The 120,060-nt window shown below is 41.7% G+C and overlaps 16 protein-coding genes and 1 long non-coding RNA gene across 29 annotated transcripts in view; 9 read left to right on the top strand and 8 right to left on the bottom strand.

Annotated features, from left to right (window-relative positions):
* LOC115665072 (L-ascorbate oxidase-like) overlaps window positions 1–2,154 on the top strand; it is a 5,004-nt gene extending 2,850 nt beyond the window's left edge. For both annotated transcript variants that reach the window (XM_030586956.2, XM_056310078.1), the window contains exons 4-5: window positions 116–313; window positions 1,095–2,154. In XM_030586956.2, coding sequence (XP_030442816.1) covers window positions 116–313; window positions 1,095–2,066 — 1,170 coding nt within the window. In that variant the 3' untranslated portion in view covers window positions 2,067–2,154. The remainder of the gene's footprint in view (window positions 1–115; window positions 314–1,094) is intronic.
* Window positions 2,155–5,743: 3,589 nt separating this feature from the next.
* LOC115679262 (NDR1/HIN1-like protein 13) lies at window positions 5,744–6,889 on the top strand. The gene has a single exon (XM_030602871.2). The coding sequence runs from the start codon at window positions 5,915–5,917 to the stop codon at window positions 6,722–6,724; it is 810 nt and encodes a 269-aa protein (XP_030458731.2). The 5' UTR covers window positions 5,744–5,914; the 3' UTR covers window positions 6,725–6,889.
* Window positions 6,890–7,843: 954 nt separating this feature from the next.
* On the bottom strand, window positions 7,844–14,037 carry LOC115679092 (protein ROLLING AND ERECT LEAF 2-like). 3 transcript variants are annotated; one of them, XM_030602643.2, is made up of 7 exons: window positions 13,847–14,037; window positions 13,383–13,643; window positions 11,819–12,933; window positions 11,548–11,619; window positions 11,023–11,237; window positions 9,692–9,930; window positions 7,844–8,926 (listed from the first exon to the last, which is right to left on the bottom strand). In XM_030602643.2, the coding sequence occupies exons 3-7, from the start codon at window positions 12,930–12,932 to the stop codon at window positions 8,257–8,259; spliced, it is 2,310 nt and encodes a 769-aa protein (XP_030458503.1). In that variant the 5' UTR covers window position 12,933; window positions 13,383–13,643; window positions 13,847–14,037; the 3' UTR covers window positions 7,844–8,256. The 3 variants fall into 3 exon arrangements, with proteins under 3 accessions (XP_030458503.1, XP_056165468.1, XP_056165469.1); XM_056309493.1 differs by having other exon boundaries at window positions 13,383–13,535; XM_056309494.1 differs by lacking the exon at window positions 13,383–13,643.
* An 8,786-nt stretch (window positions 14,038–22,823) lies between these two features.
* Window positions 22,824–25,605, bottom strand: LOC115679124 (uncharacterized). Its single transcript, XM_030602693.2, has 3 exons — window positions 25,153–25,605; window positions 23,714–24,041; window positions 22,824–23,323 (listed from the first exon to the last, which is right to left on the bottom strand). Exons 1-3 carry the CDS (start codon window positions 25,304–25,306, stop codon window positions 23,113–23,115), a joined length of 693 nt encoding a protein of 230 aa, XP_030458553.1. The 5' UTR covers window positions 25,307–25,605; the 3' UTR covers window positions 22,824–23,112.
* Window positions 25,606–26,245: 640 nt separating this feature from the next.
* Window positions 26,246–28,190, bottom strand: LOC115679125 (60S ribosomal protein L30). Its single transcript, XM_030602694.2, has 5 exons — window positions 28,029–28,190; window positions 27,703–27,808; window positions 27,256–27,357; window positions 26,631–26,699; window positions 26,246–26,537 (listed from the first exon to the last, which is right to left on the bottom strand). Exons 1-5 carry the CDS (start codon window positions 28,047–28,049, stop codon window positions 26,497–26,499), a joined length of 339 nt encoding a protein of 112 aa, XP_030458554.1. The 5' UTR covers window positions 28,050–28,190; the 3' UTR covers window positions 26,246–26,496.
* A 1,237-nt stretch (window positions 28,191–29,427) lies between these two features.
* On the bottom strand, window positions 29,428–36,579 carry LOC115679099 (protein FAR1-RELATED SEQUENCE 3). 3 transcript variants are annotated; one of them, XM_030602657.2, is made up of 6 exons: window positions 36,421–36,579; window positions 33,167–35,489; window positions 32,970–33,059; window positions 32,594–32,743; window positions 30,143–30,259; window positions 29,428–29,853 (listed from the first exon to the last, which is right to left on the bottom strand). In XM_030602657.2, exons 2-6 carry the CDS (start codon window positions 35,393–35,395, stop codon window positions 29,809–29,811), a joined length of 2,631 nt encoding a protein of 876 aa, XP_030458517.1. In that variant the 5' UTR covers window positions 35,396–35,489; window positions 36,421–36,579; the 3' UTR covers window positions 29,428–29,808. The 3 variants fall into 3 exon arrangements, 2 of the variants coding, with proteins under 2 accessions (XP_030458517.1, XP_056165444.1); XM_056309469.1 differs by lacking the exon at window positions 36,421–36,579 and having other exon boundaries at window positions 33,167–35,508; XR_004005464.1 differs by lacking the exon at window positions 29,428–29,853 and having other exon boundaries at window positions 32,594–32,751.
* A 6,916-nt stretch (window positions 36,580–43,495) lies between these two features.
* Window positions 43,496–45,838, top strand: LOC115668668 (non-specific lipid transfer protein GPI-anchored 2-like). Its single transcript, XM_030590079.2, has 3 exons — window positions 43,496–43,974; window positions 45,182–45,241; window positions 45,578–45,838. Exons 1-3 carry the CDS (start codon window positions 43,593–43,595, stop codon window positions 45,706–45,708), a joined length of 573 nt encoding a protein of 190 aa, XP_030445939.2. The 5' UTR covers window positions 43,496–43,592; the 3' UTR covers window positions 45,709–45,838.
* Window positions 45,839–45,988: 150 nt separating this feature from the next.
* On the top strand, window positions 45,989–47,822 carry LOC115668156 (uncharacterized). The gene has a single exon (XM_030589652.2). It carries the CDS (start codon window positions 46,301–46,303, stop codon window positions 47,762–47,764), a length of 1,464 nt encoding a protein of 487 aa, XP_030445512.2. The 5' UTR covers window positions 45,989–46,300; the 3' UTR covers window positions 47,765–47,822.
* A 1,949-nt stretch (window positions 47,823–49,771) lies between these two features.
* Window positions 49,772–56,730, top strand: LOC115679263 (probable apyrase 6). Of its 2 annotated transcripts, XR_008816025.1 has the most exons (9): window positions 49,772–50,551; window positions 51,211–51,323; window positions 52,162–52,269; window positions 53,011–53,065; window positions 53,611–53,769; window positions 54,011–54,108; window positions 55,232–55,431; window positions 55,935–56,420; window positions 56,535–56,730. XR_008816025.1 is itself a non-coding variant. In XM_030602872.2 (8 exons), exons 1-8 carry the CDS (start codon window positions 49,900–49,902, stop codon window positions 56,203–56,205), a joined length of 1,656 nt encoding a protein of 551 aa, XP_030458732.2. In that variant the 5' UTR covers window positions 49,772–49,899; the 3' UTR covers window positions 56,206–56,447. The 2 variants fall into 2 exon arrangements, 1 of the variants encoding a protein (XP_030458732.2); XM_030602872.2 differs by lacking the exon at window positions 56,535–56,730 and having other exon boundaries at window positions 55,935–56,447.
* Window positions 54,115–55,097, top strand: LOC130137664 (uncharacterized). The gene is made up of 2 exons (XR_008816026.1): window positions 54,115–54,514; window positions 54,619–55,097. It is a non-coding gene; the product is annotated as an uncharacterized LOC130137664 (long non-coding RNA).
* Window positions 56,731–57,135: 405 nt separating the features above from the next.
* LOC115679047 (NADH--cytochrome b5 reductase 1-like) lies at window positions 57,136–60,917 on the bottom strand. The gene is made up of 9 exons (XM_030602587.2): window positions 60,693–60,917; window positions 60,393–60,534; window positions 60,145–60,235; window positions 59,955–60,032; window positions 58,979–59,059; window positions 58,772–58,861; window positions 58,124–58,189; window positions 57,595–57,681; window positions 57,136–57,515 (listed from the first exon to the last, which is right to left on the bottom strand). Exons 1-9 carry the CDS (start codon window positions 60,799–60,801, stop codon window positions 57,423–57,425), a joined length of 837 nt encoding a protein of 278 aa, XP_030458447.1. The 5' UTR covers window positions 60,802–60,917; the 3' UTR covers window positions 57,136–57,422.
* A 1,502-nt stretch (window positions 60,918–62,419) lies between these two features.
* Window positions 62,420–71,774, top strand: LOC115679046 (nibrin homolog). Of its 4 annotated transcripts, XM_030602583.2 has the most exons (14): window positions 62,425–62,818; window positions 62,995–63,048; window positions 63,366–63,630; window positions 63,821–63,909; window positions 65,014–65,141; window positions 66,185–66,231; window positions 66,335–66,443; window positions 67,470–67,556; window positions 68,447–68,609; window positions 69,792–70,312; window positions 70,704–70,765; window positions 70,858–70,960; window positions 71,028–71,086; window positions 71,298–71,774. In XM_030602583.2, the coding sequence occupies exons 1-13, from the start codon at window positions 62,782–62,784 to the stop codon at window positions 71,079–71,081; spliced, it is 1,719 nt and encodes a 572-aa protein (XP_030458443.1). In that variant the 5' UTR covers window positions 62,425–62,781; the 3' UTR covers window positions 71,082–71,086; window positions 71,298–71,774. The 4 variants fall into 4 exon arrangements, with proteins under 4 accessions (XP_056165888.1, XP_056165886.1, XP_030458443.1 ...); XM_056309911.1 differs by lacking the exon at window positions 65,014–65,141 and having other exon boundaries at window positions 62,424–62,818; window positions 66,195–66,231; XM_056309912.1 differs by lacking the exons at window positions 66,185–66,231; window positions 66,335–66,443.
* A 4,318-nt stretch (window positions 71,775–76,092) lies between these two features.
* On the top strand, window positions 76,093–78,165 carry LOC130137817 (double-stranded RNA-binding protein 1-like). Its single transcript, XM_056310108.1, has 3 exons — window positions 76,093–76,362; window positions 77,199–77,434; window positions 77,587–78,165. The coding sequence occupies exons 2-3, from the start codon at window positions 77,315–77,317 to the stop codon at window positions 77,854–77,856; spliced, it is 390 nt and encodes a 129-aa protein (XP_056166083.1). The 5' UTR covers window positions 76,093–76,362; window positions 77,199–77,314; the 3' UTR covers window positions 77,857–78,165.
* A 932-nt stretch (window positions 78,166–79,097) lies between these two features.
* On the top strand, window positions 79,098–89,593 carry LOC115679045 (uncharacterized). 3 transcript variants are annotated; one of them, XM_056309844.1, is made up of 14 exons: window positions 79,099–79,544; window positions 79,634–80,356; window positions 81,041–81,238; window positions 81,337–81,648; window positions 81,949–82,076; window positions 83,109–84,248; window positions 84,903–85,038; window positions 85,140–85,296; window positions 85,428–85,591; window positions 86,261–86,343; window positions 87,484–87,583; window positions 88,315–88,376; window positions 88,870–89,026; window positions 89,243–89,593. In XM_056309844.1, exons 1-14 carry the CDS (start codon window positions 79,374–79,376, stop codon window positions 89,405–89,407), a joined length of 3,696 nt encoding a protein of 1,231 aa, XP_056165819.1. In that variant the 5' UTR covers window positions 79,099–79,373; the 3' UTR covers window positions 89,408–89,593. The 3 variants fall into 3 exon arrangements, with proteins under 3 accessions (XP_030458440.1, XP_056165819.1, XP_030458438.1); XM_030602578.2 differs by having other exon boundaries at window positions 79,100–79,544; window positions 84,897–85,038; XM_030602580.2 differs by lacking the exons at window positions 87,484–87,583; window positions 89,243–89,593 and having other exon boundaries at window positions 79,098–79,544; window positions 84,897–85,038; window positions 88,870–88,917.
* A 1,227-nt stretch (window positions 89,594–90,820) lies between these two features.
* LOC115679211 (kinesin-like protein KIN-12E) lies at window positions 90,821–99,513 on the bottom strand. Its single transcript, XM_030602807.2, has 22 exons — window positions 99,177–99,513; window positions 98,822–98,977; window positions 98,632–98,715; window positions 98,327–98,446; window positions 97,918–98,031; window positions 97,693–97,785; window positions 97,216–97,305; window positions 97,005–97,075; window positions 96,839–96,913; window positions 96,634–96,721; window positions 95,986–96,044; window positions 95,840–95,903; window positions 95,502–95,567; window positions 95,197–95,355; window positions 95,009–95,110; window positions 94,417–94,652; window positions 94,147–94,216; window positions 94,016–94,072; window positions 93,861–93,923; window positions 93,632–93,691; window positions 93,457–93,536; window positions 90,821–93,353 (listed from the first exon to the last, which is right to left on the bottom strand). Exons 1-22 carry the CDS (start codon window positions 99,414–99,416, stop codon window positions 91,082–91,084), a joined length of 4,419 nt encoding a protein of 1,472 aa, XP_030458667.1. The 5' UTR covers window positions 99,417–99,513; the 3' UTR covers window positions 90,821–91,081.
* Window positions 99,514–100,731: 1,218 nt separating this feature from the next.
* Window positions 100,732–102,011, bottom strand: LOC115679039 (probable carboxylesterase 15). Its single transcript, XM_030602571.2, has 2 exons — window positions 101,266–102,011; window positions 100,732–101,086 (listed from the first exon to the last, which is right to left on the bottom strand). The coding sequence occupies exons 1-2, from the start codon at window positions 101,952–101,954 to the stop codon at window positions 100,780–100,782; spliced, it is 996 nt and encodes a 331-aa protein (XP_030458431.1). The 5' UTR covers window positions 101,955–102,011; the 3' UTR covers window positions 100,732–100,779.
* Window positions 102,012–102,828: 817 nt separating this feature from the next.
* LOC115679082 (ubiquitin C-terminal hydrolase 12-like) lies at window positions 102,829–117,245 on the bottom strand. 2 transcript variants are annotated; one of them, XM_030602632.2, is made up of 32 exons: window positions 117,066–117,245; window positions 116,626–116,695; window positions 116,125–116,275; window positions 115,874–116,031; window positions 114,007–114,272; window positions 113,695–113,913; window positions 113,512–113,620; window positions 113,316–113,431; window positions 112,094–112,192; window positions 111,489–111,598; window positions 110,743–110,817; window positions 109,405–109,483; window positions 109,170–109,316; window positions 108,703–108,783; window positions 108,486–108,605; window positions 107,829–107,951; window positions 107,273–107,350; window positions 107,098–107,186; window positions 106,908–107,016; window positions 106,611–106,679; window positions 106,428–106,538; window positions 106,289–106,344; window positions 106,014–106,191; window positions 105,827–105,928; window positions 105,677–105,748; window positions 105,428–105,493; window positions 104,955–105,020; window positions 104,236–104,322; window positions 103,989–104,105; window positions 103,742–103,816; window positions 103,559–103,645; window positions 102,829–103,402 (listed from the first exon to the last, which is right to left on the bottom strand). In XM_030602632.2, exons 1-32 carry the CDS (start codon window positions 117,093–117,095, stop codon window positions 103,361–103,363), a joined length of 3,357 nt encoding a protein of 1,118 aa, XP_030458492.1. In that variant the 5' UTR covers window positions 117,096–117,245; the 3' UTR covers window positions 102,829–103,360. The 2 variants fall into 2 exon arrangements, with proteins under 2 accessions (XP_030458492.1, XP_056165424.1); XM_056309449.1 differs by having other exon boundaries at window positions 116,626–116,689.
* Between the last annotated feature and the right edge of the window lie 2,815 nt (window positions 117,246–120,060).

Here is a 120,060-nt window from a genome sequence, read left to right as displayed (position 1 = left end):
CACATTTGGAGCTTAAATAGATGAAAGTTGGGTCAAAATACCAATTTTGGGTGCATCCTTTTCCCCCTTTTGCTGTCCAAGTAACTTACCTAGCAATGATGGGTTCTGGATTCAGTCACTGCTGATCAATGGAAGAGGGCAGTACAATTGCTCTTTGGCTGCGAGCTACAGCAACTCCACCTCCTCGGCTCAGTGCATATTGGGAGGGGGTGAACAATGTGCTCCTTTCATTCTTCCTGTGCTCCCAAACAAGACTTACAGGCTCAGGCTCGCCAGCACCACCGCCCTTGCTTCTCTCAACGTGGCCATTGGGGTACCCCTCTCTCTCTCTCTCTCTCTCTCTCTCTCTCTCTCTCTCATGTTATGTGAGATCTTTGCGGTATCATGAGAGTCCTTCGACTCTGACGGTGTGATTTTTTAAGCAATTAGGATCATTAAATAAAATGCGGATCGTTAGGATTGAACATACCATAACTCATAACAACAATAGTCATGCATTGTATATAATCTTCACATTACGAGAGTGTGTCATCTTGAATCACATATATTGTTGTAATAAGCTTTTTATACATTGATCTTTATAAGCAATTTGTCCCCGCTTGTATTGTACTCGATTGCATGATTGATAAGGGCTGCATTAAGCGGTTTCCACCTAAGATATTTCTCTTTCACAGATATGCTAGGTTTAAAACAACTAAACTACAACATCTATTTACCGAGTGATGTGAGCTTTCAAACAGATGAGTCATATTCAACGGGTACTGATAGCCCGAGATATCATCCAGTAAGTAAACAATTCTACGGAACAGTTCTAAAAAATTCAGTATTTTTCTTTCGGGAATTAAACACTAAATATTTCAGCAGTAGGTGGTACGCATGAGTGAATGCTTCGAAGGAAAATATTTAGAGAAGATGAGGTGTATAATTTAAAAGGGGAAACAAGAAATTCAATTAGGAAGATGACATTTCGATGAGAAAATGGATCTCTTTTCCTCAAGGAAATGCCTAAAAATGGATATTTCACTTGGATAATTCTAAAAAAAAATTAGCCGAAAAGTAATCCGGCGAGGACTATTTTCTTTTGTCCTTGTCAGGGTCACAAGATGGTGGTGGTGGAAGCCGACGGCAACTACGTCCAACCTTTCGCCGTCGACGACCTCGACATTTACTCCGGCGATAGCTACTCCGTCCTGATACACACCGACCAAGACCCCCGCCAAAATTACTGGATCGCCATCGGCGTCAGAGGAAGACAACCCAACACCTCCCAAGCCCTCACCGTCCTCAACTACCTCCCCAACTCCGCCTCCAAGCTCCCCGCCTCGCCGCCTCCGACCACCCCTCTCTGGAACGACTACAACCACAGCAAGTCCTTCTCCACCAAGATCCTCGCCCTGGTCGGCTCCCCCCGGCCGCCGGCCACCCACGACCGCCGGATCTTCCTCCTCAACACACAGAACGAGTTCAACGGCCAGACCAAGTGGTCGATCAACAACGTCTCCCTCTCGCTCCCGCCGACGCCGTACCTCGGCTCGATCAAGCACAACATCCTCGGCGCCTTCGACCCGAGGAGCCCGCCGGTGAGCTTCCCGGCGGACTACGACGTGATGCGGCCGCCGGCGAACCCCAACTCCACCGTGGGGAGCGGAATCTACACGCTGGAGCTCCACGCGACGGTCGACATCATCCTCCAGAACGCGAACGCCCTGGACGCGAACAAGAGCGAGATCCACCCGTGGCACCTGCACGGGCACGACTTCTGGGTGCTGGGCTACGGGGAGGGGAAGTTCGCGCCGGGGGACGACGACAAGAGGCTGAACCTGAAGAACCCGCCGCTGAGGAACACGGCGGTGATATTCCCGTACGGCTGGACCGCCCTGAGGTTCGTGGCGGACAACCCGGGGGCCTGGGCCTTCCACTGCCACATCGAGCCGCACCTGCACATGGGCATGGGGGTCGTGCTCGCGGAGGGAGTGGGTGCGGTGCGGAGGATGAAGATGCCGGGCGCGGCTTTCGCCTGCGGTTTGACGGCGAAGATGGTGGCGAACGACGGCGGCCGTGGCTGAGCCGCGCGCGCCCCCAACAGCGACGAAAGATGATATTGCCGAGTATGGTTTTGGGTTTGACAAATAGAGTCAACTATTAATTAAGTCCTAAGTTTCGACCCAAAAAAAAAAAAATTAAGTCCTAAGTTGAAGAATTACATTATTTGCAAAGATATTAATTTAAGTTTGGTCTTTCGATTGAATTGATTGACGAGATGAGTCTTCGGAATATTTTTTTTTCTTGGGTGGGAAAGGAAAATCTCGGTGGGTCGGGATTTTCCCGTTGCGTGCTTTTTCCAATTAGGGTTGAATTTTTTTTTTTTAGCGTGAGATTAGTAATTAAAAGTAAACGAGTGCAGAAAGTTTTTTATATGTAATTTATGCTAATATAATCGCGTCGTGGTTGTAATTTGAAATTTATCTGGAAATTCGTGAACTTTATTTTTTTGACAACTTCGTGAAAAGAATTCGTGGGTTAGATACAGATTTATTTTGTTGCTCAGACCTATTAATCATTCTAAAGATTCATAATATTTTTTCTTTTCAAGACGGGCCTTAGCTCGGGCACTACTGGACTGGGCCGGGCTTTGTGCCACGCCTGGCCCAAGCTTGTCAGAGTTGAACTTCGAGCCCATGAGTTGTTCGGCCACTATTAGATCTAATGTTAGAAATGTTGATGACAACATAGACTGTTAAACATATGGTGAGACATGGAATTAAATTCCTCAAATTCTAAGTTCCTAATGAACAAGTCCGACCGTAATTTTTACTTTTTTGAAGCAAATTAAGTTCCCTTCACCGCCAATAGGCATGCGGCTCTACTGGTAGAGGGATTAGGGGATCACCGCCAATAGGCATGCGGCTCTACTGGTAGAGGGATTAGGGGATGAGGATGTTGGTATCACTGGTGCGGGTTCGACTCCCGTACTCTGCAAGAAACAAAGCAAATGTCACAGACTTAGACAAAAAAAAAGTTTCCTTCAGCTGCTCGGGCCTTTTTTTTAATTATTTAATCCTCTTGAAAATGAACAATTCATTTCTGTGACCTCTCATATTCAGTATCGCAAAAATGAAATCCAAGGAAAATAGCATACAGGATGAGTACGACGGTGGACACTGCAATCGTCATTTCACGAATCTTGAACTCAATGACGTAAAGAACTTCTCGGTTCCTTTGATCGCGTTAGTTGGATGGTTTAAGAACACCTAGTTAATTCTGTTTAAGCAAGAATATGTGTCAATAATACATAAAAACAAGATTTGGTACAACTTATGGGATTTATAAAACATTTCACGAACCTTCAGACAACCTAGTCTTCACGTCTCCATACAGTGAGAAAATCTTCCAAAAAGTTTTAAGTTTTCAGGAATTTCCAGTCAAAATTATCTATAAGGATTATACCGATAAATCGTCAAAAAATATAACATTAAATTGATAAAATCAAAAAGTGTAAAATTGAATTTTCTATGCGCCACCGTTGAGAAAGTGGTTTGTCTTGCAAAGGAAGAATTCCAAATGGCAAGCGAGCGACAGCTTTGTCCACATCTCATTGCCATACAACCCAGATACAGCCAAAACACGCGACGATGAAGCTTTCCACACGCACAAACGCAAACTTTGGTAACGCGTTTCTTTTCTATCTCTTCTTTTTTTCTTTTTTTGCCTCGATCGGCTAATAATAAAATGGCCATGTTGATTAATTATTATAAGGTATTGTTTCTAATAATGCCCCAAGTGCTTATTTTTTTTGTTTTTTGTTTTTTTACCTTTCATTTTTATGGTTAAAAATTAGATCATCCCATTTACGTGCATCATATCGATCTTCGACATGATTAGCTACGGACATCAATTTGAGTGGGAGATGTTGCGATTTGAATAAACAATATGCAACATTCAAATTAAACATTTAAGCACTCAGCTAGCACTTACTGATTATACACTTCAATACTTACTAATTAAAATTAACGTTGCGTACACAACCCGTGGGATTATTTTGGACACCTCCCCACATTAGTTATGGGGTTCATTTTTCAAAGTTCTTATTACAGATTTCATAAATAATAATACTCTACGGTAGTGACTCGGGGTATCGGCTAAGCGATCAAATGTATGATTCGAATATTGCCAATTCCCATATCCCGACCACACTAGTTCCCACTCACAATAATCTCGCAAGATCCCCATTACAGGTGGAGCCATACCAAATGCACGTGAACGGCACAATATACATGCATCCGGAGATTAATCGAACCGAAATGTTTAGACGACAAATGCATGGAACGCCATAATGTTTTCTCATCTTGAACAGCGTTCCCGAACGCTTGATTCATAAGATTTCATATGATAAACAACAGGAATTTTTTTTCCTAATTTATTCAATGTGAACGAGCAAGAAAGAAGAGGGTAGACCATTTCGGATGGGGTTCATGATGCAAAATGGTGTGAACATCGAAGGAGGGACAGTTGTGCTCCATTAGTTAACAGCTCGTTCTTCCTCGTGCCGACAGGGACCCCGATCGAAGCAATACTTCTTCTCCGCCTGCACCCATCCTTCCTTTCCATGATCTAAACTCCATCATTCCTCCATTAACTAGATTCGATTGCAGAGAGAGAGAGAGGGAGAGGAGCTGCTTCTTCTGGATCCGACATCTCAGACTGGTCTAGCGTATCAGGTATTGTGTCTTGCCTCTTCTTTCTTGTTCATCTCATCTCAGATAGATCTTGGTCGGGCTTCTTGTCTGTTGGGGACTCATCCCCTTCCCTCGCGGCGTGTTTCCCCTCGAGTTGTGCCGATCGCAAATTGCGTATTGCGCGAGATTTTTGCGGAGTGATTGGTGCTGTGCTCTCCTTTTGCGGACACCCTTCTTCTTCTCCTGAAATCCTGGCCTTCGAACCCAAACCACAATCTACCTTGTTTCGACACATTGCGTGCTAATTCCTCCGTTCTAACTTCACTATGTCATGTGAGTCTGCATAATATCTGAATACCTGACTCCGTCGAATCCCTGTAAAAGCACTCGAAACCTTTCGAATCATCATAAAATACCAATACTCGTTTTATACTCGATTCTCCATTTCAACTCATCTTGAAGTGCATTCCAACTCGAAATTTCGAAATCGGCTTAAGCTTATTCGAACCTTAATTGGTAGGGTCAGGATTTTACGAATTCGTCGTCTTATCAAGTGTCGTATCTTTTTTTTCTTTTGAAAATTTTAAATCATTCACTTTCAGTTCCTACGATATAAGCAAGACCCCACTAACATCTCAAACGAAGAAATTACAAAATTAAGAAATTACAAACCTGCAAAACCATAGAGGCTAGGCACATTCAATAACAAGGGTCCGTCCGGGTAAAAGTACCCGACCCGAAGAATTCCCGGACAAAATAAGCTTTCGGTTTCGGACAAGATGACAGCCGTAAATCCAAATGCCGTACCGCCAGCTCGAGCTCGAGCCACGCCAGGCGAATTACAGAATTTACACTACACGCGCCTTTTTCTTACCAGATGCTCACGTGGCACCGTATCATTGGATGATCACGATGGTGCCGACCAGTCGACCCAGCCCCCCTTTCGTAATTTCACACACGCTTACACACACGAACTTCTATACGCGTTGATATTGTCACCTCACGCGCTCGACTCGTCTCGCTGCTGCTCTCTATATATATATAGTATACTCGCAACGCCATGAACAGTCTCAAATCTCTTCTTCTTCTTCTTCTTCTTCTTCATTGGTTTCATCACTCCTTATACTCTCTCGTACACTTCTGCTCTCTGCTCGCTCGCGGTACAGTCGTATAGACTCCAGAGCTTAGCTTTAACTTCCCAGCTTCGGTGACAGGATCAAGCTCAGCTGAGCCCAGCAATGGCGGACCGCGTCCACCCCCGCGACTCGCCGCCGCCGCCGCCGTCCCCGCCTCGCTCGCCGGAGCCCGGTTCGCCGAGGAAGCCCCTCCCCCCGCCCGACGACAAGCCGGTCCCTCCCCTCGTCCCGGGCACCTACGTGATCCAAATCCCCAAGGACCAAATCTACCGCGTCCCCCCGCCGGAGAACGAGGGCCGCTACGGGCGGCGCACCCGCCGGGAGAACCCCCGCCGCCCCCTCCGGCGCTGCTGCTGCTGCTCCATCGCCGCGGTCGCCGCGCTGGTCGTCCTCCTCGCCGCCGCCGCCGGGGTCTTCTACCTCGTCGTGCGGCCGCGGTCGCCGGGCTACGCCGTCAGCGGCATCTCGATCGGCGGGCTCAACCTGACGTCCTCCTCGCCGGTGTCGCCGGCGATGGACGTCGCCGTCCGGGCGAACAACCCGAACGGCAAGATCGGGATCTACTACCTCGAGGGGAGCTCCGCGGAAGTCTACTACGCCGACCTCAAGCTCTGCGACGGCGCCCTGCCGGCGTTCTACCAGCCGGCGAACAACGTGACGGTGCTCGACGCGGCGCTGAAGGGAGGGGCCATGGTCCTGACGAGCCAGGTGCGGCAGGCGCTGGCCAGCGATCAGGGCCAAGGGAGCGTGCCGTTGACGGTGAAGGTAACGGCGCCGGTGAAGCTCAAGGTGGGGGCCGTGAAGACGTGGAAGATTACCGTTAAGGTGACGTGCGACGTAACGGTCGACAAGCTGACGGCGACGGCCCAGATCGGCTCTACGGAATGTGATTACGGGGTCGATATATTCTGAGGAAGAAGATGGTTTATTCCGGCGTATTTAGAATAATGACTATGATTTAATTATTCTTTTTGCGTGAATGAAGCCTGCGAGCTTTTGTAGCTTGTCGTGTAAATTAGGCGGAACAAAAATTCGATTTGCGGTAGAGAAATGAATTTAATTAATCATTCATTGGTATGATTAGGTGCTTTAATCATCATCATTATTATGCATTTTTGGGGGGGTTTGACTTTCGATGTGTATGTATTATACACATTCACGGCGAGATTGATGGGAGAGACGCAACGAATTTTATGCTAGCAATCACGATGGTCGGTCAACCTAAGAAAGTGTTTGGGTTTGCCGTGATTACTCCTTCGAGCATTGGATAGGCCTGATATAAGAAGTGATTATAATCGAAGGCGAGAGAGACTATAGCCGAACCTCTCACTCTGCCTAAACCTATCAAAATGGGATTATAAATCCATTTCTTAACCCATATATCAGTAAATGAGTATAATTGGGTTATTTATATTCATTAAATGAATCATAAATTGGTATAAATGTAATATGGGTGTTAAATGGGTTATAAATGGATTTACAACGCATTTAAACTTAACTCATTTTTCTCGTCCTCACTCATTCTCGTGCTCATTCACTCTGCACTCTCGTCTCAGTTTAGGTGTGTTTTCCCATATTGAGTTAAATATGTAAATATTTTAACAATATGGGTCGGGTCTGATATGTGATTGATATAGGTAATTCGATTTGCATTACATGGAAATGAGTCAAAACGGATTAAATGGGTATATTTATATTAGACCATTTTCGATTTGACCCAAACCCAATCCAACCCACCCGTTTGGCAGGTCTAGCTCAGACCCAATCCTTCCAAACTCACATCGCTACACATAAAAAAGTGCGGTGATTTGAGTTCTGGGGACTTCTGCGGTAAGGCGGCTCGGGCGTAAAACGGTTTTTTTTTTTTCCTAACAGGTACGTTAAAGTGTGAAACTCCCTGCTTATCCAGTAATCTTCCCCATTTGCTCATCACTAATGATTTTTTTTCCCTTCAAAACCCGACGAATGTGATGGGCCGGGGGCAATCAACCACGATTCAGGAAGATGAACGAGACCCGCTTTCTTGAGTCGTTGAAGACACAGCCGACTGTAAAGATTTTATTATAACTTAAATCGAGTTCACAAAACTAATATACAGAAAGCTCTGTTGGTGAATCCCTCTTTACGTTTGATAGCGGTCCTAGCTCAGAGCCGTAATGTAAAACCTACCACCCTGCCTATGAACATCTCAAAATACAACTTTCTCTTCACCCATTTTATTTCCCGACACAACATGGCGATAAACATATAAACCCCCCAAAACCGTAGCTTTATTTTCCACGTAAAAAAAGCCCCATGAGCAAGAAGAAAAGGGGAAGAAGCTCACTGAATTTCCGGTTCGCTTCCAGATGAACTCGATACTGTATGGTCGGTCCTCCCCGTACGGCTGGATCAAGATTCTGTATTGGATACTGATGACATCTCATGGTTGGGACTTCGACTTATCAGACTTTACTCTTGGATCCTTGGATGCCCTTTTCGAGGGACATGTACATATCAACAGAAGACTCCGCGTACTTATTCAACTTACCGAGAAATCCAGCCAAGCTCGACCGGAAGCGGTCAACGCATGTGGTCCAGTCCTCCGAAGCGTGATCTCTCAACGTGTTAACCTCCGAATCAGCCCCGGTTCCACCTTCCCAGGATGTCGGTGTTGTTTGAGGATGTTTCGTGTTCTTTTCTTGGTTCCTTTCTTGACGTGGTAAAAACTGGTGAATTTCTGCAGCCAAACCTTTGACTGACTCCGCCACATCCTTGGAAGGCAAAGCCTCCAGCTTCTCCAACCAGACTCCACAAGTAGCATAGATTGGCGGCCCGTTGCTCCACAGTGGCGCTGGTTGGGCGCCCCACCTTTTTCTCTTGGAAGGTTTTGGGGGAGCCAAAATGCACTTCCCGAACCAATTGTTTATGGCCTCCAAGTAGGTTTTCTGGGCTCCAATCCACTTTGTAAAACTTGAAGATAGTGAGCTCAGTTCATTTTCGAGATGGTGGGTTAGCTGCCGGTGTGCTTCTGAGTACACTGGGATTTTAGTGTTGCTGCTGCTGTGAGCTGCTGAGATTATGTTGAACTGAAGCTTGTGACACTCAAACATGACTTCCCACATCCGACCTAACCTGCATCACGAGAAGCAGCACCTGTAGATGAATCCCTCAAACGACAATCGAATCGATTGCAACTCACTGGTATAGATACTTCAAAACGCGGAGACCAAGATTTAAGAAGGTAGGCACACAAATCAAGCAGAAGCAGCATATAATACCAAAGAGCTTCCACCAGCAACGGACTTGCATTTGCCTTTGCTGTACTAAAGCTTTCCAGAACCCAAAAATATCAGTCTGTTATCAATCAAGAGCATCAGCGAACAGTCATCTTCTTATGATTTACTTGACTGCGGTTTACACTGTCCAAGCCATTAGTCATTATTTCCTATGTATGTTATCAGGTTAAATATTCAGCCGTTGTTCAATACAAGTATTAAGTTTTAGCGAGCAGCATGCAGTGCTACTCTTGGCTTTTTCATGTTTAATGTGCCCTCAAATTAGCATTGTTTCTCATTGTCCAAACAAAGGCATCTAATAAACCAAGACAAACAGTTCTCACAGAATATATTTATCATCTTAGGACTAATATGTCCTGGACATATTAAGTGCACTAACTAGGAGTTGATGTGATTGTTCCACCGATACTCCACCTCAGGGATGAAGCACCAAGAGAAAATTAACCGACTAAATAGCAACTATCCTCAGTCAAGCATGAGGTGGCACCTGCAACATATGACTGGCAGAGTACATCGCATCATAGTTCCACAACTGATGTGCACACAGGAAAAAGAACGCAACTACTATAGACATCAGAAAAGGAAGCCACCCAGCACATACCCTTCAATCAGCTCTTCCAGCTGAGGTTGAAGCTCTTTGTCGCGTAGTTCTTCTATTCTCTTTGAGATAGAGTCAATTCTGTGAATGGCAACTACGACCCTCGAGTGTACATCCTTGATGGAAGCACGAATTTTACCAATTCTGTCAGTTTTTACCTTTAATTCGAGATGTCCTCTTGATTCCAATTGCCTTAAAATTTTACATTTGGCATCATAATCCCTCCTGATCTCATCACAAGCCTGAAATATCAAATATTTGTCATCGACCTGACTTTAAGTAAACAGCATAAAAAATTTGAGGCAAGAAAGCAAAGTTATTCTCTACTAGAAGAATCATCAAATAGCACAATAAAAGATAAGTTAGGGGACCCTCCACAGCATGTTCAAATGCGGTAATACAAAATGAAGTCAGTTCACCCGATATGCTGCAAAATATTTAAAGCAACTCGGTAAGAATCTAGAGAAGTCGCTTTATGGGTGCTTCTACAGATGAAAGAAGAAGGCAGCAAAAGAAAATCATTATTTAAAACGCCGCCAGGGGAAGTAAAACTTCTTCATAAGTGGCATTCATCACCATCAATGTGCATGTTAGTGAAAATGTGGATAGTCACAACCAACACAACAATGGTGATGAGAGCCATTTGCGGAGCACTTTTTCTCCACTGGGCCATATAGATCATAAAAGAAATTAGAAGAGACAAGAGCAAGAAAATCAGAAACATATCCCTCCACCTTCAAATCAGGCAGTTCAAACTTCTAAAGCATATTTTGAGGGGTTGTTTACTGAACTTCCAATTAGATATCACAACACGTGACAAGATTTGGATCTGTGAAATCACAAGAGAAATACTAGTAAAGCTGCCAAGACAAAGATTATCAGCAACCTGTTTGTTGTTAGAACAATAGCCACTGACACAACAACCAAACAAACTTTTTTACTCCCAGCACAAACATGGAAAATCCAATTCGACTTGAATCAGGTATAAATGTGGCTAGAGTCAGCCAGATCAACTTCCAAAAAACCATAGACAGCTCTCTGAAATGCAGTACTCATCTGTTAACCATTCACACCGATCAAACCACCCTTAAGCATCATAATGATGATAGGACAAAAGGTATCCAAGAATCCAATCATACAGAAAAAAAAATTCTTCAAATGAGTCCACAAGCATCCCCTTTGTCCTTACAGACCACAAAAGTAAACATGCCAATGATACATACATACAAATATATATATATATATATATATATATACATACAAATATATATATATATATAGGACAAACATGTCATTATTATAGTCTAGTCACGGCAAGTAGTTCGTAATAATACCTTGACTTCATCATAGAGCTTTCTCTCCCAGGCATATAGCCTATCCAAGGTCGAGGCATGGCTTCCAGAAATCATACAGAAACTGCCGGTGTAATTGCCATTAAGCTCCTCGGTATCATCTTTTAAATTTAACCCTAAGGGATTCCTTGATGAAGAAGAGCGAGATGATCCCGTCCTATTCCAAGTTAAGTACTTCATTGCCGCTTGAGCAGGCTCTAGGTAACAAAGTTATGGCAAAAGATCAGTAACACATCCAGAGCAGAGACAAGAATAATTAACTGCCAAAGAAGCAAACCATCATGCAACCAGACATTATAAGCTCTGAATAGTTGCTTTTGCTTTCTAGAACAGATCACAAAATCATCTCTACTCCATTTTTCCCCACATGTGCAGCAGTAGTGGCCTACTTTTGATATACTTTCTTTTAACTTATGAAAAATGATGAAAAAACAATGCACCGATTTATGTCGATAGTGAGCGATCACAACCTTCTTCAAGGATTGAATAATTCTGAAAAGAGCATACCTTCCTGAACTTGCCAACGATCCTCCCCGCAAGAAAAACATGTCCTGAGGTAGACAGAAACGAGTGATGCGCCTGCCACATCAAAGAGCAATGCTGTTAGAAGTATAAAACCGCAACTCAGAAGAAAGCCAGACCATTAACCACATTTTTTAGCCGAATAAGCATGGAATATTTAATCAAGGTCATGGTTCTCACGCTCCACATGTGCAATGCTCAACATTTTTCAATTGGTACAAACAGAAAGCAAGTGGAAGAGAGAAGAGTTCTGTACGTTCTTTCCCCGGAAATATTGGACGAAAATGCAACTCATTGGCTTCTAGCTTTCTTGGAACTTCTCTCCCAGATTCCGATGCTTTTATGAAAAGACATCCGATATCTTTAATGCTTGAAGAGAAGTCCTTTGCTGTAACCTTCTGTTCGTCAGAGTTGTCTTTCACAGGAGTTCTCTTTGTCTCAGTTGATGGAGCAACGGCAGCTGATTTGCCCCTTTGTGATGACAGATCTGAAGACTTGCCTTTGTCTCCATTCGCAAATTCACCTTCTGAAGTTGCACTTCTCACTGAAGACACAGTGGGAGGGGCACTAGACGTGGATTCATCATTTACCCGATTGACATTTTCAAATCTGCGAACCAGGGTCTCTGTGGAAGGCTCCTCAAATTCATCATCTGAATCCTGAAATTCTTCACTTCTGTCTGTAGAACCCTTCTCTTCATCATCTTCCAACTCGGGTATGCCCTCCTCCTCCCTAAGCCTTTTTATGTCATCAGCATCTTCAAACCCCTGGTTCATACGCTTCCCCTCTTGAGAAGAAAATTGATGGTCGATCGGATGGAAAAAACCAAAGAAATCCCATTGGGGCATTCCAGGTGCAACGGGAGAATCTTCAAATGCTGGCGCTCCTGGTTTTCCAGTGGAATCTGGCGTAGTATTCCGCGGGATACTAGAAAAGGTCACTGTCCCTGTGGTAGGTGATGGCAACTTTTCTTGAACTTCTCTAGAATAGGTACCCGTGTATTTCATATGATTCGCATGATAAATGGTCGAGGTCAGAGGAGGAGATGGAGATGGGGAAAGAGTATAGGCCGTATCTACACGATGCGAAAATGATGGAGAGGAGAATGAAAAATGTGAAAGGGACTTCTCCGTCAATGCAAGCGGCCCCGGTGTGGCACTCGTCGATGTATACAAAGACGATTCCACATGGGCATCGGGTTCGACAAACTTCCCGAGAGCAGTTCCCGTGTTCCTTAGCGACTGAACGTACATAACATGAGCCGCCGCAAGAGAACACCTACCATCGAGGGCTTGCCTAACAAACTTCTTCCTTTCCCGGCATAGCTGCAGGGCCTTATCTTCTTCAACCTTAGAATTCGCGGCCCCCATGCTGCAACGGAGCAATGTAGATATGCTACTCAGCAAATCGGATAAGCTCAAGACAACTTCCTAGAAATCCGCCCGAGAAAAAATCTTAGGATGAACAAAAGTACCGCTTGGCAATAACACGGCATTCTTAACTGAGTTTTACTCCCAAGCTGAAAAATAAATCACGCCCAACTAAACAATATCTCGAGCCTAACTAAATAAATCATGTAAACAGGGGAATGCGTTCTAGTGAATGGGTAGATGATGTTATTAAAACTGGGCCTCCACGAGCTGCGGCGTGTCACCCGTATACTTATGTTGATCTTGAACACAGCAGTTTTCATTTGGCCAAAAAGAAAGAAAAGAAAAAAACTGGAAATTTGCAGAATCCGTCTCCTGGAAGAAAGGAAAAGCAAAGGAAATAGGCACAAAATATACTCGAATTGCACCATTCTAAGTCCAGGGCAAAACCTGATAAAATCGGCGACAGGAAGCTACGAAACGCCGTTAAAATGGGCAATTCGCTCAGACCCAGAAATCTTTTCTACACTCGAGCGATCCTTCGACGCGCGGGGATCACAATTCAATCCTCCGCAGCGGCGCCGACGCAGCTAATCTGGAAATCTGCGGAATTAGACAACGCGAGAGGCCAGATTACATTGCCGAAAGCCAGAAGGCGGTACCCAGCGGGGCCGTTGGCGAGCTGCTGTACCGAAACCACCAACGCGGATCCTATTTCCGCAACACCAAAAGAAAGGAAAGAAAAGAAAGAAAGACGATAAGATCAGGAGGGGGAGAGCGCCGGAAACCCAGCGAGATCGAGGCTCCCGGGAGCCCCGCCGGCCGCCGGCAATCGAGCGCGGCGAGCACCAAACGAGCTCGGGAGAGCGAGAGAGAGAGAGAGAGAGAGCTGGGTGGGGGTGGTGCCCGAGTACCTGGACCGCAGTCAATCAGAGGCCCCCCCGTCCCCCGCGGCGAGAGAGCGCTTGGAATTCAGGGAAGGAGAGCAGGCAGGGCAGGGGGGCCACCAGGAGATAGAATCATTGCACCATGTGCCACCGCCATGTTTAGAGAGAGAGAGAGAGAGAGAGAAACGGAAGGAACAGCGGGCGGTTTCCGATTTCATGCAGACGCAGAGGCAGGGGGGGGGAGTTAAAAGTGAGGAGGAGGAGTGGGACGACGAGCGAGATGAGTGTGAGTAGGGGGTGGGGATGGGAGTGGGAGCGTGGGACCCGCGTGCGCCCCCCCGTCTGCCTCTTTTTTTTTTCCGGGCCTCGGCTCGGCCGTGGCCGTTGGATCTGATGGAGATGGACCGTCCGTATTCTCCCTTTCCCTTTTTTCGCCTCTCTTTTTTTCCTTTTCCTTTTTTCCCCTCCCCTTTTTTTTTTATAGTTCGATTTAATTTTTAGTTTTCGTTGCGTTGCAATGTACGTGCGCTTCCTCAATTTTGTTTTCCATTTTTCTATTCTTTTTACGTTTTTTTTTTTTTGGTCCCCTTTTTTTTCTCGCCAGCGTCACCGTCGACTCGTCTGCTTCCTCCTCGTCCCCCTTTCGGACGGCGACCGGGGGTGGGTCCGTGGCTAAAATAAACACTATTTCTCATGTGATGTGAGGCCACCTCTTCGCTTCTTTATTTTCACGTCCCCACATATATTATTATTGGTCATTCAGCATTTGGCACGAGAGGTCAGCGTGATTCCAAGATAGAATATTGAACTTTGAAAATATGACCGGTACGAACACGTAGGTTCCAGGTTTCAAGATATGTACGGCAGATTTCAGGTTTTAAAAAATGAGATACCTGTTTCCATGGATATGTTCCAGATTTCATGTGGAACCTGTACAGAACCTGGAACCGCTCACCTCTATTTCGCACTAATTACAAAAGAATTAATCGAATTGCTCGGGGTTCCTCGAGAGGTCGAAATTGTACTCGACGACTGAATTCGTCGAGAAGTCGGAACTTAGGAGACTAGAACCAATACTCTATCCAGATAGCGCGAAAGGTTAACGACCGAGTCGTTTCCGGGTACGGGATCTCGTAAAATTTTTAGAGAGGTAAATTATTTTATTTCATGCTGTGGACAATGTGTGGATGGATTTTGTGAAGGGTAATCTTCTCATAATCTAATCTCTAAAGTCTTTTAAATAGGAATCGATCCCGATGTCACCCAACCAATTACACGACGGGGGACCACGCGATTGATCTCTCTCGACCTGGCTTGGAATTCGAATCTTTGGGCCATCTTAAAGTATAGTTGCGAGGGTTTCTGTGCAAAAAGGATAACAAACAAATAGCTTTGAGAATCACTAGTTCAGGTTGCTTGTCGGATGCACATCCTAAGTTATCATCGCTAGATATTGTACTGCTTTAATCGAAATAGATCTTGCATCTTTAAATGACTCTAGACCTCGAGGGATGTCACTCCTATTTGTTCGAAAGCATGTTCGAGGAGATCGATGTCGCTACTTGTTAGAATTTCGAAATATAAAATCACGCGTTTATCTGTCATTTTGAACTTTTAAGGCAGCCCCATAAAGTTTGAATTTTCCTTCAAGTTTGTTTTACTTGGCAATTCCCTGGAATGTTTGAATGAAGCAGGAAGTAAATTACCCTATTTCCTTCAAATTTAGTTACAAAGAACGTCTGTTTTTACCAACTCCATTTATTTCGCGGGGAAATGAATAATTTGAAAATTATTTTCCTAAAAAATAATCGATTATATCGCTTGGAATAATCGGTCAATGAATGACCATTTTCATTATTGACAACAATTTATGTATAATTTTTTAAAATATTATTTTCACAATCATTCATTTCCTGCGAAACGAACGCAACCCATTAGAGATGATACTATCTTTTACCTCTCTCCTCTTCATCTCACAGTGAATTTTGCAACGAATCCCCCCAAAAGTCCAGACCTTTATTTTCTGGCAAAAGGGTACCAAATGAAAGCTCAGCTTTCAAAAGCGATCATAAACGCAAAACACACACACACACACAAATATATATATTTGAAGTACATGACACCTTTTGCTTTGATCGACAGACCAAAAAGAGGGAGGGAGAACGAGGGAGACAACTAGGAAAAGTCCCCAAAGGCCAGGCATGGCGAGTGAATCTTTCTCGTTACACTTTTCATTCGTCGATTGAGGATTTGTTTTTTTTATTCTTCTCCAAGGCTTTATGATGTGGGACGACCTTTTATTAAAGCTTTTGAAACCAGTTCTGGATCCAGGGGGGGGGGGGGGGGGGGAATTCACGAGACGAATGCCAGCCTTTTCTTTTTGCCCAAAACTGATGAGCGCTTTCGGGAGAAATCAAATCGTCGGGTGAGAAATTGTCTGGTCCACCATAGGAATCATTGGGCACGTGAAAACGAGATTTTGTAAAATTCACGCGACAAATTTGGCATATTCTCTTCCACCCCCTTTACACGTCATCGGGAGATATGGCCATTGAAAAGTATTGAACCATTTCATTTCGTGACGTCGTGGGGAAAGATTCTTGTGCGTTTTGGGTCACGCCCTACGCAGTCTAAAAGTAATCTATGGATCGTAGAGGCGGGCGACGAGGGTTCGATGGGGCCGGCGAAGGTCGCTGGTCCTTATGTTCGCTCGGTGCTCGGTTTCGTATGTAAGATTTTTATATCTCAACCTACGGAGTTGGAAATTCCGGTATGAATAGGATTTGCTTCATCCGAAGCCAAACCAAGCTGGCCATACGGACGAATGAGATGAATGATTAGAGAAGAATGTTGGGCTCCATTTGTTTCACGGAATATGTTACGTATTTGAAATATATTTTTCCAGGAAGTTATATCGTAGAGAAGTGATAATATTTTCCGTTATTTGGTTGAAACCTGAAAAAGAAATGGAAAATATTTCTCTGTCGTTTGGAAAGGAAATTTTGATTTGATTTTTCTAAATACACGTACACTATCTAGGCGCTAATAACTTGCGCACGGGTAGCTAAGAAACCAAGCATGGTCTCCAAGATCGGGCATGAGCACTTGCGTCCCAAGCAAGAGCACAAGCACTGGTCCCGGGTCCATAGAGGCTGGGCCCGATCCCTAGCACCTGGGCCCTAGTCCATAAAAGCTGAGCGCAAGACCTTAGTGCCAAGGCAATAGAGGCCACGCTAGGTACCTAGCGGTTAGGCTTTGGTCCCCAACACTCAAGCCTTGGTCCATCGAGGCTAGCCCTAGACACTAGTATTCATGCCTGAGTCCTTGACAACCGGGCCCGGGTCCTCGATGCTTGAGCCCGAATTCACAAGGGCCAGGCTCGGGTCCATCGAGGCTGGGCCCTAGACCGGTGCCAATGCTCGAATCCCTAGTGCCTCGATGGACCCTAGCACGAGCATCGTAGTCCTCAGTCGCAGCCTTAATGGACTTGGGCTTAGGCACGAGGGATATGGGCACAAGCATTGGGGGTACTGAACCCGGCCTTGATGGACTCGGGCACAGATCCATCGAGGATCCGGACCTAGGCATCGGGGACCGAACAGGGGCACTGGAGTCCCGGGCCTCATGCTCGGTGGGAGCTACATCGATTAGAAAAGGATGTTAACCAAATTCCTTTTTTATGCAGACGTACCCAAATGAAGCATTGCATGGGAAGATGACCTGTCGATTTCTAATGGAACGGGTATCGAATCAAAAGGCAGATCGTGCACGGTAACGTGAAGACGATGACGTTAACAAAAGCGTGATCGCTGGTGGCTAACCACGCTCAGTTTTTAGGGTTATATCTTTGAAAGAAGATTCTTCCACAAATGGGGTTTGGTAAGTTGTCTCGCTCGACGCTTCCGTTTTCTAATCTGTTTTTCAAGTAAGAGATGAACTCATTATACGGGAAGGGTTGTGCCTGACCGGTGTCGAATGAAGGAGGAGTTAGATTTTTAGACAAGGTAGCAATTGATTGGGCAAATCTTAACCCACTCCCAATGAAATGGTTGGTTTATCGGTAATGCTTATTGCTTTGCTGGAAATGACTCCACCTGACGAAATACCTTTCATCGAAAATTGGACCTCCGGCTTTTATTTTGGATTAGGTACCATGGCAATTCGGACGTGAAGTGTTTAGGTGTAATCAAAACAGGAACTAGTGCTAATTACTCTGAAGGAAAGTAAGTACAATAAGGGTGCGCATGAATACCATTCTGTGCCCGGGCGCTATTTCTGAACAGAAATGATTTTTTTTTATTCTGTGCCCGGAAACAATTTCTGAGTATTTAAAGGCGTTTGATAAACGTCCAAAATTTCTATTCCTAGAGTAGAAAAGAACAGAAATGCGTTTGGTAACTACACAAAATTTCTGTTCCCAAATAATATTTTAATAATATTTTGAATTGTTTAATTTTTTTTTCTACTTTCTTCTTTGGCCATGGCGGTCCCTCGCCGCGGCGACCGGCCACGGCCGGTGGCCGGCGAGGGCATCATGGACCTCGCCGGCGGCCGGCGGAGGCGAGGGTCGCCCTCGCCGGCGAGGGCGAGGGCCGGACCCTCGCCGCCCGGGCGAGGCCGACCTCGCCGTCGCGACGGACGGCGAGGCTCGGCCTCGCTCGATATGGGCGAGGCCGCCTCGCCCGGTGGCGAGGGTCCGGCCCTCGCCCTCGCCGGCGAGGGCGACCCTCGCCTCCGCCGGCGGCCGGGGAGGGCCGTGACGCCCTCGCCGGCCCTGGGCTGTGGCCGGTCGCCGGCCGCCGGAGACCGGCGACCGGCGGCCGGCTCAGCCAGGAAGAACAACACACAAAATAAGAAATGAAAAAAAAAGAAAAAAAAGAAAAAAAACTGATTCTCAAAATTGTCCTAAACAAGAAGCAACTTTTTTTACTTCTTGTTTCTCTTCCAAATCGCTTCTCGGCACAAATTTTTGCAAAAATGTGCCGAGGAACAAAAAGTTTACCAAACGCATTTCTGTTCCCAAACTATTTCTGGGAACAAAAGAACAGAAATTTTCACTATTTGGCACGTTACCAAACGGGCCCTAACTGAAAAGCTAAATTGATACATTGCAAGATACATTGTTTGTGTAGGTGGTCGGGGGTCTTCTTACAACGATTCGACACAGCTTTATATAGCCCCGTTACACAATGTTAGCTGCTTCTAAGGGGTTAATATTCAAATTAGAAGTCTGCGATTGCATGTCAATCTTCTCACGAACTGTTGACAACTCCTCCATTAACGTCTTCATCGCTTTCACTTTTCTCCTTCAACACTTAAGCTAAATCTACTAAGTATCAATTGCCAACCAATCGTCATCGTATGTCCAGTATCTGGTCATCGATGTTCATGATCATCGACAAGCTCCTTTGCCCCTTAATATCCTATCGATATTCCAATTGCTTCGACGCCAAACTTCATATCAGCATTGTGTCAGCTGCTAATATCCGTGTTTTATCTACAAGCTTTTCTTCTAATGACCATCGGTCGATAACAAAAGCGACCAACACCGAGCTCTATATCCACGTCATGTCGATTAACAAGACTTGGTATGGCAATCGTCGTATCCGCGGTATTCCTAGGAATCTTCAACTAGGGGTGATTGATTCTAGGATCGGTTGAGTCCAGACCTGGAACCTGAAACCAACCATGTTATAACCGGTTCCCAATTTTTGAAACCTGAAACCTACCCTGTTTTCCCTAGACCATGTTTTGGAACCAACCTTGTTTTTTCAGTTCGGTTTCAGGGTCTACCCGAGAATCTTTTTTTTTTTGTTCCTTTTTCTGGTTTCATTTTTTTCCAGCAAAATAATATAGGTAGCAATGAAACGATTCAAAGTAAAAGATAAATAATAAAAACCACTATCCGCCAAAAGTAACAATCCCTAAAATGAGCAATTAAAATTACAATCCATCAAAATCAACAATCCAAAAGCACTATGTGGCAAGACATAGTCCAATCGCATAAATCTTTAAGAGTCACATTTCTAGAGAATCTATTCAACATGTTTAGCTCTTTATTTTGCGCCATGATGAGAGAACTCCTCACTTGTTTAGCTCTTTATTTTGCGCCATGATGAGAGAACTCCTCACTTCTATTTCCGAATGAAATATCCTAAAAGGAAAATCAAGAGGCTTAGCAGTAAAGTATCTGCTTTCACTAGAGAAATGTTTATATATCTTATTTAAATCACACAATATTTAAATGATTTTAAGGGCCGTGCTGTTTCGTTTATAGCTGTGAAACAGATCCCAATATTGAGCTGCAAGTAATTTCCTCCAGAAGTGCATAATGCACGTATTGGCTATTGGTAGAGCATGCAAGCGATTTACTACAAGGATATGGGAAAGGTTTTCTCAAATTCAGGCTCATCAAGAAAGATGGAGAACAAGAGCCATCTTTGGCCGCAAAGTCTTTGAGAAAGGTAATCACCTTGTAGGATAGGAAGTTCTAGCCAGTTTTCCAGGTGCCTTATACAATAAAACTTTTCCAAATGAGCCAACAATGACTAGACTAAAAACTACCATGAAAGGAATCCTTGGAGAACAGAATGTCGGCACCATCCATGGGATGAACCCCTAATAGATCTTAAGTCAGAACACCAAGTTTTAGCTCATAAACTGCACAAATCTCTCATGTATAGATGCGTAGCAGCAAAATTCCTCACCCTTAAATTCCAAGTCACTGGGTCAACATCATCAACACCTCCGTATCGCAAGCAAATACCGCTAGCAGGCTAAAAAGACCATCAAACACAAAAACAGAACCGAGCACAGGCGCGTAATCATGTAGATCTATAAAGAAACAAAACAAAAAAGCCAATCGATCAAAAGTTCACAGCAAAAAACACGGCGAGTGGACCGCAAAACAAGCGAATCCACGGAGAATTTCGTCACCTACTTACAGATCTACCGGATTGGCGAGCCAAAAAGGCGGAAAAAACACATACACGGTACGGACGCCGAGATGATCGAACTCTAGCCCTCTTCAACACGCAAGCAGGAAACGGGCTGGATTGCGTTTTTGCGGCGACTGAGGAGGCGCTTGCGAAGAGAGAAATCATGAGAGACAGAGGAGGTCGCGAAGAGAGAAACCGTGAGAGAGAGACTGGGTAGCCAGGTAGGGTAACGTGATCTAAGGTTTTTACTCTTTTTTTACATTATCTCAAAACCGGTTCTAAAATCGGTCAGGGTCGGCTTTTACTTGGAACCGGAAACCGGATCGATTTTAACCGGTTCCCAAATAATGGAACCGGTTTTTGAACCTATTTTTCGGATGAACCGGTCCGATTTTCGGATAAACCCGATTCGGTTGCACGCTGCTGTCTTCAACCAACGTGGCCCAAGCTGTCCTGCTCGAGGAAAACAGTGAAAAGGTAAAGGAAGTCACAGGACGAATCTAAGTGGTCAGAGATGGAAAGCCGCATAGGATTAAAGAATTCGGAGGACGCATGTGATCTGAGTAGGATCCAAAGGGGAAAAAGGGGGGGGATAGGATCGCCCGTGTCAGTAAAAACGTCGCTTTGTCGTCCGGTTTTATCCCCCCTTAATTTACGAGCGTTAAGGTTGGAATCTCGTAGGGTGTACGGAACGACGGAGGGGGGCATCGTCGTTCCGAAACAGAACGGCTAATTCCAGCAAGATTCGACATTAAATTATGTTTGACAGATGCACCAGGCAACGTGTTTTTGTCGCTAATTGTAGCTAACGATTTCATTTGTCCTTTACAATTGTATGCTACCCACCTGCATTGTGATATTTAGCTAACACCGCAATTGTCCATGCATTATCTCTCGTGCCCGCTAATTAAGTCTGCCCCGTGCTCGTCCTCGGCTCGCTGCTTGGTTTAAGAGAAGAAATCGTTCACGAGTAAGGCGAGATTCGAAACATGCTCGTCCGCCTCCGATTCTCGGGGATTTCCTCGACGTAATTTCTCCACGATTCGGTACGGACCGAATCTGTATAAGCTTTCTCATCTCATCCGTATACAGAGAGAGAGAGAGGTATTTGACCCAAAAGGCAATCAGGGGACAAAAGGAGTGTGGGATTAGCAAATTCGAAACGTACGTCCCCATGTGGGTTAACTTTCGTCTTTTGGGAACCGACCGAGAGGCTAGAGCCAACGGATGAAATCAGCTCGCTTTTGCCTTTGGTCCTCCAGCTAAAGAATCCAAGCTGCAAGCTGGCTCGCACGGATACTCGCAAAAGAAAGAACACCATCACTTAGGATAATGCATCCCCTCGATCCCAATAAATTTGATGGTAAAGTATGATGTTTCCGTTCGGAAGAATTGGTTCGAGTCTGTACATTCCCTCAAAACTTCTCCCTTTTCGCAAGAGACTCGTGTGTCGACTTTGCAAAATCATTCCGACAAGCTGAGATTTTAAGCACTTCACAAAACAAGAGCGGTCTGCTTCTTGTCACTCTTCGGTTCTTCATGCATTAGAGGAGGGGCCGTGGCGGAAACCTATCGAGATATGATCGTTCTATCTATATGCTCAGCTGTATTTGTCAAAATTGGATGCGCTTCTGCCTTTCAGCATCGAAAGTATAGCAAATGTAATAGTTGTATCAGGTAAATGCCTCCCCCTAACAAGTTCTTTCTTCCCCTAAATCAATCATAAGCGACTGTCTGGTTCCTGTAACAGCCTAGTATCACTGACAAACTTCACGATAGAAGAAGAAATTTCCATGAAAGTTTTCATTTTGTTTTGTGATTTAGAAGAGAAGGTGATTTCCCTCTTACTAAAAGGAAAAGTATAGTTTTCCTCCGATCTAAATTTGTTGTTTTCAATCGATGATAAACGTTTTCCGTAGATCGATTAGTTTTCCGTCGTACAAACAAACGAGAAGTCGAAAAAACAATTTTCCGAAAACGGTTTTTCTTCGTACAAATGGACCCTAAGTGGACATATATATGCAACCATTGTTCAATTTACAATGCAGTCGACTTGAATCCCGACGTAGCAATAAGAAAAGGCAATTGAAATTACACTTGGCTTCACTAGTATTAGCGTTGGTACAATGACTAATAGAGTATTTATCTCGCGAAAGAACATAGCACAGAATTTCTCTCCCCTCCTCCCAAAAAGGAGGTGCCGCTCGAATGATTCCGGCAGGTGAGGGGAAATCAGTCTCACAACGAGCTCGTGCCAGAACAAGCAGCAGCACACGAGCAGGGCTTCGAGATAACAGAAACCATTTTCTACACATCGCCAATTTGCAAAGACATACGCGGGAGAAACAAAAAACATCAGAACCCAATGACTTTCCTATGCACATGCTGTCCTCCAGAACCCACATCGCCGTCATGATCGTGATCATGAAAAATGAGAGTTAAAACTCCTACCAAGCAGAGGACTGAGCCTACAAGAAGCTTGTCATACCGCTCCACCCAGTGGAACTTCAGCTGGCTAGCTCCATAAAACGAGAGAGCCACCAATGAGGTCATCACAGTTATGGTGCTGCAAATCCAAATACATTACCAACAACCAGCAGTTAATCTTCACTCTCCCAGAAGGGGGATGAGAAAAAATAGAAAAAACAGAAATTTCCGCCTGAGAACTTGGCAATCTAATGATAGATGATGTCGTCAATCATCTGAATAAAAAACGATTTTGAATAAGCTACCTACAGCATTCAGACACAAGCACTGAAAATAGCAAACTGACAAAGATCAATGTGAAACAAAGATCGTGTTACGTACTTATCAGGCCAAAGTCTCAACAACAGCCATATCTAAATTTTGTTTCTTTGTACTGTATAACTATTGCGGAGAACAGCCACGTACCATCATCTCACCATTATAAAAAGGATATAGATCAGAAATGTAAGATTTCGATGTCCGGTAATACCTGAAGAGCAGCACAATGATGGCAAGTATCATCATGGAAGATGAGTTTCCCACGGCAAGAAACACAGGAAGTGTGGTCGCACATGGAGATAATGCCGGTACAAGAACCAGACCGGCAACGGCCATTTTCTCCATAGGTTGGTTGTGTGAATGACTGTGACCACCTTTTCCGGAAAGAAACAACAACACATAGCTACCACCGAGAATTACAAGCAAAAGAGAAGCGAGTTTATGGACCGTTTCTTCGCCAGCGATCGTATTTGCCATTGTAATAGCAGTGATGCCAAGAAGTGAAGTAGAAATTACATGCAAAACTGCCCCAAACGCAGCTGCAGACAGAAAAAAGATTCGTTATAAGAACTACCTGCACCAAAGCGGCCTAAGCAAATATCAAGTCAATAGTAAACCCGACAAGACCGAACCAAGTTACAACGCTTTCCAAACACCTGAAATTTGTTGCTATGAAGAATCCTCGATTCACATAACAAGAACCTTCCTAGAGACAATTACCTCCTGTGAAACTTTCCACTTATTACCGGGCAGTCACCTACCAACTAAGCTGTTCCAGCACGCGAGAATACTATTCCACAGCTTTGGTCTCCGTACCCTCACACAGCATTCTTAATCACAAAGTAAATCCCCGCAAATTTTTGCAAATTCGGCAAGAAAGAGTGTCATGGCATTATACATTTTTCTGCTTATCTTCACCATCAAGATTCCCTTTTCCGGTTTTCCTTTCCCACGCGAAAATCCGACTATGAAGTTATTCAGCAACCTTAGAGCCTAACCTTTTCCTATCCAAGTAGAAAATCTAATCCAAGTTCTCTCTCCTTTTTTTTTTTTTTTTATCTCCAACAGAAACAATTCAAACACTCAATTTGCAAATAAGAACCAACAGCCCATTAACTGTCTTCTTTGTAGCCTAAAAATGCAGCGCATTTCCTCTACGTTTGTTCAGACATTCACATCTTCCTTAAAAGCAAAGCAGCAGAAGAGAACCAAAAAAGAAAAACGAGAGTGCAACGAATTCATCCACATTCCTTCACTGTGCATCTGGCACGTTGTCAAGAACGACCGATTCGGACGAAACAACAGATCTGCGATAAATCTCACCGCAATGCACAAGCGTTCGACACGAAACCCCAACCGAAACACGCAAAAGAGTAGACAAGCCTCAAGCAAGTGCCATCGCAACACCAATTACGTCCAGAAGCTGGAAAACAGCGAACTACTGCTGTAATAAGAGCTAACAATACTCTCAAAAAAAAAAAAAAGGTTTTGTCCTCCTAACGCTTCCGCATCTACCAGCAAACGAGCTCAAACACAACCGCACGCGACGCGAATCGGGAATCAGGAGGACAGAGATCCGCGAGCAAGACACGCGGAACACGAGCGCAAAGACTCGCGACTGAAATGAGGAGGAGGGAGATAAAGACGTACTGACGAGGAGGGTGCGGGAGAGGTTCCACTTCTGGGCGCGACCGACGATGGAGAAAGGGAGCCAGTGCGTGGGGATGAAGGAATGCAGGAGCGACACCGTCGCGATCCCGCCGATCGTCGATAGATCCTCGGGGCTGAACCCTTCCATCCTCATCCGATTGCCCCACTCCTCTTCCCCCCTCGATGGTCCGAGATCGTCGAGCGCGGAGAAGCGTGGGAATCAAAACCGGGTCGCCGGATCGGAATGGAATTGCTGCATTCGCGGTGGGATGAGAGCGCGGTTCGAGCACATGTATGCGAGGGAAGATGAGAGAGACGCGGCGATCTAGCGGAGGGAAGCCGCAAGCTATACCGGCTGCTGCTGATTTTGCACTCCAACTCGAGAAGAACGAGACGGATGCGTCGAGTTTCGCAATTTCTTTGGAACTTCCATAGGAAGTAGAAACGAGCTTAAGCGGTTTCCCCCAAAAACTGGACTAAGTTTTTGCTCCGTATGGGCCACCGGGCCTCCGTCTCCGTTCGCGGCCCATATCGTGAAGTGGTGCATGCGCCATCCAGGGACATAGTGATAACAAAGTCCGGCTGCAGTAGCGACCGTGTTACGTGCTCGAGACCCCCGGACTCCGATACCGGGGTCGGCGACGAGGAGCTATTACTGCCGGCACAAAGAGACCGACGGCAATGACCGATATCCTCGCAGATACGGCTGGTATGCTCAAGACTGCTAAAGGTGAGGGACTTGTGCCGATGCGCAGGCCGGGGCTCATTTCCCCGATTTTCGCTCCCTTCTTTTTTGTATAGTGCGTTGGTGAAGTAGAGCTAACGAAAGAAAATGACCCAAGATAACCCCGTTTAAATGAAATTAGTACTTGACAAAGATTTATGACCTCTCCTACCTCGTACACCCACGTTCGAAGAACAGCACCAAATCTCAAGGAATGAGACTGCTGATTCTAACATCAAGGATTGACCTCACCCAGATGGAAATGGCATTCAATGCCCTTGGCGAACTAAGAATATTGATACGAGAATACACCTTTAGCTTGACCAGGCCCCTGCACGGGCCAATAACTGGATGACAGTAGCTTCCGTGTATAAAAGAGGACATGGCTGATCCAGAACTCTTAGATGATAATGATAAAAGCTCAATTCGTTCGTCTGTAAAACTTGTTTAGACGCAATCCACCATCGACACATAATAGGGCTACAAAAAGCTTCTCGGGTTTTGCAATCAAACTTTCTCCGATCAACATAAAAAGCTCATCTGAATAAATGAAACACGATGCCCAGCTGAGCGAGTAAAGAAATGAAAAATCTAAAGTGACATCTAAGCATTCCAAAATCTTAATGGTCGCCGGGCATGCTCTTGATGATGTCAGAGTCACCTGAAAATCACAGTTTGTTCTCCGTCAAACCAAGTTAAGCGAATCATAGAACCGTAGTGGCATTAACCAACGGGAAGTGACCATCAACTTTACCTGGGTCAATAATGCTGAGGCAGCATACCCTATAGTATTTTCCGCAGGCAGTGCCCAGGTCTACGTTGTCTGATACAGCAAAGCGAGAATTGTTCAGAAAAGATTATCAGAAGGCATGTTGAAAACATTAAACAGCAGAAAAAAAGGTGACGATGGTAATTGCTCCTAAAAAACCAGTCCATCTCTAAACGGATTTGATAGTCATTGATTTGTCTTAATTTTGCTTTTATGTGCTAAAAATTCCATATGAAACAAAAGACTTCCATTCAAGTATAAAGCCTACGCAGGAAGCATGGTGATGGCAATCAAATATGAACCCAAGAAATATGCGACCCTCATTCACCAGCCAAATTTGCATGAGCAGACATGATCAGCATATTGCGCTCAATAAGCAACCAGTGTCATCGGCCATGTCAAACATTGAAGACAAATGTCAACAATCCAATTCTCGAGGCGCAATTGCAGTCAAGCTTGAAAATCATATAGGCATAAGTAATCATGAGCAAGATATAAACAAAGATAACATACTAGCAGCCATTACTTCATGTGGCTTCAGAAAGTAACAAAGTGTTTCAACACGAGCACGAAGACACGATAAGAGCAGCATACGAGGGAAAAGACTTACTTCCGTTGTAGTGATGCACTCCAACCTTTGCCAACATAGCATAGTACTCTATCTCAGACTTTCGGAGAGGAGGGCAGTTGTTAGCAATGATGACCAGCTTACCTGATAAACAACTTCACATCACAATTCTAAACCCATATAGCAAACCAAATGTAAAATTTTCCAAATTTAAACCAAAGCGCTGTCTTCACCATGGTGTACTACAACGCCGCATTCAAAGCCATCGTATCGATGCGCATATTGGGCTGTTACTAACGATTTCGTCGCTCGAACTGGTTATGCAGGTCCAGAACTAATGCTTCGCGCCACATACCAAAAGTCATTCACGCGCTAATCATCCAACCGTCTACAGAGAACCCTACGAGCACCGCTAGTCTCTCCCTTCATTGACCCAGGCAATGGCCATTACCACCCACAACTCATCAAACTCCACAAATGGAAACGTACCTTTGGAGTTCCTCAGGGTCTTGAGGACGGTCTTGTACCCCAACGTGTACTTGCCGCTCTTCATGACGAGGGCGAGCCTGTTGTTGATGCTCTCATGGGTCTTCTTCTGCGGATTCACAGATCAAAAAAGACATCGCCAGCAAAGAGGAATCAACTTCCGCCTCGAGCTCAAATTCGTCGTACAACACTCCGGTCAATGCAAAAAACCGACCAAATCAACAGAGATGGTTCTCTTTCTCTCCGATACGAATCGGCGACACGGAGAGAGGAAACATGAAGTTCAACGGAGACAGAGGGAGAGGGAGAGAGGGAGGGAGAGTTATTACGGTCTTCTTGGCGGCCACCATGGTTGAATGCTTAGGGCTTCGATCGGAGATGCTGAGGCTGAAGCACCGAGTCCCAGTCCACCGCAGGCGAAAGCTTCGAGCGCGGTAGAGAAGCGGGCGGTTATAAGGCGAAGGAATTAGGGTTTGGAGCGGTGTTTTTCCCTTCTGTTTGTTTGCGCGGATAGCGCGTGTTTGGAAACAGGGTTACGGTGACCTGACCAAGGATCTGCTGATCGTGGGCCGGTTTTAGTGGGCTCGGTATGACAGATGATCCATAATTGGTTGGCCCATGTGATGTGCAACTGCATGTCAATAGACTCAACAGTCAAGGCCGTGTTTGTTTTGATTGTTAAGTACTGATTTAGTCTTCTGACCAAAAAAAAAAACAGAGTACTGATTTAGTCCTCCAACTTTCGGTGTTTGTGAAATCTAGTTCTCTAACTTTTTGAATATGTGCACTTTGGTTCTCTGAGCTTCATTTCGTGCAATGAAAGCATCCAACTTTCTTGATCTTTGCACTCAAGTCCTTTTGCTCACTCGCCATAACCAGTACAGTGAAATTGATGTTTTTTTATTTTCTTATTTTTCCCATTTGTTTTTTTTTGCTCATTTGGCCCCTAGTTAGCATCCCGCGTCATTTTTTATCGCATATGCAATACCACATCATTAATTAATTTGACGGTTTAGTTAGAGTAGTCGATCGAAAGGATTGGATTTCGCAAATTGAGAAAATTGGAAGACTTGGTTGCAGAAAATTAAACTTAGATTGCTAGATCAAACGAATGCAGAAAAGTAGAGGACTTAATTTTGACTCAAATAAAAGTTATACAACCAAATGACATCGATTTATCTCATAGCGTTTTTATGACCCGTGTGCGACTGTAGTGATCGTTTCGAGACATATTGCAATTCAGCTTTGTAATAATTGGAGTTACAAATGTTCGCACTTCTTGCTTCATCGCTCCTTGATTTTGTATCGCTAGATATGAGACAGCATTTGGAAATACACGCTTCATGAGATTTTTGTATCGTCGTTTTGCATGTTGTAATCATGGAAGAGAACGTCGTGCCATTGGCAAGAAACAAAACCCTGACAATGCACCTGAATTCACAAGAACAGCCTCAACAACAGACCTATCAAATGCGTCGGTTGAATCAGGTTTGGGTCGGGTCATAGATGGTCTGACCCAAATTAACTTATTAACCTGTTTATGAGTCAAGAACAACAGAGAAAAAATTTACCATGACTAAAAGGGAGATATGGAAAGTGAATCCTCGGTGCATCAGTACTTAGCTTTACAGGCGCCGCTCTGTTCTATGCAGTCTGAGCTCTCTCACTGGCGTGAAGATGAGGATAAGAAGAAAAAGCCATTGCAGTCTTATTGTCCAGCACTGTTGGTAAACTGAAATTATGCCCACTCCAATTCAATTGAGAAATATGTGACAGCGCCTACATGCAAACAACTAACTCGAATCCTCAAATCATATACGTTACAGGGTCCCTAGACGGAGGAATTGCCAAATTGTGCACTCTTCAAAGCCTTGGTAATAAAAAAACAAAATAAAAGAAAAGAAACAAACAAAAGAAGAATAAGAAAACTAGCTACATTTACAAAAATGCGTAATTTACAAGGTTTCATTCGCAGCCGAACTAGAAGAGAAAAGGCCATACCCAACTTGATGGGACTGACTGAGCGCTGGATGAACAAACTTTGCCACTGCAGAATTGCAACAGTAAGGCGCCTAGCTAAGTAAAAGAAAATTCACAATCTTCAACTATTCACTTCCGCTGCTTTTTCACCGGGGGGTCGGACTGGGGCTCGACCTATCATAATCCGTGTTCAAGTTAAGATTAGAGATGAAGAGATCAAAAACATATACATATATGATGAGGTATCTGGCTGCACACTCATTGAAATCGTCTCGGATAAATGTTACGATATCCATATTCATTTGCTTGCAAAAAGCAACCGCATGATGACATGCTTAATGAATAATTGTAGCATCATATCAACTTTAAACATGAGGATTAAAACTGCATTAAGAAGTTTGCGGTCCCGCAATTTTGGTAATTCAAACAGTGATCCTTCCAGAAAAGAAATTGAAAAGCTTACATCGCTTGACAGTTGCTCGCGTATATAAGCCATAGATCTTAACATGGCACCCAATGTATCTCGAGACACTTGAAATTTAACCTCTGACTCTCCCGATGTTGTCTCCGTATCTTGGAGCTAAAAACAACAAAAGCAAGTTTGTTGAGCAATTGATCTACCCATTGAGCAATAGATCTAAGTGTGATTGACATAAACAAGTTTGTCATACACGGATAACAACCGTAGATATAAACAGTACAGTCTCAATAAGATGTGCGAACAGAAGAAAATCAAACTTCCGCAATATTTCTTTTTTCCCCTCAGATAAGTACCAGACTGCTTAGTTATGCTCCATATTTTTTAAGACAATACTAACCACAATGAGAATATTCTCCACCAAGTTACCAGTAGTTGGTCCTTGACCTCAATAATGGGACTTGTGCGAATTTATGATATCAACAATGATGGCTATGTGACTAGAGATCCCATGAAGTAGGTTCATAAAAATGTCACTTGTTGACACTGTAGCACCAAAAATGATCTAAAGTCCCTCCTATGTGCATGCGATAGGTGCTAAACTGCATATTAAAAGAGGATGAGTGCTCTTAATGAATTTCATCTCCCTTATGGGTGATCTATTTATTCGCAGTGTGCACTTGATGGAGTCACTTGTATGAGTATGGACTGAGACCGCTCCCATGAGATTCATCACTGGATCCTAGAGCACTCATGATCACCATGCCATGCACGCGGAGCCTACTAACACAAACCCGCACTGAACAGCAGATTTTGTGGAGGTGTAATATGATTAGTGAGAACTCTTAACAGCCAAAAAAAACTCATTGGTTTATAGAAGCTATAAGTTCTCCATTGGTTCTATTATGTCTCAATTTTTCTATCCGGTTCATAGTCCAAAAGACACTAGATTCGATGCATAACACTCCAGTGTGACACCAGCAAAGTTTCATTTCTCTCTATTCATGAACCTTTTGAAATATGCGGAGGATTCTTGTATAGAGTTAGCTATTTCAAAAAACCCATTAATTTCTTTTAACCGAAATTTGTTGGTGGCACATTTCTTGGCAGTGGAAGTCAAGTGAATGAACCATGAACAAAGTCCCAAAAGTTTCCTTCTTCATGAAGCAAATTTGAAGCAGTGGTAAAGTGAGAGCAAGCTGGAAATTTCTACACGAGTAAAAAGAGGTAGCCAAGTCCAAGAAGGATGTTGGCTTGAGAAGCCAGCTAGCACCAAATGCAACGAACATGGTCTCTGGCGGCATCTTAAACCATAAGAAGCAACATTTTGGTCATTAAGTCCAATAACATACAGGGGAGTGCTTACGCTATAGAGTTCTTTTCAGAAGTCACACAAGCCCATTTAGTTTCAAAAATAAGCTCAAGTGCTTAAAGAGAGAGACTAGGGGCCCGTTTGGCAAGTTGCCAAATAGTAAAAATTTCTGTTCTTTTGTTCCCAGAATCAGTTTGGGAACAGAAATCCGTTTGTTAAATTTTTTGTGCCTAGGCATAATTTTGCAAAAAATTGTTCCCAAAATCAGTTTTGGAACAGAATTAAGAAGTAAAAAAAAAGTAGCTTCTTGATTCTGGAACAATTTTTCCATTCATGATTCTTCTTGGTTTTCTTCTTTTTTTTTGGTTTGTTGTTCTTCTTCTTCCCGGCCTGCCGCCGGCGACCGGCCACAGGCCAGGGCCGGTGAGGGCGGCTCGCGGCCGCGACAACGAGGCCTCGCCCAGATCTGGCGAGGCCGACCTCGCCATCGCCAACCCTGGCGATGGACCTAGGTGGCGACGGCGAAGTCGGCCTCGCCCAGCCGAGGCGAGGCTGGCAGCGAGGGCCGCGACGCCCTCGCCGACCATGGCCTGTGCGCCGGCAACCGGCCATGTCCAAGGAAGGGAAGGGAGAGAAAGAAAAAAAAAGAAAAAAAGAGAAAGAAATATTTTAAAAATTCAAAATATGATTAAAATATTATTAATAAAATGAAATTTTGTGTAGTTACCACACGCATTTCTGTTCTTTTTCTATTCTAAGAATAGAAATTTTGGGCAGTTACCAAACGCCTTCAAATGCTTAGAAATTATTCCCGGGCACAGAATCAAAAAGAATCATTTCTAAGCAGAATCAGTTCCCGAACACAGAATGGTTGCCATGCGCACCCTAGTTGTGTCAAAAGAATTCTATTGTTCCTGCATATCATAAATAGCGGAATGCACGTTATTTAGGTGGCCTGTTGTATCCTAGAGAATAATCGCAACACACAGTCTTTGAGAACAGTGTTTGCACACCTCAGTAGCTCTGTTTTCTACATTTTCTATTTGTAAATTCTCAAAACTTTTCCTATAAATGTCAATGATAAGACCACCCCAAAGGAACAAAGTATTCTTCAATCATCTTAACAGCTAAATTGGAAGATCTATTGACTTAATCGTTTGATGCATGAGGAAAATAGTAAATACCTTCAAATTGATCACAGCAACCCTGTTATCCGGCGTTGAGAGCTGCTCACTTATGTAGGCCATTGATCTCAACATGGGCTCTAGTGTTACTCTTGAAAGCTGAAACTTAACCTCAGCTTCTGTTGATGAACTTCTGCTGTAATCTTGCAACTGCATTGCTTAAGAGAAAATACATATGTAAGATGACATCCTAAAGAAAACAAAGTACCCAACAGCACAAATAAATCAAATATAAAAATACATAATACAGCAATAACAAAGTATATGTGCCAGTCATTGAAATTTTACTGCGTGGTAAGAATATCCATACATTATTGACTGATAAAACAATATTTCCCCCTGGTTTTAAGAGTCTGAAGCTAAACTAAGCGCATACCTTTAGGTTTATGACGGCTACCCTATTCTCTGGCGTCGAATTCTTGTTCTCCATCACCCAAGTCATTGACTTGAGACAAGGAAGAACCGCCTATCAAGCGAATGCAGGCAAAAGAAAATCGAGATCAAGGACTCAATAGTTGGTTCCATTATCATAGAGAAAATGAATCAATAAAACGACATAGTTTTTTGTCTAACCGTGTTTTCTGCATGAACGTCATCCCGATGAAGAGACAAGGGGCCCATGCGTGGTAGATTCAAATCAGAAACATTCTGAGCTGGAGCACTAGCATCGTTAAGGTTAAACCTTCTTGTCACCTCATCTTGCCTTGGCCATAGCAAAGGGGTCATGTCTGAGGATGATGTGCTCTTATGGTCATCATAACCAGCTCCACCAATCTGAGTGGCTGGGGGAGGAACTCTGGCAACATTCTTCTTACCCGCAGAAATTTTTCTCCCGCCTTCTTTAAGGGCATTCATTGCTGCATTATACGTCTCTGAAGCTATTGCACCTTCCTCCGCATATTTTAAGGCTTCCCGACACAAGTTATTATACCTTACAGTTAAAGATTCGTGTCCCTGAAGTTCACTGACGCGATCATCTAATCCTAGACAAGTCTTGGCATTCCGGGTCCACCGTTTCATAATATAATGGGATGGCAATGTAAGAACATTTGACACTGTGAAGACAGTCAAAACATGCCTACACAGAATGCCCGAGTATTCAAACATTCGGCAACTGCAATTTGCCCTCATATCAGAATGGTTCAATGTGACAATATATGCCTTGCTGTCTTCTTCAAACTTTGCGACTCTAAAAGTGCTAGTTATCCCATCGCCCTCTATTCTATTTGCAGTATATACAAAAGTTTCAACCAACTCTTCTTGAAATTTAGTAAACACTTTCCTTGTGTACAGATTTGCAGCCTGTTTCTCCATGGGTGATGGTGTTCTTAGTACTGGGGAGGTGCATATAGTATCAAAATCTGCCTCTATTTCCTTTTCAAACCAGTTCTCAAAAGCTCTTTCATACTGCCTGAAGAACATGGGTAATGTTGTCTGTTGATTTACATAACCATCAAAGAAGGCGCTATCAATTCCCTGATCTGGAGAAATAGCACCGAAAAAGGAATCGCGGAAGTACACTGGAACCCACTGGGCACGAGCATTATGTATTGACTGAAGCCAGTCATTTCTCCTAAGGTCATATTTGTCAAGAATTGAGTTCCATGAAGATTCGAATTCATCGATGGTTTCGGTCATGTTAATACAATTATATAGTTCCACCTGGAAATTTGGATGTGCGTGACACACATGAGCCAACTTCTCCTGGCCTTCCCTTAAAACATGCCACTTACTAATACAGTGGCGGGCCTCGGGAAAGACTTTAGAAACTGCAGTCTGAATAATCCTGTCTTGATCGGTGATTATGGAGACCGGAGGACGATCACCCATTGCAGTAAGAAAAGTCTTGAATAGCCATGTAAAGGAAGCCTCAGAGTCATCTAGAAGCAGTGCACAACCAAATAAGATGGTCTGGCCATGATGATTCACACCTGTGAATGGAGCAAATGGCACTCGATACTGATATACTCGATACATCGTGTCCAGTGAAACTACATCTCCGAAATGACTATATGCGGACCTTGACCTTGCATCAGCCCAGAAAACATTGCCCATGCGATTCTCTTCGTCAAGTTGAATTGCATAGAAGAAACCAGGATTTTCAGCCTGCATCTTCTTAAAATAGTCCAACAGGTTCTGAGCATCCCTCCCTAAGGTTCTTTTTTGACTAGATGGTTTAACAACATAATTAACAGTCCCAGCATTCTTAACAGGACGATTTGATTCAACACTCGGCAAACTTGTAGATCCATGATTAACCTCGTGATTACCATCCATGGAGACATACATAACACCACTAGGAACTACTGTTGCCCCTCGTATATTGTCGGCCATGTTTTTTGTTGCGCCCGCAAAATGCCGGCGAGGTCGAAGATGGTGCACTTTGCTAGGACTAACCATAGCATGGTTATGCTCCTTTACAAATTTTGTCAAGACCCATTTGAATTGACCTTTCAACTCGATTCTAATCATAGCACTGCAACTATCCACAGATTTTCTTTTCAAGCCATCTCTGGCACATACAAACTCCCGTGCAACAATTACTCCTCCAAGCTTAGACTGGCTGGATGGACCAACCTTGGAGCTAAATCCTTCTCGTCTAGCATATTCATCATAAAAGGTCTTGGCAGCATCTTCAGAGTCGAATTCCATACCCACATGGGGCTCGCCCATCCCATTCTCATCATGAACTGTTGAGTTTTCGACATTACTATGATCGGCTTCATTTGTTTCAACATTAGCCTTGTCTACCCCTGAAGCATGCCCCACACCATCCTGCACTTCAATCACGCCAACCTCCATTGGAGTTCACATATATTACCAAGGTTATCAATCCATCAATAAGCAGCCAAGCTTTATAGCAGTGTCCTGCATGGGTTCCAGGAGTTTGTACAATCTGCACATATAAAGGAATGCTACATCACAAAGTAGCATTTCCAAAACCAACAGTATAATTGCCAAGAAATCAGAAGGCAACACCTAATTGCACGTCGCCTAAGATCTTATGATGCCATAAAACAGAAGGAAGAGAACACATAATGTTCGCTAAAGTTTTAAGCGGCGACCAAACCATGGCTTGTCAAAATATCTCATATAAAACCTTCAAAAGAAGTTATCATTGACACTATCAATTACTTCCATCATAGAAGAATCTAAAAGAGTCTGTTAGATGGAAGATATTACAAGGCTAATGCTAATCGATCAGCTATATATTATCAGAAAATGAAATTTAGCAGCTTTATCCACCCACGGTGAGGAAAATCCCACATGACCGTGGTGGAACGACCCTTCTCAATATGTCGATGATGATCGCATATCACGAAAAATAAAACTGGGTTCCAGTTATCATTTGGAATCAACGGTAAAATTTCCAAGTCGTACTTTAATCGACCAACACAGGATATACCCTCCAATAAAAGGTACCCAAAGACGAGTGCTTTCAGCTAATTAAGCCAACCCAAAACAAGAGCCAGCAGGACAGAACCATGATCCCACTATGATCCCCGGAACCACAACAAGCGAACTCCGACATAGCTAGCCAAACAAAAGGCGCCGCCTGACGGTCTAAGTAAAACGCGTCCTTAGTCAAACCGTTCCAATTCAAAACACGCTCGGAAGTCCGATGTTCAGCATACCAGTAACCATGAACATACTAAATAAGCAACAAAGCACATGAAAGCACGACGCTTTCTCGGCTCGGAGAACCGCAGGGCCGCCGAAGGCATCATCCGAACCGCGCCATGATCCGCAAGTGATCAAGCACCGATGATTGCGGTACGCGAACGGAGAAAGCGCGAGCGAGATTGAGTTACGCAATCGCACAGTACCTGAAAATTACGCTTCAGAATCGCGCTTCTTCCTCGGATTTTTCTTCCTAGGGTTTCTGCTCCAGCACCGGCCGATTTGCAGAGCTCGACGGGGAAGGGGGAGGGCGAGCGAGAGCGAGAGAGAGAGAGAGTGCGAGTCCCGATGGGTAGATTCCAGATGACGTTGAGTGGACTCGCGTGTTCTGTGCCGCTAGATTTGGATCAGATGGCTCGTGTTCGTTCGCAACTGAAATCCATCGGCAAGGACCCCGTGGGCCCCGCGAGCTGCAAGTGTCGTGCGATACATGTCGGTCCCCCGGCTTGAACCTCGTAGCCTCTCGTCATTTTCGATTTTTCTTTGCTCGTAATGTTCAGTCGAAATTCTGACCCAAAAAAAATAAAATGTTCAGCCGAAAAAATCGCTGTTGAAAAAAAATAAAAATAAATGTTCAGTCGAAAAATCTCAACTCCATTTGATTTTTGATACGGTTCACATAGTCTGCGGGTCAAACTTAGCATTTGACATTGAAAATCAAGCTAAGACACTCTTAAGTCAATTTGAGTTTGAATTACGAAGCTGTCAATTTCAATCTATTAGATTAACTGAACATGACAACCGTAACACAGAGCATGAGAACAGGCAAAAAAAATTCGAGGTTTACGTGGATAATATCGAAATATTATGAGTGATCGGATCACATTTCAATGGATATATGTATAAACGTCAATTACTTAAATGTGTAGAAGATAGTACGGATAAGTTAATACGACGGGTTACATTTGTGATAATCTATCTTTTGGTTTCTTTTAATGATCGGGTGATTGGTATCGAAAATATCGAGATACGGTTTAGTCAAGATTTTTCGTGATCTAAAAATTTAGAAAATGGGATGCAGTTTCGACAAGAGTTTTCACGTGTCGTACAAAGAAATACAAACTTGTACCTTGTGGACAATACCGATCACTGTCAAATATTTCGTCAAAATGTGTGTTTGTGGTGTTGGACATGGTGGGGCGAGTGCCACGTCAGCAAACATGACTTTTTTCAAACAATCAAAACAGAGTAATCTCCCCATTTAATGAAAATAACGTCATTTTCAATTGAATCGAGGATAACTTGGACTCGTATTGTTCGCACTAAACAAGCAGAACGACGTTATTTCTGAGCCAATTAATGAGGCTTCACGTGTGTGCGTGTGCGTAAGTGCGCACAAGAGAGAGAGAGAGAGTCGGGCCTTGAGGGTTCCTCACCTAAATTAGGCTTATCCGCTAAGAACTACGGTATCAAAGTAGGAAATACGGAGAGAAATTGGTGGTTGCGCTCTAATTTTGTGAAGAACAAAAAGCCCTAATTAATGTAGCCCCGCTCTCAGTTAGATTCGAGATCTTAATATTATGACTAAGAAATGGTGTCGTTTTCATTACATGTAGATGATGACACCGTTTTAATTGTTTCTAGCACTCATGTATGCGCCATGGCACCCATCGCTTGCCAAGTCAATATCAATTTGCCACTTTAGACGTCATGTATTTGTATCTTGACCAAGATTACTATTCATACGATAAAAGTCGGTGCTTTCTCATGCGACAGTCAACAGTCGAGGCTAAAAACTATTTGTGTCCTCTTACGCGACACTCGAAAGTCTAGGCCGGAATTCTTCCTCGAAAACGAACATCGGCGCTTCTTCGGTGCTTCGTCCATGTCGACAATCGAAAGTCAGAGGCTGAAATCATGTCCCGATGGAAAGGCTTGCCGTCCTTTTCGTGCGACACTCGAAGGTTCGGGCCAAAATTATTCCTTAAACAAGCCGCAGTGCTAGTGCCCCCCTTTTTGTTGTTTTTTCAAACCCAATTCGATCGGCAACGTGTAAGAAATCGAGCAGAGCATCCATTCAATTCAATGATGATTTCCCCCACAAAGGCACCTACTCCCTTAGTGGTCGCGTGGTCCCAATCTCGCATCAAAGACGTTAACCTTAATCTTGTTTATTTGACACGTCCTGAGATTAGTGGGACTAGAACCGCGAATGGTGGCTGACGAGTGATGGCGCGCGAGTGACGTCACCTTGCGTTTTATCTGCCTAATTTTTTTCTTTTTTTTTTGGGGAGGGGGGGTTACGCTTGTGAAGTCGCTTTGCTATATTTTTTATTTTTTATTTTTTATTTTTTTTTGGTTCTTTTTCCCCTTGTTTTTCTGGATGGGCCAAAGAACGAGCCACGTTCGAAGATGCTTGGCAGCACTAGAGAAAGTTCACATCGGGACTCGGCCGAGCCTCGGCAATGGGGCCCATAGGCTCGCGCATGTTAACCCCCCACATACTTTGGGAAAATTCTCCCCCAAAATATCATAAATTTATTGCACTTTTTATTAATTCAATTCTAAACCTTTCAATTTTGACAATCGAGTCCTAAGTTTTTTTTTCACTTTTTACCGATTGAATCCATCTGGCCAATTTTGACCGAAAATCATCGATGTTGACACCGGCACCGCCACGTAGGACGGCCGGCACTTCGAAAACGTGAGAAAAAATCGAAAAAGACGCATGTTTTCCTCCGTCTCTCATCGGTTTTTCAATCGTATATTTGACATGTGCTCGGATTAATTCAATACTCAGCACGATTTTTTTTATATTCTTCGGCCATTTTACCTACCTAGTAATTTGGCAAATATATTAGACAGCTTTTGAGTTTACGAGCAAACAGAAGAACAGAGAGTACTACCCGAAACGATTGTTGCTTTTGAGGTCTATCGTCTTGCGCGAACCATATGCTCAATTGTTCGGACTTTTACCTGATCGCTGCAATTGCACCAGAGAATATCTAACCATATTGACTCTTAGGTCAAGACTTTCTTAGTGAAAGGCATATTCAAGATAAATTTTTTGATTGTTCGAGATGTGCAACATCGATGACGAAACTAGAAAAAGGGAAAAATTATGGGCCGTGCTAAAACTGGACATGCGAAAAGCTTATATCAAGCTGAATAGGATTTCCTCAAAGCTAGGATGTTGAAGATGGGACTAAGTGTAAAATGGATTGCTTGGATAATGCAATATGTAATAAAAGATCATTTAGCGTTACATTTAAGGGGGAGGCTCCCCTATCCCTCTGTTATGCACGGTTCGGTTCATTTCTGCCCCCCTCACCATCCTAAAAGCCTGCCAGGAGCCACTCCTTATCTAGCCCCAGCGACCACACCCCACTCTCATCGGACCGGGTCATTACAGGGCCACCAGGCTCTGTGTGGTTCGTCCTCGAACTACATATCTACTGAAGGAGGTCCTGCTCTAATATCATACTATGACGTCGTGGATTTAACTCACTTGAGGTATTGTCTGCTTTTGCCCGTCCCATATCGAGCCTCACAGTTTTGCCCTTTGACGTACAAGTTGGCACCTTCCTAGTAAGTCAACCATCCTGATAGTACTCCCACTCGAGTACGCTTAACTTTGGAGTTTCAAAACTAAGCATTGTCGTTACATCAAAACGTGCCTCCTTTAATTAATTTCAATTTTCACATATATATATATCTCATAATCGCTCTCCTCTATTTGGTACACTGTATGGTTCATTCATGCCATTTTCACCATCCTAGAAGTCTGCATCTCTCTCTCTCTCTCTAAACTTGGCGACAACATCAAGCTTGTTGTTGATGGCGAAGTTGGACTAGCGTCGAGCTCCACCTTGCCCCCTGAAGGCATCGCCTCCAGATGTGCACCTCTAGTGATAGAGTCTATGCGGACAGTGATAGAGATAGAGAGAGGCGGGCAACGGGGGCCTGGGATATAGCCGGCCATCGTGAGCCGTGACGAATGGAGTGATGACCGGGACAGAAACTGGTGTGGCGGCTAAAGCTAGGCCGAGTGGCTGGATTATGATTTTTTCCGGTGGGGAGGGGGCTTTTGGCTGTGTGGGAAATTTTTGAAATACGAAGGCAATTCAGGAAGAAGAAATGGCGACTAAAAATATATGGAAGTAATATTTTTCGTTCGTTTGTTCATTCATTATGTGTTAATGATACAAACGATACGAGAATATTTTCTAAATCATTCGATCTTAACGAAATAGACGCACCTTAAATAACGCCGCTAATGTAAGATGTAATTTGGCGTCTAAGATGGAAAACTCAGGATCTAAAGTGGTAATTCGTAAATTAAAGGACAGATGGTTCTGCGGGGTTGAGAAGTGAGGAGGGTTCCGAATATAAACCGTGGGAAACCGAAAACCGAATTTGCGTGAGAGAGACAGAGAGTCGCCCTCGAGCCGCAACCGAACGCGGCCGCCGGCGTGGGCGACTGGGGGCGTCGCTGCAAATCAAATGCAGACCGCACAATTGCACGCGGACGGAGAAAAGGCTAAGAAGAGCATGTGAAAGGGAGGAGGAACGACGACATGTTCACAGATGCGAACTCCGTAACTCTTTTGTCTGCATGCACCACCGCTGGTCCCATTACTGACCTCCTCGACCTTCGAACTTGTCAACTCCCAACTCCCCATTAAAAGACAGAGATAGACAGATAGAGAGAGACAGAGAGTAAAAGCCTTTACGTGGACGACATTATTCTCCGGGGACCCACTCCCACCCACATCATGGAAGCAAGCAACGGCGCCTCTCTTGCCGTGCTGCCACGTGGCACTACGTGGTTAAGTTTTGGGTTAATAGCACCTAAAATTCCAAACTGATATAGCCGTGATAAATTTATATTAAATTAATTTTTTTACTATAAAAAACTCTCAAACTAATACACCCGCGATAAATTAACCCTCCGTTGGTTTTCGTTAAATTTTATCAAGTTGCAGAGTTGGATCACACGTGGTAGTTGATGGATATACCGGTTTGGGATTTAATCTTCCATTTATCATAGATGTACCATTTTGTGATTTTTCGTAGTAGTATTTCAATTTAACGGAAACTGACGGAGGGAAATTTATTTCAAATGTACCAATTTGAGATTTTTGGTGGTCACAAAATTAATTTTGGGTAAATTTGTCACTGGTGTACCGGTTTAAGGTTTTTCGTGGTATTAATTCTTAAGTTTTGGGTAAAAGCCCTTCAAGCAATTGATCAAAACTCACCTTGCGATTGATTAACAGGATAATTACACAAACGGTACATAAATTTTACAAGTAAATTATTTAGTTTTGGGACTAAATTGAATATGTACAAAAAATTGAAGGACCACTTTGAATATATTAAAAATTAAGAGACGACATTGCATATTAAACTAAGGTTCAAGGATGGCATTAGACATCGAGTCAAAATTTATGAATTATTTGTGTTATTTTCCGGATATCGAGCATCTAACAGAGGGAGGGAAGCGACCAATTGTTCACCCCCACGATGATAAGTAACGAAAATTGACCCGCCGAACTTTCTTCTTCGAATAATTACTTCATATACTTCGTCCCTCTCGCAACGTAGCTGAGCTCTGTGGATCCATTCCCATGGAGTGCGGTCACTGGAAATTTAGGTTTTCAGCCGGAAGATAAGAGGCCTGTTTGGTTCAACTTTGAAAATGCTACTTGGGGGAATGCAAATACCTTTGGGTGAAAGCCCATTGGGGAAATGAAAATGGTGTTTGGTAAAAATATTTTGTAAAGCTACTTTGGCCAAAATATAGTGTTTGGTGAATTTTTTTTGTAAATGAACTTTGAGAATTATCTTATTTATTAAAAAAAAAAACTAACCTACCCATCGCCGGAGCCGGCCGCCGGCGAGATAGATCTGGCGCCGACGGCCGTCGCCCGAGGTCGGGCGACCCTCGGCGAGCCAGATCTGCCGCCGCCGGCGATCGTCCGAGGCCAAGCGACCCTCGGCGGGGGTCGCATGACCCAGGTGACGGCCGCCTGAGGTTGCGCGACCCAGGCCGGCGGCGCCTGGGCGGTCGCGTGACCTCCTGCGGCCGTTGCCTGGGTCGTGCGACCTCGTCCGCCTCTCGCCGGCGCGATCCAGGCGCCGATCGCCCTCCCTCGCCGAAGAAGATGAATAGTGACGCATAAACAGTAGCATTTGGCAAAGGCTGAAAGCCCAAGGCTGGTCCGGACCAGCTTTGGACTTTTAGCATTTGAAATGCTAGCATTGGCCAAATGCTAGGTCAAATGCTGAACCAAACACTTCAGCATTTTGGAAAGGGGCTTTCGAGGTTCAAAACTCCTTTCCAAAGCTGAACTAAACACCGAAGATTCTCCACGGCTCGAAGCATTCACACGCGGAAGGAAAATGACAGCATTCCGGATGAAAAAACAACATTGGGAAATGGAACGGCTCGCTTTCTCAGTCTCATCGGCAATGAGCGCACGTAATAACCCGAAATGGCCAGGGAGGGGAAATGTTCTTTTTCTGTTTTTTTTAGGATACTCCTGGAGACAATACAGACAAATCTCCACATGATTTGATCCGACGACCCTTGGATGCGATCCCTCTTACACATGACACGACGCGATGCGCTTCAACTTTTAATGAAAGTACAGTGCTTCGACGCGAATCGCCCGTCCTTGTAAATTGTCCGCGCTACGCAAATAATACCGTGTTCATCAAAAGACAGTGGCCAAAACGAATAGGCATCATTACAAAGAAAAAAAAAGAAGAGAAAGAATAGTAGCACAAATGGTCCTTAAACTTTGATTCAATGTACAATATCGTCCATGAATTTTTAATCAGTGCAATGTGATCCATGAACTTTGGTTGAATGTGCAACGTTATCTCTAAGTTTTTAATTTGTTCAATATGGTTCTTAAATTATTGGTAATTGGTTAATGTAAACCCTGAATTTTTAAAAGTCCAGTGACCATATTGAACAAATTAAAAGTATTGGATATTGGGCCAAAGTTCAAGGATCACACTGTACAAATAAAAAATTTAAGGACGATATTACATATTGGATTAAAGTTCATAAATTATTTGTGTTATTTTTTCGAGCCGGAAAGACCAGAACGGACATTTACACGAGGTCGCTGGCTCGTGCACCAGCCGGAGGTGGTGGTGGTTGAGTCCATTTATTATTTTTCGGCTCATAATAAAAAAAACAATATGGAATTTTAATTCTGCCTTTCCCATTTCATTTACCACCCGACGCTTAATAGCCCCATTCCTGCACCGGCCCACCTGCACCTCTCCACTTCCTCTTCACAGACTCTCTCTCTCTCTCTCCCCGACGCTCTCCAGACACCCTCTTCTTCCTTCCACCGCCGGAATGGCCAAAACGCACGCCGCCGCCGCCGCCGCCGCCGTCCTGGCGGCCGTCCTCCTCCTGGCGACGGTGTGCGGCGCGTCGGCGCAGATGCCGGCGGCGGCTCCCGGGCCGGCGGCGGCTCTCGGGCCGGCGGCGGACGAGTGCCTCAACAACCTGGCGAACCTGACGGAGTGCCTGTCCTACGTGGAGGAAGGGAGCAAGCTGACGGCGCCGGAGAAGCCGTGCTGCGGGGAGCTGGCCAGCCTGGTGGACAACTACCCCATCTGCCTGTGCGAGCTGCTCAGCAAGGCCGACAGCTACGGCATCAAGATCGACGTCAACCGGGCGCTCAAGCTCCCCTCCATCTGCCATGTGACCACCCCGCCGGTCAGCACGTGCGCAGGTGCGTCGCCCGATCTATCGGCTCCGGCTTTCGTTCTTGTCACGTCCTGTTGCATTTGGAATTTCATGCAGGGTTCGAATCCCCTGTTTTCAAACGCGAGACAGAACAGAACAGAGTGATAAAAAAAGAAAAACTCATCAGACCACAGGCTCCGACATCTCTGAACGAAGAATGCTTCCTTACGATCCTCGCGTTAGTCGAATCTTTCATATCTATCTGGGCTCAAGTCACGTTGAAATCTCTACTCGTGTCACCATCTGAGACTAAGAACTACCTCTAAAAATAGCTGATTTGCGAACAGAACTCCTTTCTTCACCATTAGTATCTTCCTACTTTAATGTTTAGACATATTTGGATTAAGCTAGATACATTTGAAATGATTTTTCTACCGTGATTTTCTCTAATTATTCGTTATTCTATTAAACTTTACCTTCAAAGATATAATATAAAAAATCCCGTAATTTTCTGTTATTTTCCGCGTCATATGCATAACTAGCAAAGAGAGAAAATATTAAATATATTCTAGAAAAATAGAGTTTTGGAGACTTTCTCCATTCTAGGAGATGAATTTCATTTATCTGTAAAAAAGAATAGAAAGAGTTAACTTATATACCCACGTATTATGATGACACATTGACACGATGCTACGAAAGTTGGAAAAGTTGTAATTTAAATAGTCAAAGACAATATAGTCATTAAAGTAAACTCACGCATACCCACCTTTTTCTGAATTGAATTTAATAAATCTCCACATCCGATAATTATTTTGGGAAATTTTTTTTTTTGGGCCGATAATTATGGAAATTATTTTTTTTGCGCCCAAGTTGCATTTACCCCTTCTTACTTCCCACCGAACGCGAGAGCCCCGCGAAAGCGAGGCTGCCGTACTCCCCACTTCGCGTGACAGCGCGCGACGCTGCACTGCATTTATTTCCTCCACCGGCCATCGTCGTCCCCATCCAAAACCACACGCAATCTATCACGCATCTGTGCGGACACATGTTTCGGCACATTTCGCTCTCTATGCTTATTGCTATAGCTGTTTCGAGAGCAAAAGACAGTTCTGACCGTAGCCAAAAACACTGTTCTCCGAGTATAATTTGACTGCTGATTTGGTCGGACGACGGGCACGATCGCTCTAGACGGCCGGTTGAGATTACGATTCGAATGAGCTTGACATGGTTTTCGGCGTCTCCGTGTTTTGTAGAGGCGGGATATCCGGTCGGGGCTCCGATGGCGAGCGAAGGGCCTTCGGGCACGACACCAGGTACTTGCTCTTCCCTTCTGGGGTTCACATTTTCAAGTGTGAGATTGATCATCGAACACACGCACACACGAATTGACTTCGGCGACAATGGCCAAGATTTAAATGATCTCGGGACTACCGATATCGAAACTTGCCTCTAGTTAGATTTCATGTGATTAGATAGTTAATTAGGCGGTTTATTAGACGACCTTCAAGTTTAATATGCGGGGGCATTGCTGTGATTAGGAAACGACCATTTCTTTTTTCATCACGAAGTTTTCTCTCAAGCCCTTTTTCTTTTCCAATGTTTTAAGTTTTTTCGTCACGCTCTCTTTAATGAAAAATCGAAATGCGCAGGTTCTCTTCCGCCTTCCACCGCCGCCTCTTCTCCGACGCCCGGGAACACGGGCAACCGCGCTTCACGGAGCGCGCTGCTTTTAGTCGCCGGTGTAGGCGCCGCGATCCTCCCGGTGTTCTTCCGATTCTAGTCGGAGGGAGGGTCCTCATTACGATTCTTCTCACGATTTCATAATTAAATCGGACACTTAGAGACATGTATTAACGTTCTATTCACGGCGACTTTGCCAGTAATCATTTCTGTGGTGTGATTTTATTCAAGGCTCGACCGTGACGCCGATGGGGTTGCATCACGCCTGCTGGTGCCTCCCTATTATTCGAGGGAGAGCGCCCGAAAAGCCTCGTTTGGCCCTACATCGCTTACAAAAACTAAATGAATAATAAATATTTTCGTCACGTACGAGTATGTATACGGATAAATTGTATCTGCAAGTGAAAATATTTTCTTTCGACTAATTTTTTTTATGAAGATACGAATAAAAAAAGTTTCTAAAAATATTTTTTCCTGTGGAGATATGAACGTCGGATCTTTTCAAGCACTCAAAGATTAGTTTCGTGTTCTCTCTGCGAATCGCAATCAGAAAGGGAAGTCCGACAAGGACAACGTTGCGAAGACCGCCTCGCTCAGACAGAAAACATAAACAAAACCAGCAACCAAAACCGCAACGCAGCGTTAACTTGTCTTTTACTCTTTAAACTAATCAAAATCGTTACCTAACCCCCATGTCCATTTGCAATTTTGCCCTCGCCCATCTTCCCTTAATCAGTCCTTACTCACTCCCTAATCTAAACCCTAGAGAAAACCCAACCACCCCATCAATGGCTTCCCAATCTCTCCACCACCACCCCCACTTCACCTCCCTCCGCCTCCGACAGCCGCGCAAAGCCCCGGCGAGCCCTTCCCCGCGCGCCCTCGCCGTCGCCGCCGCCTCCAGAAACCCGCCCCTCCCCGGCCGCAAGCTCCGGGCCGCCGTCATCGGCGGCGGGCCCGGCGGGTCCTCCGCCGCCGAGTCCCTCGCCTCCGGCGGCGTCGAGACCTTCCTCTTCGAGCGCAGCCCCTCCGGCGCCAAGCCCTGCGGCGGCGCCATCCCGCTCTGCATGCTCGACGAGTTCGACCTCCCGTCCAGCCTCGTGGACCGCCGCGTGACCGAGATGAGGATTATCTCGCCGTCGAATCTCACCGTCGACTTCGGCAAGACCCTGAGGCCGCACGAGTACATCGCCATGCTCCGCCGCGAGGTCCTCGACTCCTTCCTCCGCTCGCGCGCGGAGTCCCGCGGCGCGGAGCTCATCACCGGCCTGGTGACGGATCTGGAGCTGCCGTGCTCCTCCGCCTCGCCGTACGTCGTCCACTACACGAGCGGCGGCTCGAAGCGGAGCCTGGCCGTCGACGTCGTGGTCGGGGCCGACGGCGCCAACAGCCGCGTCGCGAAGTGCATCGGCGCCGGAGACTACTCGTACGCCATCGCGTTCCAGGAGAGGATCAGGCTCCCGGACGAGAAAATGAAGTACTACGAGAACCTGGCCGAGATGTACTTTGGAGACGACGTGTCGCCGGACTTCTACGCGTGGGTCTTCCCGAAGTGCGACCACGTGGCGGTCGGGACCGGCACGGTCCGGTCCAAGCGCGAGATCAAGGCCTACCAGAGGGGGATCAGGGAGCGAGTGAGGCCGAAGATCGAGGGCGGGGAGGTCATCAAGGTGGAGGCCCACCCCATCCCGGAGCACCCGCGGCCGGTCCGGGTCAGGGGACGGGTGGCCCTCGTCGGCGACGCGGCGGGCTACGTGACGAAGTGCTCCGGCGAGGGGATCTACTTCGCGGCGAAGTCGGGGAGGATGTGTGGGGAAGGCATCGTGAGGGCATCGGAAGGAGGGGAGAAGATGGTGGACGAGGAGGACCTGAGGAGAGAGTACCTGAGGGAGTGGGACGACAGGTACGTGACGACGTATCGGGTGCTGGATCTGCTGGAGAAGGTGTTCTACGGGAGCAACTGGGGGAGGGAGGCGATGGTGGAGCTGTGCGGCGGCGAGTACGTGCAGAGGGTGTCGCTGGAGAGCTACATGTACAAGAGGCTGGTGGAGGGCGACCGGTGGGAGGAGGTGAAGATGGCGGCGAACACGGTGGCGACCTTGGTCAGGTGCAAGATCATGGGCCGCGAAGCGGGGCGTCTGAAGGCGATCGCGTAGTTGGATTCGCATCCACCAATTTGATTGTCAAGGTCATAGCTTGGAAGAAGAAGAAGAAGATGATGACGATGGTGTTGTATATTTTCTTTCTGTTTTTAGGGGGCGTTTAGTAAGATTTCTATTTTTATGTTATTATGTCCTTTTGTTCTCCGAAACAGAAAAAAAAAAAACAGTAGTTCATTTGTGTAAGTCAATTAATTTTTCTATTCCTCTAAATAGAAAAGTAGTCAGAAAATAGATTTTGGATAGAAACAAGAAATAAAAAAAATCTACTTTTCTGTTTCAAAAATAAAAGGAGAAACAATATCATTTTAGATAAATAATTTCATAAACCATTGAATCTTAAAATTCGAAATCCTAAACCCGAAACCCCAAACTTCTAAACCCAAATCCTAAATCCTAAACTTGAAAACCGAAACCTTAAATCCTAAAACTCTAAACCCCAAAACCCTAAATCCTAAAATCCAAAATCTTAAAACCCAAAACCCTAAAATTCAAACCCAAAACCCTAAATCTCAAACCAACCCCAAAACCCTATACCCAAACCCTAAAACCTAAACCATAAATGTTAAATCCCAAACCCCAAACTGAAATTTTCTCGACCACCACATGGTATTTGCTTTGTCTATAAGGAGTAATCTTCTTTGTGATTATATTAAGGTCATCTAATTATATATTATAATATATTTTGATTTTATTTCTAGTTTAATTTTATCCAAATATGAATTGTTAAGTCTTCACTGACATTTTTATAATTAAATGAAAAAAATTGGGGATAGAAATTTTTAGGATTGTACCAAGCGCATTTCTGTTTTTTTTCTATTTCGGGAATATAAATTTTGTGCAGTTATCAAACGCATTATTTGGCTCATAAACTCATCTAGAGAATAGAAATAGAACAAAATATTTATGAACAGAAACTGTTTTCGAGAACAGAAATATTACTACAAGCACCCTTATTAGCTCTCGCAACTTTTCTTAATCATTAAGCTAGCTTTCTTTACTGTAAAAAAGCGTTGCACTTTAACGGAAGAATTTGAAAATTAGCTTGGACGATAACCAATGTATTAAAATTACACACGCCGCTAAAAATATGGTTTATTCACTATTTCATCCCTTTGGTTAGCTCTTAATTTGTTTTAGTAGGATCATGCTTAGGAAGGAACTAAAATTAAGACCGAATATACTTTTCTAATTATATATTAGATATTTAGGGAGGTAATAAATGTGAGATTAATTGTGCTTTTCGAATTGCGTGTTAGAAAAGATGCAAATGTGCGCGTCTTATCCAGAAAAAAGGAAATGGGCATTCCGGCGGGGATGCTCATCCCATCATGCTTTTGGCAAATGCTTCTAACAACAACAGAAAAAAGAATCTCCATCCAAATCAGAAATCCCATCTAACCTCTATTTCTAATGCCTAGCCATGGCGTTAGGAAATGACATAAATGGTCCATAAATTTTGATTCGATATGTAATTTTGCCCATAAATTTTTAATTTATTCAATATAGTCCATAAACTTTTAAACATCCTCATATAATTTAGGGATCACATTGGACATTTAGCAATAGTTCAGTAATCATATTGAACAAATTAAAAAGTTTAGGGATAATGCTGTACATTCGACCAAAATTCAGAGACCACATTATATAAAGTAAAAGTTCAAAGACGACATTACATATCGAACTGAAATATCATCTGTGCCATTATCCCCTCAGCATCAAAACCTACATTACTGATTTTGAGTGGGCCTGACATATATGTCGAAGAGTCATCCACTCATATTATAAGCCCTCCTGTTTACTGGGCGGGCACGCCAGCCAGGTGAGCCATCCGATCCGCCTAACAGTCGGGCCCGTGGCTTTAGATCCACAACCGCAACACGGCCCACCAGAAACTCTTCGGGCTTTTTTCTCCGCATGGGCTCTCAGGGTCCGGCCCATTTAGCCTCCATATCGCCGGTCCGGCGCCATTGCCGAAGCTCAACTCCACCTCCCTCATCTCTCTCTCTCTCTCTCTCTCTCTCTCCCACCGTCCAACGCCAGATCTTCTTCAACCTCTCAAATCTGCGCAGCGCGAGGCCTCCATTGAAATGTGAAAGATCTCTCTCCACGGAACGCTGCTGGTTTTCCCCATGGACTTGTCCAATCTGCAGTCCAGAGCTTCTCCTTCTTCTTCTTCTTCATCATCATCATTATCTTCGTCTTCCTACATCCTTCCTCACCGCACTCAGCTCCCCCCTCGCATGCACTCCTTCCCTCCCCAGCCTCCCCCCAGGCCCCGCCCCAAGCTCCTGCTCCTCGCCCTCGCCGCCGCCCTCTGCGTCGTCCCCTTCCTCTACTACATCTTCGCCACGGCCCTCGGCCTCCACAACTCCTCCAGGTTCGCCGATCCGAGCACCGGGTTCCGCGGCCTCGTCATCGACGCCGCCCCCTCCGGCTCCCGCATCCGCCTCCTCGAGTTCTTCAACGAGGGGGCGTTCCCGTCCGTCGCGGCCGGCGGCGGCGGCGGCGGATCGGGGGCCGAGTCCGCGCGGGTCCGGCCGGGGCTGGCGGCGTTCGCGGACGACCCGGAGGGCGCGGGACGGTCGATCTCGGAGCTGATCAAGTTTGCCAAGCGGCGGGTGCGGAAGAAGGACAGGGCGAAGACGAAGGTTGTCCTGGCGGTGAGCGGGGGGTTGGAAGGGTTGAGCTCGGGGGTGAGGGGGCGGATAATGGAGTCGTGTAGGCGAGTTCTGAGGAAGTCTGGATTTATGTTTAGAGATGAGTGGGCGCGAGTGATCACAGGTTTGGTGCTTTAGTTTTTTCGATGTTTTGGAACGTTTTGACTGAAATTCGCTGCTGGAAATTGTGAATGTGTGAACTTTTGGTTTCTTGTTACGAAGTTCATTGTTGCTGAAGTTGGGGAACCAAGGAGCAGTAGCGATTCCTATTCTAGCTCTCTTATTTGTTACTGTTAGTATAATGCTAAACTCCGATTAGCTTAAGTGGGACTTGTTTGGAATTGCTTCAAGTTTCTCATTTTATTGTCTGGAATTGCGAATGTCATTAGAGTCGTGGTGATGTTAAGCCAAGCTAATCTTCTCGTGCTTAATTGATTTCTTTTTGCTCTAATTCTCTTCTTCGTGGGGTATTGGTTCGCACAAATGGGGAGGGACTCCCTTTCTGATGAAATACTAGGGAGCTCTTCTACCTAAATTGCTTAACTTAGTTGCTATGCACGTTTGGGTATACTGTGTATGGATGCTTCCGCAATATAACTGATTATCTTGACCTCTTCTCCCAATCCTTTCTGTTATACTTTTTAGTACACACTGTCCAAATCAATGTAGAATGGTGATTTACGTAGTAATCCATCAATTTTTTTTCTTCTGAATAAACAGTTAGTATCGGTGCCTTTTCTATTGGAATTTTAACACTGGTCATGGAAAATGGTGTGGATGTAGGGGAAGATGAAGGGAATTTTGCTTGGGTTGCCGTAAATTATATTCTTGGAACCTTGGGAAGTGAATCTGAAGATACCACCGGGACAGTCGAACTCGGTGGCCGTTCTTTGGAGGTTGTGCCCATTAACTTGTTCTGATTTCATTATCTCTTCGAGTGAAAGTTGGCATTTGCATTCCACTAAGCAAGGTTGGTATATAAAGATGCGCCTTATCGATTCTCGATAGCATCTTTCTGATAAGGACCCTTTTTCTTAGGAAGGTGCTGCTCAATGTCGACCATGGGTAGTTTCTTGTAGGCAACAGCCAAAGTTGTTGAATCCTGTTGTTCACTCTCTTAAAAAACTCCGTTTATGGCTCAGATGGATAAGCAACAAAGAAAAGCTGCCTCTTCTTGACTAAGCTGTGTGCAATGTAATATTAGGATCCTGTACTAACTCACAAACACAACTCAAATTATACTTCAAAAACTCCATATATGCTTTTCAAACTCACTTTTAAGTTTTGATCTTTCAGCATATTTTCCCAATTGATCGAACAAAGATGAGTCAACGAGGCAAGTCCTTTAACCATGGACAAATGAAAACATTTGAATCTCAGTGAAGCAATATTTCCTCTAGAATGGATTTTGTTTTACCTGCATTGCCTGCTGCAATGTGCATTCCAATAGGTTTCCCCCTTTGAAAGGTTATTCGGTGGTTCATTTGAATTGAACTGCCTTTTGAAAATGAGCAACCCATTCTTGCTAGCATGCCCTCTGGAGTTGTTTACATATAACCGAATATAGCCATCCAGGGCTTTGTTCCGCCAATCTAGTGATTATTTGACCTTTGGCATTTATGAGCCATATAATGATTGATCATAATTCTAGCAGAGAGCATGCATACATGTGTTGTCTGCTGGATATCTGAATATGGATGACTTTTGTTTTAAGTAGTTCACTGGTACTTACAGGTTACGTTTGCTCCTAGAGAAGAAATGCAAATGCAAACTTCCCGAGTTCTCAAATTGGGTGGAACTACCTACAATCTCTACACGCTAAGCTTGCAACAATTTGGTCAGGTGTTTCCATGTAACGTCCAATATTTTGCAATTCTTTACATACATTTGCTCTACATATTTGTCCTCATATCTCGATTCCATGTATGCTTCATGCTTTGGGAAGTAATCGATCGGGACTACTCTTCTTCACTGTTCTCATTACTTTTTCTAATTTTAAGCAACCAAAATCATGATTAGGTTATTTGAAGAGTACTGACTGTGGAGATGCATAAATAGGCATTGCTAGCAGTCTGATCCCATTTGATCCAGCTTTTACAATATACATATAAGAGTATGGTTAAACAGGGTGAAGAAAAGATTTAAATGTGAAGTTAGAGATGAGACAGACACTGCGGGAGCAGTGTTGTCATTGAATTATTGATAGTTCATAGTCATGTTTAATCTGAACTCTATTACATAGGAACCTTGAGGCGAACAATTTGCATTGTGACAGTTATGGCAGGATATTGATATGTCGAGGTGAAACCTTTTATGGTTCCAGTCAGTTTTGAAAATTTTGATTTAAAAGGTGATCCTCAGAGCTATGTAACTTTGGTTTTCTGCTTCTTCTTTTGCTGAAGCTTCCTATGATGTGGTTGGAAGTGGACACTAGTGCTCTCTCTCTCTCTCTCTCTCTCTCTCTCTCTCTCTCTCTCTCTCTGTAACCTTTAACTTAATTGGTTACTGCTGTATTGCATTCTTTGATCTCAAGATGCAGTTGAAGTTGCCTGACTGCAAATTCAAATGATTATTTTTACGCAGGATGATGCTTGGCGATCTTATAACGGACTTCACAGTCCTAGGGAGCCGAGAACTGGTGAGTTGATGAAACATATATTTCTCTCGCTGAACACCCGGCTTCATACTGTTTTCAATTAATTTGTAAAATAATATCCATTTGAAGATGGCTATTGTATCTGGTGGTTGGTTGACAAGGATGCGGACTGGGATGAGATAATATCCATTTTAAGATGGCTATTGTATCTGGTGGTTGGTTAACGAGGATGCGGACTGGGATGAGATATTTCCCAATTTCCCATTAAATTTTCTTGTTTACCGGAAAGATGACTGCTCATCAAAACAAATGCCACTGCCTTATTTAAATTGCTCAATTTTTCTTGCATTAGTGTACATCTTACAATTATTTTCTGTATTCCCAATTTAAAGAATAATTCTTAATAATATGTAACCGGTATGTTCTTGGCTTTCTGCGATGAGGATGGTCATCTAGGTATGTATATTCTTGGGATGCCAATGCTTCTGTGTGACCTTCGATTCTCACCGACTTAATAATGTAATTATTTACTTTGCTGTTGCTTGATGTGTGTTAGTGAAAACTAAGACGTTTTAATTGCCGTGCAGCTTCAAGTTCAAACGATGAACATGTCATGACCCCGTGCTTTCCCAGAGGATATGGGCTGACATCAAAAGTGAGAGATGCAAAGTCTCGGACATCATATCCTGCTGGAAACTATTCGGCCTGCAAAAATGATGCCTTGGCACTTTTGAGAACAAGAAAAGGTGCCCTGCCCTCTTATCTCCAAACATAAAGTCTAAAAATTTGTGTTTTGTAACTTCTCTAGAAGAATGTTGTTGTCGTAAAATTATTTAATTATACTATTTGAGATGTCTCAAATGAAATGATAGAACCATCAACTGTATAAGTTATCCATATTCCATTGACTTGTTTTATTTGTGCTAGTATATTTTTCTTCCTGCAAATGATTTTGTAAACGATACGATCTTTCATTTCTGGATGCAGATAAATGCTCTCACCCACCCTGCAAAATTCTCCTTTCTTCTATCGGGAATCTACAGGGCAGTGCAATTCCTCTGGAAAGATTCTATTATACATCCGAGGTATGTAAAAAGTGTCATGTTTAGCAAATGAGTCTCGAATAATTCAGTCAACTTGAGTTTCTTCATTGCTAAGTGTAACTCATAGGAAGCAAACAGAAAGCCATAATACAAGTGTATGTGCTTGTGTATGTTTGAACAAATAGGTGTATACTTTTATGAGATTTCCTCAGAGCTTGAGGTTTTCTGTATCACTCTTGAGAGGGTCAGATTATGGAGCATTCTTCTTGTATTCGACAAGACTTATTCTGTGACCTCTGGTCAGAATGGAGCAATTGCCCGAGTGAAACAAATATATTAGGGTAAAACTGCTATCCATGAAAGCTATGATGTTGACAGTGCAGTAAAAAGTAACACCGTGATTTTGCATTTGGCTGTCCCAATTGAGAGTCGAGTTTGTGGTTACCAAGTCATGGTCAAACCTCTTTAGCTGTTCATAGATGCATTTTAAATAACAAAGTCGAAGAAAGATTGTTGTCTCTTGAAACCTTGTGTTTTTTGGTGCTAGCATAGTTGTTCAAGGATTTCATGCAAAAATTTATCAAAAACGTATAGAAGGAAAAGCAAGAATTTTGCAAATCCTGTGCAAGAGATCTGAAATCATCCTTTTGAAGATGAAGTGAGCCGCATGGTAATTGTGCAGCACTTCCTAAGTTTAATATTGTTGCCTAAACTCCCGTCTCAAGCAGTAATCCATTGCAAAGATACCGTTGATTTCTGCGGAATAGGACAGTAAAGATGCACAGTTCCTCTGCTGCTTGTTTTAATGATTAGTATATGAGATTTTAGGTCTCACTCCCAATGCAAGTGTGTTTAATTTTAAATTATGTTACTTCCTTTCGTAAGCACACATAAGCAAATCAGGAAGAAATGGGAAGACGTTACATAAGTATATTAACCTACTGAGTTCATTGAGAAGCGATCAAGTGATGGATCCAGCATCATGGTTACTCTCATGCTCTCTTACCTTTCGCTTGTGTACACCAGCAAAATGATATCTTCAAACATATGTTGCGTTTGATAACTTTCCTTGATATCGTCATCTGTATTTAATTGATAGATTCTGCTAAATTACTTCTCTTGAGTTATAAGTTAGCCTTCCATCCCAATATTGAACCTTCTACAGTTTTTTGGGATGTTCTCTAGTGGGGGTTTGCTTGACTTGAGGCTAGCTGGTGAACGTTATTGTGACGATGACGATTGGGACAAATTGAGAAACAAGCAAAACAACATGGAAGACCTGGATTTGTCCAGATATTGTTTCTCTTCAGCTTATGTGGTGGCTCTACTGCATGACGGTCTTGGAATTCCTTTTGATGATAAAAGGTATGGTTGCTCTATACTTCCAAACTGGACTGCTCATGAATTCTTATTTCTGTCTACCATGGATGTAGAAAAACCTTTCATTTCAAAACTGGAACTTGATCTCGAGGGTCAACAACTAAGGTGTAAAGTATTAAGGATGTGCTATCTGTTAGTACTTCGTTTGCAGATTGTGTGTTAGCCTGCGCTCTCATTGTCGATCCAAGTTCAACAAGTGTTTCCCACCTTTGTGATAGTTTCTCCTTGTTGGCCTTTACTTGGGATTCATGTTTCTTGATGTTCCTTGCTGAAGACCATATCTCTGATAAGATATTTTCTGTCAGTTCCTCTTTCTCCATTACATGTGACACGGTTGGGTGGGATTTTTCTCTTTATCTATATGGTCCTTTCTTGTAGAAGTTGGCCACAATAGAAGTTTGTGTACAACAGTACATATGTACATGTGCAATTTATGAGTTCCTTGTGTAAAGTGTTTGATATTCCAACTTGAATTTAACTAATCACAGGGTTCATTCTGCAAATAGAACTGGAAGCATTCCATTTGACTGGACTCTCGGAGCTTATGTTGTCCTGACAATGCAGGACGCTGTTACATATGAATCCGATAACTTAGGGGAAATTGTTGGAAATGAGTCGGTCACATACTTTTCATTATTTGCTGTACTTTTGATAGTTGTACTTGCTGCATTTCTAGTTTCGCAATGGCAAAAACCACAGTTAAAGACGGTATATGATCTGGAGAAGGGGCACTATATAGTAACACGCTTGCCTAGGTAATTAGTTAGTCATTTTTATTTCTCAAGTCTGTACATTCTTATGGAGGGATTGATCAAGAGAAGACATAAGCAGAGCAGGGCGCAGCATCGAGCAATGCATCGGAAATTGCTACTGGGGACAAAACAGAGAGCTCGTCCAAAGTCCGAACAAAGCAAAGAAGTATGAGGATCTGCACTCATTTATTGGTGTCAGCCCGATTTTGCGATTATGAATGAGTACATATAAAAGTTTTTGCTTGGTTCCTTGCTTGCACTCCTCTCTCTCTCTAAATACCATTCCATTGATATCTCATCCATATTTAGGCTAATATCATATTGGAGTTTTATCAGGTTTTGGTTCATGTCAGTCCTTGGTAGTTGGCTGCGACTACAACCAATGGCTAGAGGTCGATCTATCAGTGTCAGTAGCTATGAGCTTTTTAAGTGGTATTACTTTATTGGTGGTAAATCCTTCCAATCTGACTATGCTAACAAACAAAGATTGACCAAATCATTTTCTGTTATTTATTACCACTCGTTTTTTTTTTTTGGTCAGAATCTATTACCACTATTTTTTTTTGGTCGGTTTCAGAATCTATTACCACTTCAAAAACCATAAATTGCTGTGCTGTATCTAATCAAAACCCTAAAGCTGGGAAACGCTAAATGCTGGCAATGGGATACTAGATTGTGTAGCTTCCTTTGTGCAAGTCCCGTAAGATGTTAAGCACGATAGCCGTCCAATGATTATGTCCATTTTTTTTTAGAAAAGTAATCAGCACCCATCATTGTCTCGATCACCGTCGTGCCTGATAAAACATGGTAAGAAGTCACATTCATCTTTCGGAACTTGCAGGAGCCAGGGCAAGGTTGAGGAAGCAGTGTCTACGGTTTCCTCTGCTTTGCATGTGAGATATGCTAAGTAGTTGGTAAAATATGCCATTACATGAACTGTAGGATAAGGATCTCTTTATTCTAGTTCTCCAAAATTAGCTTTAAGAGGAAATCCCATAAATGTGCCCACTACCACGGTTTAACATAAAAACGGAGATTAAGAACATTGAAAGTTGTTGGGCAAATCACTTGAAGACTGCATCAACAAGACAAAAATGTTTTAATTACGGAGCTGGACTTCAATAATTCCCTCATCCCCATGAGCTAATTGATCATCCGATCTGAGATGAATCTCGTGACAGGCTTTGATCCTACAAACAAATGGAAAGGTGGAGTTCCATGTGCCTAAAACTTGAACTGCATCTGGGGAGCGTATCCAAGCTCGTCAAGGTAAGCAGCCATCGCTCTGTTCATTGGTGGTGGTCCACACCTCAATACCTAAACATAGCATGATCCATTAATTTATTGATCAGAGAAAAGGAAAGATAGAGTAGGAAGTTATAAATCATGCACGTACCTGAATGTCACTGGCTGGTGCTGGGCAGTGAGTTTGAATCATCTCTTTGGATACGAAACCAACGCCACCATCCCATATTTCTGGCGGCTGCAACAGCACATGCTAAGTGAGTGATTTCATTACTAAAGTACCAAAAAAAATGTGAGTGGACCGATCAACAAAGTACAAGTCTGAATTTGCTTATTATAGCCACCAGTACCATGCGGAAGAACCATAGTAGCAGAGTGGAAATACATCTTTTGTATAATACTTTCTCCTACCAAATTGTCTGTCCTTAGTTTTTCTTCTTTCCTTTTTTTGATAAAAAATTTCGCACAGTGTTATATATGGCTTAGGGAGACGAGAGAAAATCATTCAAACATCTGGAAAGAGAGTTCTGATTCATGTCAGATGGGACAAGGAATTACAAGTTTAGGCACCAAGTTTTGTCATGTATGTCAGAGAGAACGCACACTTTCGCTAGATGCATGTCAAGAAAAGACAAAAGGAAAACCAAAAGATTAAACAAATAAAAGGAGAGGCACAAAACCTGATTCAAGACATAATAGACATTGAATTGATCAGGAAAACTCTGAGCAAAATTATCCAGCTCTTCCTGCAAAACGCGTTGGTAATATTATTGACCCACCCTTCAGATAGTAAAATTAGATAATCTCATGTAACTTCAATATTTGGTGAGGTACTCTTTAAATACAAATTCAATCGGCAGATCATGCAAGCAAAAGAGAGATCAGCAAAGAAAGATTATTTCCTGGAATAGATAATCCCATCTGCCTTATGGCTTTCTGAGCACTTTGTTCGCACAAAAGGCTAGGTTCCATAACATCAATTCAAATCGAAAGCAAATTAAACAACAAAATGTTGCCCAAAATGGTTCTGGCGTTACAGCCATCAGTTAGGACCTAGGTTGCTAAAACTTAACACAAGTGATTTCCGAAATGATACCTCAAAAGTAGAATTTTACTGCTGCATGAAGCAGAATCATGCATTCGAAAAGATGTCTCCAACAGAAAATTCGAATGCCTATCATGCTACATAGCTACTATTCAACTTTATGACCATTGCCTCGGATTCCAATTCAGATATCATCAAATATTGTTCATGTCATCCCATAGAACGAAAGAAGTTCAATTGAATATAATCAGAGAGAGAGAGAGAGAGAGAGAGAGACTCCAACCTTCAAAAGGATGTCCTCGTATGTCACATTGGCATAAATGAGGTGAATCTTGGTCTTGTCACCAGGATTCTCTAATATGGCTCTAGCGACCTAAGTGCATCCAAGGACATAGCGGCAATCATAAAAACCAAATCTTTTGGCATTATCATACCATCAGATAGGAAAACTATTTGCGTACTGCCCAAATTTGTCATCCTACATACACACCTGGAACATTGGAGTAATGCCAGTACCTCCAGCGAGCATCCCAAAAGCCCTCACTTGGCCAGGTTGATACTTGAAGCGACCCTAAGAAAAGATTAAAAGTACACTGAAGATAAATCTATTTTGACCATTACCAGCAGATAAATAATTCGGTTACACTCTGATTTTCGAGCATCAGACTTTGGCAAAGAGAATCAGCAGTGGACTCGTCATCTTCGAAAGGAGCAGTAACTGGGACTCTGTATGAGCTTCATTAATTTATTTATGTTGCATTGTGTACAATCATCTATATAATAAAAAATCTTGCTTAACATGTGGTGTGCAGCTAAAAAGACGAGCATTTAGATATATCCGATCCGATAGGCCATTGGCATATTACAACTGCATCAGAAATGTAATACACAAGACAGTTGAATGTTTACCATTCGTTATCTCTGTAGAGAGCAGTGAATAACACATCCAAAACTCATAATTAACTCGATAAAGCGTTCATGTAATTCAAGAGGCTTGACACAAAACGCTTTCATGAAGGAGCAATCTAGCCCATCTAAGGAAGCACAGCTTTTAGGAATGCAAACCTGAAGCACAACATCATATACGGTCTAAAATCTATAATCTCATCTTCGGTCCTTTTGCTGTTCGCCCTAATATATGCTTTGCCAGGACACAAATTCTAAATCTTAGTGAATAGCCTTCTGCTCGAGGCCATAATCTTTAGCGTGAGTCCCAAGGCAGTTGAAACAAAACTTCTCTTAACCCCCCAAAGAGAAACAGGCACCGTGACTAAAAAAATTCAACTTTTCGATTGCTGATAAGAAAATTTTCTGAAGCTACTAAACTAGGACACCAATTCCCAACCTGCTTCACATTAGAACATAGAGAATTGAAATGCTTAAGATGATCCATCACTCGACAACCTGAAATCATCAGCTACTGGAAACAAACTGTATTCTGAAACAAATTCTCTTAAAAATCGTACCTTAGGCCCCTTCACAGCCAAGTAATCACCTTCGCGCATTTCCCGGAAATGGTGGGACATCCTTCCCTGGGGATACATCTAATCTCAAGGAAAAAGAACAAAAAACAGATGACGTTGTGAATGCCTGGAAGAGGAGGGAAAAGAAAAGGGAACTATATCTGCCTCCCCAGTGAATTAATTCAGCCCAAACCTTTATAACTAGCTCAAAGTATCCAACATCAGAATCCAAAGTGGTCGGAGTGTAAGGCTTTGTGACTTCTTCACCGACACTATCCTTTCCTCTGTTATGGAAAAACACACAGAAAATTTTGACAATCAAATGCCTTACGATGTCCTTACGCGCGACTCCCCAAGCACATACAGAAACACCAAACACAAGCCACACATCACGAACTTAGTCATATTCAACCAAACGAAAAGGTCAACGAGAGCTGAAACCTGCAACTCATGTGCTGCCCAATCGGAAGCCCCAGGACCGAGCTCGGGGTAGGAAGAGCGAATCTAAACTTGGCGACGTTGTGGCTGAGCTGCGTCCTCTTGACGAGCTGAAACTCCTTGAAGTTGTCGGGATCAAGACAGCCTGGCACACATTCCGAAACGCCGCGAGTCAATCGAAATCGAAGGACGCAGAACGAATCTCAATCTCCGAAGGGAAGCCGGACGAGCCACGGGACGGAAAAACGGAAACGGGACGACGAGCACGGGGAACGGCGGTCCCGCGGACGGGGGGCGGCGTACCTTTAGGTTTCTTCTGGAGGTAGAAATAGTAGGCGGTGCCGGCTCCGATGGCGACGAGGGCGACGGCGATGCTCAGCATTTCGACGCGGTGAGACTGCAGCGGCTCCATTTCCCGGGGGGGCGCTTCGAGGAGCTGCGACCGGCGGCGACTCGAGGAAGACGAATCGCAGAGAGAGAGTGGAGGCAGGAAGCGAGCTCTCGCTGTTGGCTTCGCTCCGTCTCTTCTTTAGTTCGAGTTTGGTCTATTTTTGCGTGAAGCGGATGTGGAGCCGGTTGCAGGATAATCGGATAACGCACGGTTTCAGGTGATTCCCCTCTCATTCCCCATCAGATTTTTTTTGGCTTTTTTCTTTTTTTTTTTGAGGAATTTCCGAATAAAAACATTAAATGTTTTCGTTTTCTCAAATAAGAGCCTAAAGTGGATTTGGTATGAAGTGATCATGGCAGTTTTGAATAAAAACTTGAAGTGACCGTATCAAATAAGGGCCTAACCTCGCCGGCCTTATTTGAGAAATTGATGGTATCTTATGCCCTTATTTGAAATTTTAAGAAAGGAGGATCGCAACTGTAGAAAATTAGAAATGGCCCCGTTGAAACATTGATCCTTTACCCCTTGCCCATCTAAATTATTGAGTGGGAAAATGACACGAATAATCCTTGAAATGGCCCTTGAACTTTGCTCAATATGCAACGTGGTACTTGAACTTTAGCTCGATATGCAATGTGATTTTTGAAATTTTAATTTATTGTCTATATGGATAATATTGAACATTTTCGTATAGTTCGGGGACTACATTGAATATGTACCGAAATTCCAGAGACTACATCGACTAAATTAAAAGTCTATGGACCACAATGCACATTGGGTTAAAATTTATGAATCGCATTAGTCATTACATATTGGGTCAAAGTTCATGAATCATTTTTGTAATTATCTCTTCTCGAAACATGAAAAATACACGATCAAGCCCTCAACTTATTGGATTTATTTTCAATCAACTAATTTTATAGTCAATTCTGACAAGTTTAAGCTAATGTGACGCTCAAAAGATGGTCCAAAGTATAAGCTCGAATTTTGAAACAACCAATGTGAATATATTTCCCTTATAGTTTGGTTGGTGCAATTTAATTATTTTTGTTGTTGTACTCTCAAGTAGCACCAGTATGCCGGTTGGCTTCTATTTCCCAAGATCATAAATCATTTTGAATAGGGATATAAAATGGGTCTAGAACCCTCATATTTAATGGTGCATGTTAAAATATGCTTAAGTGGGTCCAAGGAATAGATGCCTAACAACTTAATGGGTTCATTTTGAAAGGTTTATGACTGAATTGATATAAATACAAGATGTTTAAGAGTTTTGTTTGGGTAACTTCCCTGTATGTTTTGTCACAATACATGCATACTTTTATAGTTATATATGCATTTCAATCTTTATGTTTTTTTAATGTTTTTTCTTTTATTTACTAACAAAATTTATCTAGTCAATTTATTTTTTTAATAAAAAATCTATTAAACTAACAAATTTTTATGAAGAGCTTAAAGCAGACATATAGAAGTATTTTAATAATATGAGTTGAGTCGTTAAAATTGTGCTAACACAAAAACGGGTCAATACAGGTTAAAACGTGTCAATCTGGGCCGATCCAAACTTGACCCGACCCACTAATTTGACGAGCCTGGTTTTGAGTCATATGCTTTGATCGAATCGGGATGGATGGACGAGAGTGAAATAGTTGATTGATTAACTCGGAGGCCTCCCCTGCAATACTTTTAAATTCGAGATGTGGTCCGAAATTCTTCCCAAATTTCAAGAAATCCAGCAGTGACACCAGGAAGTCCTAAACAGCTCGAGGACGGAGCCGACAGCGATAGCGACGGCGAGCGGCGAGCGGCGAGCGGCGAGCTCGTCCATCGCGCCGTTCATCGCACGCCGTGACGGTGGCCTGTTCCCTAACCTCTCGCGCTCGGTGCGTTCTCGGCCGGATCGCCAGACCCGACCCGAATCTCCCCCGGACCCTCCGGTTCTGCCCCTGTTTCACCGAAGCATCGCTGGCCCATAGGCGCGTTGATCGAAGGAAGCGAAGAATGGTGTGGGGACTTTTCCCGGCGGATTCGCTCTCAGGTAAGACGTCTCTAGTTCGCGCATGGAGGAACTCGCGGTTGTGTGGACCTCGGAGACGGGTCACTCTCTGCTGAAAAGGCCATGTGCTTCGAGTGTGATGATATAGCTTTTGGTTTGCATTTTCATGGCGGAATTGTTTCTGACGTGCGTTGTGTGTGTATCCGATGGCGAGGCAGGTGAAGAGAAGTACTATATCTTCAGCAAGGGGACTTATAAAGTGGGCCGAAAGGGTATGTTGCTGTGCATCTGATTCTTGAAAATGCCTTCGAGTATGTTGGTTTGGTTTCGATTCTTGTTGTGTGCGATCAGCATATGCGGGCCGGTTCCTCGAGGGGAACTCATTCTGTTTGTCGAGAAACATGAACTTACATTCAGCTAAGCCGGGTAACATTCAAAATCATGCATATGTATAAGCATACAAGCATTGCATCTGAACGTTGGCGCTAAAAATCCTATCTTCAAATTGGGCCATAACTCTGAATATGTTTGTTGGCTGTCTCCGAGTTATGCGGTTGCGATTTTTTTTCGCTCTTTGCTGTAATTACAGGTTGCGACATAATTATCAACAAAGACAAAGGAGTTTCGAGGATTCATGCAGAGATAACTGTCGCTGCAATGACTGATGCGAGTCCCTTGGCAGTCGCGTCTTCCGCCTCGTCTGCAAAGGTCCTGATAAGAGATTGCTCGAAGTATGGTACATTTATCAACAAAAATCTTGGCTCCCCGGAAAAGGTTCATGAGTTCCCTAACAAGCAAGCCACTTTAAAAGATTGCGATATGGTTTCTTTTGGAACTGGTAATGCAACCTACAGGTAACTGCATTCTTGTTTGGTGGTAAGAACATTTGCTCTGTTAATATTTCAAATGAATAGCATTCGCTTTTGCATAATCTTTTACATTAAGATTAACGATAAGTATATGAAAGGTCAAGATTGGCACTTGCATTGAAAGTGATGATTTCTTAATGAACACTTATTGATTATATCTTTTGAAATCTGGCAGGTTTTGTTTTGTACCACTTGTATTTTATGTCGTCTGCTCGGAATCTCCCTCATCATTTCGTTTTCTTGAAGAAAAAGTATCATCAATTGGTCAGTTCTCCTTATTTCTTTTTAAATCCCATAAGCTAGTTGGATTGCTTTATGATGTATGCTTGTGTGTCATATTGATTTGCTTTCTGAATAAATGAATGTTCTAATGTATTTTGGATGCTTTTAATAACTTCTTTTGAATTGGCAAAAGGTCGAGGGGTGGTGATAACTACCCACTGTGCATTTAGAATTGTAGTCCATTGCTTTTGTTTGTGGGCACAGCCCATGCATAATTATAGCTGCAAGGGGATGCAATGCAGCAGTCGGATTGTGAATAATGAGATGTCATTTGGTGAACATGGTAAATTGCAGTAATGGAAATGTTCTTTATGGAGGGTAAGGAAGATGCTAATTTTTTCTCCTTTGAGGCAAATGCTAGGTCCTTATATCGTTTCTTTTCTTTTATCATTTTCTTGGATGTGCTTGTACTTAGGATAGCTTCATACTATTGACTTGAGAAATAGTGGTGACTCCAGCATTCTTGGATGGTCCCTTGTTGTCAGTTTGCTGTGTTTTTGTTGGTGCATATCTGGACTGAACAAATAGCACTGAAGCTCCAGTAGCTACTGAAGTACCTAGCTGACTGGTGAATTCCTAGGCCGGGGGGGGGGGGGGGGGTGGCGAACTCATGAGTTTTGAAGATTTGAGAGTCTTACTGCCTTCTGGTTTTGTGGTTGCACTTTGATATCTCCAGATTAATAAATTGAGAAAGTGGCCCTTAAGGTTATATCCATGTACAGGTTTCTTAGGTGCCTGTGCACCATAGATCCTTTACCGGCTGCCCTTCTCTTTATGCAGATTTGATCAGGTCCATAAGAATGATCTTTCTTTCATTCTGCATTTGTTTTGGACTTTAGAGACTGCCTATATAGATGGTATTTTGTCTTCTACTGTGTTAATTTAAATAGAAGGGTTTTTGGCTACGATGAGATCTTTCATTCTGCATTTGTTTTGGACTTTAGAGACTGCCTATATAGATGGTATTTTGTCTTCTACTGTGTTAATTTAAATAGAAGGGTTTTTGGCTATGATGAGATGTTTAATTGGTTACCATGGTATTTCATATGGAGTTGTGGCCTCATGGTTAACTATTTTCTCAAGCAGGTGGTCTGGTAACTGAGAATTGTAGAGAGTGCACACATGTCCTTGTTGATCAATTCATGCAAGTCGAGGCAAGCCTGCTTGATGCAGTTGTGGCTAAGAAACATTTTGTGCTTAGTAGCTGGCTTGAGGTAAAATTATATTAAACATCTCCCAGAACTTCTTTCTGCTTGTCACTTGGCAATCTAGTTAGACATTATCATTGATGATTTTCCACTTTCTTAATGGATTTAATTGGACAAACCTATTTGGCATTCAGATAAGGTCTTCAAAATAGTTCCACTAATTCTGATCAGTCTCATGTATGCATTCACATATTTCTCGTGGTCTAAAGTTTTCCTATCATTATTTGTTATTGGTAAGATAAATCCATCTCTTGTTCTTCGGTTTACGTGACTAGCTGTTTGGTGGCTAGTGTCTTGAAAGGTGGAAGGTTTTAGGTGTTGATTCAAGGTACAATATTGCAGTGTTCCGTGGGATTGGTGGAGCGGATTCTGCCTTTTTTTAGGGAACTTCTCTTTTTTCAAAGTCATTTTTTGTTCAGTTAACTATTATTAAAGTTTCTCCCCTTCCTCTCCTTCTTTCTTATATGTGCTTTCTTTCTGGATTGATTTTAAAGGTTATATATGTAGCTGTTAGGGAACTGGTCGAGTTTCGTAGAGTGGTGTAATATGTGTTTGGGAGGGAAATGGGCCTTCAGGGTGTCGGGAATTCCAAAGCACATATATCATGTCACTGAGAGCTGAGGGCTTTCAGATTTCACTTTTCTTCCTGACCCAGGACTGCTTTCTTCTTCTTCTTCTTCTTCTTTTTTTTTGGTAAGGATTCTTCTTCTTCTTTTTTAATCCCACAGTCCTGTAAAATATGACTATAGTCATTAATTACATGCGATTTCTTTGGGAAAACCAAGGCTTTAATGTTCTTCCGACCTTTCTTGCTTTTGGCATGTAGCATCACTGTATTTGAATAATACAAACAAAATCTTATGTTGAGACGTTGACAGTCAGATGGAAACCGAATTTGAAAACTGGTCTGCATTTATTAAATTATACAAGTGCCACAGGAATAGGATAGGGGCCTGATGGTGGTTAATCTTTATCAATACTCAACATGTCTTAGATACATTGCCAGTCAAAATTGTTTCTACAAGTATCTGATTGATGCTTTATTCTAGTATCTTGCAGGAAAAAATATCTTGAATGAGATCCCTAGCTACACTTCGTAAGTTTATTCCATTCTAGCTTGATTGCACGCGGTTTTTTCTCGACAAAATACTATATATGTGCATCTCATTTGAATAACCACAATGTTTATTTCCAATCAGCCACCTTCCAACAATAGTAGCTGAAGGAGTATCAGTCAAAGTTGCCGAACCTAAAGCTCGTGAAACTTGTTTGGGGGGATATACTTTCTTATTGGAACCAATGCAGATGGTACTCCACCATCCTTTAATCACTTAAAAATATTTTCAGGTCTTGATCACAATTTATTTGTCTGCTCAACTTTGTTGCTTGCTATTTTTCCATTGAAAATATGGTGCATAATTTCATTTGTGGTTGGGACTTAGAAATAGGGATGGCACCTCAATGTTTCAGCAGGGCACTTGCCACCACTGGCTTTATTTTTTTTTTAGGGATTTTGTGTATTTTTACTAAAAAAAAAGGTTGTTTGCATGTTTTTTTTACCTCTGGCCCCTTAAAAAATTTACTTGTTAACTTTGACCCATGTATCTCGTATAATGTTTCACTTATGTGTCTTGTTTGTTAAATTTGCATAGAATTTGACATGGTTGTTATAATTTCATGCTTTTTCAATATATGAAAAAAAATAAAAATACTCCACTTAAGATTAATTAGCATCATTATATTGTTGCACCCACTGTCAAGATGGTCTAGCTCCATCCATGCTTATAATGCTAAAATTGTTCCATCAATTCATGCTTATTGGCACTGATAAATTCCTAGGCTTGAAATAGAGGAGGCAACTTTGACCCAGGAATACAACATAAAATTGACTTCAAATTAATGTTTCAGCTTCTTAATAATGTCTTGTGTGATTGATCTGCTTTTAACATGATAGGCGAAGAAGGCAAGTCTTATGTTTTGCAATATCTACGCTGAGATGTTTGAGCCACTATTTCATCTATTGATGCCATTTCCTTTAAAATTGCACCGTTTGGATATTCTAACAATTGGATTATTTAACTTGGAAAGAGGAGTTTTCTTTCTTGTGTTTCCTGGTTATACAAATGGGTCTAGTGATGTTGTTTGGGTTCATATAGTTGATTAACGCTTTTGTATCTGGTTGATGTATCTAGGCATTTACCAACTTGGACTAGTAAAAAGCATGACCATGAAGTGTTAAGTGATGCAAATGACCGCCTTACCAGATTTATCTATGCAGAACCTGATATGATCTCAACGTGATATTGAAGTTATCTTTTATTTCTCGATATGCAGTATAAGTTTGGAGATAAACTGCAGATGCTGTTGGGCGTAGCTGGTGCAAAGATTCTTTCAGCTAATGAATTCCATTTTTCTAGCCAAGTATGTATTTCATTCCATAGGTAATGTCACCTTGTTTGTAAACTGAAAGCTTCTAGTCATCTGCATGTGGGTAGTGAATGAACTACGTAGGTGGCATGCCATCTCTAATGCTATACATGGTGTTTATGTAATTATTACACTTAAATGCTGTCACTATCTTAATCACGGTATTGTTAAGTTGAATGGAACTTATCTAGCCATTTACATACAAATACATCTCATAGTAACAATTCCTTTTGGAAGTTCAAGCTGTCTGTGAATATATTTTTTCTCTATTCCAACATCTACCAGCAGTTAACTTTTTCATTGAAAGATCTACAAAACATTTAATCATCAACCCAGTAAGGATGGAGCTAGGACGTCCGGCCAGAGTATGCACTAAAATAATGATTAATGAGCAGAAAATATTTCTAATGTGGATATTTTGTTATTTGTGTTTTGCACTAGAGATGTTTAAGCCTGCAAGATTACATATTTGCGATCATAAATACGAATGCAAGTTTGAAACCTTGTTATAGTTGCATTTTTTTACTTCTCAAACTTTGCTGTGCCTGGAATCCTTGGATCAAATTAGTGGAAGTCATAGTTAAATTGGGTCAAAGCCTACAAAGCAATAAATCATCAATTCCTTGCGGGGAAAATTAATTATATGTAATTAAGGGAGTTCAGCTTCAGTCGGGCCAACTGCCCCTACTGAATTCCCTTACACAGAGTTCTGAATTCCACTTGCAGTGAGCAACAATACCTAGCAAGAGAAAACTTCTCTTGTTGAATAGCATGATTGATGTGGCAGGAATAAGATGTTGTTCGTTCTGTCTTGCTGTTTTTGTATTATACATGCCTGAGTTCCTGCTGACACGTTTCGCGGACGCCTTTTGCTTGTACTATAGGCATTGGAGTTTGAGAATAATCGAGTTGTGTATGTCATGCCTAGAAGAACTGTGGATAGTCGCTCCAGCAAAGTCAGTTTATTGTTTCGAGTTAATGAACTGGATTTGGTATGCGCTGTTTTGTCTGCGCATCTGGACACTTCCTCACTTATATCACCATCCGGTAAGACCTTTTAATAATAATATGACCATACGATGTCAAATCAAATGCACTTATACACTTGAACTACTTTTCTCTTCTATATTGGTATATATTTGCATAATTTGTTGACATCAGCCGACACCCTTATCAGCAAGCATTTCTTTGGTGTGTTTTCTTTTCCTGGAAAACTTTGATATAAGCCTAACATAGAAGGCTGGTGGGTCAACTTTACTGTTGCCAATGGCTATAAATACCAATTGTGTGATTTTAATAACATAGAATTCAGCAGCCTGAATCTTGTGAGCTACTGGGCTCTTGATAAGAGCCGAGAAGAAAGAGAAAGCGATTGAACAGATTTTTAAGATTCTGTCAATATCCTTTGGCTGAATCTGCTTGTTGACCTCTGATGCAGAGTTGAGGAGACTGCTAGAAAATACCAAATTGATGTTTCCTACAAAATTCAGGGTTTCCTGGGCTGTCTGATCTACTATGTCAAGCCATCCCAAGCAGTTGAAAGAATGCCTGATAAGATGGGCCAACAATAACCTAAAGAAGTAAATCTGAAATATGGCCAGAAACTTAGGAAAAACCATTCTTTTCCATATGAAAGAAATTAAGACATTCTCTGTGCCATTTAGTGGATAAAGTTTTGCTGCTGCTTGGAAAAGCCATTTGCTAATTTTGGAGAACTTTCAACTTGAAAAGCATCCAACTTCTTCCTCTTTGAAGATGGTGAATATGAAGTATCTATAATTGTGGGGAAGACGTTCTACTTTTTTGTTGATAAGTTACTTGAACAATAAAAGATCTTCTGCTGCACTCAATATGTTGGTGCATTCGTTTTTATGCTTTCCGTGGTACTTTGCAATAATGATAGTTAAGTCCATTCTGCTGTTTGCTGTACCCACTAGTTAACGTTTCATCTGAACAATAGTAAGAGGCGGAGGACTTTGTTTCCAGGTACTATGACCATGCTTCATGAGATTTGAGATAGGAGACTGACAGCTATATGTGTATCCATTCAATTGTGCTTGGTCCTGCAGTAACATTGTTACATCTAATTTCTGAGGAGGGTTTGTATGCTGCTACATGGAAGAACTAGTCAACCCTCATATCAAACAATGAATAATTTTTTTAGTGTGAGATTCTTTGCCATTTTTGAGTCAGAGTATGCATTAATAGTCAAATCTGTCCTTTTTCCAGTAATTGTTTCGTCTTCCTGCTCTACGGACGAGACAGTGGTAGCTGACTCAGAGGCAGAAGATGAAACTGCGACATCAATGCGTTTAGCTTCCCCTGTTCATCTAGAAAAACACACTGTGCCTGACGATTCAGGAAAAGCTTCCCGAAATGGTGTTGTAGCTGATTCAGAAAATGACCATGCTATGAGCAACAAGTATCACTGTGACGACATTGTGGTTAGAAGTGAGAGAACCTCCACATCGACGCATGCAACTTCCCCTGTTAATCTAGAAAAACTAACCATGCCTAAAGATTCAGGAAAAGCTTCCACAAATTGTGTTGCAGCTGAATCAGAAAATGACCGTGCTATGAACAATAAGTACATCTGTGATGACATTTTGATCAAAAGTGACAGAACCGATGAGTCTGCTGAAGGATCTTCAGATATTATCTACAGCCAGGATTTAATAGTAAGGCGCACTACTTTACCTGCAACGAGCTCTGTGGATGGCTCTGGAGTGAACTTTAAACGCTTTAGAAAGGTATTCATTCTCTGATTCATTTACGCCCCTGCTACTTAATTTTCAAGTTAGGTATGGTTTCCAGTCTATCCAGAAAGCAGAGATACTAAGTTGTGTATATATTTCTTGCCATTAATGTTCAGTGTGTTCTATGCCGTTTGCGATCTTAATTACAATCTAGTGGTTTATTCATAGTTCGTCACCTTATGCTGCTTTGCACATTCCTGATGGAATAAAAGTTTGTTGGCCTTCTCTCAGCTTATGAAAAGGACACAATTTGTAATTGCCAGTATTATTTTTTCCTTCCCACAGCAAGTTGCCAGTTAGGCATATGATGGCATTTTGTGGCAGATTCGATCTGCTGAATTTTGGGTATACATGTGCCTAATTTTGTGCTGCAATTCAATTCTAGAAAAATACTCCATCGGGGAATAGCTTCACCAATCTCGTTCCATTTTCAAAATTTCCTTACAAGTAAGTTTGTTGTCCTCAATACATCTTAGCCTCTTGCCTTGTTAAGGCTTTTGTTAGATTGATCTTCACATGATTAATATTCTGTGGTGTAGGGAATCAGACTACAGAAATGAGCAACTGGAGGAATCAGTCAGGGAAGAAAAGAAGAGGAAACAAATGGAAGCCATGGCCGAAGACCTATTTAATAATGATAAGGTGATCTGTTTATGCTGAAGATGAATGAGGGCGATGACTGAGAACTGACCATTTTCTAATTTTGCAGGGAAGAAAGCGTGGGGCTGCGGGTTCCCTTCGCAGGCTTCTTACGCGCAGTTGACTTGGGTAATAATTTACTTGTGCTATTTTCAAGGACACTGGGGAAATAAAGGAAATAACTTTAAGCACGAGGATCGTGTTGGGCATCAAGGCTTATACTTTTGGGCCATGTTTGAGATGCCGATGTTTTAGGCGTCTCAAACACCCGCATAGGCATAGATCTGCACGTGTGGACACAAACAATTAACTCGACGTGTGACTTTGCACTTTCACACAGGCAATTCAAACAAACAGTCACGGCAGCTCCAGTTCACATCCAGGGATTATGTCGAGCCGGGAAAACAGTCGCTGCTCATGTAACTTTTCCACTGCTCGAAGCCGGAGCTTCGTCTGCATATGAGCATTTTTGGGTTTACAATGGAAAAGTCAGGCTCTGAATTTATTTTGGAGATGCGGAACCAATTCTTGCCACACCATTTGGTTCTTCAAGCTTGGAACCCCGTCCTAGGAGAGAACTCTATGTTTATAGATGAACTGACTAGCTCTCAGTCTTGGAGGCTTGGAGACTTCCCTTTCATCAATCGAGACCTCTAACACGTTGGCCATCGTGTTCTTTTCCGACTTGTGGTATGCATTATCTTCATGTAAAGTCCTGTGAATACTGAGCTCTTGTTGCCTTGCTGTCACATTGGCCACTCTTTTTACCCTCATGAATTATCTTCGGTGGCAAAAGTCAGATATAGTCCTTTGCCAAGATGACTAGCACGGTTCTCCTTTTTTGTTTTTTGAAAATATAGAAAACGTACCTCATATTTTACCTAATAAACCAATTACAATTTGACCCCAAAAAAAACCACTTTTAAATCTCCACTTTTAGAAATATCAACTACATATTTAAATTCTACCTTTGAAGATCACAATTTATATCAATTATCCTTGTGTTCCTATTTGCGAAGATGTCATTCTTTTTCGTATAAGGTAACAGCTATATTCACCCAACTATAACTACTCCATAGGCCACTTTGAGAGTTTAAATGACAAAACAACCCGACTTCCGAATCCCATAGGCCATCCACACCCACCGGCGAGCTCTATGAGCAAGAGTTGGTATCAACTTAATGAAATTAAAAACCATCGAATCAAATGTAAGCAATGATCCCAGCGAAAAAGAAAATCCCAACCAGAGCAAAATCGAGCAACATCCTTGATGAACGATTGGGCAACAAGTCTTGAATAAGCAAATCAACGAGTGAAACAAACCTTGCAAAGAGATGTGAGGACACACGCTCGTAACACTAGCTAGCATTAGGCAACGAACTTCTGGGCTTCTCCAGAACTACAACGTGCACCTTTTTGATCTCTGCCATCAAATGCTCCTAAGCATCCCAGCAAGCAGAGTAAATATTCAATTGAGCAATTGATCCCATAAAGAACCACTTTTATGTCGTCCTTCATGAGATGATCTCTGCCCTCAAACGCTCATAAGCATCCCAACAAGCAGAGGAAATACTGAATTGAGCAATGGATCCGAGAGAGAGAGAGAGAGAGTTTTGCCAGAGAGGAAGTCATCGAGAGACATAAGGCCCGACTCTATGTCGAGATTTGAGAAGGTAATTGTCATGGCTTTCGCTGGATTGGACACGCGAAGAGTCGATGCGAATGAGGGAAGTGAAGCAACGAGCTTGAACCTTCAATCAAGGTGGCGAAGCAGTAGAGAGAGAGAGAGACTTTGATTCTTGCTATTTAATTATGGTAATTTGTTTGGATGACTAGTGGCTTTTCGCCAGGAGGTAATTCTCATGCAAACACCATATGAATTTGAAATAGATGATAGAGCATCCTAGGAAAATTGTTCAAAAAATCCTAAATTTGTTGTACGACGGTCAATTCAATTTTAAAACTTTCAATTATACCAATTTAGTTTTAAACCTTTTTACAATTTGTCAATGTAATATTCTCAGCCAATTTTGGCCGGAAATCATTGACGTGGATGCTAGCCACCCTATGTGGTATGGCTAACGTGGATAATTTTTTTAATAATTTTTTTTATAGATTTCTTTTCTTTTCTTTTATTTTCTTTTTTCAAATTGCTAAGGCTAGCTACTGGGCAAGAATTGCGAAGCCCTCATCAGCCGAGGGTGAGGACTCGCGAGGGCAAGTGAGGGCGGGAAATAAGATTAAAGAAAGAAGAAAAATGAAGGGAAAGAAAAGGAAAAAAGGAAAAATGGAAAAAAAGTCAACAAATATTATAAAACGTTGCAAAAATCGTCCACATTAGCGTTGGTCAGCGTCCACGTAAGTGATTTCTGCGCAAAATTAGCTGGAAGGAGTATATCAATAAATTGTCAAAAGGTTTAGAACTAAATCGGCACAATTTAAAGGTTTATAACAGAATTGACCCATGTATAACATGTTTAGGACTTTTTGGATAATTTTTCTGAATACTGTTCCATGTCTCAATTCATTCGCTCGAGTCTTGAGCACCATCGGAATTCAACTGTACAAACAGCCCCCGTTGAGGCTCCTTATCATAATTTTTCTAGTAATATTACATTTTTAATCCGTTTGTTTCACAAAAAATTAAATGATTCGAAATTTTTTCTTAAAAAGTACTAATTATATCGCTCGGAATAATTAGTCGGTAAAAAATATTTTTATTATCAATAACAATATATGCGTGAATGCTTTCGTGGATGACGAAAATATTTTCTGCTCATTGATTTTTATAAGCGATACAAGCTATTATTTATAGGGAATTGTTTCCCAAAACGTGAAATTTTTTTCGTGAAAGAAACCGACCCTTCATATTACTTGATTCTCGGAATCGGAACAATGAGATAGCTTTTATTTACATGTTCGATATAACAGCAAGGTTTTTTACAGTGCAAGAACGAGTACTCCAAGGCTGAAATTTTGTCGAAACCTGCATATTCACAAAGAGAGATCTCATCCCTCGATGAGATCAAGAATCGATTTTGGTACTTTCCCCCTTCCTACGATGCCTCGTCGGCATCATTCTTGCGAAGGTTTTTTCGGCTTGCGAGTTCGCCTGTCCTTCTCCCCGATCGTTCTGGATCTCCTCTTTCTCATGCCGGGAACTTCGATCTCGCAATCGGGTAGAATTTTTCCGCAGTGCGGGCATTGCCTGCAACAGTAATGCAGCTGCTGCCTTAGCAAAAGGAAAACGTGTCGAAACGGTCTGTTCGAACGACCCATCGATCGAAGATGGAGAGAAAACGACGGGTCGATAATGGGTTGATCAGATCGGATCAGATGTATCTATCCATGTCAACAGAAAAACGGGAAATCGCGATTTCGAACGAAGGATCAAAAGAAGTGGAGATCTCTGTACTTAAAAGATACGAGCATAAAGATTAGGCTCACCAGAGTATGTGCTTCATGTTCTTGGTGATGGTATGTTCCGAGTCGACATAACTCAGGCAATGGCTGCACCATTCCATCACTCCTAAGTGGAGGAGAAAGACGGGATCGACGTATAAATACAAGTCATGTATTTATTTAAAGCTTGAATATACTTTCATGTTACCTATTAGGTTTCACAAATATTTCAATTCCGGGTTTCCATAATTATATACGTTTCCTTTCTTGGGACCCAAGAAATCCGAACTTTGACCATTACTACTCTGTTTGGCTTAAGCTATATGAGGAAACTTCTTGATTGCTTCGGACTCGGTCATCAAGTTTCACTAGAAGAATATAAACATCGTTTGTCAATTGGGGCTATTTCTGTTATGTAATAAAGCCGAAATCAATTTACGTTCGGAAAAATTACTCATTTTTTTTCCTTTTTTATGATAAGGAGATGGAGAGTGACGTTGATGGGTCAACGCATAAATATACCAAATACGTTAGTTTAGAGGAAGTAATCTTTTTTTATACATATTTGATGATAGAATGATTATTCTCGATGATTAATTTAATAGTTACTTAGCTATTTTGTGGGATAATCTTCTTTATTTGCGGAATTCTCTGACCTTTTGAAATCATGACCGAGTTGAGATATAAATTTTCGAGTTACCTAATGCTAAGTTTCGACCATCTTGACCCTGGCGTGAGCATGAAGTCCGCTTCAATCTGGGAATCGGGTCGGTTCTTGATTCAAGAAATTGAGAACCGGTCTAAATCGGATAGGGCCTCGATTGTAGGGATTGAACAGGAGATTTTACCCAAGACCGGTTCAAAGCCGATTGGCCCGGGTAGGACAGCTCTTTGATCAGCCAAGGGTGCCTTTACATGTATGGCAAAAAATAAAGAAAAGTGAACCTACTGCTTTGGGGATTATCTCTTAGTTTCGAGGATAATTGCTTAACTGGGATATCTTCATTTAAAAAGATTGAATCTTGCTATTTATAAAGTGTTAACAAACCGAAACCACTCAATTCGGAATCGGGAACTAGCCGGTTAGGTTCCAGGCCGGTTCCAAACCTATAGCTGATTTAGTTTCCCGGTTCCCGTTTCTTGGAATAGGGACTTGAAAGGTTGGTTCCAAATCGTACATCGGAACTGATCACCTCAACTTGATCCGACCCAGTCGGACCATTAGGCCAAATAGTAATCTCTTATACGACTTTGATTGGTCTCGCTAATTAAATGAATGTATGGTGCACGCCTTTTGGAACAATCTATGACTTTTGAAGAATCTTGTATGGAATCTGATCTAGGATTGACATAACCGTGGATCAGCCGTGATAACGAATCTAGTTAAAAATAGCTATAATGAATGTGATCCAGCAAATGAGGATCTTGATCCGACAAATGAGGATCGAGACGAGAATTTCCATACGACCTCATTTTTCTAACGATTTGTTCATCTGATCGAACGAGGAAAGGAGAAGTTATCGGGTGCACCTAATACGGTAAGCCCCAATTCATCTGAACCGTTAAGATTTCGTCGGATCCACGTGGATCTCGTAGCATCCGACGGTTGATGCACTTAATGTTTTTTATTTTTTATTTTTGTGTGGAGGAAACAGAACTATGTTCCGCAAGTACTCTACACCACGCGAAGCACGCTCCTCTGTAAACCTCTCTTCTTCTTCTTCTTCTTCTTCTTCTTCTTCTTCTTCCTGGCTGGAGTCTGGGGAGAGAGAGAGAATGTACAAGCGCAAGTTGCAGGAGGAGTGCCAGGCAAGGAAAATGGGGACTGCCGAGCTACTCCACGATCAGAGACGGACCGGAGCACAGGCCTCGCTTCCGGCCCTCCGTCTCCGTCGACGGCCAGTCCTTTGACTCTCCCGCGGCCTGCGATACCTCCAGACGCGCCCAGGACGAAGCTGCCAAGCTCGCTTTCCTTTCCCTCTCTCCTTCGCCTCATACTCCAAGTAAGCACCGAGTAAATCTCTCTCTCAAGTTCTACTAGTCCTTGTGCTCGGTTTGTTCCAGGGGAAAGAGTTTTCTCGTGACTCTTTTGACATGTATAGCTCTCGTGTGTGTTTTACAGTCGCGAACAGTTGTGTCGCAGCGTGTGTTCCGCATTGCTCATGTCCTGTTCATTATGTTCATCGCTTCTGAATCCGTGGAGAGGGTAAGCCGAGCGCTGACGGCTCTTCCACCGCCGCAAAACAGCACATCGAACGACTATCCAACGACAGTGATGACGATGACGATGACGACCGTGGCGATTTCCCTGAAACCAAGCCGAAGGGGCTCGGTTTCTTTGGCAGCGGTGAGGTGTAGTTTCTCCCGTGCTGTCCTCAACTTTCGTTTCTACTGTAAAGACCTTTTGGACCAAGAACAGAAAGGGGGACCCTGCCAATTCCGTGTGTCTACTCTATTTTAGTCGGTTCTTTTGGGCACCGCCCGCTTTGGCAATGTAATCCTCAGGCCGTCGATTGAATCGCAAGAAAGGAAATGTGCTGATGCAATCGCTAGGGAAATTCTGAACCAAGATTGCTGCTACGAAAAAGTTAGAGAGGGCTGAAGCATCTACTGCATCTCATTTCTTGATCTGAACGTTTAGTTCTGTTGAGCATTCTTGATGCATGATCAATCAATTAGTCGATTTATTCTCGTGGTTATGACGAAAACTCTTATCTCCAAGTTTGGCCAAATGGATGGTACTTTAAACTAATTGTTGTTCCGTTTCTCGTGATTGAGGATAGAGCTTGCTATCTTGTGTGACTAGTTTTGCTTTCACTTACCTAACTTATGTTTGTAGATTCGAAGAACCAATGCGAGAGCCAGCTGCAGAATTATACTCAGCGGAGAAATCTCGGTTTGCCTGTATATTCCCGCACAAGTCATGGACCCCCTCATGCCCGTCGATTTCGGGCCATGGCTGTAGTCGATGGATGTACATTTGAAAGCCCTCGATACTTCAACACTTTGAAGGAAGCGGAGCACGCGGCTGCGAAGATTGCTCTGATGTCATTATCGGCTGATAGATTTCAGGAGGTAAGTTCCCCATACGATACTCCCAATGTTCTGGTGCTTGTTTCGTCGTCACAAATCTATCGACGTCATAATCTCCGTAGATTCTTGGTAAAATTATGCCCTTTCATCTTTGCCTTCAGGATGTCCTGCATTGTTACAAGAATCTCTTACAGGAGCTAGCACAAAGAGACGGTTTACCCATGCCAGTTTATACGGCTACAAGGACCAGTTCACCTCGCGGTCCGATGTTTGTATCGTCTGTTGATATAGGAGGAGGGTCATTTCTTGGGGAAGAAGGGAACTCCAAGAAGCAAGCGGAGATGAAAGCTGCGCGAGTTGCTTATTCCATTCTGACAGAGAGAATCGGCGATTTTTCAACCAAAGCAGGAGACTCTGAGCCCGAGGCCGCAACCGTCACTGCAGGGATCGACTCATCTACTTGAGGAATGCACTTAGAGAAAACGGCTGAAGGTGGAAGTACTTCCGTCTCGTCCAAAGCACAACTTGACCATTCGGCCATCCCCTTTGTAGAGTCGAGCTTTCCGGATATTGCATTTCCTGAAGCCATCACCGTGTTACCGATAAGCGACGACAAATGGGTTGCTGCGAGCTTGGAATTCCCAAATGACTAAGGCTGTTAGTTTTGTGCAGCTTCCCGATGATTTTCTTCGATGACATCGGACGGACATAGATAACGGTTCAGCATCTATATCACTAACTAGCTCGTTATACCTAAAGCGATCATTGTCAGACTCTAGAACTCTGTCAGACTTCGATTGGATTTCTCTGTATAGGCTCTTCATTTGCATACTACAGTCATCTGATGTTCTATGTTCATTGTTCTCTGGACATTTTTTTGGTGCGATGATGCTCTCAGCCCTATAACATAATCTAGAATCACCAGCTTGATCGGAAAAATTGCCGGAAGCGACCGATGAGCACTCAACCGACGATGGCAGCCATCGGAAACTCAGGAACCTCAGACAGCTTCAGGCAAACCTGGAACAACTCCTGAGACAGCAACAAAGCTCCGAAGCAATCTCGTTTTAGAAGAGCTCTAGGAATATCATACCATTTTGCAAACGTTTTCGGTCATAGTTTTAAAAATTTTCAACTCTCTTAAATATTGAAAAAAGAGAAAATAAAGTTTCCCATAAAAAAATGAAAATCATCACATACAATGGCATGATGCATATTTATTTTCAATTCGAGACGAGGACAAAAATCGCGAAAAATTTCTAATCAGATAATTTCAGAATTTCCTCCAATTTTTGGATGAATATGGAACGTAGCTATATTTTTAATTCTCCTTTATTATATTTTTTGTTAAGGACATTTCTCTTCTCGAGCCTTATTAGCATAACAGTCTTTGGATTATTGTGAGAGTTACAACACGTTGTGAGCTATAAATTCTTAAAGGAGTGGAATTCACAATAATTTCTAAATTAATTGATATTTATTTTTTTAGTTCAAAATAAGCCGTTAGATCAAGGACTATCGCATAAACATTTCTCTTTTCGCTTCCAAGCGAAGCATAGCTCTCAATTTCACTTGCCAAGTGGAATTTTGGATTTTCCAGAATTACGAAATATCTTTTTTTCTTTGGTTTTGCTCTTGTTGTTTCCTTTTACCCAAATTTTCTCTTGCTATTTCAATTTCTTATTTTTTCCCGGTTAATTCCGCGGCTCTAAAAAACTGGTCGAAGCTCATCGCCAAAACCTCCTCTTCTTTTCAAAAACTTTGCCTCCATCTTCCTCAGTTCCTTCGTCTCCATCGACCTCGATTTTGCCTCCATTTTCGCTCAATCCAAGCACGGAATTCGGAAGAAGCAGGTGGCGCTCTCGCTGGTCGGAAGCGTGTACGTAGCGTCGTCGCCGGCGGATCGGACATGGATTGAGTGAAGAGGAATCGGATCCACGGGCATCGGAGCAACAGCAGTCGGGCGGCGAGCTTTCCTGCAATGGCGGCGGACGCGAGCTTGGCTGCGCTGTACGAGAAGCTCAAAGTGGAGGATCCGTGGCTTCCTCCGAGGACTTGGGAATCCATCCCGTCGCAGAGCGGGCGCAATCTTCATCCCCGCGCCGGCGACCGCTCCGTCCGCCGGAGCCTCTTCGATGTGAAAACCGTCTCTGTGAGTTCACCTGTCCCGATCTTTCGTCCTTTTCTTTTTCGATTGAAGCGTGTTCTTCAGGACGTGGTTGTTGAGACGCTTTTCAACAGGAGGCGAGTTTGGTGAGGCTGGCGATGAATGCACTGCAAGGGGTGCAATCGGCGGTCGTCAGTATCGAGAAGCTATCCGCTTCCTTTTGTTCTGATCCGGCCGACCGGTCCTTCCACCGGATCACCAGTCTCTGGAACCGGACTTCCAGCACTCATTCTCTGGGGATGATTCTGAAATCGATTGGCCGTTCGGGCTGTCTAGTTTTCCTTCTCGGGAAGTTTGTGGAGTATTTCGCGAATTTGCATCCGGATATCGGGCCAATGAGAGTTAGGCATGAGATCGAAGGAGAATTGGGGGGCCGAGATAAATGCCATATCGACATCGAGAACGACGGGCATCTTCAGGGCAGTCTTGTTAATCAGGCATTTGCAGTAGCCTTAGGAAAGATCTTAGAGGGTTACACGTGCTCTTTGGACACTTTATGTGCCTCAATAAATTTTAGGCGGTCAACCGAGGATGCTCGGTTTCCTGCTGATGCATCTTCTGGAGTTGGATGTCTGACAAATGTGGTGCTGTCGGATATCTCACTATTGGAGGTGCATTCTCATACGGAGGAACTGAGGACTAGGATAGAAGCTCTTGGAAATATATGTAAGCTGCACGTTGTTGCTCTTTGCTTCTCAGAATTGCCTCTTGAAGATCTACTTACTAAAACAACAGCAGAGTTTTGCAAGTTCCCCAGAGGTGGTGATCTGCTTTCTTATTTGCATGAACAGTTGCAGGTATGATTATGCCGATGTGCGACTGATCTTGCATCATCTTCTCATACCACTCATACTGGGGGACTCAAGCAATCTGTTTCAATAAGCAAGGATAAGCTTTTTTAGTGCTGTGAGGGTCCTTACTGAAGCAGAAACCCAGGATAGATAGAAAAATGTAGCCAAGAAGAAAGCATATGTACTTCCTATCATTCCTGCCATTTCCCCTAAATATGCAATTGTTGCACATATTGTTATATTTCTCTCTAGCTCATAGTGACAGAATCTAATGTTCGCTACCTTATCCTTAGTCATGAACCTTCATCCTTGTTTTTTACCTGTATTTGTTGTCCATTCCATTACATCCAGCTTTGAAATTATTAAGCGAATGTATGATCATCTCCTCGGAGGAATGTAGTTACTATTAGCCAATCCCTATTGGCTGTAAGCTCTCTCATCCTTGCTGGGAGTACCTGTTCTATTACCGATGCTTTGTTGATATTCCTAGAGTTACTTTCTTTTGCTGCTTCACTTCGCGTAGGTTTATTGATTACCAGGCAATGCAATCATATGGAATTAGTTATATAGGAGGAATACATGCTCCGGTGCTCTTGTAAATATGGGATTTTTTGAATTTTCGGTCTCTCTTTGATTTGTACTTTTGCTTCTGTGGCTGAGCATATCTAAGAGATTAGTTCTCCTTTGTAGGTTGCTGATCCTGCTCATTATATGTTACTTAAGTTTCTATTTGTACGTTCTTGTGCTCCGTACCTTGGGTTTGTCAGATCTTGGATTTACCAAGCAGAAATTAACGACCCTTACAAGGAGTTTGTTGTGGAATATGTCTCTGATCCTGCATTTCATCCACCATGTAAAGCTGGCAGTACACATGTGGTATGTGTTCAGGTAATCCCTTGGCATCTATAAGGCTTCGAATTCAAACATTAATTTGTATGCCTTTGTGGCCCTGGCTTTTGATAGTGATTTACAGCTGTGCTCTACAGGTGCAAGAAAAAGTTGCTGTTCCTTATTTTTTAAGGAAATCATTGGTTCCACTTGTTCGAGCTGGGCAGCAGCTTCAAGTTGTAATGAAACTATTTGAATTGTGTAACTATGTTTCTCCTGGAAGCTACACCTTTGAGGAATTTTTGCCCAATTGGAAAGATTTTTCGAGCAACCATTCATCCCGTGCATCTGCTCTGACCTTCGACAAAGAAAACATAGAGGATCTTGTGAACGTGAGGAATAATTATTACACTGAGATGCATGAAAAACTTGAGAAATTCTTGACAAAGTTACAAGTCAGATATAAGCAGGTAAAGCCATGTAACTGACTTATGCATGGTCTGTCTGAGCATTTTCGTACAATTGCTATATCATTGTTGTTTCCTAATGATAGGTCAGGTAAGCTACGAGCAAAGTTAACACCCATGTTCATGCTTGTATATTAACTTAACGAAAACAGAAACTATGAGACCTGAACTTTGAACTTTGTGTAGTATATCCTTTTGCTTGTTGCATGGCTTTGTTTCATTTGTCATATCTGTTTCTTTAAAAGTTTAAGATGTTGTAAACTAGCCCAATGTATCTCAAGCACATTGGCTTGGCCTTTTCAGGTTGCTGCATTCAACACTGTATCTTTTGTCTCTTTAAGCAGTTGGGCAAGTTCAAATGCTGCGGTTTCATTGTTGCTGAACAACAGCTCTGGTGCTCCTGCCATACCAGTCGAAGAGGGATCGGCTCTGTAATCTCTCTCTCTCTCTGCATGTGATCTCTCTACGGGTGCTTTATGGCATACGCATGTGTTTTTTTTTTTTTTTTTTTTTTGGTAAGGAGCATACGCATGTGTTTCTGTGCCTTTCTTTGAAAGAGGGAGTGAGGGAAGGCCAGCGTACCTGATAATTTCAGCATTTTCCTTGTTGCCGAACTTCTCACTTATAAACTTGAAATTAATTCTTGAAGAGAAGGCTTTGGCTTATAAACATTGGTGAAGAGAAGCTTTTGGCTTATAAACATTGGTGCAGAGAAGCTTTTTGCTTATAAACATTTGTGGAGTACCATAATAATTCTTGAAGCATGTACGAAGACTTTATTATACAATTTGCTTTGTACCTTCTAGAGCGACAATTGGAGTCCAACGTCACAGCAGCTTTACTTGTCGGCTTGAGCTATAGCTTAGTAAAAATCAAATCTTTATGAAAGCAAATAAGCTTCTTTTGATGTTAAGGTCTCTCAGGCAAGGTGAGATTGTGTTTTAAGGGTGTGTGACAATCTGAATGCTGGCACTCAAAAGTTCTCATGGTTCTGTGGGGCTAAATTGCGGGATAATTTTTCAAGAGCCAGGCTTTGAGATCACATGGCATGTTGAGGACCGTATTCAGCTCTGGAATTTTCGTTTTTCTTCCACTTATATTTATTACAGGGTTATCTCATAACACGTGTAAATATTCTAGGATCTTCAAGAGAGAGGAAGAGAGAAAATACCTAAAAGCAACAATTTTACTCATTAACTTAATGAAAGAGTACATAAGATGACTCTGTACATAGAGCATGAGAGACACCAACGAAGTCCTAATTTCCTCATTTATGACCACCTACTAACTACAGACTAATGACTATAATTATATTTTAAGAACACACTTCTTCTTGTTTGGTGAAAAGTAAATTCTAGAATCCATTCTTCCTCTTTGGGTTCTTTGGCTTCTAGATATTTCTCCTATCTGTTTTCCATTCAAATGTTATATTATCTTTATTGTGGTTGGACTTCTCCTTGCAGAGTTACTCGCCATAACAATTCCGATGACGAAGTATGTGAGTCACCTGATTGCTTATCTTCAGATAGCTCGGAAGAGATGTCTGAGAGTGAGGAGCTGATTGAACAGCCAAATAATGAATCTCATTCCGAACAAAAGTATTTATCTTCTCTAAGATTCCTGTCATGTACTCTAACTGCTAGTTCATTGCGGGAAAACAAAGATCCTAAGGATAGGAAGATTGATTTGGAAAGAGATTTTCAAGAAGCAGATCTGCCATTGGGTGTTGTCTCTTCAATTAGTAAATCATATCGTGTTGAGTTTGGGGACGGTGATCGGTCAAATTTATTTGCAGATCAGATCACAAATTCTCCACCTGAGGGTAGTTTTTCAGTTAGTGGCCTTTTAGAGGATCCTAGTGTCGTTCATCAAGGATATCCAGAGGAATATAGATTAAATGCACCAGGCTGTTTTGTAGGTTTAAGCAAAAGAACGTTGGAATTTGCGGAAGTTATGCCATTTTTCAGAGGAAATGCAGCCACCAGCACTGTTTTGACTGACAGGACCTTATGCACGAAGGAGAATGGCATTGGGACTCGTTCTTCTTCCATACTATGCATGTTGCAGCCTTTAGACATTATCAATCGTCGTAATTTTCTCAGCATGAATCCTGTGCTGCCCAAAATCACCCATACTCCCTTGAAAAATAAGTCTGGAGTGAAGGACAGCATATATGGTGGACAATTTTTGCCTTGCTTTGACTTCACTTCAGTAGAAGACCCTTTTAAAATTTGTCTTGACAAGTTAGACACCATTTCTAAATATCAACGTGGTTCTGAGCCACCATTTTTCGGGAATTCCAGTGCTTCGACAATTGGTATTAAGAAGCATCGCCGTGGTGAAGAAGAGCATGGTCTTGATAGCTTAGTCATTGCTAATAAGAAAGGGTCATGCATATCCTCACCTCTGGGTTCAAAGGGCCAATATCATTATGCAGTTTTAACGAATGTTTCGGGTGGAAGCAGTTGGGAGACTATGCTGGGCAGTTGCAGAAACAACAGCACTACCGGTGTCAGAGACCAAGGAGAACATTTGTCAGCGAATTTCAAAATACCACTTGATATAGTCATTGAAAAATGCATATTGCAGGAAATCTTGCTTCAGTATCCTTTTTTCTATGCTTGCTAGGGGATATTGATTTCTCCTTGTTTTTGAGTTTCCAACTATCCAGAGTTTTCAGTTCATGGTAAAAGTGCTCCGCTATTCACCTTCTTCCTCACCCGTTGAGCATGTCTTAACTTGTACAATTATGTCATGTTTGACGTTCCCTGGAATTTGATATTTTTTGTAAGAAACTTTGAATTTGCCTGGATGCATGATATAAATTGATGATCTGTTTTATAGATAATAGATGCCTGATGCCTGATGCCTTGTGGGAACTCTTTGTGTGGTCAAATTTGTAGCACTGGAAGATGGAACGATAATCAACGTTAATGTTGACGCCATCCTGATTTAGTGATTTTAGATTAATTTTATTAGTAGAATCCATCAAGCGACCAGAAATTAAGTTTGACATGATACTGTGGAAAGTAGTTTGAGTCATTGGTTTGAAGAAATTTGAGGAAATAGTGTGGAATATTTTTGCCACATTTTGATTTATATTTTGTAGTAACATATTACGGTTCTTGTCAATATTAATTGCGGGCACACAGTTTTTTTCCCTGGTACATGGAAGTGAATGCCTGGAAAATTCCATATTTTCTTGATTGTTCTGGTTTGCATGTAGATTCTGCTTTCCTCAATGATTTTAGATACAGGTACGTCAGCAGATTGACAATCAAGTTGCTTGAAGAAGGTTTTGACTTGCATGAACATTTGCTTTCTTTACGGCGCTATCATTTCATGGAAAGAGCAGATTGGGCAGATCTTTTCATCATGTCACTTTGGCAACATGTACTTCATTCTGAGAATCTAAATGATAATATGGTTTTTCTCTACTGCTGAAATTTTGTGATTTTCTCTTATTCAATTTCTTCGTATTATTTTGACTGCAGAAGCAGTTCTCTATAGGCATAGATCGAAGTGTTTCAGATGTTCAAGAGCTTCTTGAGATGTCAATTCAGAGGTCTTCATGTGAAGGAGACAACAATAAGGATAGGTTATTTGTTTATACTAAAGAAAATGACAGATTGCCTCAGTCAACTGCAATCGGTATCTTTTTGTTGTATCTTATAAGCAATTCATTCCTTTTTCATCAACAGTGTTCTTTTCTGTGCTTTCTTCTGGATGCAGTAAAGTACCTTTGTGAAACTTGACTAACCTTGGATTATCAACTATCACAGGAGTCCATTCTTTTGACTTTTTGGGATTAGGATATCGTGTGGATTGGCCAGTCAGCATCATTTTGACTTCAGCTGCACTGAATATATATTCTCAGATATTCAATTTTCTGATAAAAGTGAAGCTTGCTGCATTCTCATTAAGTAATGTATGGTGCTTGTTGAAGGTATCTGTTTTTGGCTCTGGCTCTCTTCTGTGTTTGAATCTTTTTTTCCATGTGTAAAAGCTTGTACTGAGTGCTTATTCTGCTGTATTCATGGAAAAGCAACTGACACTACAATACATGTTCAATAATTCACAAACTGAACTGTTGATTGGTTGAGCTTTTGGCAGAAAAAAACTGTTCTGGGAGGATTATTTTTTTGGCTATGTTGTTCTAGGAGAATTGACCTCCCTCTCATACGTTTGACTGATAATATTGTTGTTTTGGTCTAGATTTTGGCCTTTTGCACTCTTTTTCTTGTGCTTCTAGTTATAAAAGTAGATTTTTGAAATTGCTGGAAGCTCATAAAAGGGCCTTATTGATCAACTCTGTGATATGCAGTATAGCTATATATTTTAGTGATATGCAATTCATTTCTTGTCTGCCCTTTACTTCTCCAAATTTACTTTCTATTGTTTGTTTAATCTCTCAAATTTTCTTCCCTACTCCAAAATAAGCATGCAATGATATTGAAAAAGGAGCTAACTATCTATTGGTTTTAATGGAGGTAACAGAAGCAGTTTGAGTTTTTGTGAAGGTCATTCTTGTTGCTAAAGTTGAGATATGATTGTTAAAGGTTCTAGGAATTAAAGATTTTGTGCAGATCACTTATTTGTTTTTGAAATTTAACAGGGTGCAAAGCATATTAGTCAGAGTGGTAAATGTGAACTGCAAGCTGGGGAAGTTAATCATTTTACTATCTTGATGAATATGAGGTAACCTGCACTGTTTTTAAATGCATCTTTTATTACGATCAGCTTGCCAAATTGTTGTGTTTAGCCAGCTGAGCAAAGCCTTCTGGCATATGTCCTCCACTATATTCATTTTTCTTAAGATACAGAGGAAATGAAACACTTAGGGCTCTTGGAAGTTTCTTAAGAAAACTGATACACTGACTGGCTGTTACTGTTGCTGAGTTTCTTTTATCTTAATCAAAACAAATTAAGCTACTCACCTTCACTTATTTCATATGTTTCTTTCAGATGTCCGTAAAATTTAAGTTGAAAATAGTCTTCTGTTAGTTTGAGAAGCCAATGGAAAAGATACTACACCATTAATTTTATCGTTAATAGGCATAGGCCTGTCTCAGGGTATCAGGAAGTTGATTTGCCTTTTAATGTTGATTTCTACATTCGGATCTCCTACTCGAAGGAGGTTTTAATAGGCATGAAAAATTTCTCTCTTTGTTCTCCCTTTCCCCATCTGATAAGTTCAATAGATTTAAATGACGCCTATTTTCAAGGCTGAGAAAATTAAAATTTAAGTAATACCAGGGGTGACTTTAGTTAGTATGCCCAGTGAGATAGAGGTTACGAGGCCAATTTATTGAGTTTGCTTCCAAGGTCTCTTACCTCTGGGAATGGTCTGATTTGGCATTCTGGTGCAAATTAAGCACCGTAGGTTTCTAACTCTGCATCCTCCTGTCATGTGGTTGATTAATGCTTATAGATAGCTCCACTCACCTTGTAGATGCTGGAAAAATATTTGACCACCGGTTATTTCTTTGTTTTACGTTGTCTGGAAAAAACAAATGCTGTAAAACAGCATTTCCTTCTGAGCGTATACAAGACCTCGTTTTTTATCTTTATTTAATCATATTCAACCATCATCATAATTCATTGAGACTGACAATTGAGGAAACATTTCATTAATGCAGATGATGCATGATGATATAGAAGTCAGTCACAATCTGTCCATGTATTGAGAGTAATTGCAAATTTAGATCTCTCGGTTGTTAATTTTTATTCATGGGTCTATTAGTGGCGTCATTTTCTATTTGGTAGTATCTCTCTCATGTTGTGGAAGTTTTCTGTTTGAAACTCATAAAGGAAGTTTTCTTCTCTCTGTGATACCAGGCACCAGTTGAATCATTTCGTATCCATGTTACAACAATATGTGCAGTCCCAGTTATCTCATGTTTCGTGGTCTGGTTTTCTCCATTCCCTTCAACATAAGGTCCTCGCAAATATTCCAAGAAGTGCATTTCTTGCTACAAATTTTTGAGACATAAGTTTTAGTTCTTCATATCTCTGTCCAGCTGGTGGATGAGAATATTATGCTGAAGTTTGCTTTGTGCGGCTCAACTGATACTTAAGATGTTATTCTTTGGCATGTTTCTTTCCAATCTTTTTCTAGATAATTCCCATACATGTTTAATTGATGGCTGAGTGGTGGAATTTAATTCGTCCTTTGTAATAGTAATCAGGTAACGAAATCTGAGAGTACTGGGGAACCTCTTGATATGAGGCATGGAAAGTGGTCTTGTATGTTGCAACTGTGTCTTTCTCCTCTTTGAGTGAGAAAGATTAGCAGTGATGTTATGTAGGCTGGACCTGCAGCTGCTCTCTTACTTCATTGTGCCCGTGTTTGCTTTTAAATTGCTCGCTGTGCATGTTAGGCCGTCAACTTTAATCTTTCACTTAGCTTGTGCGAGAGATTTGCAAAGGCACCTATCCTTTTAGTGAATGTGTCATCTTTTTTCCTTATGCCATCAATCCTCTTGATTTTTTATGACCTGCAGAAACGGAATTGTCCATGGAAGAGTTGCTGGGCATCCATATTTGTCATGTAGATTACCCATGTCAACATCAATGAACATGCATATTTGCTTTATCTGCCTCTTTCTCTCAGATTACTTCCTATCTATATTCTTTTCGTTAGCTTGAAATTTCCCATGGTCGATGTAGGTCAAAGATATGATGGATCTTGAGTCAGTGCATTTGGAATATCTTGCCGAATCACTTGACATGTGAGTTTGCATTTCACTTTGGTTCAAAGTTATTAGACTTTTGCTTCTGAAAGATTGTCATAATTGGTCATTGTTGACCTCATTCCTTGTATGCTGGTTGAGCCTCGCAAGGTTTAGGAAAGGAATGAAATACAAATACTTTCACTCATTTCATTTTGCTTAGGTTACAAGCAGTAACCAGACTGCCCTACATTTGCAGCAATATCACTAGGTCCAATGTGATCTTTAGTTGTTTCATCCACCTGGTATACAATTTGGCCACTGATGTTAAATTGAATGAAAAGGAAATCTCTGAGTTGACTTAGTAGTCGATGCGCAGCTATCATGGCAGTTGAAATGGCGAGATTGATTCTTGCTCTACTGATTTACAACAGCACTCTTCCTTTTTGATCTCCTTTTTTTTTAACCTGTCCAACTGCAAATATCTACCGTGGTAGCCATAGGAAGATTTGACTACATTTAAATTATAATGATGAATGTGATCTTTCTGCAGCTGTTTTCTGTCTGAAGAGACGCGGGATATTGGTGGCATAATACGAAATATTTTACAGTGTGCCATGGACTTTCGTGGCACCTTATATGGGGGTGCATGGAGTACAGGAGGACAAGTAGACCTATCAGTTAAACAACCTATCATTAATTTTTCCCAGGTAATGCTCACTGTTAGATGAAAGGAATTAATCTCCCATTTTCCCCTCTATAAGATCCTGCGTGTGTACCAAGCAAGAAAAGGATCCTGCATCTGTGCTCTTGAATGCGATACATCTCTATGAATATAAGTATCCTTGTCTGTGATGATGAATTTTAGATAATGATCTTGTTTGTTGATTTTCTTTTCACCTTTTCCTGGGTGTTTGCTTTTACAGGTGGGTGCTACAAAAGAAACTTTTGAGAAAAACCTGAAGGAATTGCACCTTATATATCTTAGGTCAGCCAAACACGGGAAATTCGGGCTCTCTAAGTTATGGAGCTATCTTAATTACAATGACTATTTCACGAACTCCAGTACTCAACATGCTGTCTTATGGTAATCTCTGTGCCGAGCCAATCCCTTCGACTGGCAAATGCGAATCCTAAGATGCCTACATTGATATCACAGAAAAAATTGTGTTCGCCCGAATGCCTTGCGTAAAGCATGTACTGTTAATATATTCCGCTATTGCGAAGCATTTAATCTTCATGATATAATTGAAGATTGATGATGTATTCTTCACAAATTAGATGGACTCTTCATCATCAATGCCGGTGCTCGCATGCAGTGGCGGAGCGGCGGCATGCATGTTGGCTTCTATGTACATGCTGTCTATATGACCTGCAATCACTTATAAAGACAGAATCATTCACGGCATCACCAAAATAGCTTTCTTTAACCATCAATTGATCGCACTTCGAGCGAGATACAAATTCTAACTGTGGGAAAGGGTAGTCTCCTTTCTACTTCTCCCAATATATTACCTAACTAGAATTTCTGTAATTATTTTTCAATGAGAAGTAAAAGGTCTTAATGCTGGTTAACGACTTTCTTTATTCAGAACGTCAGTTCTCTTCATATAGGTAATTGGTATTTTTTCATGTGTTTAGTAGCACTTTAATGTTAAAACTAATTTTAAACCAATGAAAATCAATAAACTTGAAACCCTATTGGTAATTTACATCCATTAGTAATATCTTCATGGGCCTAGGCAAGTTGGTGACGCCGAAAAGGAAATAATAGTCATTGATGAAGAGTTCCCCCTTGGAGACAAGACCAGACTTCATTTCCTTTCTAATGCACGGCCTGTTTGGTTCAGCTTTTAGGAAATGCATTTGGCAAAATGCAAAGACCTTTAAGCTAAAAGGATTTTTCGAAATGCAAGTAGTGTTTGATAATGTGTATTTTAAAATCACATTTGAAAGCAACTTTGGCTTAAATATCGTTTGGTAAAAATTATTTGTAACAGACTTTTGCTGATTTAAAAAAAAAAAAAAAGCTGGCCACTGACCACCACCACTGGCCACCACCGCCGGCCAGCCTCGCCTAAGGTCAGGCGAGGCTGGCCTGAGGTCGTGCAACCTCAGGCGGCAGTCACCTGGGGGTTGCGCGACCCCGGCGACGCCTGAGGTCCGGCGACCCCAGGCGGTGTCGCTGGGGTCACGCGACCTTAGCAACCACTGCCTGGGGTCGCACGACCCCAGGTGGCGGTTGCCGACCGCCGGACTAGCTGCTCGGGAAGAGGATGAACAGTGACGATGAACAGTACCCGATTGCATTCCAAAAATGCAACTTGTCAAGGCTCCTCATGAGCTCCATTCAGCCAAAAGGCCTTGCAAAATTTTGGAGATGCAATTGTATATTCTCAAAGCTTGCTAAAAAATTTGCCAAACAACTTTGCATTTGCTCAAGAGACTTTAGACCTCCAAAGCAGCTTTCAAATGCTGAATCAAACAGGCCCGTAGTCTTCCTATCATGCTGCAATCGAGTAATTACTAGGGCAAGAGGTCCGTGGGAGCGGTCTAAAGACTCTAGACGACTTTTGCCTTGACTCAAATCCATAATAACTCTGACCAAAAAAAAATAAAAATCGATGATGACGTTTACTGAGATGAAGTCCGATGTTGACCTCACTTTCTCACATTAATATAGGCGCCGGCAAGATTAATATACAAGGAAGTAATTTCACGTACAGAACAAATTGTCAAGACTTCATGATTTCCAAGGGTTGGAACTAAAGCAATGATTTTGCCTCCTGAATCAATGCCATGGCATTTCGAAGCTCCAATTGCATCTTCCCTGATAAGCAGGAAGGACCGCCAATCTCCCCTAAAAGCTGCGTATTTCGCTGTGAAGTTATGGCTCTAGTTTCTTTGAGTTGTCCTAGTCTTCTGAGACTCTCGTGCATTTCCTCTTGCTGAATCTCTGCTTCTTTTGCCCTCATATCTGCTTCACATACATGTTGGTGGTAGGATAGAATCAGACTCTGAGTTTCATGCTGTGCATTCTCTATAATCTCTAATAAGCTCTCTCTCTCTTTGATGACACAATGAAGTGCAATTTCCATCTCCTCCACCGTCCTAGAAGCTTTGGTTATCTCCATTCGCACAGCTCGGATCTCGTCATCTACCTTCCCACGCTTCCCGCTCAATTCCACGTATTCCTTCTTTATGACCCCAAGTCTTTCTCGGCAGCAGTTGATCTCAGTTTGTAGCTTGGTTTTTTGTTCCTCAGATTGGAGTAAATCTGTGGCTTTACTACCCCAGTTCCTCTTTGCGGCATCAGCTTTCTCGACATTATCTATGGCAAGAAGAACCTTTTCGTTTTCTTGCTTTCGCTTCTCTTCTTCCAGTTTTGATTTTAAGCACGCCAGCTTGTTCCTTAGTTCTTCGTCAGAATGTTGATTCCTCCTCAGCAGTACCTCAAGCTCCTTCTTGCGGGCTTGAAGATGGGCCATTTCATTATTCTTTTGGTCTAGGTGTGACGCTGAAGCATTAACCCTTGCCTTGGCGCGAGCTTCTCGTTGTTCGAAATACATTATGGATGAAGAGAAACTTGATAGGGAATACTTATGAGCAGAGAACTTCTTATCAGTGAGCGATACTCTTTCTTGTGCTTCTGATAAAAGTCGTTTGCATGATTCAAGATTCTGCTGATCGACTTGGACACTGGCTTCCATTTCCTCAACTTGTCTCGAGAGTTGACCGGCCTCAATGATTGATTTCTCAACCAAGTTAAGTGTATCGGCAGTTCTAGAAGAAAAACTGAGCTTTTCCTCTGCACTTGCAAGATTCAATCTGACCAGATTCATTGCTTGTGGTTGTGGGATAGGAACAGCAGAGACAGTTGATAGATCAATTTCCATGCAGCAATGTGAATCTGCCTGATAGTCCTCAGAGCATTGTTTGGACCCAAGCTCAGCATTTGACACGGAGAAACCAGAGTTTTCATTTAGTATATCTGATCCGTCAAACACGAAAGGCTTCATTAACTGAGTGGCTTCTTCCATGGAGATACTGATATTAGCATTAATTAAAGGTTCATCTGCCCCAGGTCCACCAATAACTTTTGTATCACCTGTTTCCTTAGAGCATTGTTTAGATCCAAGCTCAGCATTTAAAACGGAGAAACCAGAATTTTCATTTAGTATATCTGATCCGTCAAACAAGAAAGGCTTCATTAACTGAGTAGCTTCTTCCATGGAGATACTGATATTAGCATTACTAGGAGGTTCATCTGCCCCAGGTCCACCATTTACTTTTTGATCACCTGTTTCCTCCCTGAAAACTTCTGATTTATCATTGTTGGTGCAATAAATTGCCTCTGAATTTCTCCTGGCTTCCGGGGCAAACACTCCAGCAACATGGGTTTCCTCAGTAGACATGGTTGCCTGACTTGATTCGTGGTTATCACCTGCATCAACTTCAACAAGCTTTTCCGGACAATCAAATTCGCCTTCAGTTCCAGATTTGACCTGCTCATTTGCATAAAGCATCCTTTTGAAGTCATCCCTCTCCTTCATTGCTTTCTCATACAAACCCATTAATTCTTCATTTTCTTCATGCATTTCCACAAGCTGATGCTCCAGATTCTCAACAGCCTTTTTCATCTCAATAAGTTTCCCTTCTTCTGGCCCAGTGATGGCATCGCTTCTGCAAACTCCGGTTCTCTCTTCAAGAGTACTATCAAGAGAACACAAATGTGATTCACTCCTTTCTGCAGTTGCCTTCTCATACAATTCGATGAGCTTGTTGTTATCCTCAATCAATACCTTCAGCTTCATCCGAAGCTCATCATTCTCTTTAGACAGGATCATTGCACTCCCATGAGCTTTTGCCTCCCTTTGACTTGCAGCAGCAATAGCATCCACCATAGTTTTCAGCTCTATCTGATCATCAAAATTGACAATGTTGACACCAGTTGAGGAAGATGGAAGCTCAAGTGGCTGGCCAATAGCTCTTGAAGATCTATTCTCTTCAAGCTCTCTTAACAGATCATGTACATGTCTGGAACAATCAATGGAAGATGTGAGGAAGGGTAGTGACACAAGCATGCAATTTGCTAAAATAAAAGTTAAAAACCTCATAAGAGTGTGTGCGCGTTTAGTACCTCTCCAACTTTTCTTTTTCCTCAAGGCAGAAATTTAGTTTCTTATGGAGTGCTTCCAATTCTGCCTGGTTTTGGATCGCCTGAAATAAAACATAGTTTCCGCAAACATTATTTTATCATTTCTAGTCATGCAGTTTTTTATGACATGAAGAACCTTGAAACTAGAAGTGGCTACCTGCAAACGGAGGAACTCATTTTCATCATTAACAGATGCAAGCCATGGGGATCCTCCTTCCTGTACAATAAGAATAAGTTTGAGAAAAGAATACTTAAATGTCAGGCAGCCGCTGCAATTTAATATTAAATGAAATTGCAACGAAAATTTATGGAGAGAATCTGACACTTGAAGCGGAGAAAAGAAAGTAAGCAGCAGAAAGCACTAACACTGAATTCAAAAACCTAACCTTAGTAGAAAGAGGTAGGGTTTCATCACCAAGTGTGTCTGCTGCAGCATCTGAATCAGGCTTCTGTCTCCAAGTATTTTATAGTTAGATCAACAGGACAACCTTCCCCATATTGCAATTTGTTTAAAATTTAAGAGGAGATGTTTTAAAATAACCTGGATGGCTGAGGCATCTGATTCATGCATTAGTTTCCAGTCAAGTGCTTCTAGCAACTGCAGTTGGTGTAAACTGTAAGTGTATAAACCCACGGATAACTAAAAAAAAAATGTTACAAGCATATGCCCACCTTAGTTTGTAACACCCTGATTTGTTCATTCATCATCTCTCGTTCTCCTTCCTCACAAAATGACTTCACCCTGTCCGTTGGAGTACATGAAAGCCATGATAAGACAAAATGCAATAACAAATAACTATGTTAGCTACACAAACCTTCTCAAATAATTCTTTTGCAAAAAGCAAGTTTGTCTTGTCATTTTAGAATAGGCAATGGAAATCGAGAAGAAAGGCTAATAAGGTTTGGGATAGGTATATCACACTGGACCCGAATTAATCATACCTTCTGATTTCTTCCTTCAACTGTAGATTTTCCATGGCAAATCTGGTCACTTCTAGGTTCCTGTCAACCTGAGTCCTTAAAACTTCAATTTCCTTCAGGTGTTCTTCCTTTACTTTCAGCAAATGGGTCTCAGCTGAGATTTTTCCCCCAGCAACAGCCTCTAACCTCTTAAGCCCTGCTTCACGAAATCTTAACATCATTTTCAGGCCTTGAATTTCATCTTCTCTTTGCTTGGCCTGATCCACCAAAGATTAATAACCTTCATCAGTAAATCCTGAAATATGTCATATTTGCTCTAGTATAAAGCCAAAAGAGACCCCAACATAAAACTACATAAAATATTCGATGAACATCTACATAGAAAAACTAATGTTGCAAAAAGAAAAAAAGAAAGAAAAGAAAAGGCCGGTCTTCCTCTCTTTCATCTTAAATCATTTTAGAAGTAAACAGCTTTTCCACATGTCACTTTACATTCATCAGATCTGAAGTAAGATAACATATAAGCAAGTTTAAAAGTTTGTACAAGTTGTTGCCCATCTATGTAGACAAAAGGTAAGATAAGGGTCAAAAAAACATATTTTCGCTCTCATACCAGCTGCAAAGCTGCCCGACTCTCAGAAGCCAGTGCCTGTAACGCAAGTTCTTTGTCCTTTTCTCTTCTAAATGCTCCAACAAGAGCCACTTCATAGTCCTTCTGAACAATCAAGGGAATGAAAAATGATGAGGAAAAAATATCAAAAATACAAAAAAAAAATTTGGCCAACGAAAGACAGTACTTACTAATGTTGTCCTTTTATTGGAGGTAAGTGGACTAAATGATCCATGAAACCCTTCCCACTTAAAAAAACCTGGAGACCCTGGAAAGGTTGTTGATACGCTATCACTTGCAAAGTTCTCAGCTCCTCCATTTTGCAAACTTCTCAGACGGGAAACCTCTTTCTAAAGAGATATAGAAGAGAATATATGAGAAATTGCACAAGTTGGAAAGTACCCATGTTCTAGGAGATATGGGAAGCATGTGAAGTGAAAGTTGAATTGTGATTTTAATAAGCGAGACCATGTTAGCAACGAGTCATCCACTGTACCTTTAGCTGTTGAATTTGCATACGCATGGCAATTACATCCCCAGATGCATCTTCGTTAATAATTGCCTGAAAAGAAACACCACTATGACTTTCTGGTAGCACCAGCGAAAACAATGAAGAAGAAAAAACTCAAAGAGCTAATGCAAACCTACTAAAAGATATCATAGGTCATATAAATCCCAAATATCGAACTACCCACTTAAAATTTAAGGAAAAATCAGGAAATATAAGTACTAGAATATTTTCGAAGAAATGTGCCTTTGAAACAAAGCAAATGATAGCACTATTTTCCCAGAGGGGAATTTATAAGACACAAGCCTCATATAGAGAACACTTACGTTATTTTTAATGAATTTAGCACGTTGCGCAAACTTCAGAGTGCTCAGAGTCTCCAACGAACAGCTGCAGCAATCAAGAATTGTAAAATTAGTCATCAACATGTACCGTTTCAAGACAGAAATATGAGTGCACCAAATTCACTAACCAGTTGGATGGACTGATATTTGCAATTATAATTGTCTTTGAATTTCCTCCAAGTGAATCCTGAAATATAGAAAACAAGATTCTTTTTGTGAGAATTCATTCATCAAAAGCAATAGAAAAATCTGTCAAGGAGTACTTGCACAGGATGAAGCATAGTTTTTCCTCAACTTGCAGAGACTAAATAATAGTTTTAACTGCTGGATTTTTTTCCTGGTCACACCAAGTTTAAGTTAACACCCTTTCTAATCAATTCCAAATTTAATGGTAATAAGCCTTGAACTCTAGCACATAAAGTAAATGTGCATGGACACAGTTGAATGCACAAAGATATGATGCATCACCCCGACAAGTTCCATTTTAACAAAAATCTGCAACTTGACAAAATGGAAGCACAAAAGTCTGGAGACTGGAACCTCAAATTCTCAGAGAGGTTTGTGCAGTAAACTAGACGATACCATGTCCTAATGATTTGGTAAATTTCTCTCAAAGTCCACTCCTTTAAAATAAGACATTGTATTGTGAGGAAAGCATGTATCTGGACTTTACATAGTCATATAAGTAAATTAGATTTTAAACATTGTCATACCATAATGGGAGATCAACTCATAGATAAGTTCGTATCGATTGAGTCTCTCAAAAGTCAACTGACCTGAAGCAAAAATGTAAGTTTTGAATCTCGGTAAGGGACATGGAGTGACTTCCCATTGGATATGCTCACAAGATTCATGATCACAAGTCTGCAGAACAGAATTATCATAGAAAGTAAGATGCCATTTATATTAGAATGGCCTGAATACATAGATATGATCAAGAAAATCTTAAGATGTATTAAATGAGGATATGGTACTACCCACCCCAAGGTTGAAAGAGATCTGTTGATATTTGTGGCTTCCTTAAGACGTTCGCCCTCAGCACCAGAACTTTTTTGCCTGTGAGAAAATTATAACATAGCCTCACATTCACATAACTTTGTGAAAAAGTATCAACTCTTAATGGAAAAGCGTCATCGTTCTCAAGTACCTTTCTGACCCTGCTAGATCAACAAGATTGAGCCGAGCAAATCTGTGGTGAGTAACACCTTGGGACTCCCACTAAAATTGAAGGCTCAATTAGAACACATGACTTAGTACATGACCAAGAGTATGAATTGGAACATCCGAAACACTGTCTTAAGAAGGAAACTGTCTAGTTGATAGTGGAGGCAAAAAGAGAAAGCAAAGAAAACACTAACCTTGCTTTCAATCTCACATGTAAATACACTATGAGAACGACTGCTTGCACGGTTCATGTTGGTCGCAGCAACCTTTCTATTGGCAGCCCCCTGCAGAAGGAGTACAGATTAAAGTACATCAAACAACCTTTGATGTGGTCTTTAATACACTTCCCCCTCTATCCAGTTGAAAAGAATGCCTAAAATCACCACAGGTCATCTCTAAAAATATAGTATTGCTTGGTAGGAGTTGAAACTTCCAAGAATCACCCATCACGATTAGCTCCAACTTCCCCAACATTAAAGCATGTTTCCCAGATAAATTGATTCAAAAGGTCTTAGTTTATCAATCGAGTTGAACTTGAGCCACACAAAAGATAAGTCCTTAAAAATATTTCTAAGTAGTGACTAACAATAAAAGAACTAAGTAATGACATGGCACAAAGGTTCCTTCCACTGGGCAGTGGAAACATTGAACTACAGTGGCAGCTCACGTACTTGAATCAGCTGAAGTATCACTTCCCGTGCACTCGTAACTTCTATCTCCTTTAGATTCTCGACATGAACCCCTTTCTTGATGTCTTCCCTTATCTGTAAAATTGCAGGTATTGACATTTAGCTTCACAAAGCGCAAATAAAGTACCTCCAATAATATTGGAATTCTTTAGTCGTTGCAGGGAAAAGTTTGGTGACGCAAATGAAAAGCCTGAAACTAATCCACACCTGTAAATTGTTGGAAGAAGGATCCAGAAGATCTAGGATCTGTTCATTGTATATTTCCAAGAAAGAACATTTACAAGTAAATCGTAATTTCTCCTCTTTGCGAGCCTCTTTTTCCTGTCACAAGAGAGGGAATAACTTTCATCGGATATAAGTAAAATGTCACATGATGTTACTGCGTAGGTTTATGAGAATAACCCTCTCAAACATAGAAAGAGAAGAAAGCAACCCCATTGACTACTCTGCATTGATTCTAAAAATCGCGAGAAATATTGTGAGATCTTGATCATAATACTATTAATCAACAACTCCCAAACAAGTTTTTTTGTTGTTTTCTTCTCGGCCAATTAAATGGTTTTCCTTTTTGAAAATGAACATCATGCAATGTGTGATACCAGCGAAGGGCACGAACCTTTTGAATCCGTGAAAATAAATATTCAAAGACTCGGGGTGTCATCCCACAATTAACACTATGTCTACGAGTTCCTCCTTCGATGTCTCCAAGCATTGTGTGAGTCTTCCCACTCCCAGTCTACACGCAGAAAAGCAAAGGTATTTGGTACCATAAACACAAGCAAACAAACTAGTGAAAAGACTGGCCAATCGAATCCTCAAAATTGCAATGGTGGATGTTAAGTCCAAGAAAACCATCAATAATTGAAAGACCCAAAAACATCCGGGTCACAACGAAGGGTATTGTTGTCGTATGATACTTACTTGACCATACGCAAACATGCAACTGTTGTATCCTCCCACGCAATTTTCCACCATAGGTACTCCAGCCACTTTGAATAACTTCTCCTGTGACATTACTGAATTAACTTAGGGCATCGCAGGATAGACATTCAAAAAAAGGCATGGAAATTCCGTTGAATTTACAAAAGATACGGAAAAAGAAACTTTTTACCTGGCTAACATTCTCGTCTGCGACCAGATCAAAAGTATAACGCGACTCAGGATGCCCGGTCCAGGTAACAGTTTGGCAGCTCTCTTGCCTAACGCACTTGCTGTAGCCTTGCAGCGATATCTCGCTGCTACTGAGAGGCCGAATTCTGATGATTACCTATAAACCAGCACGCATAAAGTCAGTCATTTCTTTCTCTTTTATAGTAGAGAGCATCCAATTTCAAAGCACAATTCGAAGTATTCAAGCAAGCGCTGCTGTGCCTAACTTAGTGTAGCTCACAGCTACACAAATCGACCAATCTAGGCTAGAAAATCGATACCTGGAAAAGCGCAAGTAAAATCAGATCGACACAAACCTGGACATTGTGGTCTTTCCAAAATGAAGGATCCTCGCGGAGCTCCAACCCCCGGGACGGCCCGCCAACTCCGCCGTCGTCCGAATCTCCACCGCTCAGGATCGCCGGCGCCTGAGAATGCGCGAGATTTTCCCCGGACGCGGGCTTCGCCGCGAGGTCGGAAGGCGCGGGATCCGAAGAGCGGTCGTGAAACCCGAACCGGCTCTTGGTGGCGCTAGCCGTGTCCGAAACGATCACCATCGTCGGCGGACGAGTCGCGACGGAACGACGCGGAGGAGGGAGGAGGAAGTTGAGAGTTTTAGGGTTCGTCGGGAGGGATTTTTGAGAGGCGAAATCAGCGCGGGGGAAGAGATAGTCGGAGAGCAGAGGGTGAGGGAAGAAGAAGAAGGAAGTGAAGGAGAGAGAGTTTAAAGCGTCGTCGCGAGGGAGGGGATGTCAGAGAGAAAATGGGGGAAATCTCCTGCGCGAGAGATCGGAGGGTGGAGAGTGATTGGAGTGGACGGTGGGGATCGAGTCGTGGATTTGAATTCAGCGGACCGTTTGGGCTTCTCGGGGTTTTGAAAAAAAGGTGAATTTGGATGGCATGGGAAATTACTGTTTCGTCCCTGAGGCAAGCGATCAAACGCACCGCATTTGTGCTCTTGAGGACCTCACCTTGGTGCAGAGGAGCACGAGCATGCATAAGCATCGTATACCCACGGCAATTGCGATGGATACTTTTCGATTTTAGGTTCCGTTTGTTTCGCGAAAAATGAATGATTCAGAGAATAATTTTTTAAAATCGACTGTTTGTATAGCTTGAAATGATTAGTCCATGAAAAATAAAAAATATTTCATTATCGATAATGTCTAAAATTTTCGTAGACGGTGAAAATACTTTTCGTTCATTCATTTTTTTAAGCGATCATTTTTTGAGAAAATATTTTTCAAATCATTCGTTTTTTGCGAAACGAATGCAGAGTCGGCAATTTGTGTTTGCATGTCATGGCTATACTGTCAATTTGTTTTGAGATTTTGATTTATGTTAACACGTCGAAAAATTCGTTATTAATTTAAAATGAGTCTAATCACGTGGGCGGTTTATGGAGAAAAGTTAAGGTACCGAGTCACTGTTGGCTTGATCCAAGTCTCATGTAGTGAAGTCTCACAGAGTTAGTACGGTACACATACCGATAAAACAACACAAAATAACGCTAGTTGACTGAAACGATTCCAAAACTAGTTTAGTTTGTTGTTTAACCCGGGAAAAAAGTTGATAAATTGCTCTAATTGACGCTAGTAAATTCATATAATAATTAATAAATTCAAAAACCGCTAATTTGTATAAATAGAAGAGTTAGTATAAACTAATTTTCAAACTGTCAAAAAAGTTAGTAATTTCATAAAAATATCCATAAGTTATCAATAAATTACCTAAAAAACAAAGTACCACCGATTCTCTTTTATCAACAGTTTTTTTTTTGGACAATTATCGACATTTATTTAAATTTACCGGCACGGATAACACAACAACTAACAAAGAGACACACCAAAAAACAAAAAACACCAAATCACATATGTAAGAAGAGATGATATTTGGGTAAATATACATCAAATGGGTGCATCAGGTGGAGTTGTCGTCGATGAAGCGCTTGATGATGAGCATCAGGCGTTTCGAATCCTGCGAGTCGGGATCGATGGTGAAGAACCCGTGTTGCAGCCCTTGGAACTCCACGTACTCCACCTTCTTTCCCCATGCCTTGAGCTTCGCCGCGTACTCCTCGGCCCTATCTTTCAGGAGGTCGGCGCCGCCGGCCACCACGAGGATCGGGTCCAGGTCGAGGGGCTCGAGGTCGAGACTCGACGGCCCGAAGGGGTTCACCAGCGGGTGGTCGGTTGTGTCTCCGGCCGGTATCGATAACCTCCAAAACCTGGCCAAGCCCAAGATCATAAACACTCGCATATGACGTGACGATATGTGTAAATCGGCACTCAAATGTAAACGTCATTTTCAGAATGCTTCCAAGCTCGCATCTATGGAAACAGCTATAATCACTTAGACCCAGAAAAGAAAAATACTGATCGAACGATTATCGTTGTTCTTTTGTACCTGTCAATGAGTTCCAGATTGAGGAAAGCATCTTTAGGACCCTCGGCCTCCGACTTGGACCACACAGTTCCCCCAAAGAACGGCGCCAAAAGCACATAACCCCTCACCACAACCGGAGCCAGCTCCGGAGCTCCGGCTCTCAGCCGGACCGCCAGGTTATGAGCCATGTTCCCGCCGGCCGAGTCGCCCGATACGAACACCCTCCCGAAGTCGGCCACGTCGGCCAGCCACGCGTCGCTCGCCTCCAGAGCCTGAGCCTGGAGCCACTTCACGGCCGTGTAGCCGTCCTCGACGGCGGCCGGGAGCCGGTTCTCTGGGGCCAGCCGGTAGTCGGGGGCCACGACCACGGCGTGGAGCTCGGAGGCGAGCTTGAAGCAGTAGTTCTGGCAGTTGGGCCAGGTGCGGGAGCCGATGCAGAAGCCGCCGCCGTGGATGTAGTAGAAGATCGGGAGCTTGGCGGACGAGGCCGAGGCGGAGGCCGGCTTGTAGAGGCGGAGGTGGATGTCGTGGGCCGGGTCGAAGAGGACGTCCTTCCAGAGGACGGAGCCGTCGTCCCGGACGGGGACGTTGAAGCTCGGCTTGGAGGAGCGAACGATGGAGCCGTCGCTGTAGACTCGGAGGACACCGCGGCATTCGTCGACCTCGTAGGGAGCGGCAGTGTCGGTATTCGAAGCGGTGGTTCCCGCCATCTCTCCCTCTCTCTCTCTCTCTCTCTCTCTCTCTCTCTAGAGTGTTGTGTGCATGAGGAGTGTGTGCGTGTGTATGTGTTGAGCGTGGAGGTTATGAAGGAGAGAAGAGGGGAGAGAGAGAGCGAAAGAGAACAAGGGAAGAGGTCGAGAGAAGCAGCGCATTCGGTTGATGCTTGGAAGTATGTGAAGGTGGCATTTAGCTCCTTGTCTTTTTGCTTTTGCATGAGTCGATTTGTCAAAATTGGCACGGAAGGAAATTGAAGTAGAATTGGATTTGGGTTCTTTTTCTTTCTTTTTGGGTTACAAAAAGAAAAGAGCTTCACTTTTCATTTTGGCAACTACCTTTTTGTGACGTGTTGTTTTCTATCTTTAACTCAACCATCCTATTAATTATTTAGTACACTCGTTGGACCGCACTTACAATGAATGTTACCTGTTCCATTTTCTAAGATGACGTGTCCGGAGATCTCATTTGATTCGAGAATTAGTGATCAAGCCGGCCGTTTCTTCTCTGATCCTGATGTGCTGCAGACTCGAAAGAAGTGATGGAAAAGCCCTTTGAGACCCTTTCAATTCCAGGCAAGAGTCATCTCTAGGTGTCGGACTGTGATTTGTTGGGCGACGACCCGTCACGGACCGAGTGACCTAAGCTGTTGGATCTAATGAATCTCGCGAGAGGCTCGCATATCTAATGGTTCAAATCACTTGAATACCAACGGACTCAATCTAGGCAAGAACTCGCCACTAAATCAACACTTTTGAGAAGTCTTTGCCCAAATCATCAATGTAGCAGGCGAAACAAGGTGCGGATATTCCCTCTTGCTTTTGGGGCCAACAAAGTCTAGAGATTTCAACGAGGGCGCCTTTCTTGCGAAAATCCAAAATGATTCCTCCACGCCAAAAATAGGCAGAGGAGACTTAAAATTAGAGTCCATCAATGTAAATACAGCATCTTTCAAATTTCCTTTACAAATCAAGAAAGATGCTAAAGAGTACCAAAAAACCACTACAGAATCCCCAACTTTTCTAGACATAGCTCAAGTAAACAAAAATCGAAGAAGCAGATGGAGCAAAAGATAAAGACTAAGGCAACCTACTATACCATGTATACAATAACCAGTCCAAAATCTTTCATTTATATACCGTTAAAATACACTACCAGTGACATCCCACCAGGGATCGCCCAAGACTCCATCTCAAGAAATGGAACCGGTATGTGCGCTCAGAGAATGTAATTTGCTTCAGGCTAAACTTCTCCATCCACACTAGGAACAAACGAGCAACAAAAACATCGGATCAACTGAAATCATCTTGACCATAACCACCTTGCTGATTTTTCCACAAATAAATGGTGCATCTTGTATTGAGCTCATCAATACAGTTGAAGAAGATCCATCCAATGGATTTTAATTATATATTTTCACTGGCTTCTCAAAAGTGTGGCGATTCTGCAATACGCAAAACAGCGTCAGAATTAGTTATACTCAGCTATACTAGGAGGATGTCGTGATTACACACAAGTAGCAGGTGGCATTTATAGAAATAAATATTCGGCCAGTATAAACAGACTATGGACAGATATGCCACAATAGCACCCCATTCACCTGATTAGCTGCATAAGCTCTTTTAGGAGCAGTGTCAGAGTGCTCCAATCCGAGATATTGCTCCCAAGCACCATAAACATCTCGTCTCTATGGCAGACAATGAAAGTCAGTACACATTATCCACAACATTGATTTTCAATGAAAAGGTGCAATAATAGAGAAATTTACTACTTGAGTTCAGACCTGAAAACGATTTGACACTATATCATGATCCTGAAGGTACTCTGGACGACCTAATGAGAGGAATGCAAACCTCCACTGCAGAAATCAAGACAATAAAATCAGATGTAATGATATGTAATTGATGTACATGATGCATCATGTTATAGACAATTACACACAAAATTAGCATGCATATGACATCTATTAACAAGCAATATTGACTAGCACCATCTGAAATAGAAAATCTCTTAAATGGAACTCAACAAACCTTAGCAAACTCCTCATCTGGAACTTGCAATTTCTTCTGTACTCGTACTTTTATTTCAGCCAACGCCTCACCTTCATGTATTACTAAGAAAAAGGGTTCTCCAAAATTCTGGACTTGCTGTTTAAAAGTAAGAAAAGGAAAACGAGAAACAACACCAAGATGAAAACCTTTAGAAAACCAGAAGTTCTAAATGCAATATCATCTACCAATGCCCAGGCACCAATTGACTATGTACTCAAGTAATTACCATCTGGTTCTGAGCAGTGTCTTTTGTGAAATGGTATACATGGATTAGACGATCAGTTGGACCAAGATTTTTCTCTTCTTCCGGAATCTACAATATTAGAACAGGAAAAGAAAATAATATACATAAATCTATCTAAAGAAATAGAACCAAACCAAAGAGTTAATGCTTTGTCTTATTGCACTCAATCCTAAAATCCACGTTCGAACCAAAACAAGAAAAGCGTTACAGCTAATCATCAAAACGATAACATTTTACCCCTAAATGCTATCCTCACCAAGCTTGATGAAGCATAATCAAAAGGATATTAGAAACTACAAACAAAGATACTGCTCACCACAATGCATCAAATCAGACAATAGCCTAGAACGCCATGCAATATCCCCATACCGTAGCTTCATTTCATTTTAAGATTTCCAAAAAATGCGGACACATAAAGGATACATGTTAAGATTTAACATATAGAGAGACACTGTTTAGGACTTCAAAAAATGCAATAATTTCACAATTACAAGACACTAAAACAAGAAAATATACCTAATTACACTTACAATATAGCTTATAAAAATTTCTTGAAGAGAACTGATTAACCTTTTTTGTAAAGGAAAGCAATAATTAACTGCTTACCAGATCTCAGACCCCCTAGAAAGGTTATATCTCTAGATTTACATTTACAATACAAGGTCAAATACCATGCATACAATTGCAAACCAGGGACCCACCTCTTCTGCACGTAATGTCCAGTACTGATCATTTATGTTCTCGATTTTCTCGCTGAGGGGAAAGATCTGCATATATGAGACAGGAATTTAGTGAGACCCCTTAGTTATTTCAAAGGCGAGAGACTAAAGAGGGGAGACAACTGGGAGATGTTTGGAAAATGCAAGCTGGTAGCCAAGTATAATATTCACATAAATGGGATAACAGAAGAGGTAGACTTTCTATGGGATTGATAAGCCTCAAGCATTAATGCCCCAACTACCAGCCAAATTATGCTAAAGTCAATGTTACAACATCAGGAAAATTTAATGACATCATGCGCATCTGCAGAAATTAAAAATTATTGACAAAAAACTCGCATATTTTCGCACAATCCCCTAATTTCCACACAGTAGCACACATAGAAAGACGTATTAGTGTCGATACCATCAGCAACAGCATCCAATCAAGATATTCCTGCAGAAAACAAGCAAACCTTGTAGATCTTGTGGTAGAAAACTTCAAGCAACCTAAGTTCTGCATTAGCATCGGACAACTCGACCTGGTGTAGCAACAGAAAAGGTGAGAGAAAAAAAAACAGAAAAGAAAAATAGGCACACAAGCCAGTAGATATTTCCTAAAGCAAAAAATTAGTACACACTTAGTTACCATTTACCACAAGCATATGTGCAATTGAAGTTAAGGTAAGAAAGGCAAGAAATAGTACCAAGACACCCAAAATTACCTTTGTCTTGAGATCACTGAGCACATCTCCAACAGTACTCTGCTTAGGAAGTCTGATCGTATGGATGACCACCTACAAGATACAGAAGCAGAAACAACATAAATCAGCAGCGAACCTACCCACAGTGACAAGCATCGATCAGATACTTACTTCATCCTTAGTAGCATGATGAAATGCTACTTTTAAAGTTTTTAAACCTTGTAGTTCTGGAAGAGGGATATCTAGCACTTCATAGTACAATATATCCGAGCTCTGCACGAATGTGGAAGTGGAAGACAACATTTCAGCTCCTAAAATTTCAATCCATCAGAAGTCTCCAATGGATAATATTACTCACCTGGTTATAGTGAACCAACATATCAGACAAATGATCCACTCCACGATACTTTATAGGATGGGGCTTGGGTTGCTGAGAGTAACAGTTGTGAGATGTGAGCCTGATCTTTGATGGATCATCCAAACCAAGCTGCTGAGCAACTCTTTCCACAACATCATCATAGGTATACAGCTTAGACCTTGAATACAGAATTGCATATCAATCATTTTGATTTTATTAGCAACATATGTGCAAGCAATGCAGAAAGGCTACAAAAGAACTGTGTCCATACTCACATCTCCAAAGAGAAATCATCCTCCTTGGGTTTTTCAAGAGAACGGAAGTGGACAATCTACAATACATGAAGTTGCAAGGGTATTAATCCATGCCTATGGAGAGATCAATATCATGAACGAACAACCCCGGGATACATACTTGACGATTGTGCACATATTCCAGAAAGGAAGGGACATCTGGATAGGAAAATTGTTCACCATTTTCAGTTGGAAGACATTTCTGGAAGCATAGGATATCTCCATCTTCAAGCTGCACGCAATTCTAGAATTTAATTTGGAGACTTACTCAGGCAACCCTCCATTAAAAGGCATTCATCTGTACCTGGCTAGCTCGAAATGTCACTTTTTTGTCAACGGGTTCACACATGACATTAGGCTCGAATTTTATTTCCTGAGCAAGAAAGCACAAAAAAGATACTCCAATCATATCGCACATCCATAGACAATAGTGCTTGTCAACAAAATACAGAGTCCCCATCAAACACGTCACCATAATTAGGATGTCAAGTGTCAACACAAGCCTTAAAATTTGATAGAACGCCCAGGCTTTCTCATTAATATGATTAGCTGAATAAGCATGAATTACGTAAATGATGCAAATACATCGATGAAAACAAACCTCGTAAAGTTCAATTTCATGGTCAGGAGAGTAACCAGCCATTTCATTTAACTTGGTCAAGATTTCTGCAGGTTTACCAGTACCCTTCACGAAAAGCCTTCCAACATATCTGTATTAGAACGAAGTGACTAGTGATTTCAGTTTCAGATTTATGTGCTACAATAGAATGTTCACAGAGGCAATAAGTTACCGCAACTCTCCCTTCTCAGGATCATAAAGCTTAAAGAACAATAATATATCTTCCTTTGACTTGTCAGGTGGGGCAATGGGGTGCATATCCTGAAAAAATACAGCTCAACCAAATGAATGATGCCACCTAGGATATGAAAGCCTTTTATTGATCAAGATGCAATGAGAAAATTTACCAGCCCAAGTTCCACTTCCAAGAACAACTTCAATTCGGCATTCGGAACTTTATTTGACACTTCTCTCAACTGTCCTACCTACAGTACAGCGAAAAGAAAGAAACAAATACAGTCAGAAAGAAAGTAAAGACCCAAACCAAAAGGCATTGAATCAGTGGATACAGCATAAAGAAATGAAAATAGCAGTAAGGGAAATGAAAAAACGAAAGAAAGAAAGGCCAAAAAAAAAAAAAAGGAAGCATCCCTGACAAGAATATGCAGAATCAAAAGACATCCAGGTAAGTGAAAATTCAAACCTATCACTCTGAAGAACAATTAACTCCTACATGAATAAGCTGAACAAGCATCTGCCCCATTATTTTCCACTCATACACAAAAAGAATCAACTAAGTGATAATAAAAACTCAAGTCCCATATAACAGAAAGCAGGTAGTGCAGCACACTAACACAACATTACGTAGACTAACTAGGCTAACTGATTACCCAACTGAAGCTAAACATAAGTTCAACCAAAAAAAAATGTGCATGAGAAACAGTTCTGAGAAATTGTACTTACAGATTGTGTTTCCTCTGCCGGAGACAATGGCCGATTAGGACGATAGGTGTGGTTCTGGCGTTTTGCCCAGAGCCAGAACCGTTGAAATTGCACTGGAACGCCAAATTCTTTGGCAACCTCCTCCTGTATGCACCATTAAGGCCAGTTCATAAAAAAAATTGATGACAGAAGCCAGAGACACTTCATAAGACAACCAAGAACAAGTGGGGCATGGAAAAGGGTGAATAAACTTTCAGATGATTATTCAGTATATAATGGCATTAAATACAGAAAGCAGCATCACATTCCCATTTTCCCAGTGCATTCTGAATTTTCCAGCATCGCTTGTGTACAGCAAAGATGGATCTACCGAGAAGCTGATATATAGGACAGTAAACAAATTCTACTACGGCAAAGATACTAATGGGCTGATGAAGTTTTTTCTCTTGGCCTTCAATAAAGTCATACCACTAATTCAATTTAATTCTGTATGCTTAAGCCAAATAGAATCTTAAAACTGACTCTCCCTCTATCGAGGCTGGTGTCAAGAAAGGGATGCTTTCATTCATCTCTTAAGCTAAAGCACTGGATCTCCATTCTTTTGCTCAAAGTGGCTAGTGAAGTTCTCAATGCCGATTCATCAGAGAAATTAAAAGCAACCAGAATCTAAAAGTGCACCTTGAAGACGTTAAAAGGCATTTGCTTTTGAATGCGGAAACTTTTAACTTTGTCATGATCCACCAGGTCAAAATAAATATCCCTGCCAATCTGTTCAGCAAGGTCTTCATCCCGCGCAACCTATGAGCACCATGACATTGATAAGCTGCTAAGCTCGAAAAGGCATCCTAGATAACCATAATCCAACCAGGTGGCTCAAGGCTTGAGAAATGCTCACCTTAATGATGGTGTACAAGTGTGCCTCGGCCTTCTCTTTCTTCTTATGTTCCTTTTCTTCTTGTTCTTTTTTCAATCTCTCCTAAGACATACAAGCAGTATCCTCATTCATAATCTTGCATTGGAAAACTTCAGTAGACAATAAATCTAGCGAAAGCTAGACTCCGAGTGAGACAAGTCACGAGATCTTGACTTCACATCAACCCTAACTCTACAAGGGGCTCACTCTATTTTGTATGAGGACGAAATGAAAGAAGCGCGATGATAAGGTAGCCCAATAGATTACTTTTAACGACCTCAAGCAATATACTACTCAATCCAAAAGGATCGCGATGTCTTGAGATTAGCTAATTATAGGGGACCTATATGAGATATCTGAGTCCATCAAGTATCTTATCACCTAATTACTTAATACTTGTGATCTACAAGCTATCTGAACTTCCAATTATAGTAAAAGCAGCATCTTACCCTCAGATGTTCGGCAATGTCCTTCTCATCCACATCACAGATGATCTTGTCCTTGTCACTCTCACGTATATACACTAGCATGTATGCATTTGAGTATTTGGTAAACTTAAATGGAGTATTGTTAAATCCGGGATTTGTTGGCGGGAGCTGTCAAGTCAAATGAGGTTGAAAGGTGAAAAGGAGGCAAGACTAAACATCTAATCAAGGAAGCAAAAGTAATATATTCTCCAATTACCTCTTCCTCTCCACCGTATTGCTCTTCTAGTGCTCTTTTTATATCTTCTTTTGTTACTCTCTCATCATCAAATTTATACCTGATCAGCGGTCCAAATGAAGAACATGAGCAACAAAAGATTTCTCAGAAATGAGATATAAGGCATTCATCCATCCAGTAAGACAAATAACAAATCCTTACGGCCACCAAATCCATATGAACATTTTAATCACCAATTTGGAGACCAAGAGACAACCAAAGGACCCGATCTTATTTAGTCCATCAGTCTAAAAAAATAACTTGACCCACATGCATCATTTTTTATCTTCATAAGGACACTTACGAAAAAGTCTAGAATACTTAAAGAAATGTAAGAATACTTAAAAAGCAGGACAGTAAAAAGGGAAGCAATTCTAGGAAAAACTATGCTTGGCACTTGAATTGTTATTTTGGAGAGCAATCATTTGAGGCAGCAGGGGTGGTGATGAGTGATGGCAAATAGTTGATGACCGTACTGATAGTGGTGATGTTGATAGCCATGAGACATGACAACTCAACCAGCTAGTTGCGATGACAAGTAGTAGGGAGGATAGGCAGAGACAACTGATCAACACATCAACATAGATCATACTAGAATAGGTTGTTTGAGAAAACAACTAATACTCCAAAGAAAGTGCACTAGTTTTCATTTGATTAGTTGTGAAAAATCTCTCTCACAGACAGTCCTCATTGGCAGCATCAACACAGTAATATGAGAAAAGCTACCCTAGTTTCTGACAATTGTTTATTTTGAAGCAAATATAGCCTAAACGGGAGTAACCCTCTGAAAAAATGGAAATCTCCACACCACTGCACACTTTCATTATTTTCATTCATGCACTTCAACCTATAATTAAGATAAATTGAGTATTCTGCCAACTGGAAGTTTCCTAAAACGTTTGGAGAGGAGAAGTTGAAAATTATGGGAAAATTTACAGCTTCAAAATTCAAGATTTTCAAGTGAATAGAGAAATCACATCACTCTGTTGACAAATGCAAAGGATCCCAGGAGATGTGTGACCAATTATCCATACTCCATATAATAAAGGAAGTGAGACAAACTAGTGCTCAAAAGTACAGCACCTCCAAGCCACACTCCATATTTAATTGCACCAATTGCAACTCCGACACATACAACTCAAGCTCAGGAATATCCGACAAAGATGGTAAACCATAACAAAGAAAACCAGAATAAATTAATTAGCAGATTTGAATTGAAAGCACAAGAGATGAGTTGCAATATGATAGCTTTTTATAATACGAAGACAGTCAGTTTTCAATTATCAAATAAACAAATGAACAGAAGGAATAATAGCGTACCATTGGTCAGAAAGAGTAGGTCTGATAAATGCATAATAATGTCCACCATGCACCCCACCGCTGTGAACCAAAACACTGAAAACAAATGGAGTAATCAATAGTAGCACAGTGACAACAGTTAAATAGCAGCACAAGCTCTCCAAAAATGACTTTTACAGATTGAAATTATGCTTCACTACTCAGGTAAGATAACATGAGAAATCAGGCAACAATGTCAGTCTTAAAAGGTTTGTTTTCCAACGTCTTCCAGGTGAAAAGCATCAGGCTGATCTGTTAATAAACACTAAGAGAGAACAATCCGGGAAAAAGAGGGAGCGAAGACCAAGGAAGAAAGGTCAGGACAAAGCTGCATCCTGTAGCCTGAATAACAGTATAGAGTAACAAAGTATCACAAAAAGACGGCCTGCAAATCATTACAGAACTTGCAACAATCATTCGATGCTGTACTGTGCATATCATGATTAAAAGCAGCAGCTTAGACAAGCAAAGCTTGCAGCATATCCAAGAAAGCATCACTTGTCACTTCAGCCACCAAAAGCCATTTTAAAATTCAAATGTATGACTGACAGACTTCAAAATATATATCACGAGGCACCAATCAGAAACCTAAATACACCACAAGTTGCAAGATACCCATTGATTTGTGGGAGGATCACCCTTCCGAGGCTTGATTTGGTGATATGACGTAATGTCAAGTCAGCAATTGATATAAATACAACATAGTGGTAAATGAACAATACTTGTACCTGTGGAGTGTGTAGAGATTGCGAACACCCCTATCAGCATCAGGAGACAAATATTTACCATCCTCGCGGTCAAGATCAAGTTGCAGAGGAAACTCATAGCGATCATTGATCTGAAAAGTGAAAGCATGGAGATCCTCAATGACAAGGATAAAACAATGTCTACCTAAACTGGAATGGTACTGCTAACACATTAAAATGAAATAAAAAATCATGAATCAAACAAAAACCAGTCACATTATTTTGCCTAAAATAAATCCAGACAATACTTAAGCACATAAAAAACTAGCCAGTGTTTCTGCCTGTAACTTAGGAGTCAGCTTTCGATCAAAAAAAAAAAAAAACTTAGGAGTCAGCTAATATAGGTGTACACCTCGAAGTTTTGCAGAAGTTGAACATCTTGTAGCAGTAGGCCACCAGCACCATAAATCATAACCACATAGAAAATGAAGTACAACGCAAACCAGAAATATAAAAGAACCCAGAACTCCTATATAAGTTGAGAGCACTCAGCAATCATGAAGGCAGCACATAATTTCAAGAAGTATCAACCGCCCGTGATACCAAACAAATAAAAGAGTTATTCAATGTTTATCTAAATGGCTAACCTTCACCATAGTGTCCCGCATAAAATCATACTCAAATCGTTTCAATTGGAGTTGAAGAACAGGGGGGAAGTCAATGAACAGAACCCCCTTTTTTGCATCCTGAAATGACATAAAAAATCAAAACAGTCATCATCACGCAAAAGCCCGAAGATTGTAATCTTTCGCCTAATAATTCAAAAAATTGAGGAAGCTTTGGTAATATTAGAAAGTCTAGAATTGATAAATCAATTCAGTTCTGAATTTGCTGATAAAATTTCCTCCCAATCATGCAAAAAAAAATGCCATAACGTAGCCTATGAACATAACCTAGAGTCATTCCTATTAATGCCTCTGTCATTCTCTGGTGACAGCTTTTGTGGCAGTTGGATCCTGCACTACACACATCTAAATGAACAAATTGTATCGTTGTCTATGACTAAATAATTTCACATGGCAAGTCACCTGAATTCTGCAGATACCCTGAATGCGTTACACATACATAATCTAGTAGTCTTTGTTTTAAGAAACTAAAAAGCAAGAGTGGAAACAGCTAGAACTACATAAGAAAACTATCTCAAGCCTTTCAGCCATCATAAAAAAGCATGAATGGAAACAGCCAGGAAGCCACATCACAAGAGAGGACACCATGGAAGAAGGAGAAGGGTGATCAGCTAATATTGGCTTTAGAAGCTATTAACTTGTTAAAAATATCGTACAAGAGAGATTACAGACTTAACATTTTGTTTACATAAAATATCAACCTCTAAAGCAGATTATCGTAAAACAATTGCAACGAAAAATCAAAGGCACAACTCTCAGCTAGACTCTATTTGATTGAAAATTAACAGTTCTGAAGGTTTATTGCGAATTAATTTTTTACTAAGTACAAATTTTGACCCAAAGCTGGCCATAAACGCATTAAGGTTTGAGAGGTGAGTTAACAAGGCAAGATTCAGAATTCCAGTCTCAAAAACCAGAAAACCTTTCAAAGGATGTAACCGATCAGAGTAAAACATGCATAATCACCTAATGATTGATCTAAAAAGAGTTAACCTTGATAAAGCATCTCCAGAAAAATTGACATAAATGAAGGCCGTCAAAGTATGCCTTCCAGTAATTGCTAGAATGCATAATACTTAAAGCAGGAGCAAGTGAAGGAGAATGAGAGCTTGTGTATGCTTGAGCGTGTTCACAAAGTAAACCATCAGTAATTACCAAAATTTCCTGCGATAGAATAACTAACCTGCAAGCCATATTGTTCAGCATGGTACTTATTATCACCCTCGAGGCGTTCAACTTCAACATACTTATCAAAAGATGCATAAACATCTCGACAGCCTTTGACATCAAGCTGAAGATCTTCATAATCATATGTGAACAGATTAGCATGAGCAAAAGAAAAACCCTAACAAATTGCCATGGCCAAATTAAAACAGTACCATAAAATGACTCCTTTCTAGTAGATTTGTAATCTACATTAATGCATTCAATGTAATTCATATGATGCCCTTCAAATAATTTCTGTATCGTTCCCTCGACAACAGTGCCCTGTAGACAAAGGTTCCATGAATTAGTACATATCAAGAGAAGTCCCATACTTTTAACAAGTTCACTTTTTTCACCTTCATTTTGTCTTCAAGCTTTTCGCACAGAACCCTATTTAGTTCTTGCACATCATGCTGCATGAAAGAATCGTACGTGTCCCATCCGAAGGACTTGGTCAACTCTTTTGTCGCTACACTGCTGTCGCTGTACTGGAGCTTATAAAATAAACTCTGGAGAGCCAAAGGGATGCTCGCAGATGGCATATCATTCTCAGTAGTAGGCATATGGTACACAGCCTGTAACAGATGGTCCAACCATTCAAATTAATACAAAGTGCTACAGATTCATGTTTGCATGCAAGCCAGAGTAATCAATCAGCACAGCTTTACCTTCCTGAAGTAAGGAATATGATAAAGTGTCTGGAGGAGAGAGTTCATATAACATGTCGCTCCTTGGTTCTTGAGACCAACATAACCAGTCTCTTTTTTGGAGTCATATGTCCAGTAATCTACAACTCTACGAACAATAACCTCAGCTTCCACTATAACACTATCATGCACTAGATAACCTCTAGCAGGATCATAAAGTTCACTAAGAGGCATAAAGGATGTGAAACCCCAATCACTTTCCCGGGCATTGAACTGGTGTTGCGTATCTGGCAAAGAAAACATGGAAAATATCCTCTGAGTTGGAGTAAAATTCATCTGGCACACGTTCCCAACATTTTATAATTACATAAGGATCCATTGCATGTCAAACTGCAAAATTATTTAATAACCATAAGGCGCATTAATTCACAGCAGAGATTGATGGCTGCTCGAATATTCCTCACTCCTTTTGTTTGACAAGCAACACAGCAAAGCTAGCAAAATCACTGAGTAAAATCTCATGTCTTAAAATGAAGGGCAAGATTAAGCATCTATCTTTCGAATGGAGTATTCGACTACAAGAAAAGAGATTTCCTAAGCATAAAAAGAAACCCCTCATAGCTGGTCCTTATCCAGTAACATATGCATAGCCTCCAAGATATAATTAGAAATGTAGCTGAACTCGTGATATTTTAAAACTTTTCTTACATGAAAGTTCTTCTAAGCACATAAAGGGGAGCATTCATGGGTCACAATCCATATTAGAATATGCTAGCACCAAAGTTGCAATATTAAAGAAATAAAAAAAAAACTAGAATTTACAAGACATGTAAAACTTTTAAATAGAAAAGAAATTATTCGTCACATTGCAAAGGAAAGAACCCACCCTTGAGTGTTCGATACAATCTAATAGCCAAGCAACTCTATGAGCATATAAACAAAACGCTTGAGCCTATTTCATTTTACCAAGTTTAAATTAGATCATTTGTCGCTCAAGAGACATGAAAAAAGGTAATGAAGTTTCATAAGCAACTTGCTCTTGACATACAAGATTGAAGTGGGCGTTCTTTCAGTGAGACGGCAAAGGGAAGGGGAACAAAGAAGGACGAGAAGGAGAAACAGGCATACTAAGGAAACAAGGAAAGAACTGTACACATAATTGAACATAAACAAGCTGAAAATATAGCAACTTCATGGCAAAATCCAGCAGGATCAAAAGTGTGCTCTCATTTAAAACAGTATGCTCTATTTAGAACAGTGTGCTCTCTATTCAAAAGAGCATCTGCCACAGACAGCACAAGGTGGCCGGCCAAAGAAGCAAAATTTATGTGCTTGAATGGGCAAAATGAAAACATAAGCTTTCTATTTTCATTTTCGAGGAAATCAATTCATCTTGGGGTTACAGGCGTGTAAGATGAGTCATGTGTAAGCCATTGCACCCAAAAGATATGCATGCTAACAGTAGCTTGAATAATTAACCATAATCGATATTTCAAAAGCATACACTGTCTATCTGCGAGAATTTCTTTGTCTGACGTCTCCCATTTTTTACATAAAAGACTACTAAAGGGGCTAATAAGCTAAAGCCTTGTCGTCGCCCAGATTATTTAGCTGCCAAGCAGCTTATCGAAATGGATATTTTCTGTATCTATCATCATTGGAGAAAATAATACTGCATTGTCTCATCAAACGTGCGAGTTTCCTCGTATACAGCCAATACCTTGCAGACAAATACAAAGTGGACATTCATAATCGAAAATATCAGGGTACACTGCTTTTATGGTAGATATCTCAAATGACTTCTAGATGTCAGTTCATCAGCAAGCACATTTAGCAACTGCATAAGATTTCAACAAATACAAATTCATCCACGTGTTAAAAAATGTACCTTTTCTGACAGTATATTTGTTATGTATTTGATTTATAACCCCTAAACTGAACTGCGCATATCTACTCCATCCATATGGCAAGCTCGCCGAATCAGCAACATCCAAGTACATAGACAAGTAGTCCACATTGTTTCCTTTTGGGAAAACAAGTACCCGCCTGAAGTAAGCAAGGCAAGCAAAGAAATGTTCAATCCAAATATATAATTCGCTTGTAAATTAAGACATTGGAATGAGCATTATGAAAAAATACCATTTATAACCACCAACTACGAATACTTCAGAGTAAAGCTTCTTGGTGTTCAGCCTAGAGAAGTTGTCAATTCGCCATGTAAATCTTGATGGTGGGGGATCATCCACTGGCTGATTCTCTGCTGGGTTTGCGGCTTCAGCGGGCGCTGCCACTAGTGATCGTCACCAAGAGAAAAGGAACAATTAGAACCCGAACTGACATTAGAATGAGATCTACCCAACAGCGACCAGAACTAAAACTTCATTAAACTGATATCACAGAAAACTGTAAGAGAACAATTCTCGATCTTGCATGCTCCCAATAGGCAAATTCTGTGCCCCCAGATATTAAAGTTCATTTGAGATGGCAAACCAAGACGATTGCAACAGTACTGTGTTAAGGGCACCAAAATAGGCAAAGCAAAGACACATTGGGGCGCATAACAGCAAAGGTCAAAGGCCCGTACGACTGGAGAGGGAACTACTGAATCGACACTACTCGATTACGGATCCAAGGAGTCACCTTCCATGGGCTGGTGATTGTTCTCAGCCAAATCCGAGTGGGGAACGAGCATCTCCTCATCCTCCTGTTGCTGCGACCACAAAGCAAAAGACGAAGTGACCATCCCCTCGCGGATCCACCAAAACGTTATTAAAAAAAACCCCACGGATTCCCCCTCAAAAACCCTACAATCGACACGCCGGCGGGTAATGGCGTCCGGGGTTAACGCCGCGCGCCGCCCTCGAATCGACGCCAAAGCCCTAGCCGAGATTGGCCGCGGCACCGCCGCGCGATGACCGGGCGGGCGGGCGGGCGGGGCGAGCGAATGCCGGACCAGCGCGCGCGTCCCCGGCCGCACCGAGAACCACGGGACCGCGCGCGGATTGCACGCGAGCACACACGGCAGAGGAAACGATTGCGGGGGGGGGGGGGGGCAAAGAGCGAGTGATTCGAGGACGTACATCGATAGGGGCAGGAGTCATGACGGTCATGGGTGGATTGCCGGAGAATCGGGTCGCTTCCCGTCGGTCGCCCCTGAGCACAGAGACACGATTTGAGAGACGAGCAAAAGCTATTTGACTGCGCCGATACACACGTTTGCAGAAGAGAGAGAAGAGGGGGAGGGGGAGTGCGAAGGAGGAGATCACCAGAAGCTGGTCGCGGTCGAACTTCGAAGGAGAGAAGAGAGAGAAGGAGCAGAGAGGTCTTGGTCTTTATACGGAGGGGTGGGCATTTCGGGGAATTCGCGCGCGCCTTTTGAGTACCGGGGTTTTTTTCTCGTTTTCGTGCCATTGCGACTGTGGAGAAATCATTTTCTTCTCTTTTTTTTTCCGCGGATTTTGAACCCAATAGAAAACGACCTTAACAACGTGCAAATACCCCTTTTTTAAATAAGCAAAAATGCCCAAAAACTTATTTTCGGTTTTTATTTAGCAACCAAAAATATATATATATATATATTAAATTTCGATTTAGTATATGAAACGAGCAAAAGAAATCGAGAGGGTCGTCGTTGTCGTTAGTTAATTGATTTGATATTTATTATATATAGGGTTAATATCACGAAAAATTTGTACGCTTGTGATAAATTTATTCTCGGTTAGTTTTTATTGAATTTTACCGTCAAATTGCTAAGTTAGATGACACGTCGCAGTTAACGGGTGCATCGTGTTTGTGGTTTTTCGTAATATAAATCCAATTTAACGAAAATTAACGGAAGATAAATTATCGCAAGTGTACCAGTTTAAGGTTTTGATAGGCAAAAAATTAGTTTTGGGCTTTTAGGGTAAATTAGTTACAGGTTTACCTTATCTCTTATGATTATATATATGTGATAATTTTGAACTTTTCTACCTTATCTCTTATGATTAGCGATAAAATTTCGTGAGTTTTCTTATTCCCGCTTCAATGCAATCACCATGATCCAAAAAAAATAAGTATTTATTGATCAGTGCTAATCAAGAAGTAACGAGTGATATATAAATAAAATTCAAATACTCACTCAAGTTAAAAACTTTATCGATTTTTAGAACATGTGCTGTATTTTGTGAAGGCAGTGAATATCGAGAAAGATACATAAATTAGTGCACTTTATCTAGTCATTATGCATTTCATTTAGAAGGTTTTTGTCATTGATAGTTAGATGCGGTGGATTTTAGATTTCATCTGTGTTTAGATTTGGGAATAGAATTGCATTATGCAAGTGTATGTCATAAAACTTCGAAATTATTTTAGTTGTTGGTCATTTGTGTTATCATAATTGACTTGCATTTTGAATTAGAATATCTGGATAAATGAATCGATCGCAATCCTTTTTTCCCAAAATACCCCCATTTTAGTTCATTTAGAAATATTTTATCACTAAACGAAATCTAAATTAGCAATTCTGTATCGTTTCTCCCCTATTTCAATTTTATAATTTACGTCTTTTCAATTTTATCGGTAATCTTGCAAACAAATTTCATGTCTAGAAGTATATTTCTCTACCCACATATATGTTTACAATCTCTTCATATCTGGTCGGTAATTTCTTGCCATAAATAAACAATTCAAATATTTCGTAATAAAATGATTTTGCAAAATGTTATTTTCCGCAACGTAAAGCATGTGCACTTTTGCTAGTTGAAATAAAACATAGTTTCCAGAGAGGAAAAAGAAAGAAATAGAGAACAGACTTGTTGGTGAACCAGTCTATCTATAAATAATAGAGAAAAATGGACTTTTAAACATCAAATGCATAAATTTTAATGGAAGGGGTCTTTTATTTTTCAAACAAAATTAAGTTTGCCAAGAAAGTGAAAACTAAAGAAAAATTAATAGACTTTTGACATTAAATGCACTAAATTTTACGGAATCAGTCATTACATATCAAGAAAAAACTTAAAAGTTTTGCTAAGAAAGTGAAAACCAAAGGAAAATCTTTTGAAATATCAATGTACATACAGATATTAATTATATTATTATTCTATATATGCAATAGAATTAGCTACGTACAATAGTTATTTTAGTAGAGAGAAATACTTTACGACTTCGTTTGTTTTGCGAAAAATTGATGATTTGAAAAATATTTTTCTATAAATAATCGCTTTTATTGCTTGATATAATTAGTCAACAAAAAGATTTTCACTATTGACAACAATTTATGTCTAAACATTTTCATGGACGATGAAATTTTTTTTATTAATTAATTTGTTTAAACGATAAAAGTGATAGTAGGAAAATATTTTCCAAATTATCAAATTTTCACGAAATAAACGGAACCTCCATTTTAACTACATTCGATTCATAAGCACATAATAAAATCAATACAATTACACGTTATACCGTAGATTCCATCATCATATTCAAAAATTAGAAATTGTAAAAGTGCAGTTAAAAATTATTTAAAAAATTTTAAGAGTCTTTTATCCCATTTTTCCTTCTAAAATAATTTCAAATGCCATTTATCGGTCTAATTCCAAAAAAAAGTATCAACTTTACCTTGAGTGGCAATTATGGCCCGAATCATTTTTTGTCTCATAAAAAATCACAAACTTTCGCTTCTATCCCAAATTCTGCCTGAACAATTTGAAAATTTCACATCACGGGGGCCAAATTTGGGACTCGAGTAAAAGTTGGTGCTTTTATTGAAACAAAAAAAAGTTCGGACCAGAATTGTTACTCAAGGTAAAGTTGATGCTTTTTTCTAGAATTAGCCCTATTCGTGTGAACAGATCTGCACGGGTTTTATTTCTTTTTCTCTCTTATAATTTTCAGGATGTGGGTGAATTGTAACCATCTTGGTCAGGAGCTTGCTCGAAATTGTATCCAAATTGGATTTATTTGATTCCAAAAGCATTTCTGCAATCAACTGAATAACGCATTTTACTATCTTTGAAGGCGAAGTTCCAGTAGCATCTCCAACAAAGGTTATTTTTCCCTGGAAAAAATTGTGCTCGATAGACAATGATGCTAATC

The sequence above is a fragment of the Syzygium oleosum genome, unplaced genomic scaffold (assembly GCF_021117445.2).
Source record: "Syzygium oleosum isolate NSW1041296 unplaced genomic scaffold, Sole_v2.1 Sole_v2.03, whole genome shotgun sequence".
Taxonomy (NCBI): Eukaryota; Viridiplantae; Streptophyta; class Magnoliopsida; order Myrtales; family Myrtaceae; genus Syzygium; species Syzygium oleosum.
This window is presented reverse-complemented; position numbering and strand designations above follow the sequence as displayed.

Coding starts and splice junctions, on each gene's coding strand:
- LOC130137817 (XM_056310108.1), top strand. CDS start 77,315: ATGGCTGTAGTCGATGGATGTACATTTGAAAGCCCTCGATACTTCAAC. Junction 77,435..77,586: donor CGGCTGATAGATTTCAGGAG/GTAAGTTCCCCA, acceptor AATCTCTTACAG/GAGCTAGCACAAAGAGACGG.
- LOC115679211 (XM_030602807.2), bottom strand. CDS start 99,416: ATGGTGATCGTTTCGGACACGGCTAGCGCCACCAAGAGCCGGTTCGGG. Junction 97,786..97,917: donor CTTCTTCCAACAATTTACAG/GTGTGGATTAGT, acceptor GCAATTTTACAG/ATAAGGGAAGACATCAAGAA. Junction 97,306..97,692: donor TGATACTTCAGCTGATTCAA/GTACGTGAGCTG, acceptor CTCCTTCTGCAG/GGGGCTGCCAATAGAAAGGT.
- LOC115679099 (XM_030602657.2), bottom strand. CDS start 35,395: ATGGAGGTTGGCGTGATTGAAGTGCAGGATGGTGTGGGGCATGCTTCA. Junction 30,260..32,593: donor TTGCTGTGATCAATTTGAAG/GTATTTACTATT, acceptor TGTTGTTTTTAG/CTCCAAGATACGGAGACAAC. Junction 29,854..30,142: donor GCGAGCAACTGTCAAGCGAT/GTAAGCTTTTCA, acceptor GGATTATGATAG/GTCGAGCCCCAGTCCGACCC.
- LOC115679262 (XM_030602871.2), top strand. CDS start 5,915: ATGGCGGACCGCGTCCACCCCCGCGACTCGCCGCCGCCGCCGCCGTCC.
- LOC115679039 (XM_030602571.2), bottom strand. CDS start 101,954: ATGGCGGGAACCACCGCTTCGAATACCGACACTGCCGCTCCCTACGAG. Junction 101,087..101,265: donor AATCTGGAACTCATTGACAG/GTACAAAAGAAC, acceptor GGGCTTGGCCAG/GTTTTGGAGGTTATCGATAC.
- LOC115679045 (XM_030602578.2), top strand. CDS start 79,374: ATGGCGGCGGACGCGAGCTTGGCTGCGCTGTACGAGAAGCTCAAAGTG. Junction 79,545..79,633: donor TCGATGTGAAAACCGTCTCT/GTGAGTTCACCT, acceptor GCTTTTCAACAG/GAGGCGAGTTTGGTGAGGCT. Junction 80,357..81,040: donor ATTTGCATGAACAGTTGCAG/GTATGATTATGC, acceptor TCTCCTTTGTAG/GTTGCTGATCCTGCTCATTA.
- LOC115668156 (XM_030589652.2), top strand. CDS start 46,301: ATGTCCATTTGCAATTTTGCCCTCGCCCATCTTCCCTTAATCAGTCCT.
- LOC115679263 (XM_030602872.2), top strand. CDS start 49,900: ATGGACTTGTCCAATCTGCAGTCCAGAGCTTCTCCTTCTTCTTCTTCT. Junction 52,270..53,010: donor GCTTGCAACAATTTGGTCAG/GTGTTTCCATGT, acceptor ATTTTTACGCAG/GATGATGCTTGGCGATCTTA. Junction 55,432..55,934: donor ATTCCTTTTGATGATAAAAG/GTATGGTTGCTC, acceptor AACTAATCACAG/GGTTCATTCTGCAAATAGAA.
- LOC115679125 (XM_030602694.2), bottom strand. CDS start 28,049: ATGGTGGCCGCCAAGAAGACC. Junction 27,809..28,028: donor TGGTGGCCGCCAAGAAGACC/GTAATAACTCTC, acceptor GTGAATCCGCAG/AAGAAGACCCATGAGAGCAT. Junction 26,538..26,630: donor CCTCAGCATTATTGACCCAG/GTAAAGTTGATG, acceptor TGTGATTTTCAG/GTGACTCTGACATCATCAAG.
- LOC115679092 (XM_030602643.2), bottom strand. CDS start 12,932: ATGGGGGCCGCGAATTCTAAGGTTGAAGAAGATAAGGCCCTGCAGCTA. Junction 11,620..11,818: donor AATATTTCCGGGGAAAGAAC/GTACAGAACTCT, acceptor TTGATGTGGCAG/GCGCATCACTCGTTTCTGTC. Junction 8,927..9,691: donor CTGGAAGAGCTGATTGAAGG/GTATGTGCTGGG, acceptor CTCGTGATGCAG/GTTAGGTCGGATGTGGGAAG.
- LOC115679124 (XM_030602693.2), bottom strand. CDS start 25,306: ATGAGGATGGAAGGGTTCAGCCCCGAGGATCTATCGACGATCGGCGGG. Junction 24,042..25,152: donor CTCCCGCACCCTCCTCGTCA/GTACGTCTTTAT, acceptor TTCTGTCTGCAG/CTGCGTTTGGGGCAGTTTTG. Junction 23,324..23,713: donor ATCATTGTGCTGCTCTTCAG/GTATTACCGGAC, acceptor TTGGATTTGCAG/CACCATAACTGTGATGACCT.
- LOC115679082 (XM_030602632.2), bottom strand. CDS start 117,095: ATGACCGTCATGACTCCTGCCCCTATCGAT. Junction 107,351..107,828: donor CGGCAGAGGAAACACAATCT/GTAAGTACAATT, acceptor GCTGTACTGTAG/GTAGGACAGTTGAGAGAAGT. Junction 105,929..106,013: donor TGTTGGTTCACTATAACCAG/GTGAGTAATATT, acceptor ACATTCGTGCAG/AGCTCGGATATATTGTACTA.
- LOC115679046 (XM_030602583.2), top strand. CDS start 62,782: ATGGTGTGGGGACTTTTCCCGGCGGATTCGCTCTCAG. Junction 66,444..67,469: donor TATTGGAACCAATGCAGATG/GTACTCCACCAT, acceptor CTCGATATGCAG/TATAAGTTTGGAGATAAACT. Junction 68,610..69,791: donor CTCACTTATATCACCATCCG/GTAAGACCTTTT, acceptor TCCTTTTTCCAG/TAATTGTTTCGTCTTCCTGC.
- LOC115668668 (XM_030590079.2), top strand. CDS start 43,593: ATGGCCAAAACGCACGCCGCCGCCGCCGCCGCCGCCGTCCTGGCGGCC. Junction 43,975..45,181: donor GCCGGTCAGCACGTGCGCAG/GTGCGTCGCCCG, acceptor CGTGTTTTGTAG/AGGCGGGATATCCGGTCGGG. Junction 45,242..45,577: donor GCCTTCGGGCACGACACCAG/GTACTTGCTCTT, acceptor CGAAATGCGCAG/GTTCTCTTCCGCCTTCCACC.
- LOC115679047 (XM_030602587.2), bottom strand. CDS start 60,801: ATGGAGCCGCTGCAGTCTCACCGCGTCGAAATGCTGAGCATCGCCGTC. Junction 60,535..60,692: donor CCTCCAGAAGAAACCTAAAG/GTACGCCGCCCC, acceptor AATGTGTGCCAG/GCTGTCTTGATCCCGACAAC. Junction 57,682..58,123: donor TCTATTATGTCTTGAATCAG/GTTTTGTGCCTC, acceptor GTGCTGTTGCAG/CCGCCAGAAATATGGGATGG.